The 144,179-nt window shown below is 43.5% G+C and overlaps 1 protein-coding gene and 3 long non-coding RNA genes across 4 annotated transcripts; 1 reads left to right on the top strand and 3 right to left on the bottom strand.

Moving 5' to 3' along the window:
- The first annotated feature begins 65,615 nt into the window (after positions 1–65,615).
- On the top strand, positions 65,616–80,559 carry LOC309797345. Its single transcript, XR_014292600.1, has 2 exons — positions 65,616–65,787; positions 80,398–80,559. It is a non-coding gene; the product is annotated as an uncharacterized lncRNA (long non-coding RNA).
- Positions 80,560–93,131: 12,572 nt separating this feature from the next.
- Positions 93,132–101,908, bottom strand: LOC309797343. Its single transcript, XR_014292598.1, has 4 exons — positions 101,355–101,908; positions 99,303–99,366; positions 96,222–96,357; positions 93,132–93,574 (listed from the first exon to the last, which is right to left on the bottom strand). It is a non-coding gene; the product is annotated as an uncharacterized lncRNA (long non-coding RNA).
- Positions 101,909–107,289: 5,381 nt separating this feature from the next.
- On the bottom strand, positions 107,290–126,231 carry LOC309797339 (BCL-6 corepressor-like). The gene is given in 11 exon segments (XM_082645934.1): positions 107,290–107,779; positions 109,205–109,361; positions 109,537–109,614; positions 110,050–110,195; positions 111,346–111,512; positions 116,385–116,618; positions 116,622–116,639; positions 116,970–117,151; positions 118,385–118,630; positions 124,012–124,198; positions 125,375–126,231. Coding segments are annotated over 11 exon segments (2,181 nt in total). The 5' UTR covers positions 125,849–126,231; the 3' UTR covers positions 107,290–107,487.
- A 7,181-nt stretch (positions 126,232–133,412) lies between these two features.
- On the bottom strand, positions 133,413–135,951 carry LOC309797342. Its single transcript, XR_014292597.1, has 4 exons — positions 135,642–135,951; positions 135,047–135,335; positions 134,476–134,515; positions 133,413–133,771 (listed from the first exon to the last, which is right to left on the bottom strand). It is a non-coding gene; the product is annotated as an uncharacterized lncRNA (long non-coding RNA).
- Between the last annotated feature and the right edge of the window lie 8,228 nt (positions 135,952–144,179).

Genomic DNA, 144,179 nt, shown 5'->3' with positions numbered 1-144,179 from the left:
TAAGAGTCCATTTGGATTCATTCTTAATGTTTTTTAGTGCATCTCTTTGTAGTTTTCTTAGTGGTTGCTCTGAGTATTAGACAGTATACATACATGCCTTTTCATGGTCTATTACCACTTGTAGTTAAGTGTGAAAACATTACTTTCATTTAGGTCCCTTTATCTTTCCCATTTTAAAATATCATTTTCTAGAGTACCAGTATTATAATTTTTGCTTCAGTCATCACATGTGATTTTAAAATCTTGTGGGTAGAAGGAAGATCTATTATATATACTCACATTTGTGTTCTTTTCATTTTTTCTTCCTTCCTAATATGCCAGTATTTCTTCTTATCATTTACTTCCATTTGAAGAACTTCCTTTAGACATTGTTTAAGGGTAGGTCTGCTAGCAACAAATTCTTTTAGTTTTCCTTCATCTAAAAACATGTTCATTGCACTTCATTACTAAAGAATAGTTTTGCCAGATGTGCATTCATCAGTTGACAGTCTTTTCTTTCAGCACTTGAAGAAAAAGATTGTGCCCTCTCCTTGTGAGCTCCAACGTTTCATATGGTATCTGCTGTCATCTGAATTGGTGTGTTCCCCTCTCCCCTATGGTTAATGAATCATTTCTTTCTGGCTGCTTTCAATATTTTTTTGTCTTTAGTTTTCATAATTTTAAATATGATGTCTTAGTGTGGATATATTAGGATTCACTTAATAGTCACTTGGCTTCTTGAATCTGCACACTTAGGTCTTTTGCCAAATATAGGAAGTTTTAAGCCATTATTTATTTAAATAGTTTTTCAGTCCCATTCTCTCTTTCTGGGACTCTGACAACATAAATGTTAGCTTTTTTATTCTTGTCCCAGAGATTCTTTTTTTATCCCAGTCTGTTTACTCTCTCTTGTTCAGATTTGCTAAGTTCTATTGACCTGTCTTCAAATTATCTGATTCCATTTTCTGTCATATCAACTCTACCATCGACCCACTCCAATGAGTTTTAAATTGTCTAATTTTTAGGTGTATCATTTCCACCTCACTTTTTGTATACCTTCTTTTTGTTGAAATTTTGTACTTTTTCCTTTGTTTCAAGAGAACTTACAATTGCTTGAAGCATTTTTATGATGGCTGCTTTACTTTCCCATCTCAATATTGGTGTCAGGTGATTATCTTTTCTAATTTGTGATTCCTGGTTCTTGGTATGATGGGTAATTTTCTATTGTATCCTGAACATTTAGCTATGATGTTAAGGGATTCTGCATCTTATTTAAATGTTTCATTTTAGCAGGAAGTCACTCTGTCTTTAGGTTTGGCTCCCAGGTCCCAGCCTAGCACTATGGGCTGTGTCTGTTCCAACGACAGTTTGCAAAACTCTTGTGATACTATGAATGTGTTTGGTTTATTTGGTAACCGTGTTGCTCCCACTTTTTCCTGCTGGTATTTTTGGAGAGTGTGGATGGAGCTTTCCAAAACAGGCTTCTTTGTGTCTCTGGGTAGGGGATGCTGTGGCCCAAAGTACGAAAAGTTTCACTGCCTGAGCCACTGATGTATCAGGGTCCCCCTTCCCAATGTCTCCTGGCCACCTGGTGTCTGTCAGTAGGGGAGGGGAATCTCTTCCTCTGCTGGGCAATTTAAGGTGGGGGAGAAGGGACATGTCCTTGCTGGTGCTGCCTAGCTACCAGGTGTCTTGCATGTAGATGGGGAGTCTCAGGTATGTGGGGATAAAGAACACTTTGTGGGACAGGGGGACAGGTATTTCTTTGGCAGAATTGCCCTGGCTGCTGCCAGCCAACTACCTAGTGTCTCTAGGTGAGGGGAGAGGAGTGTCAGTCTTGTGATAAAAGAGAGCACCTCTCTTCACCATTTACTGTTATCAGGGGTCCTAATTCATACCACCTGCAGGTGCTGCTGGGCTCACCTGGTGTTGTCAGCAGGACTTCCGTTCCATTCAGGGAGAAATGAGCCTATTTGGGCTGTCTTTTGCTAGTTTTGGATCCAGGAAGTACTAGGCCACTTTCTTCTATAGGGTGGGGGAGTGTGAGAAGCACTGTCACTATGTTGTTATTCTGGTCACAAGGTCCATTCTCCAGGAAGTAGAGCTTAATTCCCCTCCCTAGGAGTATGAGCTGCACTTACTAATTACTTTTAACAAACATGGTATGCAAAGAGAAAAATGGTTGATTTTGTAGTGGAGAAACCTGTCCAACACTACCTTTATCAAGTGATCAAGGCTAACATCACCAGGATTAAATCATATAGGCATCATGTACCCCTTAATATGGTACACTTCACTTCTGTGGTATTCTTGCAAAAAGTCCATGATGCAAATCTAAGGAGAAAACTTCAGAAAATCCCAAATTGAGGGGCATTCAATAAAATAGCTGACTAGCTCTTTTCAAGTGTCAAAGTCATGAAAGACAGAAACAGTGAAACTGTCACAGATTTGATGAGACTAAAGAGACATGATGACTAAATGCGGTGTCACATCCTAGACTGGATCCTAGATCATAAAAAAGACAATAGTGGAAAATCTGAATACAGTGTGCAGTTCGTAATAGTGATGTCCCAAAGTTACTTTTTTATTAAAGCTACTTTCTTAGCTTTAATAAATGTACTATGATTATATAAGCTGTTGCTATTAGGAGGAAAAAGTGAAGTTACCAGTTGCCATTGGCATTCTACTGTAAGCAATAGACTTCATTGACTTATATATTTATTGTTATAGACTTGTAAGTTTCTCTTTTTCTTCCCAGTGGTTTATAAATGTACTCAAGTAGTTTGGTGCTCAAATCATCCCAGATTTGACCAGTGGGTGGGAATCCCTTCAAACTGGCTCCCCAGTCCTAGTGTCATCCTCCAACATGTTTTTTTTTTTTATCACTTTTTTACTTTCTGGATCCAGAATCATCTAGTACTTACCTTATCCTAACCCTGGAAGCAGCCAGTAAGCCAAGAAGCCAGGGTTTCCACTAATGGAAAATGGTGTTAGAGACTAAGATCTGGATGCTAGATGTGCTCACTGCTACTGGAGCATTCTTCTTGCACTTGTCAGTGGACACAGAAAATACATGTGTGTATACACACATATACAAATATATATGCATACAAATATGCATGGGCACATAAGCATGTACAGACACACATATACAAATCTTACCAAATCTTAAGTTCACACCAGTACTTCCCGATTCCCGCTCGTCCTCATGGGATTCTTCCCTGCTTTGTCCCATTCCATATTTGTATGACTTTTCTTCCACAGTGAAAGTCCACTACTCTCTCCTTGTCTGTGACGGGGAGAGAAAAGCAGCCCCTGCCTTCTCCTTGGCCTGTTTATACTCCTGCCTAGGCATCAAGTCTAAGGCCAGTGGTAAACGACACATCATTACAGGTGTGCCGTTCAGTGTCTTCTGTATAAAATACGGTGACTGATTTAAATAGTTAACGCTGCCCTTATGGGAACCATAGCCTCTAATATGAGTACTCATTCATCATTTTTGTGCCTATCTAGTAATGTGGCAAATTTTAGCTAAAAGTGATTGAGAATTACAAAGTCCACTTTGGCTTTAAACATCCAGAAGTTCCTCAATAGAAGGAGAAATAAAAAATAAAATGTTACCAAGGTAATGCTTTTCAGTTAATCACAAAAATTTCCACGATGTAGAAAAAAGGTAATCAGTTTATAAATTCTTTTATAATCTACAGCTGCTCTCATGCCAATGGATTTTTCAGACCAGTAAGTACTTCAATAATTGTACATGAACTTAAACGTTCCAAAGGGAAAAAAAAAATCCATGTCTAACGGCTCCTTAAAGAAATTTTGTCTTCTGCTGCTGCAGTTGTGAGGAAGGAAAGTATAGGAGTGAGTTAAACAAATGACCATACACACTGGATTACAGCAGAAGAAAGAATGCTGTGCATTCACTGCTTTTAAACAATTTAAAGAATTTTAAGACTTGGTCCACAAATGTAGAAAGGGAACATTTTCAATATTAATCAGAATTAATCCCTGGAAATTGGACAACTTTCATAATATGCCATCTCCATGATTTTAAGAAAATATAAAAGAAATATTAGCATATGTGGTGGTTAATTTTATGTATTAACTTCGCTGGTCACAGGTTGCCATGACAGAGGAAAAGTAGACTTCCTCAATATTAAATATCTGCTCATCAAAAGTTATTGTTGAGAAAATGAACAGAAGAGTTTCAGACTGAGGGGATGTTTGCAAAATGTACAAATGACAATGGACTGGTATCCAGGATTAATAAAGAACTCATAGAACTCAATAATAAAAACAATGAGAAAAATTGGAAAAAGATTTGAATGTATACCTCACAAAGTAAGGTATATGATATATACTAATGATCAGAAAGCATACAGAAGGGTTCACTGTCATTAACTGTCAGCAAAATGGAAACCCCCATGAGATAACTCTACACATCCATCACCAGAGATAAAATGAAAACTGTTGGGGAAGATGTGAAGTGACAGGAACTCTCATGTGTTTGTTGTTCATGGAAGTGAGAAATTGTACAACCATTCTGGAAAAGTTCTAGTCGTTTCTTATAAAACTACACATACAGTTACCCTATGACTCAGTGTACTGAGTTGAATATTATCCCACCAAAATTAATATCAACCTGGAACATGTGAATGTGGCCTTGTTTTGAAATAGAGTCTTTGCAGATGTAATCAAGTTAAGATGAGGTTATACTGGATTAGAATGAGCTTTAATCCAATGACTGGCATCCTTACAAGGAGAGGGTGATTTGGATACAGAGACATATAGAAGGAAGAAGCCTATGTAACCACAGAGGCAGAGATGAGAGCGATACAGCTACAAGCCAAGGAATACTAGGGATTGCCCACAACCACCAGAAGCTAACAGAGACAAAGAACAGACTCCATTTCAAAACCTCCAGAAGGAACCAGCCCCTCCAGTATGTTGATGTTGAACTGTGAAAGAATAAATTTCTTTGTTTTAAGCCTCTAAGTTTGTGGTAATTTATTACAGCAACCCTAGAAAACTAATATACCCTAGGTATTTATCCAAAGGAAATGAAAACAAAGGTTTACCAAAAACAAACAAAAAATTCTCAACATAAGAATGTTATAGCAACCTTTTTTTTTTTTTTTTTTTTTTTTTTTTGTGGTACACGGGCCTCTCCCTGTTGTGCCCTCTCCTGTTGCGAAGCACAGGCTCTGGACACGCAGGCTCAGCGGCCATGGCTCACGGGCCCAGCCGCTCCATGGCATGTGGGATCTTCCTGGACCGGAGCACGAACCCGTGTCCCTTGCATTGGCAGGCGGACTCTCAACCACTGCGCCACCAGGGAAGCCCAATAGCAACTTTTTTAAAATGACTAAAAACTGGAAGCCGTAAAGGTGTCTATTAAGGAGAACGGATAAACAGTCATATATTCATATAATGGAATGCTATTTGATGTTAAAAAAAGAACAGACTACTGATGTATGCAACAACATGGATGAAGTTTAAAAACTATACTGAGTCGGGCTTGTAAATTTTGGAGATTAATCTTTTGTCAGTTGCTTCATTTGCAAATATTTTCTCCCATTCTGAGGGTTGTCTTTTCGTCTTGTTTATGTTTTCCTTTGCTGTGCAAAAGCTTTTAAATTTCATTAGGTCCCATTTGTTTATTTTTGTCTTTATCTCCATTTCTCTAGTAGGTGGGTCAAAAAGGATCTTGCTGTGAGTTATGTCATAGAGTGTTCTGCCTAAGTTTTCCTCTAAGAGTTTGATAGTGTCTGGCCTGACATTTAGGTCCTTTAATCCATTTTGTGTTTATTTTTGTGTAAGGTGTTAGGGAGTGTTCTAATTTCATTCTTTTACATGTAGTTGTCCAGTTTTCCCATCACCACTTATTGAAGAGGCCATCTTTTCTCCATTGTATATTCTTGCCTCTTTTAACAAAAATAAGTTGACCAGGGCTTCCGTGGTGGTGCAGTGGTTGAGGGTCCACCTGCCGATGCAGGGGACATGGGTTCGTTCCCCAGTCCAGGAGGATCCCACATGCTGTGGAGCGGCTGGGCCCATGAGCCAGGGCTGCTGCGCGTGCGCGTCTGGAGCCTGTGCTCCACAACGGGAGAGCCCACAGCAGTGAGAGGCCCACGCACCACAAAAAGTAAATAAATAAATAAATGAGGTGACCCTATGTGCTTGGGTTTAACTCTGGGCTTTCTATCCTGTTCCATTGATCTATATTTCTGTTTTTGTGCCAGTACCATACTGTCCTGATTACTGTAGCCTTGTAGTATAGTCTGAAGTCAGGGAGCCTCCAGCTCCGTTTTTCTTTCTCAAGATTGATTTGGCTATTTGGAGTCTTTTGTGTTTCCATACAAATTGTGAATTTTTTTGTTCTAGTTCTGTGAAAAATGCCATTGGTAGTTTGGTAGGGATTGCTTTGAATCTGTAGATTGCTTTGAGTAGTATCGTTATTTTCACAATGTTGATTCTTCCAATACAAGAACACGGTAATTCTCTCCATCTGTTTGTGTCATCTTTAATTTCTTTCATCAGTGTCTTATAGTTTTCTGCATACAGGTCTTTTGTCTCCTTAGGTAGGTTTGTTTCTAGGTATTTTGTTCTTTTTGTTGCAGTGGTAAATGGCAGTGTTTCATTAATTTCTCTTTCAGATTTTTCATCATTAGTGTATAGGAATGCAAGAGATTTCTGTGCATTAATTTTGTATCCTGCCACTTTACCAAATTCGTTGATTAGCTCTAGTAGTTTTCTGGTAGCATCTTTAAGATTCTCTATGTATAGTATCATGTCATCTGTAAATAGGGACAGCTTTACTTCTTCTTTTCTGATTTGGATTCCTTTTATTTCTTTTTCTTCTCTGGTTGCTGTGGCTAAAACTTCCAAAATATGTTGAATAAGAGTGGTGAGAGTGGACAACCTTGTTTTGTTCCTGATCTTAGAGGAAATTGATTCCTTTCATATAACATTTTTGAAATGACAAAATTTTTGAAATGGAGTACAGATTATACTGATTCCCAGGGATTAAGGAAGGAGGGGAGGATGGAAAGGAGGTGAGTGAGTTTATAAAAAGGCACGATGAGGGATCCTTGGAGTTATTTTGTATCTTGACCGTGGCTGTGGACACCTGAACCTACACAGGTGATATAATTGTATATACCTTCACACACACAAACAGACACACACAGACATCCACACACACGAGTGCTAGTAAAACTGGGGAAATCTGCCTGAGATGGATAGGTCAGCTCTATCAATGTGAGTATGCTAGCTTTGCAAAATGTTACATTGGGGAAAACTAAGCAGAGCATGCAAGAGATCTTTCTGTGTTATTCTTACAACTGCACGTGAATCTATAATTATCCTAATAAAAATTCCAATTAAAAAATGAATCATGAAGCCCATGCTTGCTGTCACCTCCTCCACTTTTCCCAGGTTACAGTGCCCCGTATCTCTCAGTGTACAGTGAAAATGCAGTGGATATCATTGATATGAGCTCCATGAAATGGATCCAAACCATCTCCCTCAAGAAGGTGATTTGACATTGAGATCATGTGACTGATGAATTACTGACTGAAAATGGAAACTCAATTGTGCCTTTGCTGTACTTACTAATGTGCACTTGGTGATTTGAAGGCTTAGCTAAGAGTGAAAATAACCACCAAAGCCCAAATTGGTTAATTTTTTTACTAGTGCAAGAGCTACTTTGTGATATTTAGTTGCACTATATAAGGTAGGATTGTCACAATATAAATAAATGTACTATTTATTTATATAGATAATATAATATGAATATTTATGTCATACATTATAGATGTTACTTCCCACATTCAGTTTAGTTACTTGTGTTTATTACTAATTTTCACTTAGTATAGTTTGACATACTGTGAAGGAAAATTTTACTGACAAAAAAACAAAAAAAAAAAGGAAAAGTATATAGCCAAAGCTGTGTTTTAGGATTCTCAATTAGATTCTCACAGATGCATAATAAAATAAAAATTTTGTATCTTTACTATAAATAATTTAAAATTTACATAAAATTTATAAGTAAAAACCTCTATTTTGTTAAAAGACCACTGAAGATTTAAGAATGATTAAATTCTGGCATATGTGGAGTATATGTAGCAGGAGCCATCAAAAAGGAGTTTATACAGGAAAGGATGAAGGATGTATTTACAATTATATGTGAGATTTTGCCTCACTTTAAACAATATAATCAATGAGAAAACTTTTGTAAGGACGGTCCCACTATATAAAATATTAAAATACACTTTTCCAGCATTCTAAATGTGAACAAGTCACATTTACTGTTTGATAAAATGAATTCACAAGGCAGATGAATCTTCTCAGGATAATTTTTTAGTTACTAATAACGTTCTAAAAGTTAATATAAAAAATATATTGCTATTTAAGTTAGTAATGTTCAGATTTCTTTAATCTATGATATTCATGTTTCTGAAATTTTATCAATATGAGTTTGTTAACCCCATTTATTTTCTTTAATTGATGTTTTTGGGGTCTTTATTTTGAGACTACATTATTCTGAGGGGGGAAGTTTAAGTAGAGTATATTTATTCTTAATTCTTTATATGTAAGAAAATAGTCTTATAATTTAATTTTTAAAAAGTATTCATTGAAATGGTAATCTTGTTTATTAATTATTTTAGGTTCAACCCTTGAATAGTGAAGGATCCCTAAATATTTTGCTTTTGGAGACAATTAGATAAATATATTTCAAAAATAAGAAGACAAGTAAGAAATGACTTCTTAGTAGAAGTACTTCTAAGAGATCATGTCTCTGACTGCCCAAGGTCACAGAGCTAGTGAGTGGAGAGGGTCTGATACAGACACCTGTGCCCTTTACACACAGTCCTGGGATGCGCTCCTGGCAAAGTGGTTCTCCTTCATCCTCGCATAGCAGTAGAGATAAAAGCATTTACTTGTGGCACACTCCAGCTATTTTTAAGCAGGACTGATGGTTGGACATAAGCACCTGGAAACACTAATCTACCATTTGAATGCTCACTGTGAAAATTCATTCACTTCCCAGCAGACTCTGCGTCCAGATGTGCTCCAAGTTGCAATGCACACGGGGGAAGCAGGTGCGGCCCACCCCACCGCCCTGCTCCAACTTCTTCCACCTACATTTTAGACTCTAGCAGATTTGGAGTGTGAGAAAAGCCACAGGGATTCATTTATCTTTCTTTCTTTCTTATTTTATTTATAGCATGGAATAGTTAATGTAGCAGAGAATTAGTTTGCTGGGGCTGCTAAAAAGTGCCACAGGGCTGGACAGCTTAAACCACAGAAATGTATTGTCTCACAGTCCTAGAGGCCAGAAGTCCGAGATCAGGATGTCAGCAGGGTTGGTTCCTTTTGAGGGCTGTGAGAGAAATCCTTTTCCCAGACTCTCTCCTAACTTCTGGTGACTTGCTGGCAATCTGTGTGTTCCTTGGCTTTTACATACATGGCCCCTGATCTCGGCTTTCATCTTCATGTGGCATATTCCCGGTGCGTGTCTGTGTCCAAATTTCCTCTTTTTATAAGGACACAATCAGATTAGGCCCCGCCCCCCAGTGATTTCATCTTAACTTGATCATCTGGGAAGATCTTAATTCCAAATAAGGTCACATTCACATGCTCTGGGGGGGTTAGTATGACATCTTCTGGGGGGACACTATTTAACCTATAAGAAGCTCTCTTATTTTCTTTTTGTAGTCTAAGACAGTTTCCAGTGTTTCTGGGTGACATTTTGTTGACTCCTAGATATTAAGAACTTAAACAGAGTAAGTCTTGAGTCTAAAGAGGGGTGCATCTTTCCCCAAGATCAGAAGAGGCAGCAAGTGGAGAATGACTCTTACCTCAGCACCTCTTCCTCCAGCAGTGGACCTCAGAAATGCTTTGCTCAGTTACAATTACTGTAATTGTCTTCATTTACAGAATGACTGGCCCTTTATGCTTGCCCCTGAAGCATAACAGACCATTTTGATACCCTTTAGCCACAAAAATCTGATAGGAGGAAAACATAGTATAGAAATGTGAGGGCAAATCAAAGTGGAAAGACACCAACATGATTGCCCTCTCCTTCCAGTGAAATGATGTCATTTTATAGATAAGAGTCACAATAAATTCCTTTTTAAGTGTTGCTTACATTGAACATTAAATTCTGTTCGTTAATACTCTGTTTTTATTCTTGAGAAATTTGCCATATTTATCCATTTTTAACTTTAAAAAATCAGAGCAGGGGGCTTCCCTGGTGGCGCAGTGGTTGAGAGTCTGCCTGCCGATGCAGGGGACACGGGTTCGTGCCCCTGTCTGGGAGGATGCCACATGTCGTGGAGCGACTGGGCCCATGAGCCATGGCTGCTGAGCCTGCGCATCCAGAGCCTGTGCTCCACAATGGGAGAGGCCACAACAGTGAGAGGCCCGTGTACCGCAAAAAAAGAGAAAAATCAGAGCAGTATGATATTTGTGCAGTTAATTAACAGTTGTGAAATTAACATGAGAAATTGGATGGGAGGCCTCTTAAAAGTTTAAAGAATGACATTAAAAAAAATACATATAGATGGAGATGAGCTGGTATTTCCTGAAACATCAGATAATCAACAGAAGCAAATGGTCCGACACCACAGCAGCAAGCATCGTTATTCCTTCCGGGTTCCCAGAGGAAAAGGGATGCTACTGAAGGGGCTATGATGACCACCCTCTCACGTGTGGTCCAGAGGGACCACTTGAGGACCATGTGATATTTGAAGTAATTTGGAAGAAAAAGAAATATATCTGTGAAACTCAGGTGGAGACATCTGTTTGCAGCAGTGTTATGTTTATTTTTCTGTGCAACTTTAAAGAAAACACTTATGTAGTGAGTATGAATGGAAGTGTAATACGTGGATACATTTCTCTGTGAATGTGGAATAATTGAAATTTGGTACTTAAGCCTCCACATAATGCAAATATAGAACACATGTGTATACACACCATAATGTATGTCACTGAAGCATTTTGCGAAGGAATAAATAGTACTGAGCTGCATGTGGGTTGATTACTCTCTGACTCTGGAGATGCCTTCCTTTGACTTTAAAAGAACTTTCATTCTCTTATTGCCTATTACTTGGTGATAATTTCTATAACTGAATAAGTGGAAAAATAAGCTGATCTTCTTTGGATTACAAATAAAAACTTCTCTAGAGCAGTGCTGTTTCTTTTAAAAGAGCCGTAATTATATGAAAAATATATAATAGGGCAGAGCCTCTTTGATGTCTGTGGCTGTTAAATGCCATGTGATTTGTACCAAAAACCTTAAGATACTTAATTTTTTAAAGTATCTGGGAAGCACAGAATAACTGAATATTCTCTCCATTCACCAAATTTGTAATTGGATATACCTATAAGTTGCCCTTGAAAAAGTCACCAGTACAATTTTGTCTTTGTCTTTTAAAGTTGATTGCAGTAGCATCTCTGTTGATTAATACCTAACGTAATAATTTTTAATAAAGTAGTACTTTTGAAAATGAGGCTGAAGATCTTCTGATTTCAAACAAGAGAATTCATGAAGCATTCATCTAAATTGACTGTTTCCTTAAAACAATTTTTTTTCATCTTTATTGGAGTTTAATTGCTTTACAATGTTGCATTAGTTTCTGCTGCCAACAAAGTGAATCAGCTATATGTATACATATATCCCCATATCCCCTCTCTCTTGCATCTCCCTCCCACCCTCCCTATCCCACCCCTCTAGGTCACCACAAAGCATCAAGCAGATCTCCCTGTGCTATGCAACAGCTTCCCACTAGCCATCCATTTTATATTTGGTACTGCATATATGTCAATGCTACTCTCTCACTTCGTCCCAGCTTCCCCTTCCCCCACTGTGTTCACAAGTCTGTTCTCTAAATCTACATCTTTGTTCCTGTCCTGCCCCTAGGTTCTTCAGAACTGTTTTTGTAGATTCCATGTATGTGTGTTAGGACACAGTATTTGTTTTTCTCTTTCTGACTTACTTCACTCTGTATGACAGATCTAAGTCTGTCCACCTCATTACAAATAACTCAATTTCGTTCCTTTTTATGGCTGAGTAATATTCCATTGTAAATATGTACCACATCTTCTTTATCCATTCATCTGCTGATGGACACTTAGGTTGCTTCCATGTCCTGGCTATTGTAAATAGAGCTACAATGAACATTGTGGTACATGACTCTTTTTGAATTGTGGTTTTCTCAGGGTATATGCCCAGTAGTGGGATTGCTGGGTCATATGGTAGTTCTGTTTTTGGTTTTTTTAAGGAACCTCCATACTGTTCTCCATAGTGGCTGTATCAATTACATTCCCACCAACAGTGCAGGAGGGTTCCCTTTTCTCCACACCCTCTCCAGCACTTATTGCTTGTAGATTTTTTTGATGGTCCTTCTGACTGATGTGAAGTGATACCTCATTGTGGCCTTGATTTGCATTTCTCTAATGATTAGTCATGCTGAGCATCTTTTCATGTGTTTGTTTGCAATCTGAATGTCTTTTTGAGAAAGAAAGACAGAGCTGGAGGAATCAGGCTCCCTAACTTCATACTATACTACAAAGCTACAGTAATCAAGACAGTACAGTACTGACACCAAAACAGAAATATAGATCAATGGAACAGGATGAGAAGACCAGAGATAGACTCACATACATAGAGTCACCTTATCTTTGACGAAGGAGGCAAAAATATACAATGGAGAAAAGACAGCCTCTTTTTGACCATCTGTATGTCTTCTTTGGAGAAATGTCTATTTAGGTCTTCTACCCATTTTTGGATTGGGTTGTTTGTTTTTTTAATATTGAGCTGCATGTGCTGTTTATACGTTTTGGAGATTAATCCTTTGTCCATTGATTTGTTTGCAAATACTTTCTCCCATTCTGAGAGTTGTCTTTTCATCTTGTTTGTAGTTTCCTTTGCTGTGCCAAAACTTTTAAGTTTCTTTAGGTCTCATTTGTTTATTTTTGTTCTCATTTCCATTACTCTAGGAGGTGGATCAAAAAAGATCTTGCTGTGATTTATGTCAAAGAGAGTTCTTCCTATATTTTCCTCTAAAAGTTTTATAGTGTCCAGTCTACATTTAGGTCTCTAATCCATTTTGAGTTTATTTTTGTGTATGGTGTTGTGGAGTGTTCTAATTTCATTTTTTTTACATGTAGCTGTCCAATTTTCCCAGCAGCACTTGTCTTTTCTCCATTGTATATCCTTGCCTCCTTTGTCATAGATTAGTTAACCATAGGTGCGTGGGTTTATCACTGGGCCTTCTATCTTGTTCCATTGATCTATGTTTCTGTTTTTCTGCCAGTACCATATTATCTTGATTACTGTAGCTTTGTAGTATAGTCTGAAGTCAGGGAGTCTGATTCCTCCAGCTCCATTTTTTTCCCTCAAGACTGCTTTGGCTATTCAGAGTCTTTTGTATCTCCATACAAATTTTATGATTTTGTAAAGTCATAATTTACCAAAAGCCCTGTTAAGGACTAGTTTGTGTCCCCCCAAATCCATATGTTGAAGCCCCAGCCCCCAACGTGACTGTATTTGGACATGAGGCCTTTAAAGGGGTAATTAAGATTAAATGAGGTCAAGGGTGGGGTCCTCATAGATAAGATTAGTGTCCTGATAAGAAGAGGAAGAGATGCTAGGGATGCACACACAGAGGAGAGGCTATGTGAGGACACAGGGAGAAGGTGCCATCTGCAAGACAAGGAGAGAGGCCTCAGAACAAACTCCACAGACACCTTCATCTTGGGTTCCCAGCCTTTTGAACCATGAGGCAATAAATGTCCATTGTTTAAGTCCCCAGAATGTGGTATTTTGTTATGGCAGCCCTAGCAAACTAATATAGGCCTAAAAGTTTACATTGTGTGCTTTAATCTCACCCCAGTCATCCTGTATTCAATTTTCATTATTTGTATGATTCTTAAACCCTGGTGTCTCCTCTTGGTGATCACTTTCTTTGAGGTGAACTTTGATTTCTTCACAGGCTGACGGGAACCACAGGGTCATGGCTTCATTCCACCTTTGGGTTACTGCAGCTCGTGACAGCAGGCACCAGCAAAGGACTACTAGGTTGTTTCTTCCAAATATGTGGCATAGCACCTGGCCTTGGAAACGCTGAGGACTTTCCCTATGCTCTCATTAACTTACTAAACTTATTCACGTATTGGTAACGAGGTTTTTTTAAAAATATATATTGCATACAATTTATATGGAGGAAGATACAATAAGTTCTAGAAAGACAAAGAAAAATCATGAAAAACATATTACATAACAAAAAAATACATAGATATAAATGAAAACTGGGGTATGTGGCGAGCATCAAAGCATAATGAATGTATTAACAAAAGATATTCTGTACCATACATGCAATATTATGAAAGTGAATTTTGCCCAGTAATGAGGTTTTGATGAAGATCTGAGATGACAACAACACGGCTCTCAGGCCCGAGGCCCTGGGGTGGGATGGGCCCACCCCACCCCCACCCCCACCCCACACCACTTCCCTGGAAGGACAGCCAGCTCCTCAGAGGGCTGTCCTGGAAATGGGCACAGCCTTCTCTCAGGAAGTGATCCAATGTTCTCATGACATAAACCTCAGCTAAGGGAAGTTGTACAGACTCAAATTTAATTATAGAATAAACGTCATGTGTAGAACATTGGCCATAATCACATAGTAAGCCTAGTAATAATAATCACACAGTAATCAGATAGCAATACATAGTGATGTTTCTCTCAGACACACACACACACCCACACAATTGTATACACCAACCTTTTTTCAAAAAAACCCTTCCACTCAACAAGATGTAGAAAATAAAAATCACTTGAAATCTGAATGATTTTCTGTACATAGCTACATATAATTGAACACACACACATACACTTGTGTCGGTCTACTTAAAGAAATGAAGTCATATAGGATGTGCTCTATTGTACTTCATTCTTTCACTTATCTTGAACATCTTCCATACCATTACATTTTATTTTGCTGCATTTTTTTTAATAATTTTTTTTCTTATTTATTTATTTATTTATTTATTTTTAATTTTTTTAAAATTTTTTGCCTTATAACAAATTTAATCAGTTATACATATACATATGTTTCCATATCCCCTCCCTTTTGCGTCTCCCTTCCACCCTCCCTATCCCACCCCTCCAGGCGGTCACAAAGCACCGAGCTGATCTCCCTGTGCTATGCGGCTGCTTCCCACTAGCTATCTACCTTACGTTTGGTAGTGTATATATGTCCATGCTGCTCTTTCACTTTGTCACAGCTTACCCTTCCCCCACCCCATATCCGCAAGTCCATTCTCTAGTAGGTCTGTGTCTTTATTCCTGTCTTACCCCTATGTTCTTCATGACATCTTTTTTTCTTCAATTCCATATATATGTGTTAGCATACAGTATTTGTCTTTCTCTTTCTGACTTACTTCACTCTGTATGACAGACTCTAGGTCTATCCACCTCATTACAAATAGCTCAATTTCATTTCTTTTTATGGCTGAGTAATATTCCATTGTATATATGTGCCACATCTTCTTTATCCATTCATCCGATGATGGACACTTAGGTTGTTTCCATCTCCGGGCTATTGTAAATAGGGCTGCTATGAACATTTTGGTACATGTCTCTTTATGAATTATGGTTTTCTCAGGGTATATGCCCAGTAGTGGGATTGCTGGGTCATATGGTAGTTCTATTTGTAGTTTTTTCAGGAACCTCCATACCGTTCTCCATAGCGGCTGTACCAATTCACATTCCCACCAGCAGTGCAAGAGTGTTCCCTTTTTTCCACACCCTCTCCAGCATTTATTGTTTCTAGATTTTTTGATGATGGCCATTCTGACTGGTGTGAGATGATATCTCATTGTAGTTTTGATTTGCATTTCTCTAATGAGTAAAGATGTTGAGCATCCTTTCATGTGTTTGTTGGCAGTCTGTATATCTTCTGTGGAGAAATGTCTATTTAGGTCTTCTGCCCATTTTTGGATTGGGTTGTTTGTTTTTTTGTTATTGAGCTGCATGAGCTGCTTATAAATTTTGGAGATTAATCCTTCGTCAGTGGCTTCATTTGCAAATATTTTCTCCCATTCTGAGGGTTGCCTTTTGGTCTTGTTTATGGTTTCCTTTGCTGTGCAAAAGCTTTGAAGTTTCATTAGGTCCCATTTGTTTATCTTTGTCTTTATTTCCATTTCTCTAGGAGGTGGGTCCAAAAGGATCTTGCTGTGATTTATGTCATAGAGTGTTCTGCCTATGTTTTCCTCTAAGAGTTTGATAGTGTCTGGCCTTACATTTAGGTCTTTAATCCATTTTGAGCTTATTTTTGTGTATGGTGTTAGGGAGTGATCTAATCTCATACTTTTACATGTCCCTATCCAGTTTTCCCAGCACCACTTATTGAAGAGACTGTCCTTTCTCCACTGTACATTCCTGCCTCCTTTATCAAAGATAAGGTGACCATATGTCCGTGGGTTTAACTCTGGGCTTTCTATCTTGTTCCATTGATCTATCTTTCTGTTTTTGTGCCAGTACCATACTGTCTTGATTACTGTAGCTTTGTAGTATAGTCTGAAGTCAGGGAGCCTGATTCCTCCAGCTCCATTTTTCGTTCTCAAGATTGCTTTGGCTATTCGGGGTCTTTTGTGTTTCCATACAAATTGTGAAATTTTTTGTTCTAGTTCTGTGAAAAATGCCAGTGGTAGTTTGATAGGGATTGCATTGAATCTGTAGATTGCTTTGGGTAGTAGAGTCATTTTCACAATGTTGATTCTTCCAATCCAAGAACATGGTACATCTCTCCATCTATTTGTATCATCTTTAATTTCTTTCATCAGTGTCTTATAATTTTCTGCATACAGGTCTTTTGTCTCCTTAGGTAGGTTTATTCCTAGATATTTTATTCTTTTTGTTGCAATGGTAAATGGGAGTGTTTCCTTGATTTCACTTTCAGATTTTTCATCATTAGTATATAGGAATGCCAGAGATTTCTGTGTATTAATTTTGTATCCTGCAACTTGACCAAATTCATTGATTAACTCTAGTAGTTTTCTGGTAGCATCTTTAGGATTCTCTATGTATAGTATCATGTCATCTGCAAACAGTGACAGCTTTACTTCTTCTTTTCCGATTTGGATTCCTTTTATCTCCTTTTCTTCTCTGATTGCTGTGACTAAAACTTCCAAAACTAGGTTGAATAAGAGTGGTGAGAGTGGGCAACCTTGTCTTGTTCCTGATCTTAGTGGAAATGCTTTCAGTTTTTCACCATTGAGGACGATGCTGGCTGTGGGTTTGTCATATATGGCCTTTATTATGTTGAGGAAAGTTCCCTCTATGCCTACTTTCTGCAGGGTTTTTATCATAAATGGGTGTTGAATTTTGTCAAAAGCTTTCTCTGTATCTATTGAGATGATCATATGGTTTTTCTCCTTCAATTTGTTAATATGGTGTATCACGTTGATTGATTTGCGTATATTGAAGAATCCTTGCATTCCTGGAATAAACCCCACTTGATCATGGTGTATGATCCTTTTAATGTGCTGTTGGATTCTGTTTGCTAGTATTTTGTTGAGGATTTTTTCGTCTATGTTCATCAGTGATATTGGCCTGTAGTTTTCTTTCTTTGTGACATCCTTGTCTGGTTTTGGTATCAAGGTGATGGTGGCCTCGTAGAATAAGTTTGGGAGTGTTCCTCCCTCTGCTATATTTTGGAAGAGTTTCAGAAGGATAGGTGTTAGCTCTTCTCTAAATGCTTGATAGAATTCGCCTGTGAAGCCATCTGGTCCTGGGCTTTTGTTTGTTGGAAGATTTTTTATCACAGTTTCAATTTCAGTGCTTGTGATTGCTCTGTTCATATTTTCTATTTCTTCCTGATTCAGTCTTGGCAGGTTGTGCATTTCTAAGAATTTGTCCATTTCTTCCAGGTTGTCCATTTTATTGGCATAGAGTTGCTTATAGTAATCTCTCATGATCTTTTGTATTTCTGCAGAGTCAGTTGTTACTTCTCCTTTTTCATTTCTAATTCTATTGATTTGAGTCTTCTCCCTTTTTTTCTTGATGAGTCTGGCTAATGGTTTATCAATTTTGTTTATCTTCTCAAAGAACCAGCTTTTAGTTTTATTGATCTTTGCTATCGTTTCCTTCATTTCTTTTTCATTTATTTCTGATCGGATTTTTATGATTTCTTTCCTTCTGCTAACTTTGGGATGTTTTTGTTCTTCTTTCTCTAATTGCTTTAGGTGCGAGGTTAGGTTGTTTATTCGAGATGTTTCCTGTTTCTTAAGGTGGGATTGTATTGTTATAAACTTCCCTCTTCGAACTGCTTTTTCTGCATCCCATAGGTTTTGGGTCGTCGTGTCTCCATTGTCATTTGTTTCTAGGTATTTTTTAATTTCTTCTTTGATTTCTTCAGTGATCACTTCGTTATTAAGTAGTGTATTGTTTAGCCTCCATGTGTTTGTATTTTTTACAGATCTTTTCCTGTAATTGATATCTAGTCTCATAGCATTGTGGTCGGAAAAGATACTTGATACAATTTCAATTTTCTTAAATTTACCAAGGCTTGATTTGTGACCCAAGATATGATCTATCCTGGAGAATGTTCCATGAGCACTTGAGAAAAATGTGTATTCTGTTGTTTTTGGATGGAATGTCCAATAAATATCCACTAAGTCCATCTTGTTTAATGTATCATTTAAAGCTTGTGTTTCCTTATTTATTTGCATTTTGGATGATCTGTCCATTGGTGAAAGTGGGGTGTTAAAGTCCCCTACTATGATTGTGTTATTGTCGATTTCTCCTTTTATGGCTGTTAGTATTTGCCTTATGTATTGAGGTGCTCCTATGTTGGGTGCATAAATATTTACAATTGTTATATCTTCTTCTTGGATCGATCCCTTGATCATTATGTAATGTCCTTCTTTGTCTCTTCTAGTAGTCTTTATTTTAAAGTCTATTTTGTCTGATATGAGAATTGCTACTCCAGCTTTCTTTTGGTTTCCATTTGCATGGAATATCTTTTTCCATCCCCTTACTTTCAGTCTGTATGTGTCTCTAGGTCTGAAGTGGGTCTCTTGTAGACAGCATATATATGGGTCTTGTTTTTGTATCCATTCAGCCAATCTGTGTCTTTTGGTGGGAGCATTTAGTCCATTTACATTTAAGGTAATTATTGATATGTATGTTCCTGTTCCCATTTTCTTAATTGTTTTGGGTTCGTTATTGTAGGTCTTTTACTTCTGTTGTGTTTCTTGCCTAAAGAAGTTCCTTTAGCATTTGTTGTAAAGCTGGTTTGGTGGTGCTGAACTCTCTCAGCTTTTGCTTGTCTGTAAAGGTTTTAATTTCTCCATCAAATCTGAATGAGATCCTTGCTGGGTAGAGTAATCTTGGTTGCAGGTTTTTCTCCTTCATCACTTTAATTATGTCCTGCCACTCCCTTCTGGCTTGTAGAGTTTCTGCTGAGAGATCAGCTGTTATCCTGATGGGGATTCCCTTGTGTGTTATTTGTTGTTTTTGCCTTGCTGCTTTTAATATGATTTCTTTGTGTTTAATTTTTGACAGTTTGATTAATATGTGTCTTGGCGTATTTCTCCTTGGATTTATTCTGTATGGGACTCTCTGTGCCTCCTGGACTTGATTAACTATTTCTTTTCCCATATTAGGGAAGTTTTCAACTATAATCTCTTCAAATATTTTCTCAGTCCCTTTCTTTTTCTCTTCTTCTTCTGGAACCCCTATAATTCGAATGTTGGTGCGTTTAATGTTGTCCCAGAGGTCTCTGAGACTGTCCTCTGTTCTTTTCATTCTTTTTTCTTTATTTTGCTCTGCATCAGTTATTTCCACTATTTTATCTTCCACCTCACTTATCCGTTCTTCTGCCTCAGTTATTCTGCTATTGATCCCATCTAGAGTATTTTTCATTTCATTTATTGTGTTTTTAATCGATGCTTGATTCATCTTTAGTTCTTCTAGGTCCTTGTTAACTGTTTCTTGCATTTTGTCTATTCTATTTCCAAGATTTTGGATCTGGGAAATAGAATCTTGGATCATCTTTACCATCATTATTCTGAATTCTTTTTCAGGTAGACTGCCTATTACCTCTTCATTTGTTAGGTCTGCTGGGTTTTTATCTTGCTCCTTCTCCTGCTGTGTGTTTTTCTGTCTTCTCATTTTGCTTATGTTACTGTGTTTGGGGTCTCCTTTTTGCAGGCTGCCAGTTTGTAGTTCCCGTTGTTTTTGGTGTCTGTCCCCAGTGGCTAAGGTTGGTTTAGTGGGTTGTGTAGGCTTCCTGGTGGAGGGGACTAGTGCCTGTGTTCTGGTGGATGAGGCTGGATCTTGTCTTTCTGGTGGGCAGGTCCACGTCTGGTGGTGTGTTTTGGGGTGTCTGCAGACTTTTTATGAGTTTAGGCCACCTCTCTGCTAATGGGTGGCGTTGTGTTCCTGTCTTGCTAGTTGTTTGGCATAGGGTGTCCAGCACTGTAGCTTGCTGGTCGTTGAGTGAAGCTGGGTGCTGGTGTTGAGATGGAGATCTCTGGAAGATTTTTGCCGTTTGATATTATGTGGAGCTGGGAGGTCTCTTGTGGACCAGTGTCCTGAAGTTGGCTCTCCCACCTCAGAGGCACAGCACTGACTCCGGGCTCCTCAATTTGGGATGATGTGTTGTCTGTTCATGTATTCCACAGATGCAGGGTACATCAAGTTGATTGTGGAGCTTTAATCCGGTGCTTCTGAGGCTGCTGGGAGAGGTTTCCCTTTCTCTTCTTTGTTCTCACAGCTCCTGGGTCTCAGCTTTGGATTTGGCCCCGCCTCTGCATGTAGGTCGCCGGAGGGCGTCTGTTCTTCGCTCAGGCAGGACAGGGTTAAAGGAACAGCCTCTTCGGGGACTCTGGCTCACTCAGGCCGGGCGGGAGGGAGGGGCACGGAGTGCGGGGCGAGCCTGCAGCGGCAGAGGTCGGCGTGACGTTGCACCAGCCCGAGGCGCGCCGTGCGTTCTCCCAGGGAAGCCGCCCCTGGATCCCGGGACCCCGGTAGTGGCGGGCTGCACAGGCTCCCGGAAGGGCGGTGTAGACAGTTACCTGCGCTCGCACACAGGCTTCTTGGCGGCGGCAGCAGCAGCCCCAGCGTCCCACGCCCGTCTCTGGGCTCCGCGCTTTCAGTCGCGACTCGCGCCCGTCTGTGGAGCCCCTTTAAGCAGCGCTCTTAATCCCCTCTCCTCGCGCACCAGGAAACCAAGAGGGAAGAAAAAGTCTCTTGCCTCTTTGGCAGCTCCAGAGTTTTCCCGGACTCCCTCCCGGCTAGCTGTGGCACATTAGCCCCCTTCAGGCTGAGTTCTCGCCGCCAGCCCCAGTCCCCTCCCCGCGCTCCGACCGAAGCCCGAGCCCCAGCCCCCAGCGCTGCGCGCCCCGGCGGGCGAGCAGACAAGCCTCTCGGGCTGGTGAGTGCCGCTCGGCACTGATCCTCTGCGTGGCGATCTCTCCGCTTTGCCCTACCCAGGTATGTGGGGGGTTTCTTGCCTTTTGGGAGGTCTGGGGTCTTCTGCCAGCGTTCAGTAGGTGTTCTGTAGGAGTTGTTCCACGTGTAGCTGTATTTCTGGTGTATCCGTGGGGAGGAAGGTGATCTCCGCGTCTTACTCTTCCGCCATCTTACCCGGAAGTCTCTATTTTGCTGCATTTTAACGGAGGATAGCATTTCAATATATGAACTATCCTAGTCTATTTAGCCAGTTCCCTATTGATTGGATAATTGTTTGTACATTCCATTTAAAAAATCTTTTCAATATTATAAGCTGTGTGGCAATAAACATTTTGTAGTTACCTCCTTGAAATATTTCTATAATTGATATAATTATCTCTATATTTAAATTTACCGAAGTGGTATAGTATTTCAAATAATTAATAGGAGTGGAACTTCTGGTTGGAAGAGAATGCAAAATATGGAAGTTTTGGATATAGGTTTCACCTACAAAAGTGGTTTCTTTTCTTAATTAATTTATTTTTGGCTGTGTTGGGTCTGTTGCGGCACTCAGGCTTTCTCTAGTTGTGGCGAGCGGGGGCTACTCTTCATTGCGGTGCGCGAGCTTCTCATTGCGGTGGCTTCTCTTGTTGCAGAGCACGTGCTCTAGGTGCGTGGGCTTCAGTAGTTGTGGCTCATGGGCTCTAGAGTGCAGGCTTAGTAGTTGTGGTGCACGGGCTTAGTTACTCTGTCACATGTGGGATCTTCCCGGACCAGGGCTCGAACCCATGTCCCCTGCATTGTCAGGCAGATTCTTAACCACTGTGTCACCAGGGAAGTCCTACAAAGGTGTTTTTTAACTCAATCTGCAGTTTCATATGAGTGCTTGCTTTCTTAAACTGTACCATAAAGTTTTATGATATTTAAAAATGTCACTTCTTGGATTAATAGGGAAGTCGATTATTATTTACATAACTTAACTTGCTGACTCCCCTTCCACTGAGAATTGCTTTCTTCCTGTTCCTTTGCCACTCTTTCCATTGTTCCCTTGCAGAGGCAAGATGCATGTGTGTTTGTTGTGTGTGTAGACAACAGTTCCCTCACTCAGCTTTTCTTTAACTTCTCATTTGTTTATGTTAAGAGAATTTTGGTATGAAAATTTAGATTTTATGTATGATTACTTAATTTCCCCCTCTTCTTGGCTTGTCTACTTTTTTTTTTTTTTGGCCGTGCTGCATGGCTTGTGGGATCTTAATTCCCTGACCAGGGACTGAACCCAGGCCCTCGTCACTGAAAGCACAGAGTCCTAACCACTGGACCTCCAGAAAATTCCCTTGGCTTGTCTATTTGATATACTCTGCTTAAAAAACATTCCCCATATTCACAGACATTTTTGTCTTGGTATTTTCATGCATACATGTGTATATGTGTAAATCTTGAAGGAAGACAGTATTTGATGGACAGCAAGGACTCCCTTGGATGTATGAACATAAACGTGTTTTCCCAGGTGAAATGTAGCCGTAACCTGGTGCCTCTCCCAGATGTCCTCCGATCTCCCTCTCCAGCCCTGTGTGTGCTTCAGCTGCCACATGCATGGCTGGCCCACGGGGTCCTCAGGGGACTCACTTCCTTCATAACTCACTCACACCTGAGCCTTCATCTCAGACCTGCTTCTGGGGAACTTGCTGGAGACACTGTCATTCGTGATCTAGCTGAGCCTCGGCCTTTACATTGTGCTTTCCTAGGACAGAATCAACTGGACATGAAAGTGCCCTCGAAACTGTTATGTCCTTAAAATATGTGAATTGTTTCATAGATCAGAATCTTTTGTTGGGGGCCTCTGGTGTGCTTGGCATCGTGTGCACAGCCCTGCCCTCCAGCAGCCCATAGTCTGGCATGGGGCCCAAGAGATGAGCATTCGCACTTGGGGGAAGAGTTCCTGGTCAGTGGCTGACACAGGGCATCATGGGGAGACAGCAGTGACCCAGCCTGGGAGGGACAGTAATGCCTTCATGGAGGAAGTGACATTGAGCCTGAAGAAGAGAGGTCTCCTTCTCTCTCTGTTCCATCCCCCATCGATTCCCATCAGAACCCCTGTCAGTTCCCAGCACTATATTGTTTGTTCTATGTTGTGATCTGTCTCCCCACTGGAACGTAAACTCACTGAGGCCCTTGACTGTCTTGGTCATCATTGCATCACCTGTGCCTCCCAGGAAGGACCTGGTTCATGTGCATGATCCACAGATAACCGCTGGGTCAGCAAATGGATGAGTCACATCAGCAACATTTGATGTCATGACCTGCATTATCTTCTCCTCCTCCTCCTCCTCCCCCTCCTCTATCATCACCATCGTCATCATCGCCATCATCATCATCACCACATAAGTCTTCCCCAGGCCCCTGCACACAGCAGGGTGTGTAGGTTCATTCCTGGGCCTCTGCCTCCTTGACCTCAACCAGGGACCATTCAAAACAGCATCAGACCTGATTAGAAATACGCTTGTTTTCAAAGTACTTTTTGGAGGATATACCACTGGGGTCTCTCCTATTTTAGTTGCTTTATAATGAGGATATATGTAACACTTTGATGAAAGATCTTCTGGATCCACCTTAAACTGGCGACATATACTCTTCTCTGGTAAAATGTTAAAGGTAGACATTTCATCCTGAAAAATTCAAAATCAAAAGACAGATTTGTGTGTACGGAAATGATGACAGGAAGGAAGTGAGGTACTTTTACAAAATGGGATAGGATGCTATCCAAAAATTAATTTGGAGTAATATTTACATTTAACTGATGATTTGGGTAGGATGAGATGGCACTAAAAGTGATGTAGTATTTAATTTTCCTTATTCTGTGGATTTCCTTCCACTTTGTATGATGGGAGAACTGTCTCTGAGAATCCGACTTCTTTTTCTCAAAAAACCTCTTCACTTATCTTCTTTGTGCAGGTCTTGGGTTTATGGTCAAGGATGTGTGCACTGAAAAGGCACAATAAAGAGATAAATATACCTCAGGTTGGGACGCATTACCACAACTGGGCCTGCTCTTTCCTTTAAGTTGAGTGAGGTAAATATAGAATATCTTAGAATTTATTTTTTTCTGCCTCAACACAAGTTTATTTCTGCTGATACTGTATGTCCAACGTCGGTGAGATGGAGGCTCCCTCTTGGCAGATGCGTCCACAGTCATGGTGGCAGAGAGAGAAGTGGCAGTTTGTACCTGGACTCTTTTTTGAATATTTTAACTTTATTGGAGGATAGTTGATTTACAGTGTTGTGTTAGTTTCAGATGTACAGCAAAGTGATTCAGTTATACATACACACATATTCAGAATATCTTAGAATTGAGGTGTTTGAGCTGTGTTTCAGTAACAGTTTGGGGATGTTAGGAAAATGAGCACCAACGAGAAACACTTTGCAGTTCATTCTCTTGTGGGTTGCCTCCCAAGCTGTTCTCTCAAACAAGCAATAGAAACTATCTTTCTATTTTATTCCTGCACATTCAGGATTCCAACAGGCTGAAATGACAGTGTTTTCTCCAAATTCACTCTGTTATTAGACTCACGGACCTGACAGTGAATAACATGGGTGAGAACAGTGAACTTCCTGTGATGAGCTCTTGAATGAAGATGCCCTGTGGGCAGGACTACAGTCCCGACTGCACACCTGCCTAAATCAGGGAAGCCTGTGAGCTGCACTGATTCTTCTCAGCTTTGTCACTGGGCCTGCCATCCCTCCCCCTACACTTCAGGCTGGGGTTTCGGAACCAGTGCACGTGTGTGATCACCAGCCCCCTTGGCTTTCAGCCCCTGCTCTGGGCTTGGCCTCTGGGTTGTTGGCACAGATGTGTCCAGTCACTGGAGCCATGTGACAACTGTCACAGTCTAGCATCCAGAAAGAGAGAGGTGTTTGCTCCATCTCTAGCCTCTGCTGTCAGGATCTGAACACTGCAGGAGCCTGGAGGCCAGCTCATGACCAACTCTCTCAGTAGGAGGAAGGGGCTTCAGAGGTGGGCCAACACAGGCCGTGACGGGGGCTAAGCAGGCTGCAGGGGTGGGCAGTCCGGGGAGAGAGCAGGGGTCTGCGCCCCGCCCCTCATTGTTTGCTCGTCTCACCCTTATGAGCGGGTCATTTCCCCGGCTCTGATGATTCGAAGTCTCTGCCGGCACCCACAGGACAATGACTGAGGCCTCCACACTCCTCAGCAGGGATCCCAGCTCCCACCCAGATCTGGGGCCACAGACACCCCTCCCCCTCCCCTGCCGCCCCTGTGAGCAAGCTGTTCTTGTGAAACGCGGTCATACTTTGTTAGGAGGAACTGTTTTCTATGGGGATACAAGCCAGTGTTGATACCGATACACACACATCTCCAGCCATGGGTGGAAGCGGAAGGGACGGTAGTTCTGGGGAGTCTTTGCGGACCCGTAGGCCCCTAAGGCCAGTCCCCACAGCCACAGCCAGATGGGTCCTCCTCCCTCAGTTGGAAGAGATGCTGCTGCACAGAAATCCCACAAGTTCCACAAAGGGACCCAACTCTCATTTCCCTTATCACACCTTTCGCGGGTGCCCCATGAATGTCCCCGCCCCCATTCCCCTTGCTCCATCCTCATTGGGATTAAGAGGTAGCGGCCTCCACCACTCTCCACATTGCAATAACCCCAGTGGGACTAGAGGATGCTCCCGCTATGATGAGGCAGACAGTCCTGTCCCCATGGCCAAGACTTTTCCTCTCTGGTCAGGCCACCCACACAGGAAACCCTGGATGAGCGGAGGGTCAGCCCAGCGCCGTCCCCTGGACACTTCAGGGAAGCAGAGAGAAGCTCCATAATGACAAGCGCTGTCTCCAGGCTCCATCCTAGAAACTGGTGAGTGTCCAGAGGGCAGAAAGGCACAAAAGCAGCTCCACCTCCCCAGAAGGCTCAGGGAGGCAGAAGACGGTACAGACGCCCCAGAAGGCCCCTGGCCGAGCAGGCGTTAGAGAAGGGGATGATGAGGGGGCCCCTGGGGAAAGTGCGAGCTGTGCGTTCCCAGGGGCAGCCTGACGAGTCCTTGTCTATGTGGAGGAAAGGTGTGGCCCCCTGTAGATCCAGAGCTCCTGTGACCTCCCTCATCCTTCCTTTCTCTCAGGATCACTCTCTGTGGAGCAGCTCAACACCAACAAGATGACAGTGGCCTGAGAGCATTTCCCACGAAAACGATCTTTGTTCACAATTTACATACATCACTCCAAAGGTCCTGCTCCCACCCACACCTGGCCACACCCACCTCCCCCACCTCCCTAACCCCCCACAATCCCACTCCCCATCCCCCCCGGTGGTCCTGCCCCCCTCCCTTCCCCCCACATCACCCAGGATCAGCACTGGGAGGAGGAGGAGCCCTAGGCTCCCCTGGGGGCTGCCCTGGGGCCTCGCCCTGGAGCGCCGGCCCAGCTGTTCCCTACTGGCTGCAGGACTTCTTCTTCCTCCACCCACGCTTCTCTGTGACAAACGGGTCACGCTTTCTCTTTCTGGACTGTGAGGGGCGAGCCAGCCCCAGAGCCAAGGCTGGCCTCCCAGAGACGCCGAGGCCAGCCCCAGGGATGGGCAGCTTCTCAGCAGCGGCTGGGCGTCCACACAGAGCTCACTTCCTCGACTTGGGAGCGGCTGGTGGAGCTGGGCTGAGGCCTCTTCTCTGAGGGGAGGGGGACTGGGGAGCACTGTGAGCCCCCCAACCTCCAGGGGAGGCCAGGCTTGAGGCACACACAGGACTCTGGGACAGCCAGAAAGGCAGAAGGCTCTGCAGAGAGCCAGAGAGGAAGGCCAGGCTGGAGAGCTCCTCCTCGTCCTCACTGGACCCGTCCCTGGGCCCTCGGGCCTCCCGGACAGGAGAGGCCTCTCTGAGAAGAGATGCATCCCTGGGTCCCTGTAGAGAGCCAGTGTGCCTTTGACCACCTTGGCTGGCGTCAGACTCAGAAGGACTTGAGGCCATCCCGGGTGCACTGTGACTCGGGGCTGCCCGCACACCGTCGTCCTCTTTCAAGGCCAGGAGTCGTTTCTGCACCAGCTGGTAGGAGGGAGGAGGACAGTGACGGCTCCACACACACGTGTGAGAGGAGGAGCACTGGGCAGTGGGACAATGGCCTTGGGGGGGGAGGAGGGGACGGGCGACCCCAGGACTCGAATCCAAATACAGACACTGTGGCAGTCCTGCCATCCTCCTGCACCTTATTCCCAGCTTTGTGACCTTCCCTCCCCTCCCGGCTCCCCATCCTCTCCTTCCTTTCACCCTACACTGCACCCACCCCAGAACGGGCCCTTCCCCATGCCAGGCGTCCCAGGCAGGGGAGGGATGGACAGCGCTATGTGGCCCTCCGGTTCTGGGGCCCTACCTCTCCCCTGTTCACTGGGGTCCCTCCATGCCCTCGTCTTCCTGGGTGTCCCTTGTGTCCCCTGTTCTACCGGGGATCCCTCCCTCCTCTGGCTCCCCTGGGTCATCTGGGTTCCCCTGTCCCCTGGATCACCTGGGGTCCCCCTCCCCTGGCTCCCTGAGTGTCCCTCTCCCTCCCCTGACTCACTTCTTTGGGGCTGAGCCTTTCCTCCTGCTCCAGCTCCTTCTCTAGGGCCAAGAGATCCAGCTGTGGGTCTGGGGAAAACAAATCTGCCAGGAATCCAGGGTGAATGACTGCCTCCACCTAGAACAGAAAGAAGAGGCTGTGAGCATCCTTGGCCAGGAGTGGCCTGTGAGACAAGAAGGCCAGGAGGGAAAGTGAAAAGCAGAGACCCACCCCACTCTCCTCCACAAGGCGGGGATGGTCAGCATGCACACACACACACACACGCAAACATGCACATACACAGTCACACACAAAAGAGCACATATACAGAGGCACAAACACAAAGGCATACACACAGATAGACACAAACATATACACACAAACATCTGCGTAAACCTCCCCTAACACCAGGCTCAGGAACAAGGAGCTGAGCTTAAGTCCCAACGGCCTGAGCAGAACCCAGATCTTGGGTGCTGAGTGTTCCATGCCCTGGCATCTTGTAGACCCCAGTCTCCAGGCCTAGCCTACTTTGGTGACAAAGTCCTCCTGGGAACACAGCTTGTCAATGTAGCTCAAGAGATCCGGGTCCGAGTAGGTGCCGTCCTCTTCCTGCTGCAGCTCATTTCCGTCCTCTCCCCATTCTGCATCTGAGTCGCCTGTGGCTGAGTGGACGGGCCCCACCAGCGCCTCCATGATGTCCATATACTCCCTCACAGCCTCAGGTGGAATCTCCTCGGGTGCCTTGGGCTCCGGGGGTCGCTGGGACCTGTGTGGCTTCGGGCGGGAGGGCTGGGCGCTGGGGCCGGACATCCTGGGAGCACAGGCTGAGGCAGAGGAGGAGGAGGGGAAGGAAGGTGAGGGACCCCCGGTCCACCTCCTGACCACCGAGCGCACGCTGGTGAGGGCATTGTTGGGGGACATTGATGTGGGTGTGGGGGGGTCAGGACCACCTGAAGCTTCATGCACAGTTGGAGGGGGGAGGTAAGGGGGCATCTAAGAGAGTCACATGTAAGGAAGTGGGGAACCTCCAATTTTCCAGGGGTGTCCCCATCAAGCCCACTTCTTAGGCAGACTTTGTGTGTGGTCCTTTGACAGGGAGGTGTGAGAGAAGTTACAAAATTGACCAAGTCAATACCCCATAGTGACAAAGGGCATCTGAGACCCCACCCCCCCACCCCCCGCCTCGGTGGCTGTTTTGCTTGAAAGACCAATGCCCCTGTCTTGAAGGACAATGATCCACATGGAAACAGTGGCCAACCCTGGACCCCTGTTACCTGTGCGTTTAACTCCAGTGGGAACCTGGGTGGCTGGCTGAAGGCCCACTTTCGGGGCTGGGGGCCCCCGAGGATCCAGCTTCGGTGGCGCTGGAGGAGGCAAGCCCTGCGCGCACTGCATCCACTGCAACGGCTGAACCTGCATCTCCTCCTCGGCCTCAAGTTCCATGAACCTGGGGGGTGACGGAGGCACAGCCACCCTGAGAAAATGGCCTGGGTTCTGGAGCCCAACAAAGGCAGCCAAGAATGAGGGATTGGGAGAGGATGTGCCTTGGGGCCGTCAAGGCCCTGTGAGGCGCTGTCCACAGCAGAGAGCTGCTCCTGGAACTGATACAAGATCTGGGACCCTTCCTGCCTCGCCAGCACTGGAGAGCATTCAACAGCACAGACCCAGGTCGCTGCATTGAACCAGGTCAACGGGACACGTGGCTGACCCAGGGGGCACCCTCCTCATGCCCCCATCCAGAGCCACATGAAGGGCTGACAGCCAGAGGCTGGAACAGGCATGTGTTCCCCACAGGGGTCCTTGCCCAAATCCAGGACCCTGGGTTGGGACTGAGAGTTCTAGAACATAGACCTGGAGACAGGGCTCAGGAGAGGCTGGACGATGTGGATGCTGAGCTTAGAGGACAGGCCTTCCTTTCCTCTGAGAGGTGCTTGTTTGTTTGGTTTTGTTTTTTAAACCAAGGGGATTACCGTGGAGCAAACACTGGAAGGGCCAGAGACCCTTGGGCTGATGACAGCTGGCTTCCCCAGCCTCTTCAGGGATGCCAGGGTACCCACTCAGGCCACTTTTCGTGAGGAGAGGGGGTCCCAAATCTATGTCAGTGGCCGCCAGCCAGCCACCACTAAGGAAGCAGCAGGCTGGCGGGTGGAGCTCTTTCCCCGGCCCAGCCCATATGTCCGGAGTTGGACTCCTACTGGACTCACAGCTTCACCCTGCCCCGTCCTGAGACCTTCATGTCAGGGCAAGGGTAGGTCAAAGTCAGGGGAGGGCAGAGCTCCTGGTGGAGGAAGGACAGAAAACCCACACTCTCAAGGTGAGGGAGGGGTTTCTGGAGGACTGCAGGGCCTCTGGGCTGCGGGACCCTGTTCCGAGCGACAGCCCTTCTCCTTTGTCCTCTCTGATGAGCACCCCCACGGCCAGACCCTGCCCTCACCCACTCGCCTCACCCTCCACGCAGCCCCTGGGCCCAGGACGCTGACTCACTTTTGCGCCATCTCGTAGTAGATCATCCGGTCAGAGTTGCTAATGTGCTGCCATTCCTGCACGGCCCTGCACAGTCCCTCCTTCAGTGTCACGGTGGGCTTCAGGCGGGCCAGGGATCGAAGCACTGGGCTGTAAGCACGCGGGGTCAGTCTCTGTGCCCAGCCCAGCCCCCACCTGCCTGACCCCGCCCACCAATGTGGACCACACATCACTCAACACAGCATGACTGAGCAACAGGAGGGTGAGAGGCAGGTGTCTGGGAGCAGAGACAAGCCTTCCCGGCTACGGCTGTCACCCCTCACACTCCCTCGAGGATGACCATCCACTCCCAGGCTAGAGCCGGGACGCTGTGCCTTGGGGAGCTCTCTTCCTCTTCAGGGCTGCCTTTTCATAATAAAAATCACCGTCATCAATGAGGCGTGGCATGTGCCAGGCAATCTGCTCACACTTCACAGATTAGCCCAAGGAGTCTTCTGCACGGTCCTCTGAGTGAAGTGTGATTGTCCCCTGTTTACGAGGGACCGGAGGTTTAGGATGGAGACGCCTGCCAGGCTCACAACTCTAGTGGGAGAGAGCCCATGCCCGTAGGAGAGCTCTACCATCACCCTGTTCCTAGTGGAATTCTCCACATCAACGAAGTCGAGGCGTGCATGAAGCGCTCTCCTGGGCCCCGCGCTCCTCCCCCTTCTCCGAAGTGACCTCCCCCGGCCATGTACACTCAAGTGCTGTATGAAAGGAGACGGCAGCAGAGGAGAGTGCGGCATCCGCTCCTTGGCTCCTCAACGTACACCACGACCCTCTCTGACTGCAAGTCTTCAGGCCGTATTACCAGGAGAATCATGGAAGAGCAAGCTGGCTAGACTCACAGGGGGGTGGGGTCAGTTGAGATAAGGCGCATTTCAGTCACGATGTCATGGACTGGCAGGCTCGCCCGTATGACCGACAATGTGCCTTCTCATGGCGTGGACATCGCCCTCACACCTTGCTTCCAGTATCCCTAGAAACCTAACCTGCGAGTCCATCCCCAGTTCCTCTTTATCTAAGAGCTCCGATAAGCTCACGACCCCCTGAGCGTTCACTCACATGAGAAAGCAGGAAAGAGCTTCCGTATCAGGACTCTGGGGAAGGTGTCCCCGGGCCAGTGGCTTGAGGCGCTGCCACCGTCGGAAGTTACTGTACACGCTCTGGTGGTTAGAGCAGTCATCCTGCGAGGCATAGGGCTGGGTGGTGTCCAGGCTGCCCTCTCTGGAAGTGCCATGTGGCCATGGCCCAGAGTTCACTGGGCGAATGTTAGGGGCCATCTGGCAGCTGGTGGTGGAGCTTGAGGAGGAAAGCCTGGGGTCCAGCCTCCCTTGCCAGCCTGAGCAACTCCAACAGCTGGAGCAGTCACAATGGTCTCCATCGCAGGGGTGGCTAAGAATATGGGTGCAGGACATGCAGCACTCCCGCTGAGGGCCCCTGGAGCGCTCCAGCTGAGGGGGCCCTGAGGAACGATAAAGGTCTGAGTCTGGGGGGCCTGCACTGGCCTCCCTTGTGACCTGACTTGTACAGTGAAGTTGCAAGCCCCAGGGGCACTGGGGCCACAGCCACCGTTAGCCACCAAAGGCATCCTGAGGAAAGCTGGCTGCTGCAGGCTGCTGCCAGGAGGGAATGCGGGGGCGACGAGAGGTGGCAGGTGCTGCTCCCAGGGCGGCCGGTGCTGGGCGCCAGGCATGGGTGGAGGAAGGGGCACTGCCGTGAAAGTAGACAAGGAGGCGCCGGGGTTCATGGGGACATCCGTTCCCAGCAGTGCAGATGCTGTTGAGGCAAAGGAAAGGAGTGAATGGAGGAGGAGAATGCGCAAGTGGGACTGAGGCTTTCTGCGGCATCAGAGTGTAAATCTCCACAGATGAGAGACTCTTGGACAAGGGAAACTGCAGCGTGCAAATGTCTTCAAGTGATTTTCATGCCCTGACCTCCAGTTGAGAATTATTCCACTGGTGACCCCACGCCCATCCACCAAGCTCCCTGACCCCTGCCTGCCGAGAAGAAATTGCCTCAGCAAGCACTCACTTGGAGAGCCTCCCTAAGGCACACCCTGGCACCTAAGCCTCACAGGCTGTCTCCCAAGACCTGGAGCTGTGTGGACATCCGCTCTGTGAGAAATGCCCCTCAGCCGGCGTACTAGCAGGTAGGGGCCTTCTGCAAGGTAAGTTCTAGGCACCCAAAGGCCCTTTGTGGACAGGCACTGTGTAAAATATTAGGGCCCCACCTCCTCCTCAGTCCTCCTTTTCCTGATGCTCAGTATAAATCCCCTCTTGCTTTCCTAGACTCACAAAACAAAACAAAATGCTGGAAAATATCTCTAATGGAATCCGGATACAAACCCATGACACTGGCCCAGAAAGCACCCGCATCTCAGAACAACCCACAGCAGATACGTGACATGGGCCAGGTCCTGCCAGCCCCTCCCCAGTGCCCAGAGTCACTGTCATCACTCAGGAGTTCTGTTCCTAGGGGCTTGGGGTGGTCTGAGAAGTAGGCGCGTATCCCTTAGATTCTGTCCTTTCACAGCCAGTGATGGCTGCAGAGGATTAAACAAGGGCCAGGGAATTGTCATGTTACATTGGTCGTGGGAGTATGGACTGCCTGTGGTCCTTCCCCTTCCAGCTCCCAATAACGGAGAGACAATCCGAGATGCAGGCATAAGCCAGATGCCATGGCGATCAAGTTGTCTGAAACACATCCCCGTTCAGGAGAACAAGGTACACACCACGGTGCACCTAACGAACCACAACCGATGTCATAGGACGTTTAATAGTAACACAGAAGATCATCTTCCTGATCCTGGGCTACACTCCTTCCCCCTTTAAAAGAGGAAGCAGCCTTCATAGACATTCCACCCGAAACAACCCCACTCCACATCTGTTCCCTGTCCATGAAGGAGTGACATGAAATAGGAACAAACTCTTCCTCTCAAGGCAGCCTGAGGGTCCACCATGAGATACTGGACAAGATGAAGTAGGTCTGAAGTACTGCCATTCCACAAAAGGAAGAACAATTCAGAGCAACTCAGGAACCTGAGCCCTCTCTTGGCTGAAGTTACACGTAACGGTTGCCCATCCCCTGTTGAATCCAAGGCAACAGTTACCTGAACTGACAAGTGAGCTCTGGGCTGGGAGGAGTGGACGAGGTGTGGGCTGTGGCACAGGCTAGGCAGAGTAACCCCCTGCCTAGCTCTCGGAGAGGACACTTCACTGCAGGTGTGGCCACACACAGCCCCATTGAATAGTTTTCTCACCAAGGCCATCTCTCCCCATGGCCCCCTGAGATACAGTATGCTCCTGTTCAAATCCCTTTGAAAGATATGGCGAGGCACGCTTCAGGTGCCTCAGGCACACAAGCCAGCTCTAGGCTTTCCTCATGACCCCCCCTGGGTCACCAGCAGGACATCACACACATCCTTACACACACGTTTCAAGGTGGCTTGTCTCCCTTCTAGAAAGAACCAGACTGTCTGCTGCCATCCTTTCTCCATAGCCAGGGCAATGCCTCTTGATCCACCTCCAACGACCCCCCCCCCCAGGGCAGTCTTGGGTTTCTTCAGGCTCCCCAGTCTCCCCAGGTGAAATGTCCTTGTGCGTCCAGCGCTCTCTTCTCCCTCTACTTCAGTCCAACTAGGTGCCCACAGTTAAGTGTCACGTGTGAACCCGAAGGATGTGCGGATGGCAGGGTCTCTGAGGACACGCCCCCAGCCTATAGGCTTGCCTCCTATTGAAGTCATCCTGCAGGCTTGGGCACGGACTACTGCTGCCTGGTAGCCTCAATGAGAAAAGTCAAGACCAGGAGCCAGAGAGCGACCTGCTTCAGCAAACGCTCGGGATCCAAGTCAACGAGGGACACGTTGGAAAGTAAACAGGAAGATGCGGGCTGAACCGTTCTGCGGTGGGGGAGGGGCAGAGGGCACATGGGTCGGGGTGGCGTGCGCTGGGGGGACATTCCACGAGGGCTCTGGCGGGGAGGCAAGAACCGGAAGTTCCTTCCACCTCCCACAGGGGCAACACAATTGGCGTGTGCCTCTTTAGGCAGTTTATAAACTGTTGTTTTGATTCACGGCACCGAGGTTGAACATGACAGTCCCTTCCTTTCACGTCTTTATCCATCAACCTAGGTTTTTTTTTGTTTGTTTGTTTTGTTTTTTGCGGTACGCAGGCCTCTCACTGTTGTGGCCTCTCCCGTTGCGGAGCACAGGCTCCGGGCGCGCAGGCTCAGCGGCCATGGCTCATGGGCCCAGCTGCTCCGCGGCATGTGGGATCCTCCCGGACCGGGGCACGAACCCGTGTCCCCTGCATCGGCAGGCGGACTCTCAACCACTGCGCCACCAGGGAAGCCCTGGAGCTTTTATAATGAAGGAAAACTTAAATGATTTGCAACCAACAACTTCATACTAGAGGAATGGTGAGGCAAAATATTGTACCCAGGCACTCGAGAAAGGCAGGCTTCCTTGTTGCTTCCTCCCTTTGTTCAGTCATTCAACCAATTATTTACAAGATTCTCACTCATAATTCTGATACAGTATTTGAAGGACTCTTCTCAAGGCCACTGATACAAAAATTGCACTGTGCAAAAATTAGCCAGTCCCAATTCTGCAATCACTTTTGTAATACTTCAAAATCCTACACCCCACAGACAGAGATAATCAAATTAGCCCAAATGTAATTTGGGAAGACCAGTCACAGAAGGGAGTATCTAAAAGTCCTTTGGATCATGATCTCTGACTATTCCTGCACAGAAGGTGGGGGCGGGCATTGACTACTGAGAAAAAACATCTCTGGACACGCATCACAAGCCTCAGAAGACAGTTCATCTTCCACTCAATCGCGAAATATTAAAGAAACGAAGAGGTACCATGTTTGTGTCTTGTGGAGTTTTCAAGTCTGCACGTGGAGGCGCTTAGTGCTGTTACATGGGAGGGGTCTTCAGAGGCATCCTTTTGAGTGAGAAATGCTCTAATCTTGCATTTGACCAGAAGGCGGATCTGATGATGGAAGTTTCTTTGGGAAGTATTACAAAGTCAGGTCAGTAAGTTGATCCCGCTACTATTTTTTGTTGTTGTTGTTGTGTTTTATTGTCAACTGAAATTCTGCAAGATATTATAAAAAAGGAGGGAGGGAAAGTCAAATTGTTCCCATACTACCTGTTGAAATCGGCCCAGATTGTCAACTCTTTCTCAAAATTATTTTTAAAAAAAAACCCCAAAACCGTACAAAGGAAACACCTGTGAACACTGAGAAAAAATATTCTAGTAGAGTAAATGCGTTGGAAAAACTCTAGGAACGGAGTCAGGAGACAGTATCTTAAGAGTGTTTCCCAGGTCTGAAATTCTTTCCTAGCATTGTTCTTTAACGGAAACTTCAGGTGTGCTAGGAAAAAGGACCTACTGTTTTTTGAAAGGCATTGACAAGAACCAAGGAACGGCAGTCCAAAGGACACGATGTACTTGCCCCAATCTGAGGCTACTGTGCTTACAGCGGAGCTCTGCAGAACTCTTTGTAGCTAAGTGCATGGGTTTCACGAGTGCAATATAAAACTCACGAGTGCACATCTCACAAGAGCTGGTTTTAAGAAGAGACCGTCACGAAGGTTCCCGGCGAGGAGCGTCGCCAGAGAAGTTCCGCAGCTTGCCCGACCCTCCATTTCTGTCCTCTCCTGCAGAGACCTCCTAGGCCCGCGCACCCCGCGCCTGCACGCCCGCGCACGCCTGTGCACGCCCACTGGGGCGGGGCTCTCGGGCACGCGGACCGCCGTCCTCCAACGGCTCCCGGCGTCTGTTGGGGCAGTTTGCTCCGGAAGACAGGAGCGCATGCGCGAGCGCGGAGGGTGGGGCCCCAGTGGCCGTCCGGCGGGGGAGGGGCCTGTCATGGTGGCCCCTAGAGTCAATTATAGGAATCCTGAGGTAAGGGGTACGGGGACTTTTCACCCCTCAGGTGTCACCGCTCTGCGCTGTTGTTCACCCTGTGGGTTATTTGTGCCCTTGTCTGTGTAAGGAGACTCCCCACAATGTGGATTCACGCCCCCATAGAGCCCGATTCCTTTGAGATGTTTGTCCCAGGATTATTGGCACCACTGGGGAGCCGGCTGCATGAAGGGTTCAGTGATTGCGGGGCCTACAGTGGGGGGTGAATAGTGTGTGCGAGCTATTAAACAGGTGCCGTTCTAGTCTGCGCGTTGTGAAGAGTACAAAAGCTAGAGGGAAGTTCTTGCGAGTTGAAAACCCTCATCTGGTTCCGAAGGTGCAGCTCAGGTGATTGGAACATGAGTGAAGATGGAAGGAACACACTCATCGCTTCACTAGTGTCTTCCCTCTTATCATAAAAACATCCGTCAACACTTACGTTCGAACTGCGTTCTTTTGTCAGTGATGCGAGCAACTTTGCCGAATGTGGTAATAGACATGTATTTGTAGTCTGGTGTCCAATCATGATTGATTTGCAAGCATAGATGGGGTCTGTACATATTTAATTGGTTGGTGGGAATCTGATACGTAGTCAAATGTGTGGGTTGGTTTTGTCCGTGGATATTTGTGTTTGAAGGGAGGTCATGCCTGTGTTTTTGTGAGAGTGTGTAAGAGTGAGTGTTGTATTTGGAGGGTGTTGAGATGTGACGCAGGCATACTCAAGGAGTTGGTGGTTAGATGTTTGTAATTTGGTGTTTGGGGAATATGTATACATGTGTTTTTTTCACCCATGAATGTGGGGATTTATGTGTGTCTAATGGTGGATTTGGAAGGATTATCTGCATATGCATAAGGGCAATGTCAGGAAAAGTAGTGGTGTATATGACTTTGGGTGTCCAGTCTGTTAATTTTGTATATTTGGGGAATGTAGGCTGATCATTTGTGTATTCAGGGCATGTTGTATGGTTATGGGTGTTTGTGGGTGTGCATTTTCAGGAGCTGTCTATGTATATTTGGGTGTGTAGAGGGCAAGTCTGTGACTATTTTATGGGGCTGGTGGATGTTGAATGTGTAGGTATGTTGTGTTTGTATGATCCTGTATTCTGCAAGATGGCAGAGTTCATTCTGCGTGAGAGGTTGGGAAGGTGGGGTTATGTATACGCCAGTAGTGTGGTACTGTATGTGTATTTGGAACAAAGGGCGTATAGGGTGACATTATTGCCAATTTGTAGTGTACTTGGTAATTGTGGTTCTATTTGGGACTTGTGAAGAGTTGTGTGTTAAATGAGTTTGTGTGTGTATTCAAGGGGCATGGCCACTTGGAGGAATATTTGCTGAGGCTGTGCATTTGTAATTTTCAGTAGGAGCCTCTTAGGCTTATGTATTTTGGGAAGTGAGTATATGTGTATCTGATAGAGAGGTGGGGTTCTATGTTTCTACAGGGAAGATGGACAATTGCATTTGTATGTATTAGAAATATGTGATACGGGTATTTGTTAGTACTTGCATATGTGTGAGCTGTCTCCTGATAGCTAGGGATAATTTGATATATGGAAGTTGTTTCATTAATGGTTTGCTGGAGATATTTCCATGTATCTTACTTGTGTATTCTAATCCGTGTGCGTGTCCGTCATCAGGTGCATGCATTATCAAAGTTTGTTCTTAAAGTATGGAGTTGTTAGGAGTATTCAAAGTGTATTTCTTTGGAGAACGCTAGGGTGTTTGTACATGTGTTTGGTAGGAGTAAGAGGTCGTCTGTCTATATATTCAGGGTGAGGGTAGAAATATATATATACACACACACACACATATACAGCTTGTATGTTGGAGTAGTGGTGGGGAGCTTGTATTCTGGAGAGGTAGCATAATGTATAGTGTTTGGGAGGGGATCCATATGTTCAGGGGTTAGGAATATTTGCATGTGTGTGTCCATAGGTGTGTGAGAATTGTGTATGTATATTAGTAGGACTGCAGAGGTTGTCGGTGTTTTTCTGTTTTGAGTGTGTCTGAGCATTTGGGGTGTATACTCATGAGTAGTTTGTGGATGTGTGTACTTGTGATTTGTGAGTGTAGCAGGAGGCTTCGAGTCCTCTATGTGTCTATTTCAAAATGTAATGCCTGAAGAATTTAGTGGTGTTGCTTGTCTGTGTGTTCTCAGTATTAGTGAGGTGGACTTATCTGTACAGTTGACCCTTGAACAACATGGGTTTGAACCACACGGGTCCACTTGTAGTGGATTTCTTTTTCAGTAACTACTACAGGATCCATGGATGCAGAGCCACTGCATGGAGGGTTGGCGCCCTAACCCCCAAGTTGTTCAAGGGTCAGCTGTATTTGATAAGTAGAGATTATTTGTGTCTGTGTGTGTTTTTGAGTTCCTGGGGCTTCTGGGGTATGTATTCTGTGGGATGTGAGAGTTTAGTTTGTGTGTTTGGAAACCAGTAGACTGTGTAGGTTATGTGTGTGTGCAGAAATCCTGCAGTATATGTATTTTAGGGCTGTGGGATTGCATATGGGTCTTTTTTGGGGTTGCACATGAGACAGTTGTGTACTTGGTGACCCTGTGTGTTTAGGTACTCAGTGTGTACATCTGGATGGCATATTCGTTGCACATGTTTGTTTTCAGGCCCATGTTGTGTGTGTATATATAGTTGTGAGAGTGGAATGTGAATATTCAGGGTGAGTAAGGTTTCATCTGTAAAAATTTAGGTAGTAAGAGGTGGTCTGTTTGTGTATTTATTCAGGGTGAGGGTGTGCGTTCAGGATATATATATATATATATATACAAACACAAATGTATATGTGGTATCCTTTTGGTTATATATCTGTGGTGGGAGTTGAGAGTTCTACTTGGGGTGTAAGTGGATTCTGTGCACATATTCACGGGAAAAGTTATGGGATGTGCTGGAACTGGTTCATACTGTCTTGGGAGAGTCAATGGTGCATATCTCTTCCCAGCTGTGTGTTTAGTGATGTCAGGTGGGTAGCTTGAAATTGGTCATGCTGGGAATATTTATACCATGTAGATACCATAAGTGAGGTCTCTCCCGCCTTTCTCAGAGAGCTTTTTATCAAGCACTTACCAGCGTACCACTGATGTGCGTGTTTGGATTGTGTATGTATGAAGCAAGAATATTTGGGCATCGGTGGGTGCGTATGGGACACTCATGTGAATTGTGAGTGGGGCATCTGGGGCTATGGGCCCTTGTATATGTGCATTGACCCTGGTAGTTGTGAATCATTGCATTGCTCCTATCAGGTTGGTCTGTTCTTTAGGGCCAGAGAATCCCCATAAATGTTGTTGATTTCCAGTAGAAATCATGCAGATGGATACAGGGGTGTCTGTACCTTAGGCAGGTGGACACTCCTTCAGCATTTGTGTGGTCCTAGCATCTGGGTCCCTAGAAGGGGGGGCCTGGTGGACAGATGGCCATGAAGAGCAGAACCTTCACAGGTGTGTTGTTGGCGTGACAGGCAGCAATCGGAAAGTCATGGGGCTTCCTGGATAGGAGGTCAGATGACCAAGGGCTCTCCCAGGAACACCCCCTGAGAATCAGCTGGACAGCTACAGGCGTTCCTGGCTCTCCTGTGGCACAGCTGACGTGCAAGGACACCCTCCACATGGGGTCCAGAGCCATGTGTCCCTGAGCCCAACTGCCCCAGGGTGGTGGGGACTGTTGCGTATCAGGCTGGTCCACTGTATCACTAGGTCTCAACCAACCTGTCTCCTGGAAACCTAAGTCCTCACGGATAGGCAGGACCTCTAGGGATCACTGAGCTGACAAGGACAGAGGTAGGGAGCCTTTGTCCCTGAGGGAGAGTTGGGGACTGAGACCTGGAGAGCCTGGGGAGTCCCACTCTGAGGAGATATGGCTCTGATGTTCCCAAACCCTTTAGACATGTTCTCTGTTCTTTTCCGAAGGCTCAAGATGCTTCTAGCAGTGGGAAGCTTATCTCAGTTTCATGTTTCTCTGCTAGGATGAACTGACCCTTTTATTCACTATTCCACATCGAGCTGCAAACCCCTCAGAGGGAACCATGTGATCGTTGTAGCCACCAGCTGACCCCACAGCCACCTTGTGCCTCCCTTGGACCCACCCAAGCATTTCTGAGCCTTCTTTATGGTGAGTCTTGTGGCCTTTTCTCCCTCATTGTGACTCCTCCTGCCAATAAAACATGTTGTGAATGTTAACAAAAGGAAACCTCCACTAGAATTGGAGTCTGGAAGGCCCGTAGAGGGAGCTCTCATGCCGTGCCACTCATCATCAATTACCCCAACAGGAAGAGGTCATTTACTGACCCCAAAGAGGAAGTGCAACCACTTTACTACCCCAGCTGGAGGAGGGAAGATTTCCTTCCTGGCCAGCAACAAGAAACAGAAAATAGAAATAGCTAATAGAAAATTCTGCAGTTTAGCCAATGAGACGCCGTTGTCACCTGAAGTTTTACTTTCCTCCAGTGAACTTTCATTTTTTCCCTTGATGATGACTTTCTTTCCTTGTCCCACCCTCCTTACTATACAAGTCTTCTGGGACTTCCCTGGTGGTCCAGCAGCCAAGACTCCGCGCTTCCAATGCACAGGGCATGGGTTCGATCCCTGGTCGGGGAACTAAGATTTCCACATGCCATGTGGCATGGCCAAAAAAAAAGAAAGCCTTCCATGTTGTGTAACCCGTTGGAGTATCTCCCTTTCTATCAGATGAGATGCTGCCTGATTCATGAATCGTTTAATAAGGCCAATTTATTCAAAATTCAAAGTAAATCTTCCAATTTACTCAGTTAAATTTTGTTTTTTAATACATTGGGGGGATGCAGAGGTGGCCACTAACAGTTTAATATGTATCCCTCCAGAAATGTTCTGTATAAAAATATGTATGTGCACTTTTCTAAAATCCACTCTTATGATTGCTACTGCTAACAAGATGATTTTATGATTAAATGCTTATCTTTTTAAAAAGAAAAAGGTAAATATATTGGTGGCAGTGATGGGATCTGAAGGAAATTTCTGATAACATTTGGGACAAGGAGAAACAGGTGTGGTGCCCACAACTCCTTTGAGTTCACTGTCTTTCTTGCCATTCCTGAAGGTTGTTGGTAAGCTCCTCTTGGTTTGAGCTCCATTCTCTTTGCGTTTGTGCTCCCAATCTAACTGGCTTTCCTTTACAGGGCAGGTCAGTTTGGCTGGTAGAGGATTCTCCTTGAGGCCAAACCCCTAGCCTTTCCGATGGAAGTTCCCAGGACACAGTAACATCTCTTGGTTATTGCCAGTATATTTTTGAGTGGTAAACCGTAGCCCCTGATTTTGTTCCCTGGATTCCACACGGGGCACTGCTGACAGTGTAGTCTGCACTTGCCCATCTGTTTGGAATCAGCCCCCAGTTTCCATGCTTGGAGCTGTTGGTGGCGGCTATAGTTCTCCATTTTGTTTGGAATCAGTTTGCAGTCCCCATTCCTTGGGATTTGCCGTTTGGATCTTTTTCCTCAGTCCAAGGATCCCTGGGAATCGGTGGTGGTGGATACCAGGCCTTCTTTTGTCCAGGACATAGTAACATCTCTTTGTTACTGCTGATATATTAAGGCGCAGGTTTTTTGTGTGTTCTTTTGGGTTGACAAAGGCTAGCTAAGGAAATGAGATCCTTTATCGCCAAAGAGTTGAGAATGCCAGCTTCTGGCACACCTGCTTATTTTATATTTAAGAACTATGGTCCTGGGGGCTGTAGATATTTAGAAAGATGGCAAAATTATACTAATATTGATCTAGAATTACAGTGGTCATTGTGGGGCATGTTCCAGTTAGACAAGATTGTACATTTAAGGAAAACACTAGAGAGCAAGGGTTCACAGATTGCACAGGGAGAATGAGATGCCTGCTTTACTTGGTATGTAAAAGTTTACAGAAGGTTTCAAGGTTCCAAAATAGCTTCGTTTAGAGACTTAGAACAAAAAGCTAATGAAAAATTAAAGAGACAAAAGGTACCTGAAACAAAAGACCATAGGACAGATGTGACTACAGATTTAACTCCTACTGTCCCCCCCTTTCCTTTTTCACCTGAGTACTCTCGTTTTACTCATTTTCTGTCAGAAATACTTTTCTATTCCAAAAAGAAGATTTAACAATTGCCATTTAAAGTAAAACTACCTGAGGCTGCAGGTGAGCCCCCTCAGGTGTCCTTTACCCCTTGGTCAAAGACTGAACTGAGAGCTGTAGTCAAAGAATTCTCTAAACCTTGGAGGAACCCCCAACATTTTTTTAAAGAATTTAGAGTCACTGTCAGGGCGTATGTCCCCAAACTGTTAGATCTTTATCCACTTGTACACATGTTGGTAGGACTGGGGGAAGCCCCAGAATGGATGTGGGAAGCAAAATGACATAATCCCTAGGATGATATTCAAGATCCTCAACCTAAAAAGGCTTGCAGAATAACAACTAACCTTTTATAAGCTATTCCTAAAATCTTCCCTGCTCACACTTGGTCTATTATTAATTGGCCTAATAATGATTGATGTATTATTCACTCGTACAAACAGAAGAGGGGTGAATCTGTGGAAGACTTTAGAGCCAGTTTGGAAGCTCTCTTTTTACAGCAGTTGGTGTTCCAAGGAATAAAAAGGCCACTCAGCCTGCTTTAACTGCCCTCTTTGTAAGTGGATTATCTTCTGAGATTAGTGGATTGATAAAAGGGCAGAAAAGAGGGTGGGAGGCTATAGGCCTGACTGAACTCGTGACTACAGCTGAGCATTTTGAAAGGACCTTGGAGCAAGATCACAAACAGAAATCCACCAAGTTCATAGCCTTACAGTTACAACAGCTCTAAGGCAAGGGACACAAAATGACACCTGGGCCTCCCCCATTACAACCTCCTAGGGGTCCATGATCAATTTGATGACCCAAAGTTGATGTTTCATTTGTAATCAGTGAGGACACTGGAAAAAGAGGTGTCCTCAAAGGTCCTATGCAAACTCTTCACAAATGCTCTCATATCTGTCTCAAAGGGAGGGCCCCCCATGACCCTCTCCCCTAGTTGGCAGAACTCCAGAGGTCCTCTGGTAAACTATTACCAGCAATGACCTTAAACAGCCCAGAGGAAAATATAATGAAAAACTGCCAAATTTTAGTTGATACTGGAGCTATGCTTTCTACTTTAAACCCCACTCTCATATTTTACTTTGAAATCTATATTAAACTCTAACCCTAACTGTAAACATAATTACCTAAACCTTTAACACCCTACCCCTAGCCCTAACCAGAGCTATGCTTTCTACTCTAAATCCCACCCTCAAAGAACAACAGGTCCCTCTGAGTAAAGAGGATGTTTCCATAGTGGGAGTACCTAATACAGTTAAGAGAGAATTTTTATCTCAACCAAGATTCCTTTCTGCTATGCAGTATAGCCCCAGTTAATCTATTCAGTAGAGATCTCTTTTCTAACTTAAAAGGGCCAGCACATTTTGCCTCCAGTGGAGATCTCACCTTAAAATTTCCTGATCAACGTGAACCTGATCAGCTATGTTCCTTACAATCTGTCCTGGACATAAAAGCGGAAGTTCAACAAAAGTTCCCTAATTGGATGGAGATGCCTGCAAATTTGGGGGCTACTTCTGACAGTGTTAACATGAGAAGAATAAAAAAATGCAAACCTATAAAGATTCAGATAGATGTAGCTAAACCTCTCCCTAGGTTTCCTCAACAGCTATTAAAGCCTGCGGTCATACAAGGTCTCATAGCTATTGTAGAAGACTTAATTGCCCAGGAGGTAATCATTCCTGTACTCGTCCCTGCAGCATGCCAATCTTGCCTGGTTGGAAACCTGGCAGGATGGCGATTTGTCCAGGACTTGGGAGCTGTTAATAAAAATAGTTTTTCCCTGTTTTCCTGATGTTCCAAACCTAACCACCCTTGTGTCACAAGCTTCAACTGACTTGAAATGGTTTACAGTTGAAGACCTTTGTTCACCTTTCTTCAGCATCCCGGAGACCCAACAGCCAATATCTACATGTCTTTACTTGGAACAATCAACAATATACCTGCACTTTTATGCCTCAAGGGTTCACTGGGACTCCTTCTTTTTTCCTCCCAAGTACTTCACCAAGATTTAAGTACCCTCTAGTTCCCTGAGAAATCAGCCTTTTTACCATATGGAGATAACCTCCTGCTGTACTCAGCTACTGTAAAGATTCCATAAGGCATTCATAAAAGATTCCATTTATTTGCTGCAACAGTTAGCTGAGAAAGAACACAAAGGAAAAATTACAATTATCTGTAGACCCTGTTCATTACCTAGGACGTAATCTAAGCACTGAAGGAATTCAGCTATCTCCAGAGAGAATTAGGCTGATACAGGAACTTCCTAGACTCACAACTAAGTGCTAGCATTGTGGATTTCTAGGTTTAGCTGGTTATTGCAAGTTCTAGGTTCCAAATGTTTCTGTTACCTCTTCCACTCTGTGAACTTATTAAAGGTTTAGTTCCTGAAGCCTTTGCTTGGGAAGATAAACACAAGCGGGTTTTTATAAGGCTAAAACAAGCAGTGCAGGAGCTGCCTGCCTTAGGGTTACCCAAATGATCAGGTTCAGGTTGATCCGGAAACTTTTTTTTTTTTTTTTTTTTTCCTGTACGCGGGCCTCTCACTGTTGTGGCCTCTCCCGTTGCGGAACACAGGCTCCGGACACGCAGGCTCAGCAGCCATGGCTCACGGGCCCAGCCGCTCTGCGGCATGTGGGATCTTCCCGGACCGGGGCACGAACCCGTGTCCCCTGCATCGGCAGGCGGACTCCCAACCACTGCGCCACCAGGGAAGCCCGATCCGGATACTTTAAGGTGAGACCTCCACTGGAGGCAAAGTATATTAGCCCTTTTAAGTTCGAAAAGAGATCTCTACTTAATAGATTAACTTTAGGTTATTCAAAACCTTTTACTTTATTTGTGCATGAAAGGCATAGTCAGGCCGCGCAGAACTGTGTGAGCATGGTAGTAAACATAGGCCTGTTATAGCATACAGCTTGATTCAGGTGCTTTTGCCCGTCTCAGGTGTCTTAAGGTTATAGCCACAACTGCAAACTTAGTGGAAGCCTCGGCAGATCTGACTCTAGAAAATGAAGTTTATTTGCAAACTCCACACATTGTCCACAGTCTTCTTAACGCTGAACTGACAGCATTTCTCTTCAAGTATCACTAGATTAACTTCCTGTGAAATCCTGCTTTCACCACCTAATCTTTAAACGTTACAACGGTCTCAATCCTGCTACACTACTACCTCTGACTCACAAAGGTGAGGGCCGTGACTGCAAGGTAACAGTGTCCCATGGGAATTCCCTGGTAGTCCATTGGTTAGGACTCCGAGCTTCCACTGCAGGGAGCGCGGGTTCGATCTCTGGTCGAGGAACTAAGATCCCACGAGCCACATGGCACGGCCCAAAACAAAAACAAAACAAACAAACAGAAAACAGTGTCCCATTTTGTGACACTGTGTCCTGAGTAAAGATGTTACCAAGTCCAAGCTTGCTCTGCTTGCCGCACGACAGGCCATAAATCGGAGATGAGGTGTTGAGGCAAGGAATGTGACTTTATTCAGAAAGCCAGCAGACCGAGAAGATGGCAGAGTAAAGTCTCAAAATAACCATCTTGTCGGGGTTTGGGTGCCAGTTTCTTTTATAATACAGAGATGGGGAGGAGATGAGGAGGTAAAGTAAGAAGGCCATAAGTTTTGCGAATAGCCCCTGGAATGGCCATCCTCGGGGAGGAGATGTGTTAATTTCTTCTTAATTGTAGCCATCCACAGGTGGACGGAGTCCATATGTTTCCCTGAACAAAGGCACTTTGGTTTAACATTCAGACAGAGGGACAGGGTTCCCCAAAGCAGGCCATTATGTACAGGTACAGACAGTATCCTTTTCGTGAACAAAAGCAGCGGAAGGCAAAGATTAAAGTAAAAGGAACAGATCCAATGTGTAGTCCGACTTGGCTCTTCCCTGTTACAATTCCCACCTGTCAATGTCCATTCCACAGTCTTGTGGATAAAAGGGGGTGACGGCCCTTCTAATTGCTTCATCAGGTGGATCTTTCCGGGAGTGTCCACCATTGGTGCCAGTGTTCCAAACGTTGGGTTTTTGGGTTTTTTGTTCCTCTCTGGAAAGTGTCTCCTTTACACCTGTAGCCTTAAAAAAATATTCTCAGCCTACAAGTTGAGAGTTACGATCTCTTTGATGGGAATTTGGAGGGCTTCAAGCCTGGGAGGCATCATCTCAAGTTAAGGAATTTAGCACTTTTCTATGTACGGGAAGGTGCAAGGGTCTGGGCTCACTGAAACCGTTCATTTGATCTGTACCTCAGCTATCCGGGGCCTGTGTCCTGTATTCTCATATCCTGAGTTTCGCCAGGGCTCACCGGCTCACGTTGGGGGGCTGCGGTCACTAATGACTGATGTGTCAGGAAATATTCCATTTCTCAGATCCTCTCCTCTTGGTCAGGATTTTGACCAATATTTGGGAGACATTTCAGGATCAAATTTTGTCCCACGGCGCTGGGAGGCTCATCCCAGGTCAGGGGAGAATTCTTGATATGCCACTCCAGGTGCTAGTTTTTGGATTAGGCCGTATTGATAATTAAAGATCTTTTGGATCCTCTATCTAATTATGATCCAGGAGACATTTTCCCTTGTTGCTTCCTCCCATGCCTAGAAACACACTATTACAATTATTTCATGTTATAAATGTGGTCTATTTCCTCAAGATGTTTAGCCATTGAAGTATTGTTGGAGGCCTGATTACATACTGGGTACTGTAAGAGACACCAATCTTATAAAGTAGACAGGATATAAGTAATGCAGCTAGTAACGTTAACAAAAACACAGTACAGCAGGGAGACACAAAGAGCAAACAATCTGGAAACAAAGAACAATGATCAGTATAACTACTTGTAATCCAATTGCAACAGCGAGCGACCAGAGGTACCATAACTGATATAGTGAGCCATCCGCTGTTTCAGTGTACCGGCCGTGCGTACTTAGACATGCATGGCTTAATCTTTGAGACAAGCATATGCTACTGGCAGGATCACCCAGGTAGAGAGAAAAAGATAAATGTTTCAATTCTGCTTACAAGGGTATAATTTAACAAATGACTGTAAATCATAATTAGTTTAAGGGGAGAGTTTTGCTTACACCTGGAAAACACAGATTTAAAACAGTCATTTTTCAGATAGAAACCATAAAAATTATAACCATAATTATAACCAAAATTATAACCATAATTATAACCCTTTTACCCAGGCATGTGCAACTAATCGTTTTTGTTAACAGCTTTATGAAGCCATCAGGTTTCCCATTAGAATTCTTCAAGTTCTTACCCAGTTCACCTTTATGGTTTGAAAATCAGAAACTTGTATTTATCCAAAGGACCTTTCTATAAATCTTCTTGAAGAGGAAGCATTTTTGCAAAGGCATCAGAGTGAAACCATGACTGTGTACAATGGTGAAAGACTTAAGAAGGCACGTTTAAATCTGATTACAGTGCAATTGAGAAAGTAACGTGGTTACTGCGGTGACATGCAACACTTTCAGATAATAAAGAGAATTCTGACTGGTAACATTTTACCAGGACATACCAAATTTTAGGAACTCCATATAATCTGTAGAATACCTGTGTCATTTGGCATACAATATAACCTAAGAAGATTTATTGCTTATTTGACAACACTTCCCATGTAATTCAACCTAATTAGTTAATATCTCTCTTTGGGGTGTTTCAGGGGCCCTTTGAAGCACCCCAAAGTTAGCTAGAGGTCAAAGGAACTTCATTATAATTTGATTTGGGAAGTTTTGTCAAAAAAATAAGAAAAGGGTTTAAAACAGTCAGATAGGATCACGTGTCACTGTGAAACAATAGTTATTCACTTAGCCAAAGTAACAATAAAAGATTTCAAAGGCAAGTACAGAACAGATCTCTTAAAAGGTAGAAAAACTTAAAATCTGATATCAAAGGCAGTCCAAAATCTTAAGAAACCTTGTCTTCTTAACACAGAGAAAAGCGAAATTCAAGTTGTGCACCAGCTTACTTTTAAAATTTATTTACTCAATTAAACTGATTTTAAACTTAGTCCTGACCACGTACAGAACTCTTTTTTTCAGGGTCCACTTTCCATAAACCTTCTGTCACTTACTTTAGCACAATTCTGACTTTAAAGTGGTCAGATACCTGGAGAGATTAATTTTAGATAGACCTTCCTAAAAGATAAGTATTTTAAAAAGTTCACCTAAAGCTCTTATCTCATTTGCATTTTCTTTCCTTAAAAGTTTCTTCACATCAAGTTATTTCCTTGCTGACAAATTTGCAACAGATATGACAAGATTTTATTTAGCTTATATTAAACCTAGGCACAATAAAAGTATTATACTTAATGTTGATGACTCTAACAGCATGTCTATATTAATTAGATCAACAAACGAACGTTAATACCAGGTCTTAATTAATACTGAATATTTCCCAGTTCACATGAACCTGAAGCTCATTTAGCTCAGTTTCTCTTGTATTTAGAATAGTTTGGTGTGTAAGTGCTTACTTTTCTTTAAGCCAATTAAATAGAGCTCATCCACAAATCAACCTCAGCAATGTTATCCAAAGACAAAGACACATACAAGGACACAAACATACAGAGACGTCATGGTTGTCATTTCAGAATTTCAGCACTGAGTCAGGTACAGCCATGTGAAGCCCATCAGTTTACAAAAAGTGGTTGGATTCAAATTAGGTTCCTGGCAGATGGAACAAATCAAACTCACTTGTCTAGATGGCTGAATTTTTACAGAAAAGACACTTAGGTTTTTTATTTATCCTTGATAAGTCAGTTTCTAAATTACTTTACCCTCTTTCAAAAAGGTGCATTTTAAAAAGATGGCAGAGATGAGAGTTCCTGAGAAGACCAGAAAGGACATTTGCATCTCAAAGACACAGGCAAGTTTTTCCTAGGATGACTTTGTTTCCCCTTTGTTTAATATTTACAAGCCTCTTAAGATAAACAGGGAGGGTTTGGGGAGTGGTATCTATTGGAGAGTCAATCAACTCGTTCCCCACTGTCAAAGTTCCCTGGGGCTCCTGTGGGGAAATTAGAATCAGATGCCTCAAGTCCAAGGGAGTCCCCTGGCCTCTTATAGGATGTCCGCACAAGGGAACTTGCCCTGCTGTGGATGTGGCTCCCAGTCCAAATTGGGTGGCTTGTGGAGTCTTAGATGGTGATACTAAATCAGGCTCCTGTCCTCTGGGGGTTAACACAGAAACTTCTATTTGATCCCCGTGGGCAGGGGAAACAGGAGGTGGTGAATATGATGGCGGCATGGGGGGAGGGTGGGCAGGTGGAACAACTGCCGGTGCAGCTTGCTGTTTTGCAAAACACTTCTAACTGCGAGATCCTATAAAAATTGAGTGAGCCATTTAGGGGCTACCGCCCTTCTGATCCTATATTTTGGGTCCACACCCTATTACAATAGTATACATGTCTTTCTTAGTCATAGGCTCAGGGCTATGTTACACCCATTTATCTACTATAGGCCCCAAAGGGCTCTCCTTCAGGGTTGATGGAGTATTTCCCATTTTGTACACCAAAACGCAAAAGACGCAAACAAATTCTGGCATCAGTGCACACAAAACCAAGACCAAAACCAACGAACCAGTTCCCAAATCGGTTCTGAGGGGGTGTAGTGGTGTAGAGAGCAGCCGTCTGGTGCAGAAGCCCACAGGCAGCTAGGAGGAGCTGTGTTAGTCCAAAGGCTCCGGGACACATAGTCCATTCTCAGCCCAGAAGGAGCAGCCAGGGGGAACCAGTGGGAGGGCTTGACTAATTGAGCTTTGTGCCTGCTATAAAGCTTATTGTTTAGCTCTTCGCCAGTAAACTATGGAGGGTTTGTACGTGGCTGCATAAATGGGTCTAAGAATGATGGACAAGTGTGGTATTCGTTGCCTCCAAAGTGTGGAGAGACCTAAGTAAGATGTGTTGGGCTTGCTATAGTGTGTTGGGGGGCTGAATAGTTAACAGCTGAGGTTTAGCTGCAAAAGGAATTTCCTGGCTTTTAGAGGATCAGTTAAGGCCCAGAAATTTAATAGTTGTGGACAGCCCTTGAATTTTATGTGGGGCAATAAATAGCCCACCTGTATGTTATAGATGGGTCACCAACCATGTTAGGGCCTTGTGCACCAGTCTCCTGAGGGGCTGTGGATTAGAACATCAGTATAGTGCCAGACGGTGCAAGGGGACACCAGGTCTTGCCAGCAAAGACTGTGGGCAATAGCTGGGCTGTTAAGATAGCCAGTAGGCAGACAGGTTAAAACATACTGGGTGCCTTCTGAAGTAAAAGTAGACTGCAGCTGGGACTCCTTAATAACTGGTACTGAATAGAACATAATAGCTAGATTGTCACAGCAAAGTAATTCCCTGGAGCCCTTTGGATATCCTTAATGAACTGGACAATGTTGGAAATGGGAGCCTTAATAGTGGGGATCAACATTTATATTTCAGTAGTTGATTATAAGTCACCACTCATTAATAGCAGGCTTTAATAGCAGCCAAATGGGGAAATTGAAAAGGAGAAATGGTGTGTTTAATGACTTCTTCTTTTCATAAATTCTGAATTATGGGCTGCAATCCCACAGCCCCCTGTCATACATGTTATTGGGGGATATTTACTGTCTTAGGTGGCAGTCTCATGGGCTCCCAGTTTCAGCTTCCACCAGGAAGGCCAGGAATTTGGGTTTGTTCCAAATGGCGTTGCAGTACATCAAGGCATCCATAGCTGAAACGGGAAAGGGCAGGGCCAAAGGGGCTACCACCACTAAAAGATTTTTAATAAAGATGTTTCAATAGTGACATTCAATGGAAGTTGAATGCTTTCTACTCCCCTGACTACTATGCCTTGTAATCTAAAGTGTGGCCCTTGCTTATAATTGGAGGGGTTCCCAGGAGGCACTGTAATTCGAGCTCCAGTTGTCAATGAGAGCCATAAGAAAAGTTGTTTATGTGTGTCCCAAGGATAATTAGAGAAGTATATGGGCAAGTGTCCCAGAGGAGGGCCACGCTCCAGGGATCTGCCAGGTCCCTAAGGCAGAGGCGTTGGCAGAGGTCAGGGTACAGGATTCGGAGAGGTGACAGCTACCCATCACTCCAGTCTCCTGAAGAGTCTGCAGCGCCTGAGCAAAAATTTCTAACTTGTGCTTGGGCGGTCTCAAGTTTACGTCATTAGGGAGCCCCGATCTCCAGAGCTGCCCATACAGGGAGGTCTGTTAGTCATCTCATGAAGGATGGAGCTGTGTGATGGCACCACCCCTTGGTGGAGACCAGTAAGGGTCCCAGAAGTCCCTATATCCCTTAAGGTCCTCTGCTGGGTTCCTGGCCAATGGGGCAGCCGGGCCCATGTGCCTTTACTGGCAAGCGAGATTTGGGGCTTCCGAAAACTTATCTTTTTCGTGTCCAGCTACAACATGGATGCAGTCCCACGCCTGCTGTGCTGTATCTGACGTTTCATGGCTTTATAGTTAGGGGGAACACCCTTCTCCGCCTTCCCTTGGACAAAGTTTTCTAGAAAAATTTGCCTTTCTATCATGGTATAGTTTCATGTCTCTGTTTCTTGTTCATGCTGGTCATCCGATGTTTTGGTGCAATGGATGGTGACAGGGAACACCTGGAATGGAGTCTCCTCTTCCTGACTCATACGCTGCCACTTCCTGTTTAGGGTGTCCCAGTCAGCTTGGGGGGGGTCAAGGGATGATTTGCAACAGCAGCAAGAAATGCAGCAACATAGGAGGCACTTACCTCAGCGGCATTTGCCCGTTCAGGGTGCCACGATGCCCCTGGTACAGCTACCTCTATCATCGGTTAGGGCTGTGTGGGGAACTCTTGGATGTATGTTTAGGGTATAGGATGGTTTGGGGTAATAGTAAAGCTGTGTAGAGACTGTGTATGTGTGATCTGGGGAGAGATGAGGGGCATGAGTGCCTTTGTGAGTGTACGGTTGGTGTAGCATGGTGTGGCTGGGTGGTGGGCTGCTTCTGGGTGTTTTGAGGCTCTGTGTGCAGGCATTTGAGAAGAGGTAGGGGTATGCATTTTAATGCTTTGTGTGTTGGATCTGTGTGTATTCAGAGTGCAGGGGTTATACACATGCTCATCCTGTAGGGTGAGTTCAGGGAGTGTATGTTTGATGTGGAGGAATTTGCAGAGATTGGGGTTGTCAGTGTAAATTGGGGCTGCTAGCTGTATGTGAATAATCAGGGGATGTGACAGAGGCTGTTTATAGTATCTCAAGAGGGAGATGGGTGTATGTTTGTATTGGGGGTGTGAGGTCATGATGTGTTCTGGGGGGAGTATTTAGGAGAAGGTTGGAAACATTGTGTCTCTCTGATGGTATTTTGTGTTTGTCTCAGCTTCTGAGGCATTGTACATACGTGGATGTTGACAGCTGTGTGCGGACTGTATGTGTTCTATTTGGATTTTGGGGGGTTGTGTCTTATATTAAGAAGTATGTGAGTTTGGTTTGAATATATTTGGCTATTGTTGAAGGGTTTGTGTGTTTCCATTGAGGGGTTATATGGGGTTGGGTGGATTTTTGTGGGGTATGAGGATTTAGGTGTTTGATTATCAGGGGCCGTTGGGGGTGTGTTTTTGTATTCAAGACTGTGGCTGTGATTTTATTGGGGTTTGTAGTGCATGTATATTGGAGCAGGAGGGTTCTGGGCACACAGTCAGGCATTTGCTCATAAGTAGGGAGTTTGTGTGTTTGAGGATGTTTGGAGCTCTGTGGGGCTCTGTGATGGTGGCACAGGTGACTGTGGGCAGGTGGAGTGTGTGTTGGGCTGGAAGGGAAACTCGAGGGCCTGTTGGGGACTGCGAGGCGCCCATGTGAACTCCCACGTGGACTGACCATTGCTCCTTCTGATCTTCTATGGCTTGTACGCATCCTGATCTTCTGTGGCATCTGCTCCCCTGGAATGGCCAGCGATACTCTGCTCATTCTCAGCCAGATTAGTTAGGAAATGTCACTTCCTCTGGCAGCTGGATGTGCCTCTTGCAAGTGAGTGGTCCTGGAGTCCAGGGTGCAGGACTGGTGGACAGATGCAGAATGAAGCTGATTCCCTCATGAGCCCTCTCCTCAGTGAGGTGGCCAGGAGGTCAGGGCTGTATCTCCAGAACGTCAGACATGGCCAGTCCTCTCTAGAATGTTCTGGAGAGGCCAACTCGTTGAACGCACCCTGCCAGGAGAAAAACAGACCCTGAGGACAATTCCTAAGGGAGAAGTCTATACCTACCCATCTTCCACTTTCTCCTTTGGATGGCCTCTACCACAAGGTAAAAGCTAAGCCCCCTCACACGGCCTTTCTTGGCCTGGTCTTACTGAGCGGCCAGTCTCTCCCCACATCCTGGCTCACTATGGGCCCTCTGGTGATACCAGCTAGAGGGCTCCCTGCATGTCAGTTCTCACCTCCTTCCCTTGGCCCATGCTGCCCTTGCTGTTTGTCCTGCTCTTACTCTCCCAAGGCTGTTAAGTCACCCTGTCCAGGTGGGAAGGATCCACTGAAAATGCACATTTGAGTAATTACTGCATCGCCTGAGTCTCTAGCATGTACCAGGCACTATGATGCTTGCCAAATCCATAAAAACCCCACAAAGCGGATATGCTATTAGTTGAACTTTGCAGGTGATGAAGCTGAGGTTCAGAGGTGAGCAACCATGACCAAGTACCCTGTATGTACCTGAATATCAATCAGACTGGTCAACGTATCCAATAAAGCCAAACATTAGTCTGATCAGTAGGCCTAGATGCAAGGCTGTAAAGGTGCAAAATATGTCCCAGCACGAGAAAGAGCAGTGCCAAGTACCCCAGCAAAGAAGCAGTGTTCATATCTTGCTTTCTTAATCGAAATAACTGCAAATCAACCCACAATTTCCTACTCTGTTAATAGGATAAAAATACCAATGTGTGTTGTCCTGTAAAACTACCTTAAAAGAGTATGTATGATCCCGAGTGCGTTAGTAATGACCCCAAATCATCATCATGAAGTTGGGATACTTCTTAAAACACTGCAAGTCTTACACACTGGCATATAGAATCTGTAAAGTCAGTTCTTCGGGTAATGATGGTAGATAGAAGTGGCCCAGAAGGACAGAAGACAGAAAATAGAGCAGAAACTGTTTGTCCAGAGGTGACAATGGGTCATAGCCAAGGTTCAAGCATTACGAGGGAGGTGGTGAAAATAGTAATGGGCATAGAGTGTAATAAGTCAAGGATATCTAATGTAGTTTCTAATGAATGTTTGTGAAAGACATATAACTAAAAAGATAATAGGCTGGGAGGTGAAATAATACAAAACATTTGATATATTTTTTACAAGGATAAAAGAAGATAGAAATGAACATTAAAGAAGTAGGTCTTTAGAAATAGAAATAGAATATAGAAAAACTATAAGATGGTTAATAACCTCACAATATGATGAGGCAACTTAGATTTATTTTGTTGAAATAAATTGGTAGACTATATTTACAGTAGTTTTAAGTTTAAAGAGAATTTTTGAGCAGAGTATTGAGTTCGCATATACCCCCTCACATCTATTCCCCAAACCACAGTTTCCCCTATTATTAACGTCTTGCATTAGTGTGGGGCATTTTTTTACAATTGATGAGCCAATGTTCATACATTATTATTAACTAATATCCATAGTTTACATTACATTTTACTCTGTTGTATATCCTATGGGTTTTGACGAATGTATGACAAGCATTGACCATTACAGTATCATACAGAATAGATTAAGTGCCCTCCGTTTTCCAGGATGTCATATAGCTGAAATCATACAGCATGTATCCATTTCAGTTTGTCATCTTTCATTTAGCAATATGCGTTTAGGGTTCCTCCATGTCTCTTCCATTTAGTACTCTTATAGCTCAAGCTGCCATAACATAATACTATAGGCTTAGTGACTTTAACAACTCACAGTTCTAGAGGCTTGGAAGTCTAAGATCACGGTGCTGGCCAGTTCAGTGCCTGGTGAGGGCTCTCTTGCTGGCTTGCAGACAACTGTCTTTTCACTGTGTCCTCACATGTTGGAGAGAGACAGAAAAAATTCTCTGGTTTCTTCTTATAGGGGCACTAATAGAGCCTAATCCTCATGACATCATTTAATCTAATTACCTGCCAAAGGCCCCATCTCCAAATACCATCACTTTCTTAGAGCTTGAATATATGCATTTTGGGGGAACAGAATTCAGTTGACAGTCTCATTCTTCTAACAGTATAAAATATGACTAATAAAGAAAGCTCATCATTAAATTATCTCTTTTCTAGCAATACATAGATATTTATGTGCTGTTTTAAACCATTTATATTTTTTATTTTTACATCTTTATTGGAATATAATTGTTTTACAATGGTGTGTTAGTTTCTGTTTTATAACAAAGTGAATCAGTCATACATATACATATGTTCCCATATCTCTTCCCTCTTGCGTCTCCCTCCCTCCCACCCTCCCTATCCCACCCCTCTAGGTGGTCACAGAGCACCGAGCTGATCTCTCTGTGCCACGTGGCTGCTTCCCACTAGCTATCTATTTTACGTTTGCTAGTGTGTATATGTCCATGCCACTTTCTGGCTTTGTCACAGCTTCCCCTTCCCCATATCCTCAAGTCCATTCTCGAGTAGGTCTGTGTCTTTATTCCTGTCTTACCCCTAGGTTCTTCATGACATTTTTTTTTACATATTAATTGGAGTATAATTGCTTTACAATGGTGTGTTAGTTTCTGTTTTATAACAAGGTGAATCAGTTATACATATACATATGTTCCCATATCTCTTCCCTCTTGCGTCTCCCTCCCTCCCACCCTCCCTATCCCACCCCTCCAGGTGGTCACAAAGCACCGAGCTGATCTCCCTGTGCTATGCGGCTGCTTCCCACTAGCTAGCGACCTTATATTTGGCAGTGTATCACAGCTTACCCTTCCCCCTCCCCATATCCTCAAGTCCATTCTCTAGTAGGTCTGTGTCTTTTTTTTTTTTTTTTTTTTTTTGAGGTACGCAGGACTCTCACTGTTGTGGCCTCTCGTGTTGCGGAGCACAGGCTCTGGACGCGCAGGCTCAGCCGCCATGGCTCACGGGCCCAGCCACTCCGCAGCATGTGGGATCTTCCTAGACCGGGGCATGAACCCGTGTCCCCTGCATCGGCAGGCAGACTCTCAACCGCTGCGCCACCAGGGAAGCCCCAGGTCTGTGTCTTTATTCCTGTCTTACCCCTAGGTTCTTCATCACATTTTTTTTTCTTAAATTCCATATATATGTGTTAGCATACGGTATTTGTCTTTCTCTTTCTGACTTACTTCACTCTGCATGACAGACTCTAGGTCCATCCACCTCACTACAAATAACTCAATTTCATTTCTTTTTATGGCTGAGTTATATTCCATTGTATATATGTGCCACATCTTCTTTATCCATTCATCTGATGATGGACACTTAGGTTGTTTCCATCTCTGGGCTATTGTAAATAGAGCTGCAATGAACATTTTGGTACATCACTCTTTTTGAATTATGGTTTTCTCAGGGTAAATACCCAGTAGTGGGATTGCTGGGTCATATGGTAGTTCTATTTTTAGTTTTTTAAGGAACCTCCATACCGTTCTCCATAGCGGCTGTACCAATTCACATTCCCACCAGCAGTGCAAGAGTGTTCCCTTTTCTCCACACCCTCTCCAGCATTTATTGTTTCTAGATTTCTTGATGATGGCCATTCTGACTGGTGTGAGATGATATCTCATTGTAGTTTTGATTTGCATTTCTCTAATGATTAATGATGTTGAGCATTCTTTCATGTGTTTGTTGGCAGTCTGTATATCTTCTTTGGAGAAATGTCTATTTAGGTCTTCTGCCCATTTTTGGATTGGGTTGTTTGTTTTTTTGTTATTGAGCTGCATGAGCTGCTTATAAATTTTGGAGATTAATCCTTCGTCAGTGGCTTCATTTGCAAATATTTTCTCCCATTCTGTGGGTTGTCTTTTGGTCTTGTTTATGGTTTCCTTTGCTGTGCAAAAGCTTTGAAGTTTCATTAGGTCCCATTTGTTTATTTTTGTTTTGATTTCCATTTCTCTAGGAGGTGGGTCAAAAAGGATCTTGCTGTGATTTATGTCATGGAGTGTTCTGCCTATGTTTTCCTCTAAGAGTTTGATAGTTTCTGGCCTTACATTTAGATCTTTAATCCATTTTGAGCTTATTATTGTGTATGGTGTTAGGGAGTGATCGAATCTCATACTTTTACACGTCCCTGTCCAGTTTTCCCAGCACCACTTACTGAAGAGGCTGTCCTTTCTCCACTGTACATTCCGGCCTCCTTTATCAAAGATGAGGTGACCATATGTGCGTAGGTTTATCTCTGGGCTTTCTATCCTGTTCCATTGATCTATATTTCTGTTTTTGTGCCAGTACCATACTGTCTTGATTACTGTAGCTTTGTAGTATAGTCTGAAGTCAGGGAGCCTGATTCCTCCAGCTCCGTTTTACGTTCTCAAGATTGCTTTGGCTATTCGGGGTCTTTTGTGTTTCCATACAAATTGTGATATTTTTTGCTCTAGTTCTGTGAAAAATGCCAGTGGTAGTTTGATAGGGATTGCATTGAATCTGTAGACTGCTTTGGGTAGTAGAGTCATTTTCACAATGTTGATTCTTGCCATCCAAGAACATGGTATATCTATCCATCTATTTGTATCATCTTTAATTTCTTTCATCAGTATCTTATAATTTTCTGCATACAGGTCTTTTGTCTCCTTAGGTAGGTTTATTCCTAGAAATTTTATTCTTTGTGTTGCAATGGTAAATGGGAGTGTTTTCTTGATTTCACTTTCAGATTTTTCATCATTAGTGTATAGGAATGCCAGAGATTTCTGTGCATTAATTTTGTATCCTGCTACTTTACCAAATTCATTGATGAGCTCTAGTAGTTTTCTGGTAGCATCTTTAGGATTCTCTATGTATAGTATCATGTCATCTGCAAACAGTAACAGCTTTACTTCTTCTTTTCCAATTTGGATTCCTTTTATTTCCTTTTCTTCTCTGATTACTGTGGCTAAAACTTTCAAAACTATGTTGAATAAGATTGGTGAGAGTGGGCAACCTTGTTTTGTTCCTGATCTTATTGGAAATGCTTTCAGTTTTTCACCATTGAGGACAATGTTGGCTGTGGGTTTGTCATATATGGCCTTTATTATGTTGAGGAAAGTTCCCTCTATGCCTACTTTCTGCAGGGTTTTTATCATAAATGGTTGTTGAATTTTGTCAAAAGCTTTCTCTGCATCTATTGAGATGATCATATGGTTTTTCTCCTTCCATTTGTTAATATGGTGTATCACATTGATTGATTTGCATATATTGAAGAATGCTTGCATTCCTGGAATAAACCCCACTTGATCATGGTGTGTGATCCTTTTAATGTGCTGTTGGATTCTGTTTGCTGGTGTTTTGTTGAGGATTTTTGCATCTATGTTCATCAGTGTTATTGGCCTGTGGTTTTCTTTCTTTGTGACATCCTTGTCTGGTTTTGGTATCAGGGTGATGGTGGCCTTGTAGAATGAGTTTGGGAGTGTTCCTCCTTCTGCTATGTTTTGGAAGAGTTTGAGAAGGATAGGTGTTAGCTCTTCTCTAAATGTTTGATAGAATTCGCCTGTGAAGCCATCTGGTCCTGGGTTTTTGTTTGTTGGAAGATTTTTAATCACAGTTTCAATTTCAGTGCTTGTGATTGGTCTGTTCATATTTTCTATTTCTTCCTGATTCAGTCTCGGCTGGTTGTGCATTTCTAAGAATTTGTCCATTTCTTACAGGTTGTCCATTTTATTGGCATAGAGTTGCTTGTAGTAATCTCTCCTGATCTTTTGTATTTCTGCAGTGTCGGTGGTTACTTTTCCTTTTTCATTTCTAATTCTATTGATTTGAGTCTTCTCCCTTTTTTTCTTGATGAGTCTGGCTAATGGTTTATCAATTTTGTTTATCTTCTCAAAGAACCAGCTTTTAGTTTTATTGATCTTTGCTATCGTTTCCTTCATTTCTTTTTCATTTATTTCTGATCGGATTTTTATGATTTCTTTCCTTCTGCTAACTTTGGGTTTGTTTTTTTTTGTTGTTGTTCTTCTTTCTCTAATTGCTTTAGGTGCAAGTTTAGGTTGTTTATTCGACATGTTTCCTGTTTCTTAAGGTAGGATTGTATTGCTATAAACTTCCCTCTTAGAACTGCTTTTGCTGCCTCTCCTAGGTTTTGGGTTGTGGTGTCTCCATTGTCATTTGTTTCTAGGTATTTTTTGATTTTCTCTTTGATTTCTTCAGTGATCACTTCGTTATTAAGTAGTGTATTGTTTAGCCTCCATGTGTTTGTATTTTTTACAGATCTTTTCCTGTAATTGATATCTAGTCTCATAGCGTTGTGGTCAGAAAAGATACTTGATACAATTTCAATTTTCTTAAGTTTACCAAGGCTTGATTTGTGACCCAAGATATGATCTATCCTGGAGAATGTTCCATGAGCACTTGAGAAAAATGTGTATTCTTTTGTTTTTGGATGGAATGTCCTATAAATATCAGTTAAGTCCATCTTGTTTAATGTATCATTTCAAGCTTGTGTTTCCTTATTTATTTTCATTTTGGATGATCTGTCCATTGGTGAAAGTGGGGTGTTAAAGTCCCCTACTATGAATGTGCTACTGTTGATTTCCCCTTTTATCGATGTTAGTACTTGCCTTATGTATTGAGGTGCTCCTATGTTGGGTGCATAAATATTTACAATTGTTATATCTTCTTCTTGGATCGATCTCTTGATCATTAGGTCGTGTCCTTCTTTGTGTCTTCTAATAGTCTTTATTTTAAAGTCTATTTTGACTGAGTTGAGAACTGCTACTCCAGCTTTCTTTTGATTTCCATTTGCATGGAATATCTTTTTCCATCTCCTTACTTTCAGTCTGTATGTGTCTCTAGGTCTGAAGTCGGTCTCTTGTAGACAGCATATATATGGGTCTTGTTTTTGTATCCATTCAGCCAATCTGTGTCTTTTGGTGGGAGTATTTAGTCCATTTACATTTAAGGTAATTATCGATATGTGTGTTCCTATTCCCATTTTCTTAATTGTTTTGGGTTCGTTATTGTAGTTCTTTTCCTTCTCTTGTGTTTCTTGCCTAGAGAAGTTCCTTTAGCATTTGTTATAAAGCTGGTTTGGTGGTGCTGAACCCTCTCAGCTTTTGCTTGTCTGTAAACGTTTTAATTTCTCCATCCAATCTGAATGAGATCCTTGCTGGGTAGAGTAATCTTGGTTGTAGGTTTTTCTCCTTCATCATTTTAAATATGTCCTGCCAGTCCCCTCTTGCTTGCAGAGTTTCTGCTGAGAGATCAGCTGTTAACCTTATGCGGATTCCCTTGTGTGTTATTTGTTGTTTTTCCCTTGCTGCTTTTAATATGATTTCTTTGTGTTTAATTTTTGACAGTTTGATTAATATGTGTCTTGGTGTGTTTCTCCTTGGATTTATTCTGTATGGGACTCTCTGTGCCTCCTGGACTTGATTAACTATTTCCTTTCCCATATTAGGGAAGTTTTCAACTATAATCTCTTCAAATATTTTCTCAGTCCCTTTCTTTTTCTCTTCTTCTTCTGGAACCCCTATAATTCGAATGTTGGTGCGTTTAATGTTGTCCCAGAGGTCTCTGAGACTGTCCTCAGTTCTTTTCATTCTTTTTTCTCTATTCTGCTCTGCAGTAGTTATTTCCACTATTTTATCTTCCAGGTCACTTATCCGTTCTTCTGCCTCAGTTATTCTGCTATTGATCCAATCTAGAGTATTTTTAATTTCACTTATTGTGTTGTTCAAAAAGAGGAAAAGAGGAGAAAATAATAAATCTTGCTCTCAAAGTCCACCTCCTCAAGTTGGGATGATTCGTTGTCTCTTCAGGTATTCCACAGACACAGGGTACATCAAGTTGATTGCGGAGCTTTAATCCGCTGCTTCTGAGGCTGCTGGGAGAGATTCCCCTTTCTCTTCTCTGTTCGCACAGCTCCCGGGGCTCAGCTTTGGATTCGGCCCCGCCTCTGCGTGTAGGTCGCCGGAGGACGTCTGTTCTTCGCTCAGACAGGACGGGGTTAAAGGAGCCGCTGATTCGGGCGCTCTGGCTCCCTCAGGCCGCGGGGGAGGGAGGGGCACGGAGGCGGGGCGAGCGTGCGTCGGCGGAGGCCGGCGTGACGTTGCGTCAGCCCGAGGCGCGCCCGTGCGTTCTCCCGGGGGTGTTGTCTGTGGAGCCCGGGACCGTGGCGGTGGCGGGCAGCACAGGCTCCCGGGAGGGGAGGTGTGGAGAGTGACCTGCGCTCGCACACGGGCTTCTTGGTGGCGGCAGCAGCAGCCCCAGCGTCCCACGCCCGTCTCTGGGGTCCGCGCTTTGAGCCGCGCCTCGCGGCCGTCTCTGGAGCTCCTTTAAGCAGCGCTCTGAATCCCCTCTCCTCACGCACCAGGAAACAAAGAGGGAAGGAAAAGTCTCCTGACTCTTCGGCAGGTCCAGACTTTTCCCCGGACTCCCTCCCGGCCAGCCGTGGCGCACTAACCCCCTTCAGGCTGTGTTCACGCCGCCAGCGCGCTCTGACCGAAGCCCGAGCCTCAGCTCCCAGCCCCGCCCGCCCCGGCGGGTGAGGAGAACAAGCCTCTCGGGCTGGTGAGTGGCGGTCGGCACCGGTCCTCTGTGCGGGAATCTCTCTGCTTTGCCCTCCGTACCCCTGTGGCTGCGGTCTCCTCCGCGGCTCCGAAGCTTTCCCCCTCCGCCACCCGCAGTCTCCGCCCGCGAAGGGGCTTCTACTGTGTGGAAACCGTTTCTCCTTCACGGCTCCCTCCCACGGGTGCAGGTCCCGGCCCTATCCTTTTGTCTCTGTTTATTCTGTTTTCTTTTGCCCTACCCCGGTACGTGGGGAGTTTCTTGCCTTTTGGGAGGTCTGAGGTCTTCTGCCAGCGTTCAGTAGGTGTTCTGTAGGGGTTGTTCCACGTGTAGATGAGTTTCTGGTGTATCTGTGGGGAGGAAGGTGATCTCCGCGTCTTACTCTTCCGCTATCTTCCCCCAGGCCCCTAAGGAGTTTTATTAGCAACTAATCAAGATGTTTTTTCACAAGGCTCCCGATTAGCTGTTGGTATACTAAGAGTGAATCAGAGTTGGCGTAGTTTCTGATTTCTTTTACATTGTCAATGTGGATGATCATATTTTTACTGCTGGGGGTGGCGGTGGTGGGGAGTGAGGGAATGTTCCTTTCCTGCTCCTGATGTTTCAGTCCTGTCAAGAGAGCTCGTAGGGTCCTCTCAGCGCTGCTTCTTTACTGACTCTGCCCCAGGGTGATCAAGTGACTTATATAGAAAGCTTGACAAGAATTAAGTGAGCATGCTTGCCTTGACTAATTCTGTTCTCTCCCTTGAGAGTGGGAGTGAGTGTCTTCTGTTTCTCTCATTCTGTGTATTACTAGTTAGTAAATCTGCCCAATTCTGCGGTTCAGTTATGTGATCATTTCATTCAAACTGGATTCTCAAGCCAGGGTTATCAACAGTAACAGGAATATTCGGCCCTCCATCTTTTCTCTTTTATCTTCTTTCCTAATTTATTCCAAACCAAATGGAATTAAGGCATTGTACTTGCTGAAAGGTAAGTAGAAGTCCCTAACACTTGGTGCATTACCTGGGAACACTGAGAAATAAAAAGAAAGGAGCAGACATTTTGGAGAGGAAGATGTCCATGTGGAAAATCTTTTGTTACTGCCAAGGAAGGTAGTCTACTGCCTTGGTCTTTAATGTATGGTGGGATGTTGAGACCTTTGACTGTTTGAAAATATTTAGGTTTGTGCAGTAAACTGCTGAAGCTTAGAAAACGTTTAATGCATGCTGTATAAATGTGCCGTGCTTGCTGGGAGACTAATAAACTTGGAGGCTGAACACAATAGACATTTACTATCTCACAGTTGTAGAGGCCAGAAGTGTGCTGTCAAGGTGTCAGCAAGGCTGCTCTCCCTACTGATGCTCTAGGGAAGATTCTATCCCTTGCCTCTTTCAGCTTCTGGTGGTTGCCAGCTTCCTTGGCTTGAGGCCATGTCACTCAGTTTTGGTCTGTGTCTTCACATCACTCCCTTTCTGTGTCTGTATCTTCTCTTTTGTGTGTCTCAAATATCCCTCTGCCCTTCTTGTATATTAAGGACAATTGTCATTCTATTTAGGACCCATCCAGCTAATATAGGATGGAAATCCCATCTCAAGATCTTTAATGATATTTGCAAAACCTTTTTTTTTCAAAAGAGGTAACAGTCAAGGATTAGGACATGGATATATCCTTTTGGGGGCCACCATCCAACCCACTACGCCAGCCATAAGATACTTTGATTTTGGCTGACGGCTGCAGCTTATGGTGTGGGAGAGTGGCTGTTTCTTTCGAGCCACTTAAGTAAAGGTCTGATATAAAGAAAAGGGGCATTAGGGAGTTGCAGGTGACTGAGAAATACCTGGAGCGGAATGAATAAGGCACCTGGAGGGTCTTTAGTATACAGAGACCTTTACCTGGCACTTGACTTGAGAGTGTGCAGGAGTTTACAGGGCAGGAAAGTCTCAGGCAGCCGTCCACCTTGCCTTCCTCTTCAGGTACAGTTTTTCCCAAGCAGGCTTGACTGAGACAAAGACTCAATTATAAGGAAAACATGTTTTATAGAACTTGTCAGCATTGACACATATGGTCTACCGTAGGCTCAAGTGACGCCCTTTACATGTGGACCCAAGCTGACACTGGATTTGTCAATTATATTGGAGAAAGAAATGTTGTCCTAAAGGCAGCCGCCTTTGGTCTATGTAGTTCCATAGCAGGAGGCAGTGAAAATGGCCATGGCGGCATAGGACTGTCAAATCTATGCCTCAGACCTGGAGGTGTAATGTCACTCGACAGAACCCATAAACAGTTCAGTACTGCAGTGTAAACAACAAGGTCATCAAAGAGGAAGGATAACTCAAGAGTCCATGTGTGACAGATGCTCAGGGCTGTGCACTGCACATGGCAAATTCATAGTGACAAATCAATGTCAAGCTAAAAGTTTCCTCCTGGTTCGAAGTTCGCAGGTCAGAAATTTCAGTTAAATGGCATAGACTAATGGACATTCTAGTGAGGCTAAAACCAAAGAGACTTTATCTTTCTCTCAAATGCCGTTGAGTTTCTGCTATGTTCTTTGGTCAAAGTCTTTACTGGATTCCGGGAACAAAAATGTGCCTAGTTTCACTCTTCTAAGAGTGGCTTGCTTTTGAGATTGTTTTTAAATTTGGGGGATAGTGCTGTAAAATCAAATTGTATCTTAGTAACTCTTTAGACTCTTTAAAAGCATGGTTCATGAGAGGGTTGATAAACTGATAAAACAGCCAAGGCCCTGAGAGACCCACACCCGTGTCAGTGACAGAAGTCCAAGCTACAGATACTGAAGGAGCCCTCAGTCCCATTCAGGCAATGAAAGCCCTGTCACTGAGAATGAACCAAATGTACATTTGGGAGGATTGTTTATGGACATTTAGGACTTTGGATTTTTAACCCACAGTAACAAGGAAACTTGATTTCAAAATTGGGATTTAATACTTTGGAACCTTAATTCATAAGAGCGTGTAATGTGTGCCCTTTTAATTTCTCTGTGAAGAATTTGATACTGGCAAAGGTGTACTTACAAATTTGCAACATTTCTATGATTTCTGAATTGTATTACTGGATGCTTTTATGTATTTAATCTTAGTTTGTCATTTGACCTCATCAAATGTCTATGGTTAGCTATGTTGTGGATGGCTGGTAGAACAAAAAGTTGTTTCTGATCATTGGATATGAGTAGCCTTGGAGTTCATTTGAATTAATGCAATTTCTCACCCATATCAGAGACTTCTGGGATGAAACTAAGGCATCCACCAGCAGTTCCTGGAGGCCACTCAAATGAGTAGCCCCATAAAAGTGTGAGCAGGACTGTCCTGATAAAGGTCTATTCTTTTTCCTGAAGGGAGAGCTATATTCCATTAATTATAGGCTTAAAAGCATCGTTGAGTGGGTTAAGAGATTGAAAAAACCAGGGGAGCATTAGTGACAGTTTCCCTTCTCATTCCTACGGGTACCAGCATGTGAAAGGAATTTGATTAGTATAACTTTTAACCTCCCTGATCTTATGTTCACTGACCCTGGCTAGGTGAGGTGACCTACCTGACGGGCAAAGTTGGGAAGAACAACTGGCCATGCTTTGCTAAGCTCTTCTTTCCTTCATCTTGGGAGTGAGTCTGGTGATAGAGAGAGAAAAGTTCTCTGCTCCACTGTGGACATGCCCCTCTCACCTGGGTTTGCCTGGAACCAACTTGCGGCAACAAAGTGGGTAAGTCTGGATAATTCTAGAATTCAGTTGACAGACTCACTTGGCTATGTCATGAAGCCCCATTTTCCAACATGGGCTCTAACAGTAACAAGTGACATAGTGTGTGGGCTCCAGTGCAAAATGAAAATATAGTGCCTCTTGTTCAAACTGCAAAGAAAAAGTCTTGTTGAAAGTATTTGCACTGGGGTGCATAGTGTCCTCCCCAAATTCATGTTCACCTGGAACCTGTGAATGTGCCCAAGTAAATTCTTTTTTCAGATAGAATCGAGATAAGATGACATCATACTAGATTAGGATGAGCCCTAAATGCGTTCTGTGGGTTGTTCTCTCTTTTTCATACATGTCATCTTTTTCAGCAGAATGTTTGGCTAATATTGGGAAGTAACACGAGTAAGAAAGGATATGATAAGATTCCTCGGACATTCTTGTTTCTTAAAAAACAACGCTTTCTTTCTGTGTTAGAAGTAAGTTCAGATTCAAATGGAAAGCATGGCCTCCGGAGCTGTTAACACCTTCACTTAGTCTTGGCTGTGACCAGTAGCACAGAATTCTGGTGGAACACAGTCAGACTCCAAATGGGTACCCAATAAGCATGTCATGGAAAGCGCACCATAAGCAGGGTGAGAACTAGATGTGACTGGGGCAGCAGGACTGGTGGCAGGCACACACATTGCACGTCTCCTCTGCTCACGCGTATATTTTATTGTCCCATAAACTTTACTTACAGAACGCAAGTTCAAAAATAAAATCATTAAGAATATTAAGACAGCAATATCAGAGCAGGAAACCAAGCAAATGTGGGGCCCTTCTGAGCATGGTTCCTCTGGGACTTGATAAACTGGTAAAACAGCCAAGGCTGTGAGATACCCACACCATGTCAGGGACAGGAGTCCAAGCTACAGATACTGAAGGGGCCCTCAATACCACTCAGGCACTGAAAGCCCTGTCACTGAGAATGAACCAAAATATAAATTTAGGAGGATAATTTATGGACACTTAGGATTTTGGATTTTTAACCCACAATAACAAGAAAACTTCATTTCAAAATAAAGTGTGAGGTCTTTAAGTTTGCTTTTGTTATTGAGGGTCCTTTGTGGTTACATATCAATTTTGGAGTGGTTTCTTCTATTTCTGAAAAAACAGGGGATTTTGATAGACATTGCATTAAATCTGTAGATAGCTTTGTGTAGCATGGACATTTTAACAATAGTTCATGAACACGGGATGTCTTTCCATTTATTTATGTCTTCCTTAATTTCTTTCAATACTGCTGTAGTTTTCAGTGTACAAGTGTTTCATGTCTTTGGTTAAGCTTATTGCTAAGTATTTTATCCTTTTAGATGGTATTGTAAATGGAATTGTTCTCCTAATTTCTTTTTCAGATTGTTCATTGTTAATGTACAGAAATGCAAGTGATGTGTGTATGTTGATTTCATATTCTGCAAACAAACTTTGCTAAGTTTATTCTAATACATTTTTTGTTCTAATAATTTTTTTGTGAAATATTTAGCACTTTCTACATCTTTTTCAATAGTTTCCCTTTCAGCCTAAATGTATCCTTAAATCTAGGGGACATTTTGACCTCCATCTTAGGCTTTCATCTTATTTCTCAACTTATTCAGTCTTAGTTATTTAGTGTTCTCCTTATTGTTTGCCACTTTGGAGAATCCAACAAAATGTTCTACTCAAGGTGAGACGTCTTTTCTCTTCCGCCTCTGAACCTGAATATCACTTATTACTTACTTCATTCTCTTAGCACTTAGCATTCGAAGTTTAACGGGTGATCTTCCTTAAAGGAGACCAATATGCTCACCGAATTCAAGACCTCTGGTGAGTTGTGTCAAGTGTATAGGAATCATATTAACTTGTTGGCTGTTAGCACCCCTGGAAACGTTTCTAAAGTGGCCTTTGACATTGATATTCAGGTATATTGAGCACCACATTAAAGAGTTTAACCGAATAAGAGTAGGCTGGTCTTTCCTAAAGCAGAGTTTATTCAAGGGTGACCTTTTAGTAACCTGCATCAGGCTCATCCGCATTGAGTCATTGAGTGCCCTCAACCCCCCTAAACTGTAAACTTTTTTTTCTTTTCTTTTTTTGTGGTATGCAGGCCTCTCACTGTTGTGGCCTCTCCTGTTGTGGAGCACAGGCTCCAGACGTGCAGCACAGGCTCCAGACATGCAGGCTCAGCGGCCATGGCTCGCGGGCCCAGCCGCTCCGCGGCATGTGGGATCCTCCCGGACTGGGGCACAAACCCGTGTCCCCTGCATCAGCAGGCGGACTCTCAACCACTGTGCCATCAGGGAAGCCCCTGTAAACTTCTTATACACCAGAATTATGTTTTATAGCTCTTGTTCCCCTTCCCTATACCTAAACATACCTGGAATAGAAGGTGCCTCTACAAACAGGTGTTGCTTTAGTTTAAACTACATTAAGTACATGTATGTGTTCATTTCCCTCTGGGGAAGGAGGCTACTTTCCACAGGATTCAAATATCAAGCCTTTAAACTTCCTTGAACCCATAGATATATAAATAGTTGTATAACTATCCTCCCTCTATACAACTCTAAGATGATCATATCAAAGCATGGTCATTAATTGTTTTTATTTGCAAACAGATAATAAGCAAAGTGTAAGGAATTTCTTCCACCAAAGTAAAGGCCAAAGTTCAAAAAGTCAAATTAATATGGGATTTGTTACTATTCTAAATAGTAAAGAACACTGACAAGAAATATCACAGTGCTGGTTGCTATTATGATCTTTTCATTTTCCATTACTGTTGTTTATATTATCTTCATGGGATTTCACTGAAATTATCAAGGTTTTTTAATAGTCAATAAAAAACAAAATGCCTTGAAATGCCAATACAAAGAAAAATGAGTCAGAACATGAAAAAATGTTTTAGACAAGTTGACAACATATATTCTTTGCTCATTTCTCTTTTTGAGACAACTTCCATCTTATTCACACCCACATGTACAATACACTGAATAAAATACAACCCCATCACTAGATACTGATAAAAAAAAGGAAAGAGAAGCCTGTTCCAGAAAATCCCTCTATTCCTAGTATCTTGTTGCATCTGGCAAAAAAGAGCATTTTGAAATATTCTCTAAAGTTTTGTATTTTATTTTATAATAATTTACTTATTTATCTCAATGTAAATATTAAAAACGCATGAGAAATATGTTAACATTTGGCATTTGACTATTCTTATCTATTTCCTTAATGTTCCCTTTGCCTCCTATGATGATCTTTTGGGATAGACAGCACATACCACTCTCATACTCCCCAGACTCTACAGCCCCATACACATGCAAAATAGCTTGTGTGGCGATGTGTTAACATACACTTGGTTGAGGCAGGAAGGCTGTAGAGTACATCGTTTTTACACCTCAACATTTTAAGTGTTTTTGGAAAGTAACCCTAGTTTGAGTGCAAGTTCCATCGATTTATCAAATGCATTTCAGGTATACCTAGGTATGTCCAGTCAAATGGTAAGGCTATATTACTGGTAGACTATTTACATGAGCAAGTGAAAAGAAATCAGTGAAAGAATATATTATAACCAAGAGTCAGATATAATAGGTCAATCAAATAGAATGTAGATCCCAGAAACATATCCACACGTATAAGGACAATTGATTTTTCAACAGAGGTGCAAAGCCAATTTTGAGGAGAAAGGATAGTCTTCTTGACAAATGGTGCTGGAAGCATGTAGTACATGGATATAGTGCCTAGGTAGCCATATGAAAAAGTATGACCTTTGATCCCTACTTCACACCATATAAAGAATTAACTAAATGTAGATCAAAACATAAATCTATAAAACTTGGACAAAATCTTTTTGACCTTGGGTTAAGCCTAGAGATGACACCAAAAGCAAGATCCATAAAAGAAAAAAAGTAATAAATTGGGTTTCATCTTTGGAAGCCATTATTAATAAAAGAAAAGCCACAGGTTGGAAGAAAATCTTTACAAATTATATACCTGAAAAGACTTGTGTCTCTAACACGTATAGAACTCTCAAAACTCAGTAATTAGAAAAAAAATTTTAAATTAACAATATGGGTAAGAATATTTAAAAAGAGATCCTGCCAAGGAGGTGTACGGATGCAAATAAGCACATGAAGTTGCTCAATGTAATCAATTATTAGCTATATGGAAATGAAAGCCCCAGGAGATACCACTACACACCTATTGAATGGCTAAAATTAGAAAAGTCCAACCACACCAAGTATTGGTGAGGCAGTGTAGGAACTGCAAGTCTTTTACACTGCTAGTGGGAAGGAAAATAGTACAGTCACTTCAGTCAACAGTTTGGCTCTTTCTTTATAAGTTGAACGTACACCTACCGTATGATCCAGCCTTTCTGCACCTGGATATTTATGCAAGAAAAATGAAAGCATATGTTCATACAAAGACTTGTAGGTGGATCATCATAGCATCTTTATTTTTAATAGACAGAATTGAAACAACCTCGAGCACCCATCAACAAGAGAATGAATAAATATACTGTGGTGTACCCATACAGTGAAACACTATTCAGCAAAACAAAGTGATAAACTATTGACACCCACCAAAATATGAATTACTCTCAAAATAATTACATTGAGTGAAAGAAGCCAGATAAAAGAGTCCTCAGTGTGTGAATCCCTTTATATAAATTTCTAGAAAAATGCAAACACGTCTATAATGAAAGAAAGCATATCAGTGCTCACTTGGGGATGCGGAGGGCTGGAATGTGAGGGGAAAAAAGGGGCTTTATGAATGAGGCATAAACACTTGCAAGTGATGGATATGTTCCTTTTCTTGATTGTGTTGGCAGTTCCATGGGTATATGCATAGTTCAGAATTTAAATTGTGTTTTTAAGTATGTGCAGTGTACTGTGTCCGTTCTATTTAACAGAGCCATTAAAAAAAGGCTAAGAACAGACGTTTGTCTCAACGAATAAATGTAACAAAGAACAGAAAAGTCAACTACAGTATGATCTCTGTCAGTTGAATTTTCCTGTAGTTTATTTCCTCAAAAAATATATCCCAGTTCTTAAAAGAGATGGGACTCTTAATAGATGGTTAAAAACACCCAGCAAAGCCATTAGCAGGGTGAGCTCCAGCTACTTTTCAATTGTGAGACACTAGGTGCACAGTGCAGACATGCTAGGATGTTTGTTCTTCCTGCCCAATATTTTAGAGAGGATATGAAACACCCCCGTTAAATGCCTGCAAGTGATGCCCAGAGTGGAGTTTGGAGAATGATGGCTGTGATCTTTAATATGGTTGTGCCTTTGTAAAGAATCTCACTCAGAATTTCCAGGGTAATTTTGGAGTCAATTTTTTTGTTTGTTTTTTGGATGATATATATGTAACTCACCTGAAGAATATACCCACGTAGACTTGAAGTTAGGGACCAGCTGGTGTAAATTTGTGTGGTTATCTCCTGACCTAACCTTTTAGCTTCTTTTTGTTCCTTGTAGTTAAGCTTCATCTTGCCTCAGGGACTTTGTATTCACTGTTCCCATGTTTTGGAAATATTATTTCCAGAAAAATTTTCCATAACTGATTCCTTTCTATTCTTTGGCACTGATCTCTTAAAGATATTTTTCCTTGATTGTCCTACTAGCCTAACTCAGTCCCAATTTAACAGATTACCTTACTTCTTTCACAGAATAATAATCAAACCAAATATTATCTTTGGTGTCTCTTTGTATTTAGATGAACTTCTTCCCAAAGAACTCAAGCCCCACAGTGACAGAGGTTGTTACCTTTCTTATCCCTTATTCTGGGTCTTAGAACTGTGTCTGGCATGTAGTAATCACTCGAGGTCTGTTGACTGTGTAAAGAATATGTGAGTAGATGAACAGCTTTGGAGTTATTTGAGGTCGCTCTTAATGATGGCTGGTGTTGGTGATTAAATTAAAGTTGTAGGTTTTAGAGTTGGAAGTGATCTTGCTGAGTCTCACAGTTACGGCAAAACTCTCCCTACTGTAGCATCCCTGACAGATGATCAACTCTGAGCTTGAATAACTGTATATGAAAGACCCTAACCAGGGCACCCTCCTAGCTCTGCCAGGTCAGATAGAATTTTGGACTATTCTCTTTCTCTCTCTTGTAGACAGCCACTGTCATTTGGTAAGCCATAAGCCTTCCTTTGCTTTGACTGTGGTTAGTGTGTTTGCTGGATTTCTAAAATATATTTTTAGTGTTTACTTGTTTAGATTGAAAAGATTGGGCTATATTTTTAAAAGTTTATCCCTCCATTTTGGAAGGCCTTTTAAGTTGTGATATTGCATGCAAGAGAGCTAACGGAATTCTGGACTCCATATTTTCGTTTTTACCTTTTTTTTTTTTTTTTTCTCAGACTTTGAACTAACAATGGCTAAGAATGAGAGGCACTCAGACCCGAATATTTTTTCCCTCGTCAAGCACAGAGAATATGGGAAAGAATGAAATTGGGAAATTGTTTTGCTCCTCTTCCTTTCCTCCTTTTTGGTCAGTTACCTTAGTCGTCCACCTCACTTTGTATTTCTAGCCTGGCTTCAGAAGACCTGAATTTGATGAACTACACACTGTTGGAGTAGTAGATTGCTAGAAGGAATGGCAGCTTCACAGAATTATTTTCAAGAAGGATGGTCCAGCCAATTTCCTCACTTCCATTGTGAAAGGAGTTCCCTATCCCTAAGAAAATGGACCTATGTCCGACTGACACAGAAGATAGAGATTTATCCCAGTGCATTTATATATGTATATCTATTAAATTTATGTATATATATATATATATATAAAATGCCTAATGGAAACATCTCAGGTGTTCTATTTGGTATTTTTCTTTAATTTTCCTTATAAAATTGTGACCATTTTTTAACTCAAAAGAGGAGAACCTTAAAAATTAATTAAGAAGACATCCTCAGTAGTCTAAGGTTCAGAGTGACTTGGCAGAGAAAATTGCTGAATGGTTAGATAATAGTGCTGGTATGCTTGGCTATTGTAACACTTTACATTTGAGTTTCTCTTCCTTGAAATTACAAGAACGATATGACTCAAGAGAAAGATTGATAATTAGGAATATTCTGCTTTCTTTCTTTTTTTGTTGTTGTGGTACGTGGGCCTCTCACTGTTGTGGCCTCTCCCGTTGCGGAGCACAGGCTCTGGACGCGCAGGCCCAGCGGCCATGGCCCACGGGCTCAGCCGCTCCGCGGCATGTGGGATCCTCCCGGCCCGGGGCACGAACCCGTGTCCCCTCCATCGGCAGGCGGACTCCCAACCACTGCGCCACCAGGGAAGCCCCTCTGCTTGCTTTTTACATAGCCTATTGAAGAACATTTTCATTACTTGGAGGTCACAGGAAGGAACCTTCATGATCTAAGTTTTGAACAAGGAGTGTTGCAACACAAAGCTATGACTTAAAAAGGAAATTTGAAATGACCTATTTCTTTTGGCATCTCAATCCAGATATCTGTCAGTAAAATGAGTCACTTTCCAGTCAAATGGGTGGTCAGCAATATAATTTTTTATTGGGAAGCTGAAAGACACCATTGCCAAGCAGAGCATCTGCAGTGTTAACATCTATATTTGAGCATCTTTCGTTTCCCCAAGGGGTGCAAGTGAAGAGAAGGAAGGCAGCGAAATGCACTTGAATAAAGCTTTTCAAGATGGATAGAACAGAGAGCATTCCCAGAGTCAGGTCAAATTCAACCCAAGAACAACTCTCTCAGTGCTTTCACAACTAGGTAAAATACAAGACCAGTAGTAACTCAGCTCTCAAATCAGTGCTGAAATCCAGCAGAAGGTTGTTAATATTGATACGGTTAACATACATCAAATACGATTACTGAATTTTCTGAATCCAACTGAACTCCCAGGATTGTTTGGTTTCAAAGGCTGTTGGGCTCAAGACGCATTTGGTTTTAAATAATCCTTCATAAAATGTTCAGCTTTCAGTCTAATATGATTGAAACCCAGCTTGAGTGTGTCTTATAATACACTGGACTGGAAAGACTATGGGCATTGAATTATTCAAAACATGGCAGGCGAAGGAGTGATATATGGGGAGGATGTGATCATAGAAATGAGTGAGACTTGATATGTCTTGTTATCTCATTTGATTTACCTGTTAGAACTCTTCCAAATATTAGAGGAAAGAAATCAATATCAATTTTCACCTGTCACGTTCCACACTTCAATGATTAATGAATGTCAAATTTGACCACAGTTTTCTGTACCACCTGCTCTGAAATAATATTTCTGGGCCTTTATTAAAAATGTAAAATTTTCATTGAATTTCCAAATATGATTCTGCAGTGGCTAATTCAGCTTGTTTTATTAGTAAGCAAGTTCTGATGAGTAATACTAATTTAATAAGCCTGCATGTGAGGTTAAAGTGTCAACTATTCCTGCCGAAGGTGATGAGATATGACTGTGATGTGGTGATAGGGCACTCGCCTTCCTGAACGAACCCTGCGAGCACACAGTTCTTGGGAGAAACCAGTACAAATCTGATATCATTTTGCATGTCTCCTGTAGCAGTGGAATGCACACACATACAGACATGATCATGGGTGAAAAAACACACATGCGCACATTAGAGGCTTACATTAATTTCTGAATATAGTTCTCCGGAAAGAAAAAGCTTTACTGATGATTTGTATTTTTATAGTTTATTGTTTTATCCATACTAAAACACTTCATGAAATCACTTCCTGTTTTGTTGTCCATGGAATCCTTTCAATTTTGAGATGCTAAATATAAATCGAAATAATGATTATAGTCCTTGGCCATGAAAGACTAAGTTACAGAGAACCCGGTGACTGGAGGTCAGAGCTGCCACGGAATTATTCTCTGCTCCAGAGACCATCAGAATATCACTGTGTACCCACTTAAGGATAGAATGCTGCTATTGAGAAACGAGCTCTCTTTTATTTCTACTAAAAGAAGAGAACAGTAGGGGACCTTGGCTGCGCGAGTGTATGAGACTTTCTCTGTTTTGTACAATAAGCCAAAAACAATACATGAAATAGCCTCACGCCTTTTGTCTTTTGTACCCAGCTCCTTCCTGTATTGCTCCTGATCAATTACACTTAAATCAACAAGAGTTGCTTGAACATTTTGACAGCTATGTTCCCCATACCCTGAAGCATTTTTAAAGGGTTACTGAGATAAAGCTATTTCAAAAATACTCCCTCCAAATTTTTTCAGGGTGGCATCACTGAAAGTAACTTAGAGGAAAAAAACTTGAGTTCCTGGCCTACCACTCTAAGGCCAGGCAAGCATAAACCTTCATAGCAAAACCTAAGTTTGCTCCCAGTTGAGAATTTGGTTGCCACGGTCTTATATAAAAAGTATATGGGGACTTTAACTTTAAGCCCTTTCCAAAGAGTGAATACAGTTCATCATTCGTAAGAGATGATGAAAGTTACAATTTTGTTGAATAGGTGGAATATATATTACATATAATATACATATGTATTTTTAATATATATATATAATATATATAAAGTTACTATTCAGAGTCCTAAAACGTGGATTTTTCTTACTTACCAAGAATGAACAGTAACTTGATCTCTAAACAATAAAGCACTTGGTCATAACAGAATCATAACAAATATTTGATATCAGAATGAATTCACTGTTCAGGTGTAAAGAGGGAATAGCTTCAGTTTTCCTCTTTCGTGCACCTCATTATTGCATCCTGGACAGAGGGGATTTTCTTGATTTTAATCTAAAGGAGAAATGGTCACTTTTGTTGAGATGGAAATTGACAACCTCAGTAGGCAGGGGCACTGTTTTTATTTGGCCGAATTCATGTTTCTAGTGATAATTCAAGGTGTAATAGGGTTTTCTCAGCCACTCCAAAATCTGAAAATGATAAGCATCTCACCAGAGTTTCAGGATGGCCCATTACCTATTCTGTGGAAAGGATATTCAAAATACCATGCTTCATCAATGTCTTCTTTGACTTATTAATGAATGGACAACTACTGAGTTAAGACAGTGTCTTATCCTTGCTTCAAAAAAATAAAAACAAAAAACCCCCACAAACACAAAAAAACTGTTAACAATGAAAACTCATTATGCCAGGCCTTAGTATGGCCTGACTTGGAAATTTAGTTTCAGAGACTTTTGTGAACATACCAAGGAAAGAGGACCTAGGTGTATCTTATTCCCACAGGCCGCCAATAAATATTTGCTTAACGGACAAAAAATTAATATATAGTATAGGAGAGAACCTGACAGATGCTTAACATTATTGAGTGATAGCAATGCCCAAACTCATGTGTGATCAAACACTATGAAAGTATCCTCCTAAGGATAAACTTATTACAAATAAGAAGTGAAAATTCAATTATGCAGATACTTTCAGTGTCAGCTCTGATATGCAAAAAGCATGGAAGTTGTCACTGTATCTTGTCCTTACAAGATAATGCTGTACAAAATGAAAATCAGTGACTTTTCTCAGACGTGATTAATAAAACATGTAACTATGAAAGAATTTTCAAACGGTAATTATGTATGTGTCTATATGTGTCTCTGAAAAATCTGTGTCAAAGAAAACTGAGGCTATCAGTATAAACTTATTTTTCTATCTCTTCTTACCTTTATTTCCTCCCAAACTTACCAGTATCCATCCAGCTCGAAGGATACAAGTGATTTTTATATACTGTGCAAGGTTTTTTTTCTTATTCATATGTCCATGTTTCCCCAATTCTCTAAATTATTATCTACATCTTCAGGATCTCCTTTATCAGTTCCTTCATCTCAACATATAAAATATATTTCCTTCTCATTCTAAAAGATTTTTTGCTAATTATTTTCTCTTTTCATCCAAACTCCTTGAGAGTAGCCTATTCCCACTGTCCTCACGAGCCCCGCCTGGCCCCCACAGGCAGCCCTACACCCTCAGTTTATTGCCATCTGGCTTTTTGTCCACTTCACTGAACTGCTCTAAGGTCACTGGGGACCTAACTGCCCAAATCCAATGGACACTCACATTCTCTGAAGGATGACACTGTCATCTACTTCCTCCTTCTTGAAACTCTATCACCTCTCTCCTTCCCAGAGTTCTTTCTCTGCTTATTACTTAAACGTTGTCAGTACTCACAATTCTCTGAAATCTCATCCATTTTCATGATTTTAATGACTGCTGATATGTGCTGAGGACATTCAAATTTTTATCTTTCCATGTCTTCACGTGCATGTCCAGTTATCTACCAGTTTGTCTTCTGAATTCTACAGGTGCTTTAAAATTCTACATGTCCAGAACTAAAGTCTTTTCCCCACTTCAGTTCTTTATCCCCTATTTCCAAACTCAATGATACCACCACCCAACCTTAGTCACACAGATGGGGGTTGAGCCTCCGCCTCCTACTTCTTCCTTACTTCCCAAGGTCAAGTCTTGCTGGTAATTTCCTGAACACAATTAGAACTTATTTCCTCCCTTCATCTATACCTTATTTCAGACCCCTTTCTTCTTGCTATTACCTGGTCTAGAAGTTACGAAATTGCTGTGTGGTGGAACCAGTTGTTAGACATTCTATTAAAAAAGGACTCTAGGGTCAAATAGCTTTGAGGATGGCTGTGTACCATACGCCTGCTGTGACGATCCAGAATGAACATTAGCCTACAGCAGCCCCGAGAATCTGTAAATAAACCTGGTTAACTTTCCTTAAGCCAGGTTCTCCCTTCTGCCGGCCTATAAACCTTTCAGTAGGGACAGGAGAGGAGGGGGCAGCGTGAAAATCCCACTTGAAAATATAAAGCACTGCTCCTCAGAAGAGTGGGGAATAATTATCCCCAGGCTTCTTCAGATTCCTCACCCATACTGACGTCAGTGGTCTAAAATGCCACCTGAACTTGTCCTTTCCATTCTTAGCTATTTTCTGAGGAAACCAGCTCCACGCACATGGATGGTTAAGACCTGCTCTCCTCCTCCTCGCTGCCTCCTTTAGGGGCACTTGCCGCTGCCTGGGGACACTGCACGGATCCTCCAGAGCCTGCGCCTGTGGCTCTGTAACACACCCCTCGCACACTCACGGCTCTGGACTTCCGCTGTCCACTCTGCCTTGAGTATCCTTGCCCTTCACCGGCTGACTCACCAGTTTCTCACGAGTCCTTTAAGACTTAGCTTAGGGACTGCCTCTTTCGATGACTTTTCTTTGCCTCACGGCTCCCCCTCTTCTTCCACAAACACTGACTAAACGCCCTGAATATGCCCGTCACAGCATGTCACGTGCAGGATGAGACATCTGCTGTGCGTGTTCCCCTCTCACTCCACTGCTAAAGGGCCAACACTACATCTTGCTCATTGTTTCACTCCTCTAACACTCAACCCATGACTAATGAACTAACTAGTACTGTGGTAGCCCTCTTAGTAACAATCAGGCAGGACCTTCTACAGGAAATCTGACACTCCGGCTTTTCTCTGATCTCACCTTTCACTCTGATTGAACTAAAGACTTATCTGTACATGTTTTACCAGGGAGACATAATTTAATCCAGAGACGTGTCATCACATACTCTTACATACTCTGCCATTTAAAAATTCTGCTCACGATGGGGGAAGGAGACAGCTGTGCTTTCTGACAGCCCCACTGTTTTTGCACTTCCAGTGGTCACTGGCTTCTCTCTCAGTGCCTTCCTTAAACCCTTCTTAACAAGGAAACAGGATAACAAAGTAATTAAGAGCCTGGTTACAGCCTATGTGTGAACAGAAACATAACCAAGGACATAGAGAATAGACTGGCGGTTGCCAAGGAGGAGGGTGTGGGAGAGGGTTGGATTGGGAGTTTGGGATTAGCAGATGCAAACTGGTGTATATACAGGATGGATAAACAAAAAGTTCCTACATGGGACTTCCCTGGTGGTGCAGTGGTTAAGAATACGCCTGCCAATGCAGGGGACATGGGTTCAAGCCCTGGTCCGGGAAGATCCCACATGCCAGAGAGCAACTAAGCCGGATGTCACAACTACTGAAGTCCAGGCACCTAGAGCCCGTGCTCTGCAACAAGAGAAGCCACAATGAGAAGCATGTGCACCTCAACTAGAGGAAGCCCGCGTGCAGCAACAAAGGCCAAACACAGCCAAAAATAAATAAATACATACATACATACATTTATTTTTAAAAAGTGCATGTATTTAAAAAAACCCCAAAAAGGTCCTACTGTAGAGCACAGGGAACTATATTCTATATCCTGTGATAAACCGTAATGGAAAAGAATATGGAAAAGAATGTACATAAATGTGTAACTGAGTCACTTTCCTGTACAGCAGTAATTAACACAACACTGTAATTCAAGTGTATGTCAATAAAAAATAAAATTTAAAAAAATTGCCAGAAAAATAGTCACATAAGGGGAACTTCCCTAGTGGTCCAGTGGTTAAGACTTTGCCTTCCAATGGAGGGGGTGAGGGTTCAATCCCTGGTCAGGGAGCTAAGATCCCACATGCCTTGAGGCCAAAAAACCAAAATATAAAACAGAAGCAATACTGTAACAAATGCAATAAACACTTTAAAAATGGTTGACATCAGAAAAAATCTTTAAAGAAAAAATTCACATAAATCAGAAACAAATGAAAGATAATAAAGTCCATACATTAAAAAAAAAAAAAAAAAGAGCATGGGTTCGGGTCACATTGCAACTTCCCACTTACTTATAGCTGTGTAATTCTGGGCAACTCACATAATGTCTCCTCAGACTGTTCATCTATAAAATGGGGATGGTAAGAGTTCCCTACCTCAGAGCGTTGCTGTAATCCATAAACACGGTTAAGTGCCTTGGTAAATGTTTGAGGCTCTCTGGTTATTATGAATTAAAATATGTCAATGGCTTCTGGCCGTGTGATTTATAATAGTTTGATGTTTAACCAAATGGTAAAACTATTCCATTTATTATTCCCATCTCTTTTTAACCCTTAGCCTGCTTTGTTGTTTATGTTTTCTCCCACCACAGAGTGCTAGTTCCAGGAGAGTAAAGGCTTTATTTTGTTCACTGCTGAAAGCAACAGCACCCAGAAAAGTACTGTACATATGAAGCCCTCAGTAAACACTAGCTGAATGAATGGTGCAAAGTGTTACAAGGAAAAGTACACCAAAACTTTCATTATAATAAAAAAGTATAGATAAAAAAATCTTTCTCTAATGGCTTCCAGTCAAGTAACTGAAAACACCATATGCTATAATAAAAACATAAGTAATTTATTAAAAGTTGAAGGCAAAAACATAATTTTAAAAGATTTAGACCTATGTTAGGCGTGATAGAGTATGGATGCTTTCTTGAAATTCACAATCAGATCCAAGAGTATCACTTTCAGACTGTTCTAGTAGACTGAGTTTACTTTTAGTTGTCTTTGATGAAACAGGCACTATTCTACTCTCTTTCTTAACAGAAATGTGTTTTTTCGAAGACTCACTTTTAATTGGTTTATTAACCAAAGAATTATTTTGCCCAATTCCTTTGCTTTTCTGCTTTACAGGTGAGTCAGAGCAGGAATGCAGGTCCTTCCCAGGTTGTTTCTTAGCAGAGTATTTTTTGGTATATTCACCTGCTTTGCTCATTTTCTCTGAAGAAGACCTGCTATTTCTAGATAATTCCTCTTCTTTTCTTTGACTTCCAGTTCCAGAAATGACGTCTGCTGAAGGAGAACATGTTCTAGCAATGAAATCTTCAAAAGACTCCTGCCGCTGCTCTGTGACTGGGACCCCCAGGTTGTCTTTGGAAGTTTCTAAGGCCTCCTGAGTAGACGCTGGGACACGGAAGGAGTCGAGAGGCAAAGGAATCCTAGCATCACCTGTAATTTTCGGAAAGTGGAGGGGAAGACAAAAGACAAGACAAAAATTCAGTGATGAACAAAGCCAACCATTAAAAAGTAGAGTTCAAAACTTCAATGTTACTCTGTAATCTTATTATTAACACAGTCAATTGATTAATCAGAAGATTTCAGAGCCAGTATTTTTTGTAATTATATCTACCCAAGTGATTCTCAGCTTAACCTAGCTATATCCAAGGCTATGTCCGCTACGTTTTCAGACTTTGGTGATTGGGGTAGTTATTACCCATTTCCTTTCCCTCACTAAAAATAAAACCCTATTCTGTAAGATAATTAATTTCTTTTCTATCCTCCAGGCACATGTAAACCGTATACAGTTTGTGACCAGACTGTGTTCTCAAGCTGTCAGTTCCCAAGACCACTCTGAGATTGGTTGATGGGGGCTCCAAGTAAGGCTAGAGGAAAAGCTGACAGGTTTTCCCCTCCCATTCCCATAACCAGGTGATTCACTCTAATATGTTACCTATTAGCTATGTCTGGATTACTTATTTTAAAAATTATATCAGTATGTGTACCTTCATTAGTGTTCCTTCATTGTAAGCTGACTGCATACAAATAGAAACCTAGATAAAATATGAACAGAATAGACACTTATACAATTTAAAATCTGGAATATTTTCTCTAATGTCTTCTTTCTTCATTAAGGATAGTTTGCTTTAACTCATAAATTTTCTAAAGAACTTCCAGGCTCCTTATTTACAAAAGTACAGTATCATGAAATGGGCACACATTTACTAATCTCAGATTTGGAAAGGATTCCAGAGTCTTCTAGCTCCCGAGCATGTGAACTATTAGAGACTGATCATTATTGTTTTCTCCCTGACTTGGTCATTTCCTTTTTGCTAATCACTCTTAGAATCATTAAGTGCTGTTCTGTCCATTTACTTGGAGATTTTGCATTTGTTATGGGGCACCCTGTTTTGATTCTGATTTTCCTTCTTCAAGTGCCTTCTTTTCTTCTTTAGGTGGACTACTAACAGTAGAATTCATCTGGGGACGACCTAGTAAATGAAAATCTGACTGATCTATACCAGCCATTGTGGCCAACTGCCCAAGCCTAGACGAGAGGAGGAAAGGAGAAAAGACAAAGGTTATTATAATCACAGAAGAGCAGTTTAGATTTCCCCAGACCTACAATCATGAAATACTTCTAAAATCTTTTTTTTTTTTTTTTGCGGTACGCGGGCCTCTCACTCCTGTGGCCTCTCCCGTTGCGGAGCGCAGGCTCAGCGGCCATGGCTCACGGGCCCAGCCGCTCCGCGCCATGCGGGATCCTCCCAGACCGGGGCACGAACCCGTATCCCCTGCATCAGCAGGCGGACTCTCAACCACTCCGCCACCAGGGAAGCCCTACTTCTAAAATCTTAAAAGCCAACATCCTACTCCAGACTACAAGCCTCTCTCTCCCCCAGATCCTCAGCCCTTTCCAGCTTCATCCTCTAGGAGACATCCCACCGTCTCACTAGCAGCTTCAATATGTACCACGCACCCTGTGCACTGCCTGTCACACCTCCATTCCCACACTTCTTCACCACCTTTCCTCCAGTCTCCAAGAATGTGTTTGTTCCTTCCTTCCCAACACCAACACCAATTCATTCACTGACAGAACACCGCTCCATCAACGATCAATCTCCACTTCCCTCTTTCAGCAAAATTGCTCCCGGCTGAGAACCACTGACCTATATCTCCCCTGCAGATTAATAATCATTTTTATGTCTAAGGCAAAGATAACTTTAATTCAAACAAGCAAAATAAGTGAAAGATAGGAAAATTCTTATGCATTCCCGCATATTTTCAATGAAAACTGCCTTTAATTTAGTCTTTACAAAACAACTATACCTACTAATTACTCTGTCTACAGGTTACTCTTTTATAATGGGCTCCCCACTCTACCAAAGCAGGCTTCCCTATTTGCATTTCTTAAAAAATTTAATTCCTCATTGTAAAACGTCAACTATATTACCTATAATAACACTAAATTTGGCTAAATATAGCCACGTAAGTGATGAAAATTGCTCCAGTTCCTCAGCAAACTACCATTATAGTCGCAAAGAGAAGAATGCCATGAAGAGAAATGAACTAACCCAGCATCTTTAAGGAGAACCAGGAAAGCATGGAACTTCTGAAAAGAATTCTCAGTGCTGCCCAAAACACCTTCATCATCCAGGATCATGCTTGTCAATGAGTGGGCATGAAGGGCTTCAGACAAAGAGAAAGTTGTGTTTCTTAACTGGGCATTTTCATGTTCCAGCTATACAAGAAGACTGAAAACGTCTGACATGATTTTTTCTCATTGTCATCAAAAGTAGTCTTGCCTTGGGCTTCCCTGGTGGCGCAGTGGTTGCGAGTCCGCCTGCCGATGCAGGGGACACGGGTTCGTGCCCCAGTCCGGGAAGATCCCACATGCTGCGTAGCGGCTGGGCCCGTGAGCCATGGCCGCTGAGCCTGTGCGTCCGGAGCCTGTGCTCCGCAACGGGAGAGGCCACAACAGTGAGAGGCTCACATACCGCAAAAAAAACCCCAAAAAACAAAAAACAAACAAACAAAAAGTAGTCTTGCCTAGTTTCAAGGAACAAAACTAAAACACTCAAAATGTAATTAATTTATAATTAATGTAACCCTCCGCCAGTAAAGACAGAGACCATATCACATAATAACCAAAACCCACAGGCACCCAACAAAGTTTCCTATATAACACTTAGGTGGTATATAAATAAACCAAAGTTACCGTTTTATTAATGATCTTTCACAAAAGATCACATTTCTAACTGGTTCAATTCATAATGGAGCCTCATTCCACATTAGAAAATTACCTGCTTTAAGTTTCCCTTAAATTAGAAAGTGAATTATAGAATCTGATTTGAACAAAACATATTACAACTCTGCTGAATGTTAAGAATTAACTTTAGTGAGCAAAATATCTAATGCTTACGTTTAAAAGTCCTAAACTGTACCCAACCCAATTTATTAACTGTCCGATCACCACTGTTTTCTTTGGCTTCTGGAAAATATTCACCCCGTGCACTCCTCCCCTTCCGCTCATCATCTATGCACTTAAAACCCCCTGTAAGCTCAGCTCTCGTATTTCTCAGAAAGGCCGTTAATGTTCATGATGCCCCTTTCGCCTTACATGAGCAGGTGCTCAACATTTATTGAGTGAGTGTCTGCCAATCCAATGGATGCACTTTCAAAAATTCCTCCCTACACTCACCCTGTGATAAATTATATTTAGATAGAACTTTTTAGATTATGCCCTGCTTTCATGCACATTACCTAATGTAATTCTCATAGTATATATTTTTATCTTTCATTGCATTCTTAGAAGTTTTCTGATATCTTAAATTTATTTAAATGATTCACTTTCCTAATTCACTGCCAGGAGAGTCTCATCATGTCTTTTATGTTACTGTATATACAATATATGCACAGAAAGTGCCTTCTTGAATCAAAGAATCATGAACAGGAAATAAGCTAATGTCATATAAAAGCACACACACACACACACACACATATACACAAAACCAGATTTTCACATCTTTAAAAACATGCTTTCTGGAATATAGATCATATGATCACTAAATACCAGTAAATGCAAAAGTCCATATGATACAACCAATTTGCAACATATTACAGTTTTAAAGCTTACAAAATATGTGTATATGGCTTAAAATCAAATCAAAATAAAACCAAAACACTCTCAAAAGCAGATGAAACGTGTTTACCTCACTGACTCGTCTATCAGCCTTCAGTCTTATTACTCTTTCCTCCTTTAACTGCTTTAGGCACTCCTCCAGGGTTTCCTAAGCAAACAGTCAATATTATAAGTAATTCATAGTATAATATCCAAAAGCCTTTCCAGCTATTGGTCTCATCAGGGTTTAGGGGCAGAGCCAGAAGCGAACTCAGGTTTTAGTCTGCTACTGGTAATATCACACCATGCCAGTGAAATGAATGATCAAAATCTATCAAATTGGCAAAGATTTATTTAAATTCCACTCTTTCCAACATAAATCTGTGGCAGCCCACCATAAAAGGCATATGCATATAACATAGTAAGTCAGAAATAAGAAGTTACGACCAAGAAAGAAAAATTCTATTTTTATTTGTGGGTCTCTTTATAGCAGGAAGTCCTATTAACGAACCTGCTTAGCATACCTGAATTGCATAATTGCAGATTCAAAAGCATGTTTTAAAAAAGTAATCACTTTTAAAGCAATTTACAGTCAAGCACTGTTCCTGGAGTTCCCTGGGTATTAAATAATCGAATCATCAAAACCCTAAGAGGGGGCTTCCCTACTGGCACAGTGGTTAAGAATCTGCCTGCCAGTGCAGGGGACACGGGTTCGAGCCCTAGTCCAGGAAGAACCCACATGCCGCAGAGCAACTAAGCCTGTGCGTCACGACTACTGAGCCTACGCTCTAGAACCCACGTGCCACAACTACTGAAGCCTGCGCGCCTAGAGCCTGTGCTCCGCAATAAGAGAAGCCACCGCACCGCAACGAAGAGTAGCCCCCCGCTCGACGCAACTGGAGAAAGCCCGCGAGCAGCAACGAAGACCCAATGCAGCCAAAAATAAATTTATAAAACAAAAAACCCTACGAGGAAAGAACGATCACTAACTCCATGTTATTTTACAGATGAGGGACACAGAGGCAGAGAAGTCGAGTAAGCAGAGCAGCACAGCCAAGGTCACACCACGAAGTAGCAGAGCCACACGGTGGACTCAGGAAGCTGGCTGCCATTCCTGCTCACGGAGGTGGTAGTCTTCCCTTCACCAAGGTCACTGAAATAAAACGAACACTGATAAACTACCTTAGGAGTTTTAGGAACGAAGACACTTCGGTCCTTGAAGTGGGGACACTGCTTGCAATAGGCAGAATTCTGACAGAGCCCCCAAGATTACCACTTACTGAAGTACACAAACCTTCCACTTATCCAATCAAACTCTAAATGTAGGTGCTGTAGTGAAGGGATTTTGCACATGGAATTAAGGTTCAAAATCAGTTGATCTTTTAAGATAGGGAGATTATTTTAGGTGGATGTGGCCTACTCAGGCACCCCATGAAAAGGACCTGAACTCTTCCTGAATTGAAGTACAAAAGGGACAAGAGGGAGACTCTCCATTGCTGGCTCTGAAGAAGTCCAATGCTGCGGCAGGGAAGGCAAGCGAGAGGCCTCTAGGAGCTGAAACTCTCCCCCGACTGACAGCCAGCAAGGAAATGGGGACCTCTGTCCTGCAACTGCAGAATCTGAATTATGCCAACAAGCCGAAGAAGCCTGTAGGCATTCTTTCCCAGAGCCTCTGGACGCTAACACAGCCAGACTGACATCTTGATTTCAGCTCTGTGGCCCACACAAACTATGGTGAACATCCAACGTTTGGGGCTCAATATCTTACACTTAAATTTCACGTGCTTTAACACTCTCAGGAGGGAACCCACATGTTCCCGTGTGTATCTGAGCAGGAAGCCCAGTCACGCTGTGCCTGGACTTCTGACCTACAGAACTCTGAGCTAGTCAAATAGGTATTGTTTTCAGTCAGTAAGAGTGTAGTAAAAGAATTAATATTCTAGTCAACCTCCAGGTTCGTGAACAAAATAAATGATTGCCATTGTTTTAAGCCACTGTTTTGGGGTGGTTTCTTATGCAGTGATAAACAATCATAATACCTATACTTATGAAAACAGTAAGGTATATTTATACATGTTAACTGCTTTGAACAATCACTTAAAGAATGAGGAACTCTATTACCTGCCATCATTGGGAGAGGAGCTGGTGTCACTTTCTGGAGAGTAGCTTTTGGTACCTAACAACAATCCTACATCAGGAGTTTACCCTAAGGAAATCAAAGATGTGGGCAAAGATTTATCTACCAACATGATGTCATAAGATTGTTTATAACCAAACCCTAGAAGAAAGCTAAGAGCCTCCGAATTGGGACTGGTTTAAATAAAAACAGCTCATCGCCTGAAGGAATGCGCTATGAAGCCACTAAGAATGACAAGAGGTCTCAACCAGAGTTCATGAATGGGCTTCAGGAGTGCTACATTCAAAATGTACCTGTGCGTTTTTCCTGGGAGATGATGCATAAGCTTAGTCAAATTCTCTGATGTAGAAGAGTAGTTAGTGACATGGCAAAATATTTCGGATACTTTTTTAAGACAAAAGAGCAGATTAGGTGTGTGTACATGCAGAGGTGGCTTTTATTTCCTTCAAGAAGTTGTTCATTGTTTTCAAACATTTGCTCAATGAACATATATTTTTATATTCAGAACATGTTTAAAAAATTGAGAGTCTAAGAACTTCAAATTCTTTAATGTTTCATTACTAAAGCCAGTCAAGTTTTCAATGGGGAAAAGGGGGAAAAATTGCAAAATTCCTCTACTTTTAATATAATGGTTTAATCAATCTTCTAAAACTGATTTCAAAGAAATTCTAAACAAATAAACAAAAAAACAAAAACCCTCAGCACGGTCAGAGGAAAGTAGACTAAAATTCCTGACTGGTTCTAAATAGCACATCAAAGTGCAATTACATGAAACAGTTTCTCCCTCTAATGGAGGGAATTAGAACACAGTGTTAAATTTTTGTGAAAAAGTGTACCCTCCTCCTACAAAGTATTCAGAATTCATGTCCCTTACATGGAAATATGGAACCAAAAAAGTTAGAAAGTAAAATTGCTTGATATTCTATTACTTAAGTAAGACTAATGATAAGGCTTTGGAAGAATTTTCCTTCCTGCCGTCTGCTCTCCCTTCCTCCCTTCTGTACACCGGCTAGGGTGATTTTTCTGGGACAAAGCTCCCATCATATTGGATATCAAATTTTATGTTCAACTTTTCTCCATTTAACATTGAAATCAATCATTTCTCATATAATCAGGGGATTCATAACCTTGATTTTTTTGTGTGGGCTACAAAATATTCCACTGAGTGGGTTTACTGGTTAACCATTTTACACATTTAAATTCTTTCCAACTTTTCAATATTATCAGACAAAATAACCGTTTTTATGCATGAAGGCTTTTTTCCATATTGAGAATAACATTCTTACAATAAATCCATAAAAATGAGTTTGAGATCAAAGCAAATGAACATTTTTAAGGCTCTGAGGTATCTATCTCCAGACTTCTTTCCAAAAGATTTCTGAGATTTTACACTGCCATCAGCGATGTATCACTTGGTATATAACCTCTACTATAACTGTTGGCTTACTTCCTCACTTAGAGTGCAAGTTATTTGAAGATAGGGGGTGTATTTTATTAAGTGTTTATCCCCAGCACCTGTGCCTAGCACAACGTAGACGGTCAATAAATAATTGCTTAATAAGGAAAATCCCTGCCACACACGTACATATAAGATGTACGTGTGTGAAAGACAGACTGTGTGTTTTTCTCTAACTGGATAGATGAAAACTTGTCATCTTCTTTAATGTGCATTTTTTTTGCTTATATTTTAGATTATATTGTAAATATTCAGATTCTCTGAGGCAAATGGGCCTGGCACTACCCATTAGCTATATAACCTTGGACAAGTTCTATAACTCTAGGCCTCAACTTCCTCATCTATAAAATGGAGATAAGCTCCCATATTACAGAGCTCTTGTGAGAATTACATGAGTTAAAACACATATAAAATTAGAAGAGTGCTTGGTACATAGAATATATGCAATTAATACTGAATGAATGAACATGCAAATGCAAACAGTAGTGAAGGGCTTAAAATGAAACGGTCTCATCCCACTCCCACATCCAGCACTCAAGAAGCGACCGATTCTTTACGCAGTTTTTAATTGTAAAATACGATATGTGTACTGAGAAGTGCACAGAACAAAACTGTCAATGTGACAAATAAAAAGAGAATACTTACATAAGCACTACTCGAATCTGAAAGTATTGATACTTGTCAGCATCGCAAAAACCCCCCATATCCTTTTCTCATCACAAGCTCCTTCCCTCTTCCCGGTTAAACACCAACCTCACTTCTTGACAGTCATTTCCTTTAACCTGCATGCATCCCTAACAAAAGAGTTTAGTTGTGTCAACACCTAACTTTATGTACAGGATCATAGTATATGAAGTCTTTTCTATCTTATTTCTTTCTCTCAACATTGGTTTAAAAAATTCATCCACATTGCTGCCTGTAGCTCTAGTTCATTCAACTTTATTGCTGGATAGTTTTCCCACTGTACAAATACACATCATTTATTTAATTTTTGACTCTTAAGGACATTTGGTTTGTTTTCAGTTTGTGCTAATGCAAATCATGGACAGGAGTCCTGCTGTACCGGTTATTCTGGCGCATTTACACAGGGCAGGGGTGAGGGCTGCTGGCTCACAGGCTATTTATATACCTTCAGTGGATGGAGAGTGCTAAATGCTTTCCAAAGTAGTTGTGTCGATTTATACTCCAGTGTAAGCAGGGTAGAAGATTCCCATAGTACTCCAGGTCTACAATACCTGATGCTACCAGACTTCTTATTTATGTATTTGTCCATCTCATCGGCATGTAGTTTCCTTGGTTTTGACTCACTTGTCTCTTGTTACTTAATGAAGTTGTACGCTTTTCTGTGTTTACTGGCTGTTTGGATTTCCTTTTTTATGAGGTTTACGTCAAATATTGTTATTTTTTATTATTTTATTATTATTATTTACTTTTGGCTGTATTGGGTCTTCGTTGCTGCGTGCAGGTTTTCTCTAGTTGCGGCGAGTGGGGGCTACTCTTCATTGCAGTGGCTTCTCTTGTTATGAAGCACAGGATCTAGGCGTGCAGGCTTCAGTAGTTGTGGCACGTGGACTCAGTAGTTGTGGTCGCAGGCTCTAGAGCACAGGCTCTGTAGTTGTGGCGCACGGGCTTCGCTGCTCCGCAGCATGTGGGATCTTTCCGGACCAGGGCTTGAACCCGTGTCCCCTGCCTTGGCAGGCAGTTTCTTAACCACTGCGCCATCAGGGAGGTCCAACTATTGTTATTTTGAATTCTTCTCCATTTCCAAGTAATACTCTTCCATGATTATTTTCTCACTAAATTGGAGGCATTATCTGTTCACTTTCTCACTTACTAATAAGTAAGGGTTTAGTTCCTTTACACTCTTTCCTATGTCCACACTGCTCAGTAAAGTTATGTCATCATGAGTTATTCCACTGCTCATGATCTCTTTGACTTGTAGTGATATACTTAAAAACCTACATTGTTGATCAACTAGAAACTCTCTCAACGTCACGCTTTGTAAAATGAGGACATTCATACCATCTTCTCTTTTTTCTACCTCCTGTCTACCTTCCAAACCTAGCTTTTACGTTGTCAAAGTTGAAATTTATATTCTGTTCTATGTGCAGTTAAGTCTTCTGTTATTTGAGAGTCAGTACGGAGTAAGGTTTAAGAGAACAGGCAGACAGCCTAAACTCAAAGCCTCGATCCAACCTTAAATTAGGTACAGCCTGGGCAAGCTCCTTCCCTGTCTTAGCTTCCTGTTCTCAAAAATGGGAATGATATTAGCACCAACCTCATAAGGCTATTCAGAGGATTAAATGACTTAATATATGCAAAAGCACTTAGAGTCTAATATATACTAAGTACATACTAGTATCCAATACATTTCAGTACATACCAAGTTAATACTAATACATACTAAGTATAGTTTACGTTAGTTATTTGTGATTACATGCAAGTTGACAATAAAAGCTGCAAACCAAGACAGCATTGCCATTATTACAACGAAATTAATATTGCCCCCTGCAGATGTACTGTGTCTCTGTGTATAGACTACACCTCGTTCCATACCGTGCCAGTGTCACTGCCCTTGTGCAGGGTGACCACATACCCCAAGCCGCCTTGGGCTGTTCCACTTTATACCTGTTGTCCTGATGTTACAGCATTAGAGTCCCTCCTTACACTACTGAAGTGTAAGGAGTTTGGACAAGTTCTGGTTTGGACAACAAACTAGATAGGTGGTCATTACCCCTGTGTGTCACTGAGAAGGGGGACATCTATAGTGTCCAGTTGAAGTGGATTCTTCCCTTCCTCACCAATAGTAGGTTAAAAATCAACCATAGTTTAGTGTGCTTCAGCTTTATGTCCGTATAGCCCTTTCTCCTCTGGAGTTCAAGTTCCTTCTCCTCTTCCTCTCCCTCCTCCCTTCCAACAGTGCCTAACACCTAGTAAGTACAATATGCCTCAAGGTGTTTCTAAGCTCTCAATCACACAATCAATAGAAGCCTCTCCACTCTAGACTAGCTGCAATCTGAACTGAATCCCCTATTACCTTCCCTCTTGGTTTATTGCCTCATTTTGCTGGATTATTTCTATAAATAGCTTAAGGTGTAGTACAAGAGGTCAATTTTTCAAATTTCTTTGGGTACAAAATATCTTCTTCAGCCTCCACTTATGACTCATAGTTTGGCTGGATACAAACCCCTAGGGTGAAAATTATGTGCCTGAAAAACTTTGGAGGTATCTTTCTAATGCCTTCCAGGATCCATGGTGCTGATGACAAGTATGATAAAGTCAGATTTTAACCTTTTTATTAGGTGACCAGTAGTTTTCTCTCTGGAATGGATGTATCCTCTCAGTATTTTATTCTATTTTAATTTATTTTTTCAGTATTTTAAAGTTTCACAATGAAGGGTGCCTATGTATGAGGCTATTCTTGCTCGTCTTGCATAACTATTTTCAATCTGAGGCCTGATGTCTACTTTCAGCTGTGGGGAATTTTGTTGCCCTTTGACAGCTTCCCTCCATTTTTTTTCTGGGTCTGGACTTTCTAATAGTAACATGCGGGATCTCCCAGATGCAGGCTCTCTAACATATTTCTATCACATTTTCCATTGTGTCTTTCTTTTTTATATACTGAGAAATTTTTTAAATTCCTACTGAATTTATTTCAGCAACCATATTTTCATTTCCAGGAGACCTCTCTTGCTTTCTGACCATTCTCCTTTTCATTAATACCCTAGTCTTATTTTATAGTTGCTAGCTCTTTTTAAACCTCTCTCAGGATACTAATTAGGGTTTTTTCTTAAATTATTCTGTTCCCTAAATTGTCCCTGGTCCTACTAGGATATGTTTGCACTCTTTCCCCCTCTCTCATGTTGTAAGCTTTACTCAACTAACAGGCAAATGACAGTTATTTTCTATTTAAGAATGAGTGCAGAAAGCTCCCTGAAGTCAACGATTGATTGGCTTCTTATGCAGGAAGAAGTGGGGAGTAACTGTAACAGGATCTCCCCCAAACACAATTTTCTAGGGTATAAAAACTCACACAAGCTGCCCCAGTTCTCGCCAGTTTAACTGTTTTCAAAATGAAATCATCTTATTTCAGGAGCGTGAGGGCAGGGCTGGGAGTCCACTCCTCCAAACACAACCCTTCAATGAGCTCCCCTATCTCAGTCACACTTTTAACTAACTCCACCCTCTCTCCTACATGCGCACCTGAGCATGGGGCTACTTTTTCAGGTGGGGTCAGAATCCTCCTCAGTTGCAGGTGGTCCCTGTGCATATTCTAGGTGATGCTTTTCCTCTGTCCTACTGCTTCGGTTTCACACTCTTCCACCTGTCTTCTGTCTTTGAAAACTATGTTGAAATCTCTTGATTGTTGTGGGCTTATATACTGAAACACTTTGATACCATCATTGTAGTGTCTTGTCAAAACAGAGAAGAGCTAAAAGGGTTCTCAGTGCATTCTGAATCTGCTATTCTGTGGTCCCAGTGTTTAAACTTCTTGGACTTCCCCAGTGTCTATTACTGCTTTTAGAAATACAATCTCGTGGTCTATTCGTGAAGGAAATGAATACACCACATCTAAAATAACAAGGAATGCGGGTTAGATGCTCTAGGGTCTTGTCATACTCTGCCATTTACTAATAAACCACTTACATTCTACAAATTGTAGGTGCTCATTTATAAAACGAAAGGGAGTAACTCTACATGAACTATAGATTTCTCCTACTCTAACATTTCATAATTTTCTAAGTTCTTTTCTTAAAATTTCTCTATATTATCATTAATTTTAATTAAAAAATAAAAATCTAACTTTCTCTTTTGAAAATCAAAGAGTAATTCCCGTAGTCCTACAATAATGGGATAATTAGTTCTGAAACCTGTCAAGTGTCATGTTTCATATGAAGAGAAAGTCATATTAAATAATTTTAAAAAATTAAACATGGACTTTGTAGCACAAAGACAAGGTCCCCCCAAATGGTGTTCCTTTATTTACTAGAAATGTTCAGCTCTGCATTAAAGTTGAAATAAAATAAATATACTAATTTTGAGGTGCAAAAATTTCTTATAAAAATCAATTTTTCCTTTCTGTCCATACAAACAAAAGTATGGAATGACATTAGAGGTCCGGTTTATTTGGTAATAGAATGTAGCTTCTTGATATTTTTGATTTTAGGAAAGGAGAATATCAACATCAAATCTTTTTTCAACTTTACTTTTATTTAAAATGAGGCCATATTTTCCTCTTATAAAAAGAGAGTTCAACTAGAACTGTCAATTTTCTCATCTTTAAACAAGATCACTGAATCAGCTGACTGTATTCATTCAGAACTCAATTTCCTTATCTTATGATCACTAAGGTTCTCCCTACATCTAATATACTAAGGTTCTAAGGAAAGGAAAATACATTACTAACGACATGTTTTGATTTTTATTTCTTAGAGTTCAAATGTCCACCATTCACCTTGGTCTAAGCTTAAGGAACCATTCAGGGGATACAATGCAGATGGGAGGAGAAAACAGAACCCTCACACAAGCTGTGCCGTGTTGCAATCAGGCTTCCATTTGAAAAATAATCTTCTCTATAGCTTTAAAGTGATAACTTTGTAGCTGCACTGCTTCTTGTTTCAAACGGATTTTCTCTGGCTCTTCGTGAACACGTTCTGAGGAATCATCAGCCTCTTCCACTTCTGAGGAGGAAGGACTCTCTACTGTCACAGTCACAGGAAATTCTGATGGACCTGAGTGTCTGAGGAAGAAGATAAGAGATCACAGAGTTGTTACACTAAAGTGCAAAGAAAGAAGACAAGATTGTATAAAAGACAACACAAGCCAGATACCAAGTATCCAAATATTAGAGGACATTTAACAAAAGTGATCTGAGGTATCATTCTTTATAAATGTCTCTCACTGCTCCTTAGTCTAAAACAGGCAATGACTAAGTAAAATTACAGGAACTTATTTTTGCTATGTTACTGTACAGACCTCTGTTGTACGTGCTTAGGATTAGTAATGGGAATTGTCCATATTATTTTATTAAGTTTCTTTCACAGAAGCCAAGTGAAGGTCCAAGGTAAACATTTTTTCTCAGATCAACTTTATACTGCAAATGAAAAATTTATTCTTCACCATCAGACAAAAACAGTCTGGAAGGAAATGTAGTTTTTCAGATGAAAATACATCAGTAAAGGGACTGATGAATAATCAGAAAGTCAACATATCTAAGCTGTGAATAATAGACATTAGAATTTAAAAAAAATAAATCACATACACATACACAACTAAAACTGACCCATCTAAAATTTCATCTTCTCACCACCCTCAAGCCAAAACTAGGGCAACAGTAATACAATTCTCCCAGCAAGCTTCACTGCCAATGCAAAGTTGTTCAATAGGACATTTCCAAACATTTAAAAACTGACCTGGCCACAACCCCATAAAAGTCTACAGATCATAAAGAAGCGTGCTGGGATTATATAACCGCGCAGAAGACAAGTCACTAGGACATCCTTTTGACAACAGGCAGCAAACCCTGCAGCAGAGGAAAACCCTAACAGGAGAACGAGGTGCACAGCCCTCTCTCCGGGAACGCAAGGCCAGGACTGGCACCCAAGACGCTCTTCTCTCAACCTCAGCAGTGGTGCCTTTCACAGAGCAACTATGCAGTCTCCCAAGACCACTGGGAAGGAGAATCTGATACTGACAGTATTAGCTTGCCATGAGGCCATAAGCGAGGGAATGTGTGTGGCCTTGGTGAGAGAGCAGAGGTTTGGGAGATGCTGCTTTATATTGGCTTTCAGATCAGGAATTTGTACATGTAGCCCGCAAACAACGTTTCTTGAAAACGTGAACATTCTTGAGTATGACAGCTCCGTGTGAGGGGTCAGAAATGGCAGTCAAGTTCGCTCCACTGGGTAACAGCTGATTGCGGACTGGAAAACTGGCTTCCTTGTTTACAGACATAGCCACAAGGCTGCCCGTTGTGTGCCAAATCCACACAACTACACAGTTGCATTGGGAGAGCGACCAAACATGTTTTACATGGATTTATTTCAGAGAGGGAAATGCTTCTTGTAAGGCTCTGTCAGTTTAAAAAGCAAGAAGAATGACCATCCACCTTTCCCAACTCAAGCCCTATATATCAAAAATATGATAGCTACACACCAGCAACTGATTACATACATCACGAGCTTTGATGAATGGAAAGCCCCTAAAAAGATATCAACAAAACGAAGTTAGATCTTCATGTAAATACATCACCAGTTAAACCCAGTTAATACAACTATTTAGTAGTATGAACAGTATCCATACAGAATTGTGTATAAAAGTAAATAAGCTCAAAACAAGGACCTGGAGGGCTCTGCTACGGAGAAAACAGAACAGAATTCAGCCGACTGGCTTGGTAATAACTCTCTGAACTGCTGAGAGGCCCCATCAGCTCCTATGCTCAGGATGGTTGAGATTTCAGTCTCACTTCTTTAAATGGTGATATTAATCGTTCTCTAATTTACCACCCTGTGTGACGAGGATGGACCTGCGATTAAGTGTCTCAGGAAGAAGATAGGAAACCACAGAGCTGTGAAACTCAAGTGCAAACACTGGGGATTCAACACTATAGTTTATGCAACAGCAATTCACATTACCATTTGCGAAAAAGTAGTCGGTTGTCCAGTGGGGATTAGAAACATCCATTTAACATGAGCAACTGAACAGATATTTTACACAGTAACTACTTCAAGTACTATTCAAAATCAATTCTCTTTGTTTTCTTAAGCAATTGTTAATCCCCAATTTCGTGATTACTACCAAGTAAGTCACCTGAAGATCATTTAGAGCCATCTATTTCACTTAGCAAGCCTAAAGCTATAATTCAACCATTTTATTTACTCTTCTGTGACAAAAATTACTATGAACAGCTATCCCCTGGATAAGAAATCAGGTAATGCTAGTTTGACTCACTAAATCTGATTTACTGAGTTAATAAGCTAGTTGATTTAGAATAGGTCTAATGCATATTTTTCATCCATTCTGCATTAAACTATTTCCCATGCCTAAAATGTCTTTTTTCCCATTTGTACGTATCCAAATTCCTACTTCTGTGCTGTAGGGCTTCGCTCAACTACACCTGCCTTTAATGAAACTTTTCTCACATGCACAATTGGTGATCATTTTAGTCTCCTCAAGACTCCCACGGAGTTACCTTTGTTGTGACACTTGAGAAACAACTTGAAACTCCCAATTACTTTTAATTTTTCTTCCTTAGAGGGCTCATTAGGCAGAAGCCATGTGTGAGTTACCTTTTTTCTTCTACACAAAGCACCAGAGACCACCCACATAATAGAAGTTCCAAAATAACTCTAAATGACTGAAAAAGACAGGGAATGCAAACAGGTTACCTGTTGCTTTTTGCACTTTCTGCAGGACACAATGACCGGAAACCAGACACTCCAGGTGGTAGCGGTTCAGGAGGGTAACATTCTTTACCAGCAGAGTGTTTCCCTCCATTACTTACAGGCTTCTTTGCGGCCAAGACTACATTTGACAAAGCATGAAAAGAAGGAATCAAGATGCACCAAAGGTCTACAGAGCAACTGTCACTCGTGCACACGTCGAAAGGAATCAAAAAGGCACTTGACAATGATGCCAAGCCCATTAAAAAGAGGATCGTTTTGTACAAAGGTTTTACATAAGCCAGCATTTTTAAAAAATATAAGTTCTCTACAGTAACAAGTTATTTTAACTAAAACAAAAGTATTGAGATGTGCAGAAATGCAAAAATAAAGTTTAAAAAAAAATCCCAAAGTATGATACATTTTATGTATCATGCAGAAACACTCAAGTTTCCTGAATCGTAGAACACCTTTGGCATTTCTGAATCTCAAGGACACAGAAACACAGATATACCCATGACTTCTGCCAAACAGAATCTTCAGAAGTAGACCAAAAGTTAAATTTAAGATGAATTTTTCTATGTAAAAACAATACAAGTTATAAGGCTGCAAGTTGCTGGGGGGTAGGTGAGTCAATTTTACCCTCCTATAAGCCTGTCAACCTTCACTGCTCCTTTGATTTCATGTAGAAAACACACACAAAAACAAATGAAACCCACTGGATGAAAGAGTGAAATGTGGAGACTTACCCTATATTTCAGTAGTAAAGAGGCAAGTATCTTTATATGAAACATTTGGTTGCAAAAACTAGACCTACGTGTTAATATATTACTTAAAACAAGCCATATATTAAAATTCACATTTAAATATTTAATTTGAATTTACTGAAAACAAACATCATAGGTTAAAATGGTTATATTTATCCTTTAAAGCTACTATATTTTATGTTATTTTATTTATTTATTTTAATAGATCTTGATTGGAGTATAATTGCTTCACAATTCGGTGTTAGTTTCTGTTACACAACAAAGCGAATCAGCCATATGCATACACATGTCCCCATATCCCACCCTCTTGAGCCTCCCTCCCACCCTCCCTATCCCACCCCTCTAGGTCATCGCAAAGCACCAAGCTGATCTCCCTGTGCTATGCTGCTGCTTTCTACTATATTTTAGCAGCATTAGGATGCAGGGTAAAATGGAGTGTATGCGGTAATATAGGACAAATATTTCATAGAGTGTAGCTTATTGATAATCACCACACGATCCTGTGTGATTTACATGCCTCTTAAAAATATATAGGAGCTCAGTTCATTTTGTGCTATTTTATTGTTTTTTAACTTAATTGCCATCAAAAAAAATGTTTGTATGCATATGGTTTGTATGTGTATACCCTTCCTTTACTTTCAGAAACTAATGCAAATACATTTGTATTAAAATTTTTTTTAATTACACTTTTCTTGTTAGAAGATTAAAAAATTTCTAATAAAAGTTCCCATCTTTTATTAGGCATACATAAGTACAATATAAATGTGACACAATTCACACCATTATTTCACCCCTATACTCACCTGGATCTAGGTATATACCCAGATACTGATTTGGCTTACCTCTAAATAACCTCCGTTATTTGCTCCAAATAACGGAGGCAAATACAAAAAAAAAGCCCAAGAAATAAAATTACTCTTAAAAGAGCTCAATGAGCTTGTATACTTCAGTTACATTTCCACTTTGTTTAATCATGCTAACTAAAAAAAAATGTTTAACTGTTCTCATTCCATGATGCCCTATTATTCTGTACTAATTTTACAGAATTCCTAATATGTTTTACATATACATGTTTTATTTATATATATTTCCATTTCTAATATCATAGCAAAAGTCAATGTAGCTATTTTAAGAATGCTTTACATATGATATAAATTTTTAATAATAATATCTAATTAGTGTGATATCACAAATCTTAACTTCTTTGAATGTACTATTTGATTATTAAAATATCACTCTCTTGAAATAACAATTGGCAGACGATCATAAGCTTTTTTTTGACTTCATAAACACTCAACAACTTATTTAATACACTATTGTCCAAGCAAGTTGATTAATAGAGAATCAAAAACATACAACTTTAAGGAGGAAAAAAAAAGCTGTATTTATGAAGATGTTTACAATAGTTTATTTTAGGTTATTTCCAATTTTTCACCAATTTAAAAAATTGACCTACTCAATGAAACCTTGTGAATGCAATGTTAAAAAGTATTAACTATGAATCACAGAATTTAAATTTAGTATGAAAAGATAAGATGGCAAATTATATTGAAGCTATGTGGAATTATGTTTATAGACAGCAGGAAGAGAAAATAAAAATGTAAATATTGCTTGATAGGATAATGGGATTAGAGGTGGTCTTTTAAATTTTTCATTTTTATGCTAATACAATACCTTTATAAAACCCAAAAATCTTCAAACAACACATTTTTTTTAAAAATTGTGGTAAACTACACAAAAAAGAAAATTTATAATTTTAACCATTTTAAAGTGGACTGTTCGTTCAGTGATATGCAGTCAACAAATTTTTAAAACTTTCAGAGGGCACCTGAATAAAAGATGTGTTGTCCACTGGTGATTGTAATGTATCTGGTATATAACTAAAGTCACCACAAAACTCTTTCTGGGAAATTGGCAGATCATAAACATAAAAAATTTATTTTGCTTTTTATTAAACCTTATTATTTTGCTGTTTCAAAATTCAAATTTACTCACAAGAAAGAGTCAGTTTCATATATTAGATTTGGTTTCACAAATGCTGCTCCTGCTATTTATTCTTATCACCAAAAAAAAAAGACTATTTGTGACTAACGATAATATGTTACAGTAAATAAAAAGTTAAAAGGTTTTCAATCTGCATATCTGGGAACCTAAATTAAAGCATCACACAACATTTTCAAAAACAGAAAAGCCATTTGATTTGACTAAAATCTTAGTTTTAAGATGGCAGAAAGTACCTTGATAATTTTCTTTTAAGAAAGAAAGAAAACCAAGCCATTAAAGAGAAATTCTTCCGAGAGAACTGAAACATGTTATATACCTCTGACTTGGCACTCCTTCCATCTGGAGAACTTTTTTGGTAACTGTTTTCATCACAGAATGATCTAAAGTAAAATGAATTGAAATTAGAGTAATTATTTTCCAATGAGTGGCTATTTCCATTTAAAACCAAAAGCCAACTAATTATTGCTTTTCCCATAAATTTAAATATGAAATCTACATTATATAATTATACACTTATTTCCCCCTTTGTGTATTCTAATTTCTTCCTCAGAAACCTAAGATGCCATCTTGCAGACTGCCCACAGTGGCTACTATTTTGGCAGCAGCAAAGGTCAACTTTAAACATTTTGCTTCTAAAGTGGCTTTGGATACCTTTGGATACAAAGTACAGTCTGAGCACCGTCCAGACGCTTAGATACCTAAAGAGCATCTAAGATATCAAACCAGGGCATCCAAGATAACAAACCAAGTCCTGATATTCCCTCAAAAGCTGCTCCTCCCATCAGCCCCCTTCTTCTAAGTGATACTACCCAGTTGCACACATAATCATCAACGACTTGTCTCCTTGTTACTATTTCCTTCATACCTCACATCTATCTGCAGGTCTTGATAGCTACACCCTCAAAACACAACCTGAATTCAACCACTTTTCACTTGCTGCAAACTTCCAACCTAACCTAGGCCATAAACATCTCTTATTTGGAGCACTGTGATAGTCTCCTAACTGGTCTCCCTGTTCCTCTTCTTTTTTTTTTTTTTTTTTGCGGTACACGGGCCTCTCACTGTTGTGGCCTCTCCCGTTGCGGAGCACAGGCTCCGGACGCGCAGGCTCAGCGGCCATGGCTCACGGGCCCAGTCGCTCCGCGGCATGTGGGATCTTCCCGGACCGGGGCACGAACCCGCGTCCCCTGCATCGGCAGGCGGATTCTCAACCACTGCGCCACCAGGGAAGCCCCCTGTTCCTCTTCTTTATCCTGCCAAGTCCCTTCTCTATACCAGGTCACCTTATTCAGATACGATTTGGATCATGCCTTTTTCCAGTTCAAACCCCTCTACTCATTTAGAATAATCCACATCTTTACTCTGGCCTTCAAGACTTTACAAGAGCAGACCCCTGGCTAGCTCCTTGACCTCATGTCATACCACACTCTTCTTCACTCGGTACTCTGCCCAGATTGGCCTCCTTGCTTTTCCTTAAATACTCCACCCACCTACATGCCTACATACTCATTGCCTCCTTGTCCTGGAATGTGCTTACTCCAGATCTTCCATAGCTTGCTCCTCTCTTCATTCAGGTCTCCATTCAAATGCCACTTCTCCAGTGAAGCTGTCCCCTAACAAACCTATCCAATGGAGTCCTACCTGCTCTCCCTCACTCTCCTTACTTTAAGATATTTTTGCACTTCCTACTCTCTAAAATTATATTACTTATCTGTTTACTCATTTCTATCTGATCTCCTTCACTAGAATGTAAGCTCCATGAGGGCAAGACTTTTGTCTGTCTGGTTCACTGCTTTATCCCTAGTCCCTAAACCCGTAACTGGCACACAGAAGATATTTAAAAAATTACTTGTGAATCTGACAAATGAATAAAGTACTCCTGGCAAGAATTCAGAGGTTGCACAGGAAAGAAATAATGCTCTTGGTGGAAGCAGACTTAGTATCTAGGTTCACCTCTATTCAGAGTAGAGATAAGAAAAATTTACAAGTATAATTCACTTTAATTAGTACATTATCTGCTAAAAACATAAGGGAAGTGCAACACTAGAAAAGTACAGTTGAAGCTTGAACAACATGGGTTTGAACCTCGCGGGTCCACTGACACACGCACATTTTTCAATACATATGTACTATCGTCCTACATGATCCAAGGTTGGTTGAATCCACAGATGTGGAACCACTGACTATAAACTTATACCCAGATCTTCAACTGCGTAGGGGTCGACACCCCTAAGCCCACGTTGTTCAAGGGCCAACTGTATATGACGAGGAAAGTTAAACACATTAACTTTTTAAAAACTGTCAATACCTGAACAAATTCTTTTTGTTTTGCTATGTGTTTATCAATTTAAAAAAAGTGACCACATACCAACAAGCAGATTTTTTCTTATATCCAGAACGAGCAGAGTTCTGTTGGTTTCAAGGGCCTTTAGTAAAGCCTTTGCTCCTTCACTGGTGAGGCCGCACTGCTGCAGGTCAAGTGCTTTCGATGAAAGACAAAAGGTCACTTGCTAACTCTACAGATTTAACATATAGACAACTCTCATTTTCTCACGTGTGGAAGAGTCCTGCACAAGACAAGTCATGGCAGGTTTGTAATTTTGGGTATGGAAAAAAACAGAAACATATACGCACACACATAATGCATAATCCAATTTAAAAACCTCTTCTTGGATGTGCAATGATAACCCTGGCTTTAGTACCAATAAATCATACAACGTATTTTACAATTACAGAACTGAAGAATAACTGTATATAACCTATGAGCAAAAAGCATCACAAAATGAATCTCAGTTCATAATTAGCAAGGGCGGCAGGGGCATGTAAACCTCACAAGCAAAACCTGGTGGAGCTCAGAAATGCACTGCATTCTTTTGATCATGATCTTCAGCTCCAAATCACACTTGAAACTAGTTCAAAGGGGAAAACAAAATAGAAGAAAGGTAATAACTGTTAGTTTCAGAGGAAAAAAAGACAAGTCTAAGAGGATACAAATAATAGAAACTTTAAACAATGTGTGAATAGAGAATACATACTAAAAACCTATCATGAAAGTATGATGGTCAAGAACCCTCGCAGTAAAAGGTCAGACAAAAACCAGAAAAACTGATCATGAATTCTAGTAGTTCTGGGGCTGAACAACCTACTCATTTAAACCAAAGGGATCATCACTAAAGCACAGGTATTAAAAAATATTACATGAAAGGAAACTATCATGAGTCTTTTTTTTAAGTGTTGTGTGGACCATCACATTAAAATAACTGGAGTCTTTCAACACCCCCATGACACATAGAAATAGCAAGTCAGACATACGGATCTGACAGGATATGATACAACCCTTACAAACTCTCACTACAGAAGAATGGACACAGGGTATAATTAACCAAATAGCCAAATTAATACAAACAGCCAGTAAACCTTACCAGTAAATCAAATGAATACAAAATAAAACAAAATGTGGTTATTCTCCTATCAGATGAAGCCAAGATTCTGTAAGAAAAGCCTTTAAATAATGTCTATACACTTTGGATCCAACAACTCTCTTTCTAAGAATTTAACCAAAAGAAATAGTCAGAGATATAGGTAAGGATATGTATCAGAGTACTATTTGTAACTGAAAAACTGGACAAAGCTTATATACAAGAATGGATGAGCTATGTGCACTCTGGCATATTCATATAATGGAATACTGAACAATCACAAAAAATGATGTAGGAGATGCAAATTTACTGACTTGCTAAAATGCTCATACTAAATTAATTGAAAAAAGTTATAAAATTTGGAGTAATCCCACTTGCATAGAAAATGGAGAGGTACTCATTTTTGTAGTTTTACATTTTTTTACAAGTGCTACAGGCCAGTGTTTGTGAGAGGCAGGCTTCACATCTACTGTTGGGGTGGACTACAAATTGGCATAGCCTTTCTGGGTGGTAATTTGGCCATGTGTATCAAATGTCTTAAAAATATGTCGCACTTAGTCATTCCACTTGTAGTACCTTATTCTACAGAAGTAATCCCGATGGACACAGAGATGTATATACAACGTATTCACATTGTTTCTGACAGGGAAAAGCAAACTGTCTAAATAGAATTGCAAAGAATTGATTAAACTATGGGACATCAATACGACACAATACTACATGATACATCATTAAGTGAAAAAAGCAGGAATATGAAATAGCAAGTATACTACAATTCTATTTTTGTAATCCCTAAGTGTACATATATATTTGTAGACAAAAAAAGACTGAAAGTATATACACCAAAATGAACAGTGATTATATCTGGGTATTAAAATTATAGGTAATTGTTCTCTTGTTACTCTGTATTTTCTATAAGGGATATATGCAACTCTTAGAGAAAGTTTAAAAGCAAAATAAAAGCTATCAGTAAAATGAGGCTTTAAAAAATCCTATCACAATAGTATCATGCCAAAAGCTAAGCATGTTTCATATTAAAAATTCAATATTTTCAATTTTAGAATTTACCTCTAAGCCATAAATCCTAAGAGATTCTGCCAAAGCACTTGCACCCAGGTCACCAATGAGCGTGTTGCAGTTCAGAGTGATGCGCCTCAAACCAGCCATGCAGTCAAGATCAGGTCTCCTGGAATGAAGACTCTCAGCCCAGGTTTCTTCATGCCTTCTGGTAGTCTGATACTTCAAAGATTTAATGGGATGAAATTAAGATGCTTGAATAAGGAAACAGGGTGTGCCTGAGAATGGCTTATTATGTCAGAGATTTACACACACACACATATCAAGCATATATGCCAGGAGCATAAACCTGAGAAATTCAACAGTCACTTCTGGTTTACGAGTCCAGTGACCCAGACTCTGCTCGGTCAGTGATTAGATTCTAGCCACTGGATTTCCTGTTGCTGAACACTTATGTAAAGTTGGACAACTCAATTACAGTCTATGAATTATTTTCCTTATCTTCTAAGTCAGGGAATTGGTTCTAAAGTCTATCTTTGCTGAGGCCCTATATTTCATCATCCTGTCCTCCAATGGCCTCCAAACACCTGACTGGGCAAACCATAAGAAAACTTTTTAATATGCATCTTATTTATTAACAAATTATATACACAAAGTTCCATACATATAATTTATGTACATGATAAACTACACAGATTTTTTAAAATAATACAAAGGTGAAAATGTTCTAATATTTTCTTTTCCTAACTCCTAAGGCATTATTTTAGTTTACTTATTTTTTATAAAGATTTACTTATTTGTTTGTTTGTTTGTTTGTTTGTTTGGCTGTGCCAGGTCTTTAGGTGCAGCATGCCGGATCTTTTAGTTGTGGCATGTGGGCTCTTAGTTATGGCAGGCACGTAGGATCTAGTTCCTTGAGCAGGGATCGAACCCAAGCCCCCTACATTGGGAGCACATAGTGTTAACTGCTGGACCGCCAGGGAAGTCTCAAGCATTATTTAAAAAACTATATTTACAAAATGTATCTCACATGCTACCTAGGGTATGCACACAAGCTTTAGAGGCCTGGACTATGCAGAGCCAGTTTGATGTGCCTTGGGAAAATAATGGTTTGACATTTAAGCAAAAGTACTGTCTTGAAGACATTCAATTCTTTATACTCATAAAGTAAATTTTGCTAACAGGGAACACTGACTGTAAATGAAAAAAGTCTTATTACATTCCTGAAAAAGTAAAAGACTCAAAGTGCCTTTGTTCCTCTAAAAGGAAAATCATGAGTGTCATTTTTCTATTAACAATAACTTATTAAAGCTCCAAGCAGAAACAACAGCAATCACTTACACAGTGCTTAGTATGTGCCAGGCAGTACTTATACAAATAAGTGCATTTAAACCTCATAATGAGGCATAGAGGTTAAGTGATTTGCCCATGGCCACTAGCTATGAAATGGGAGAAAGGGAATTTGAACCTAGGCCATTTGGCTTCCGCACCCAAGTTCTTGACTGTTTTCTACCTCAGGGGTCAATGGACTTGCCCTGTATAGGCTCAAAGAATTTTTCAATTTTTAAAATCTAAATTTAAACATTTCCAGATTTGTGGGCTATACAGTTTCTGTTGCAACTACCCTGCCCCACTGGTGTAGGGTGAAAGGAGCCATAACTACCATGGAAACAGTGGGTGCGACTACGTTCCAGAAAAACTTCCTTTACAAAGCCAGGCGACGGGCTGGATCTGGCCCACCAGCCAGAGTTTACCTATCCCTGATCTGCACCATCAAACTATTAAAAAGCCTTCCTGTCAAATTATTAACTAACTTTAGGCCTAAATACAGTCATTATAACCACTGTAAAGTTGTTAAGGCATTATTTTAAAAACTGTATTTACAAATAGCTGATGTACTGACTTTTATTAGTTTAAAAACTACAACAGCTAATAAACACTTGATTCATTTAAGTCTTGAAGACTAGAATGGCATAGTTTCTTCACAGTATTACAATAAATGTTTTCAGTAAAAAAACATACATAAAAGTATTATTAGGTATTATATATTAAATCTCTTATTTCTAAAATTAAGTGGACTATCTTTACTAAATGGTAGAATCCCAAGCTGAAAACTGGTCATATTCTTTCAGCAAAATGAAAGCTGCGCTCACATGTATCAAAAGACAAAAATTAGGGCTTCCCTGGTGGCGCAGTGGTTGAGAGTCCGCCTGCCAATGCAGGGGACATGGGTTCGTGCCCCGGTCCGGGAAGATCCCACATGCCGCGGAGCGGCTAGGACCGTGAGCCATGGCCGCTGAGCCTGCGCATCTGGAGCCTGTGCTCCGCAACGGGAGAGGCCACAACAGTACCACACACACACACACACAAAGACAAAAACTAACTGCCATCTGTATCAATACATTAATGTGCTTCAATCACATGTTTTCATGAAAGTTGAAACATAAAATCACCTTTAAGACCTAGGCCATGTGATTTGCTCCATGCCATGTCAGAATACACCCCGTGAAGTTTACTTAAGTGTGATAGAATTCTTTATTGACAAGTAACTAAAAGGAAAAAAAAAAACCCACACACACAATAAGATGAAGAGCCTATACATTTGTCAATCTTGACTTATTTGCTTTTCTTGAGTCAGTTGGAGGTTTATAGCCACATTCTCAAAATCATTAACTACAATCTTCCCAAACAGGTAATTGACGAACAGATGCATTCTAAAACTTGTCAGTAACAAAGTGCTATTCCAGTTTACAGCAACATTTTAATTCTATTTAGATACTAAAACTGAATACACTGAATACTGCAAACTTTATCCCCAACCACTCAGCAAAGTACTACATACCTTTTCAGATATAGGAAAAAAAAGAAAAAAAAGAAAAAGCATACGATTCTTCCTATTTTCATTTCCAAAGATACATCCCAATCTTAATGATCAATCAGCGATTCAAATGTCAACTATAAACCCGGTATTTTATTAGCTGCTCTGCAGTGTACTAGAGCAATAGAAGAGAGAGGACCTCAAACCCTCTGTTCCCTCAAAGTGAAAGGCAGGCTTCCTTACCCCTCCAGACCACTGCTGGACACAGGGAAGACACACTAATCTTTCAGGACCCTAATCAAGAGTCACCTGCTTTGTGATTACTTCCATGACACACCCTCACCAACACCACGGAGTTTGCGGCTCCTACGGGACGTTACATGTATTTACTATTTTAACACATACCACAGTGCATAATTATGATTGCAGATAGATGTTCTAACAATTGAAAGAGAATGATGACTTTTTTGCTCTTCATCTTGCTATTTCCCTTCCTATTTCTTGAAGAGAAACCATAAAAATATAAACAAACAGAGAAAACAGAAAATATACAAAACATGTGGTTTGTGGCTTAACACAAACTTAAGTAAGATTAATTCTGACAGTATCCAGCATGACAAACTTCCATGGTACAAATGAGAATGGACCAAGGTTTGAGCAGGTACAGGAGACAATCCAGGCCTGAACAACACCAACAAAAGGTAGACAGTCATGGTGTGTCGGAAATCACGAGAACAGTCTGATGGGAAGAGACTTAAACAAGACTGAAACTCACTTTCTAAACCTCCATCTCCAATTGGACAATTCGTAGGACACAGGTGCACCAAAGTGGCCAATTTATTCAATCCCTTTAATATGGAGGAAGAGTTTAAAATTTTACTGGTTTAATTTGCCCCCAAAGCAGCTCTCAACAGTTACGGCCTCTGTTGTCGGAGCTTTGTATGAAATTAAGTCAAAGTGTGGAGCTCCTTTTCCTTTTTTTTTTTCTCCTTAAAAAAGAAAAGAAACAATTGTTCCGAGTAAAAACAAACATTCCAAACCATGTGTACATTGAAAAGTAAAGAAACTTTATTAACAACTTCATAAAAACTGACTTAAAATTTTAAAAAGAAAAAAACACGTTTCAAAGTCCTTCCGACTGGAGTCGTGTCTCATAGTGTCCTTTCTTTACAGAAATAGTCGTATTATGACACATATGCACGAGGATTAACACCATGACACACTGTACACGGCAGGCCCCGGCGAGCTCACCAGTCATCGTCTGAGTCCAGGTCTCTCGGGAGGATCCACTCCATGGATGAGCCCAGCAGAGTCTGAAGCTCGTTCGTGAACTCCACCAGATCGAAGAGCTCCTTACTTTCCGGATTAAAGGACTCCAGGTCTTTGGGGCAAGAGAATAAGAGACTTGCTGATACTTGCCGGTAGAACTCGGCCTCCGCGATGGTGACAATTTCCACATTTGGGAAATTGCAGCGGAATATGCAGGAGGACATTTGCAGTTTCTTGAGCAGGTCTGAGAGCAACAGCCAGTTACGAGGCCTACACCAGAGAAAGGACAGTGGTTTGAGTTTCCGGCAAAATCAGAGGCGCTCCCAACCATGAACTACCCGTCTCCTGGCGGTGAGAGGGCCTGCTGCTTCCACTTTGATTACCCCACCCCCACCCCACTTCTCACTGTCCTTAGAAGATCTACTTCTTCTTTTTCTTTTTTAATTTTATTTATTTATTTATTTTTGGCTGCGTTGGGCCTGTTGCTGTGCACGGGCTTTCTCTAGTTGTGGCTCGCGGGCTCTAGAGAGCAGGCTCAGTAGCTGTGGCGCACGGGCTTAGTTGCTCTGTGGCATGTGGGATCTTCCCGGACCAGGGCTCGAACCTGTGTCCCCTGAACTGGCAGGCGGATTCTTAACCACTGTGCCACCAGGGAAGCCCGGAAGATCTACTTCTAGCGGGGGAACTCTGGACTCATGTGCATGTGTTAAGAGACCACCTAGGGCGGATCAGCCAACTTAGACAAAAGCAGGAGCAGCGCCCCTGAACGAGCCTCGTTGCAGGCCACCCCAGTGCTGCCTTGGCTCTGCCCACAACTCAGGTCACCCCTCTCCAAGTAAGTGCACCCCGTTCTAGTCACTGGGGAAAACCAGTCTGTATGCCAACCCAAGGGAGATGGCAAACACCTCTTTGACCTCTCCTCTCCTCCGGCCCTCACGGAGAGAGCATGAGAAACACTCGAGGTCACCTGGCTTTCCTTTCCTTTCCCACACCTCCAACCCACCCCTCAATGCTGCCGGGAGTGAGGCTTTTTCGAGAAGGGAGGTGGTACAATCCTTCCTGATACCCTGCCACGCTTTATGATCTCTATCCCGAATAGAATGTCACCACAAAGGCAGACACGTTCCCAGCCTCAGAGTCCAAGGAGGATGCTACTCCTTAAGCACCGGGGTCAACACACAGCAGAGCAAGGTCTCCTGATGTGTTCACTACGAAGGGCTGGTCATGGGGCACAGTGGCCCGACTGCGGGGACAAGACTCGATCTAAGCAAATCTGAAGACACGTAAGATCCCAGGTGCCACATACGGCTTTCTCTAATCTTATACGAGAAGAGGGTACACATCAGTATCGTCCCATGGACCTCACGCGCCTTGGAAGGCCCCTATGGTAGCCGTTTGGGGAGGATCCCTTCCCCAAGAGTTTAGTGACTCAAACTGTGCAATTGCAGTCACTGACTCCCGTGTCCTTTGGGCTCTAGGGGTGTGTTCCAATGAGGGCAGTTGGCTGGGGAGCCCTCCCACCCCCCAAACTTTTCTGGAAAAGTTCCACTGCATTATGTGAGGTCGGTGGACACTTGGTGAGGAATTCACTCACCCCCCAACCCATCCACCCTCATCTGCTGAAGGGGATTTCTAACTCCTGCCACCCCACAGAGCAGCTGGGCTGGCTCTCGACCACACGCTGGCCATGCTCACCCCTGAGCGACGGACACCTGGACGTTGTAACACGGCAAAAGGGGGTCTTCGGAAAATTCAAATTCCAATAGGTCACCATAGGCCTCGTTGCTGTCATCCTGGTCCTCCGGTCCTGGGGGATTTGCTAAAACATCGTAACCACTTTCATCATCTGGTTCTAACCGGAGGGGGGGGGGCAAACAAGAGAGAGGTCAGTAAGCTGGAGCAAGATTCCAGCTGTTCTCCAAAAGGACCCTGGAAAAATTCTTTCCCAAGCAAGCCCTGCTCACAGCACCACCCCCACCCCCACCCCCATCCCCACAAGCCCAACTGAAACGAACAAGGCTGCTCACCACACACACAGCTGCCAGAGAACTCCGAAGAGCAACCGGGGTTACCGTTGTCAGGAGCCTGCAGGTTATTTAAACAGTCTGGAGAGAGAGGGGGACAGAGAGAGAGAGAGAGAAACAAGATAACGCCTGCTGGTAAGAGGCAAGTGCTGCTGGAGTTCGGGAACATCTCACGCTGGGGCTGGTGTCACCTCCTGACAAGTCCCACTGCACACGCCTCCAGGTATCTGACTGAAACCTCCCCACGCGTCCACCCGCCTTCCTGAGGGACTGCCCGCCTCACCGCCCCAGCCTGCCAAACAAAAGCTAGCCTGGCTAGCTAAGAGTTTTCCAGCCCCCCACCTTGCAAAACTCAAAGTATGGATCTCTTCTTTGACAGACTAACGTTGGGCCGCTTTTCCCAGTAAAGGGTCACTTAGAGTAAACGGGGGGTGAGGGTAGGGGGAACCCAGGTGAAAGGCTGTGAAGTCACCATCTAGATGCTTGAACAAGACCGTGTCTTGACCTCTGCCGTACCTGTTAAGAACTTCTCCAGACGTTCGCTGTGGTTCACTTTCTTGATGGTTCTACCTGAGTACGTAGCCAGGGTAGGATCAGCACCGTAGGAGAGGAGCAAGCGGACAATTTCGAGATGATCATTCTTGACAGCATCGTGGAGAGGCCTAGGAGAGGTGCGGGGGATTACACCTGTGCACGCGACGCTTGCTTCTAAGGACACGGGGCAACATCGAGCGTGTGCGGCCAAGCCTCGTAGGCGCGCTATTTCACCGAGGAGGTGAGCGTACGGTCGCTAAGACAAATTACTCTGTTATTTCAACACATAACCCTTTACGGGACAGGTGAAGGGACCATCTCAGGCCTAATTCTTCAATGCAAATCTCTCTTCATGCATGGCCCAAGGAGGAACTCAGGCCACGATGAAAACGTTTCCAATGAACTTAAATAGTGACAGACTGTAAGAAGGTAACGTACGGCGGGGTGGGGGGAACAACCCCAGCATCACAGAAGCAGATACGAGAAGCCATTGTTACACCATTACAAACAAAACCCCAAAAGTGCAGTTTGTAGAAGAAACTAGGGGCAAAGTGGAACCTCTCCCGAAACCAACGTGGAGGTGAGTGATCCACCCTCTCGCCCAGCAGCAGTCGACAGGCAGGGCGAGTCCTCAGGAGGGCACAGAGTCCTCCTGCCCATGTCCGCTGGGGTCGGGAACACTGGCCGCAGCCCCATCCAGAAAGGATGCTCTGTGGACGCCATGAACCACCAAACACCTCACGGTTCTGCTGATTTCATGACCGTCAGGAAAGCCCCGGTGCCCTGCCTCGTGGTGGCGTCCCAGGTACAACCGGGAAGATGCTTGGGCTGACTCAGACCTGGGCCTCTGGCCAGTAAACCGAGGTCAAGGACAGAGTGGGGGCCAGGCCCGGGGATGTGGGTGGACACGGCAGGTCCTATCAAGCCAGGTGCCACTGGACCTGTCTGAACTCCTGCAACTTTCAGCTCACATATATGTTCAAGATTGTGATTCAACAGACGCTGGTGAAGAGTCCAGGGTCTTAAAAGAGAACACCCCTGATTATTCATGCAGGCTCAACGTTTTCAGGGACTTCTGTCCATAAGAGCGTCACAGAGTTTTAAAGTTCTATGTAAATTTGCCAGAAAGATCTGTCCGATTCCATTCTAGAGGACTCCGCCATCAGTGTGCTTACATGGCACTCACTGTCCATCTTTCCTTCTGGGGTTCCCCGCACACCCTGAGAACCACTGCCTATGCCCCAGCAGGGCCAGGCCAAGAGCAAGACCGCCACTGACCCGGTTCCATCCTGGGCACTGCAGTTGACATCGGCGCCATATTCAAGGAGGTGTCGTACGATGTTGAGCCAACCTCTTGCACAAGCCTCGTGCAGGGCACAGTAACCCGCACTGTCGTGGTGGTTCACATCACAAATCTTGTTCTCCAGGCAGTACAAGACCACTTCCTACAGAGAGAGGAGAGGAGAGGAGAGGAAATACCATCAGACCACCATACAGTGAACCTTGTAAGGGTGACCTCCCCATAGCTTGGCGGTGCCCACTTTCAAAGGCATACATCCTTGGGACCAAAAGCCCACCATGGCGCGGGCAGGCGGCAGGCATCCTGGTGGGGGGCGAGAGTGCGTGAGAAGGGCTTGGAGATACAGACAGTGTTGTCTAAGGCTCTGCTGCACCAGTGGCCTGGCCATGGGCAAGTTACCCTTGAACTTCTCCAAGCTTCCACAGGGCTGCTGAGAGGACGCATTCGGATAGCGATGAAAGCCCTCAGCCCAGGGGCCGACGTGACCAGTACAGAGGTGTCACGGCTGCTAACATCTTAGATGACACATTGCCAAGCACAGACCATTCTCACTTGATGGGTCTGTTCAGTCGGTGGCAGTGGACGATAACACAAGTTTAGATAAAAGTATGGATGACCAACACTTAAAGAGAGCTTAAATCAGCCGGAGAACATTCCCCAGCTTAGAGAAGCAGGGACACCCAGGTCAGCTACATCCTCGCGCCCCCTGTTAAGACCCCAAATCAGAACCTGGGCCTCAGATGCTCTTGTCTGTATGTTAAGTAGAGTTAAAGAGAAGCTCTCTCCCTCCATCCTCGAGGAATGACACAAAATGCCTCCAATAACCCCACCCTCTATTTTGCCTCACTCCACCCTCTCGGGGCAGAATCAGTCTAATATTTTCATATTTACTCAAGTTAATGACAGGAACCTGATACACCACAGGCTGCAACCTCCACATTTCAAGAATCAAATAAAACGTTCACCGCCCCCCCCACCCCGGAGATGTTCTGTGTCAACACTGTGCATTAGAATCACTGTTATTAACCTTATTTCTTTGGCTTGTTAAAATATTAATATGAACCACTCCCAGTAATCAGAGGAGGAATTTATTCCATGTTTTATTACCTTAAGAAAGTTTTCAGACACCTCGAAAGCATTTGCCACCAGAAAACACGTTATACTGTTTATACTGGGTAAGTCGTGCCCAGCAGAGAGCCGTCAGGTTCTGAGAGCTGGGAGTAGGCAGAACGTGCATGTGGCCCAGCACGTGGTCTGCTGGGTAAGGGGGGATGGGATGGGGTCAGAACAGGCCTCCTTGTGACATCTCTCAGGTAACTCATCTGTTAAACCTAAAACGGGGGTCATTCTAGCCGCCCATAAGTGCGAGATGGGTTCTGTAAAACCTTTTATGCCCTTTGGAGGACACGCCAATCAAAGGTGACCACTCACTTGGGAGCGAACTAGAATGTTCCATTTGCTTACCACGTGAACCCAATGGGGCATGCTGGTAAACCTGGCCATCGGTGCCCTGTTACTTCAGGTCACTGCAGCAGCTCCCTTCCAAAACAAGAGGAGGAAGAGAAAAGGCACGCCCACGAATGCGTTTCTCCGCTTACATCCCAACCTGCCAGAAAGCCCACAACCCTCTGGGCTCCCAGGCCACCTGCCCCGAGCCCTGGTATCCAGGACACCGCATGAAGCTGCCGCTCTTTTAGCAGGCCCTCACTAGCCAGACTTGAGTGGACGGCTGCAAGCTAATGAGTTGTGTGCCCCAGCCAGGGAGAGGCCCTGTCACGTGGCTCTGGGATCAGCTCTGAACGCCACCAACTGCTGTGCACAGATCAATTTACTCAACCCAGGGTTTATGTGCTGTGACAATCATGGCCTTCGCCTGGAAACCTTCATCACTACGAGGGCAGATTCAAGGGTACCTAGAAATGAAAGGCCGTCCGAGCCGATGGGTAAGTCAACTCTCTTCTCCTGGGAGATGGCAGCAAAGGCAGCAGTGGCCCCACGGCCAGGTCAGACCTTTGGCCACGGGCTGTCCTAACTCAACCACGTTGATCCCACTATTTACACGGTGCTTCTCATTTCCCCAGATGAGGACGTCTTCTGTCACCCACAGGAACCCAGGAGAGAGCAGGAAAGGAAGGTAGTACTATCCTCATTCAACACTTGGAAACTGAGGCCCAGAGATATTAAACCCCAAGTTCAATTAACATGAAGTACTAGACCTGTAACTCAGGTCTGTGGTACCTGGTCAGCTGGGAAGATTCAAAAGGCCCAAGAGGGCCCCAGTTAGAGGGATGCAATCCCGCTGTGACGAGCATCCCACAGGCCTTCTCCGTTGGGGGTCAAGTGGGCTGACTACACTCTCCTAGCTACGAGGGTGACGGCCTCTAAATGGATGGCAACCGTCGCCACCAACACTTTCTCTAACTGAAGAGGCGGGGCGAGTCTGTCGACGCAACACATTCCTTGCTTTATTTTCTCCGCTAGAAATAAACGGGAGTGTCTGAAGGGCAGCCCAGCCATTCCCAAGCAAAGTCAAGCTGCTTTGTCGGACAGCTCTCTGTTCAGTGGCTATAAGCCGAATGCCATTACCCGCAAAATGTAACCATAAAGGCCATAAGCCCGACGTTGTTAATTAATTAAATGCCTCATTAACTTTTTAAAAAACATGACTTATTCAATTCATAGAAAATTTAACCATCACCGCTAAAGGCGCAAGCATGTGGTTGCACACTGGCGTTTTAGTCTAAGAAATAGAAGCCCTTTTCCCAGGAGGGAGAGGTTTGAGGTCTTTGGCCACGCAAGGGATCTGTTTAACGCGGACCTGAAGCCAGAGTGTTTCTAAACTTCCAGAACCAGATTATCATGACATAAAGCTCAGACAGCCTTTATACTGCACATGGTATCTTTGGCTAAGCAGAAGAAAATAACCAAGAATGCTGAAGACAAAACTTCAGGAAAACCCTCCCAAACCACACCCTTATCTGGTTAAGCAAACTGTCCTTCCGTTTTAAAAGGTTTAAGCTGCCACGTCTCCCAACTGGGCCATCATCCCAACATTTAAAATTCTGCCCAGAGAAATCCCAGAAAGTTGGGTTCAACGTTGAAAGCGTTCATCTACTTGTCACAATGTTCAGCATCAACACTGGTGATCTGTGTAATCTACATATTGAAATTTACATTTGAAGAAAAAAACAAATCCCACCGTAAACATTCCCAAGGCTTCCTGTGCAATCAAAGGCCAGGTAGCCTAAAACAGTATGGATCAAGTGTCCCTTGGTCCAGGCCTCAGAGCCACCAAACCAAAATGGAAACTGTCTTAGAGGACCAACGAGGGTCTTTTGACGTCTCTGGTCCCAAAGGGAGGCTGCTGGAAATGATGCCGAGTTCACAGGTGGGGCTCGGAGCCCCGCCCTCCACGGCGGGTGCAGCAGCACCCCGCCCCCCCATCTCCAGCACTTGCTGGAAGCGGGAGTCTACTTTCTCAACCCTAACCCAAAAGTTGGGGTGAGGGGTCTCCCCCGCTACCTCCAGCGTTTGCTGGAAGCAAGGAGACGATCTTCTCAACCACGGGGGGTCCAGTTCAGCACCATGTGCAACATCTGCTCCGTCCTCCTAGGCGCCCGCTCTCAGCTCTTGGGAAGCCAACTGGGTGCTCCTTGGACTTCACCTGCAAGTAACTGCGCCAACTACCAGAAAGTGCTCTCTAGCTAATGGAGAGGTCTCCAAGAGACGTGGAGATATAAACAACAGCACATTCAACCCACAGCAACAACAAAAAACACCCCCAAACTAAGCAGAGCCCTAGTGCTTCCAACTTCCCACCCCCAGTCATGCCTTAGGGCCAAGGCAGGCACACTTCGAAGGGCTCACGGCACTATGGACCGGGGTGGGGGGACACGACGGGAGGCGGGGGACGGGGGCACAGAGCTGGCTGAGGGTGTGGGCGCCAGGGCTGCGGGCCAGCCTGGGTCCTGCCACCCCAGTGCTCAGCCACACCTCCACGCTCAGCCTGCTGAACTGCCTTTTACTGTCACCATTCAACTCCCAGAGGGCTGACGCCAGCACAGAAAAATGCCTTTGCCCTGTGGGCTATTACATCCCAATTGCTCCTGACAAGTATGGTGGGGGAACTGCACAGGGCAGAGACAGTCATCTGCCTCACAGAGGTTTTGAACTGTAAAAAGGGCAATTCCAGTGTGAGCCCGTCTTGCTGAGGAGCGTGGTGGGCTGTGGGGCACTGCTGGGTTGCTACCTGTACGGGTATCAGCCAACCCCTCTGAGGCTCCGTTTCCTCATCCGAGAGTGGGCTAGAACTCGTTACTCCCAGTGAAGATGTTAAAAGGGTGAAAGGAGTTACTACAGGTCACACGGGCTTAGGCAGACGTCAGCTCTCTTTCTATGTTGCTCCAGCAATAGAGGCCATCACTGTCATCAGCGTGCTGGGTCGGGATACAGCAGTGTGGACAGGAGTTTTGTGCAAGGCTCAACCCCTGCTCCCCGCCCATCAGCCCTCGGCTCCCCTGCCCTCTCAGAAAGAGACTGCTCAGGTCTGCCCCACTCCCACCCCTACTCTGCACAGACACTTCCCACCCGCTACCCCACAGGGGCATCACTCTGCCCCAAACAGCACAAGTTATTAGAGCTAATAACTACTCTCCTTCTTGCTATTCAGAACCCAAAGGGCTCATTAAAATTCCCCTGGTCGCCAAGCCCTGGGTTAGGTCAGATTTTATATCAGAGATAAGTGAGCCGAACTGGCCGAAGCAGCCTACCTGCCTGAACGGGAACGGAACGTCAGAGAGGCCTGCCTTTCTTTTCACACCACGACTGAACAAGCCACCAAAGAGCCCACAGTGTGAGCGGGACCAACGCAAACACCCTGCTGGAACACCCAGCCCAGCCCGCCACGTGGAGGGGGCTGGGCTCTGAGACCCGCCCCCCCATCCCCAGCCAGTGTGTCCCCCACCCAAGGAGCAGCAGCCGGCGGATCCTGATCCGGGGCACCCACAAGCATGCTCACCTCGTAGCCAAGCCGGGAGGCCTGCTGTAGGAGGGTTTCGCCCGCGTTCTTATTGACAGTAAGTCTCTGCGCTTCCGGTGGCATCGGGCGGGACTGGGTGGTCTCTGGAGGGGAGCTTGAGCATGTCAGCTGCGAGGCCTGGGAAGCTGGTAACAATTGCTGCAAATGGTCCAAGGGCTTCTGGTCCTGCTTGGCCGGCGAAAGATCATAGTCGGAACTGGGCTCAGGCTGCTTTCAAAATCTCTGGACGGTCACCTATCACGAAACCAGGCAGTGCACACATTTCAGGCTGTCCTTCCACCGCCCGCCTGGTTCGCCTCCTCCCTGAGTTACAAACCTGAGTGGAGGAAAGCACTTTTCCTCCTCTCTGTCTGGGGGAGGCGGGGCGGGGGTCAGGCGGTGCATTTTTACTAGCTGGAAACCTCACCACCACCCAGGAGACAGGTCCCCTAGGAAGGGGCAGTGACACTCTGGGGGGGGGGGTTCAGGAAAAGGAAAGCTTTGTCCCCAGAAGCAGAGAAGTAGGCAGGCGGGATGTGCCTGCACAGGCCCGGGGGGCGGGAGAGAGCCAGGGGCAAGAGGTACCTTGCCATCCGCATTGTCCACGTAGGACTCACCTGGCAGCGGCAAGCCCCGCCTGGGCTCCTGAGGGATCAAATGCTTGGTTTTGCACGGTCGCTTCCCGGATGGTTTCTCGCTGTTGTCGGTGTTTTTCTGCGGCGGGGGCGAAGGCTGCCAATCCATTTCTTCGTCCACGCACAGCACATCTGTCAGGGGGAGAAGAAGCGGGCGTCACACAGTTGTAGCCGGTGAGGAAAGAAAAGCCCATTGTTAGCACGGATCGTTGGAGCAGCTTCAGTTTTTAAAGATATACCGATTATGTTTTCAAAGCACTAATATTTTAATTATCCCACATTCAACCGGCAAATAGGCTAAGCCACGACACGCCAAATGGCAAGTTGCTTCAAAGGGCCACAAGAGCGGGCAGAAGCCAGGCCTTCGTGCGCTCCCGTCCCCACCCGTGGGGGGCCTGGGGGCTCGGGACAGGGCGACTGGGGACAGCCTGAGGCTGGAATGAGGGCGCTGACAAGCGCCCGGGCTCACCCAAGACTTCCCTTCCTGCCCAGCCGCGGGCTGGGTGATGAGGAGCAGCCCAGGAAGTCGCGCTCCCGCCTCACTGTCCATTCCATAAGGAAGTGCGCAGGCTGAAAGGACCCCATGAAGAAAACTCCCCGCTCGCCACACGCTACTCTTGTCAACTTGGATGGCGCTCAGGCCCCCTCCAGGGCCGTTTCCCACAGAGGGCGGGTGATCCACCCTCCAGGAGCGCCCCCCGCCCCGCGCGTACCCTGTTCACTGTCACTGCATTTAAGGGACTCCTCCAACCAGCTTCTGTTGCTTTTGGCCTCTGCCCTTTTCCTGCCAGGTTTCTCTTCGGAGATGCTATTGCCCTGGGGGGTGACCGCAGGCTGAACCGCCTGGGCCACCTCCTTCCTGCCCTGCCGGCCAGGTTTGCTCTCTGCTCCCGCCGTTCTCTAAGGTGCAGCGAGCGGCGCTGCTTTCTGGGATGGAGCCCTGTTAATTCAATGCACACCTCAGGGTGGTCAGCTCACTATAATGTGGCTCTTCTAAGTGGTTAGAGGAACTGTTTGTCATTTCCCTCTCAGGCCAGTCCGCTAATGGAGAAACAACTACAAATTAATGAAGAAGCCCCACGGGACGGGCCGGGGGGGAAACAAACTGTCTTACACATCACTAACAGGGGTGGGGGAGGGGAGAGGTGTGGCCACTGTGTTGGCTGGAACTTGTCACCAAGTCTCGGGAGGGGGCCTATTTGCCTTTGGCCACCTTTGGGCTCCAGCCCCGGCACCTGGCTTTGGGGGGGTGGGGGGGTGTGAGTGGCTCCCCCCAGGGCTCCAGGGTGGGACTGGAACTTTCCACTGCTCCGCCCCAGGACTGCCGTAGGGTGCCCTGCAGGCCCGAAGCAAAACCGAGCTCACCTTTGGAGACCCGTCTCCGCTTGGCTTTCAGCAGAGAGTCCTCCGGGAGCACATTGGTCTCAGTGTGGTTCCTAACGCCAGAGACCTTGCGCTTTCTGTTCAGGTGGAGGGTGGGGCTGCGTGATGTGTCTGGGGCCGCCTGGTCGGCGGGGGACTCTCTGGGGGGCTCCGTGTCCATGTCCTCAGGAAGATCACTGTCTTCTGGGGCTTTGAAGGGGTCAGGTTTGCTTCCATCATAACACTCCCCTAGGGGAGGGGAGACAACCCGGAAAGGAGGGAACAAAGGTCACCAGGAGCAGGCAGGACCCCCATGCCCAAGGCAATCTGCTACCAACAGACCACCCCCCCCCTTTGGAGACCAGGGGCCTCACACGCTGGAAGCACTAAACCCTCAGAAAGACGTCCCAAAGGAAGGACAGCTGAACACAACCAGCAAAGAAAGCAGAAAAGGAGGCGTGTAGCCCACTCACAATCCATCCTTCAAGGGTCAAGGTGAGGCATCTACGCCAGCCCTCTGTAGGCATGTGAGATAACTCCCTGACTGCTTAACTCTCCAAGGTGGCTTACTCTTAAAGGGGGGTGAGTGACCTCACAGTAAGATCCAACCAATCAGGGCGGAGCTACACATTACTATGGAAACAGCTGCTAGTAAACAAAAAAGGCTGATGTCATCAAGAGACCAAATAGCCCCCAACTGCCATCTACACAGACATAGCACCAATGTTCACTTGGGTCAGCAGCGGCGAGGGGGAAGCAAAAGGGTAGGGAAGGAACGGTGGGAGGCTGGGAAGCTGGGGAGACCAAGGGAAGAGGAGCCTGGCAAAGGGAAAGGAAAGGCTTCCCGGTGCACACACAAGGGTCAAGGGCAATTTCAAAGAACTCAACCAGATTGCTACAAGTCCGTCTGTCCTCTTTCCACACCCGTGGGGGGAAGAGCATTTCACTGCCATCGAGGCGCTGCTCCTATTTCCTGTCTAGGAAGAAGGCCCTCAGTGACACCAGTCACCCACCTGGCACGGTCTCCAGGCCTTCCTTCCCAGGCAACAAGCATCTAAGGACATTTCAAAGACAAGACTCCAACCCCCTTCATGGGGGGTTGTGGGGGGGGGCGGCAGGCAGGGCTGAACGGCTCACACCCCAGCTCCGCCTGTGTTGCTCCTGCCCCCTGTGCTCAATCTAGCATCCACTTGGGGCTTTTCCTCCAGTCACCCCAGCCTAACATCACTCCTCACTTTTGCTCTAGCCATAGAAACAGTTCAACTGCTTTGCCAGTCACATTGTTTCTAACACACAAATAATTCCATAACGATCACTGTGCTGTTAAAGAGTTCCCCGAAGATGACCCTGTGTCCATCACCGGCCGGGGGTGGGGGTGGGTGTTATGAGTTTGGTATTTCGTTAACACCTGAGCTAAGCTCCCACAGCCCGTTTTTCTAGATGAAATCATGGACACACCCCTCACATGCTGCTCGCATTCCTCCTCCTCTCCCTAGACCCCTTCAAGTATCACTCCCACTTCTGCCCAGCCGGCTGGTCCCCTGATCAGCCTCTCTTGGGGCCATTCCCAGCATTTAATGGCAGTCAATTGTGGGGATGAACCTCACCCTGGCCTGGGCTAGCCTGACCTGTGTTCTCAATGGTGGAACACACTTAGCTTTTCTCCGAGGGTATCCCAAGGTGGGACGGATCCCCATCTACTCTTGCCGGAATGGTGGAATCACCCCAACCGCGAGGGTCTCCTGTCATGGCAGCAGGAGAAACCCCAAACTCCTGGCCTGTGCTTACGGGTGATGCAGCCCAGGCTGCCGCAGGCCCGGTGAAGACGGCGTGCTGCAACTCTCACTCCGGCTGCTCTGTGACCCTCTTAAACACTCGGGCAGGAATGGCGCCGCTTTACAACTCGGCCCCCTTCACTTGTAAAGTGGGAATGTTACTGCTAGCCTCCCTCCAGGGGTGGGCTTCATCATCACGGGCCGGGCTCAGCACAGAGCAAGGCTGGAAAATCCCTTTAACCAAAAGATGCCAAGACTTTCAGACCAGCCAGAACCTCAGGCCTGAAATGTAGGAAATTTTAAGAGGTGAGCCCTGCTGGTTACACCACCGGACTTCTCTGGTCCAATCAGCCTTCCCTAAAAGCTCCGTGGGAGGGGATCCACGGAGGAATGGAAGGGCTACCTTAAGAACCCCCATGTCCAATTTGAAAGTTTCTTTTTCCAAACTAGGTCCATCCACCCTTCCCCCAACCCCGGAGCCTTTTAGGGCAAAGATCTCAATTCCCCTCAGCTAAGGCCCCCCAAGACCTTACGCTCGTGTGACCTTACCCAGGCCAGTAATAACCCTGAAGGACACCCACCCCGACTGCCCAAGAGCCCCATGGCCACCAGCTATGGGGTAGAGGCTCCGTGTCACCTGGAGCTTCTCCAAGACTGTTCTAACCACGACCCACAGGAGGACTACCCTCGAGGGCAAAGGAGATGGGGAGAGAAATAGATACACGGGGATCCTAACCATCAGGCTTTGCCATCATCGCTACTTTTGGCCCTTCTAAAGTGGGAAGCCATGTGCCCTTGGTCACCCAGTCTAAGCAAGATGTGAACGTGGTCCCTGCAGCATGGTCCTGTGGCTCACAGCACACATATCCCAAATGCATTATGGTTGTACCATGGCATCACCTCACAGAAGCATCACCACAGCAACATTTACAAGTCACTGTGGCAGCAAAGCACCCTCACCACGGTTGAGCCATGCCCAGTGAGGCCTAAACAAGGTGAGAGGGTCCTGAGTCGCTGGAAGGCTCCCCAGGATTAAAATCCCCTTCTCTCTAGCTTAACTATAGCACCTCCAGTCAGGGCTAACCTTGTTCAAAGTTACACCCGCTACGGAAGGAGTGCAGGGGATCTCTGTTCCAAAGTAGTTGACAAACGTGCAGGTGCTCAGCTGGAACAGAAGTTCCCTGAGCCAAGAAGTTTCATGAAGCCCCTTGACGGAGGCTTCCTCCAGCTCCTGGCCAGGCACTGCCACTGAGCAGGTCCTAGGCCTGTCCCAGCCAAGTGGTTGGCAAGGGAGATGCTTACTCCAAGTTTGAGAAGGAAGGGACCAATGCCTCCTGGCCTCGCCCCGTCTTCAAATGCCACTGAGGGTTCCTAGTGATGAACTTCCAAGTCTGAGGAACTTCCAAACTCATTTGGTGAACTTCCAAAATAAAAATGTCACTCAGCCACCCATGTGATCATAAAGAATAAATGAGTATCTCGGCCCCTGTGTTTTCAAGTTAATTCCTTTTTTAAACAAGCCCCTAGCAACAAGATGCACCCGCACCAGGACAACCAGGGCCACGCAAACAGCACCCACCACCTTGGAAGCTCCTGGTCCCTCCATGGGTAGGGGCTGCCTCACAAGGGGGAAGGCATCTCGAAGGCGTCCTGGACCCTCTTTGTAACCCCTGCCCACCCCAAATCCCCGCCCCAGCTCCCATGTGCTCACAGCTCGGCTCTCGGCCACACCGACACCCATGCGCAGGACCTGAGCCCATATCAGCTCAAGACATGATGGCCCAAGAACAAGAAGGCCCATTCATTTCCAGCTGAATGGAATGAACACCTGCTGTGCCTTGGACGTGGAGGCCGCAATAAGAACAGTGGCCCCTTCAGGTGACCTTTCCTGACCAGCTATTTACAAACCCCACGTCTCTACAAGACAGAGGGTGGGTGGGGAACCCACCTCCGTTGCCCCAACCTTTCAAACGGAGCCCCTCACCTTCCCCAACCCTTCTCCTGCTCTCCCATGGTGGCGATTCATGGCTCACTGGGCCATGTCCCGGGTGCTCCAGGAATACACCTGTAGGTCGGTCTGAGATTGGAGGCAGGCGGTGGGGGGAGGGGGCTTTCGGAATCGTCTGGGGCTCAGGCCCTGCTCCCCATCAGCCACAGCAAGTTCTCGTCTCCACGCTCAGCAGGAAAGACTAGGAAGGACGCACACAAACGTCTCTCGGAAGAAGGGCGGGTAAGGCCACTGAGACGTGAAGGGCAGCGGCCACCCTGGGTTTGGCCACATTGCTGGAGAAAAGGGCGAGAAGACGCGAGGCCGGTTAACTGCCCGCTCCCTTCCTCCAGCCTCCCTCACCGTCCACCCAGAGCAGGCAGGTGCCCTCCTCAGAAAAGCGCATCCCCGTGAACTTGGCCTTGCCCACTTTTATCACATCTCTCTGAGAAACCTCCCCAGGAGCTGAGTCATGAGGCCACTCAGGAGGGTAAGGGCTGCGTGTCAGCTGTGAGCACAGGCAAGGAGGGAGGCCTTCTTGCTGCTTCACTCCAGGGTGGCCTGGACCCTCCGTTCTTCATTCCAGTCCCGAGGGGGAGGAGCTCGGAATCGGCTACTCCAGGCACATCAAGGGCCCCATCCCTCGGGTAAGGCCGCCACTGACTAGCCACAGAAATCCCCGTCTACGGGAGCCACGTAGGACAAACCGGTCCCGGTGTGGCTTACCCAGAACCCTGGCCACAGGCCTTTGTCTGACCCCAAAGAGGAGCTGGGGGAGGGCAGTGCTCCAAGCAGCAGAGAGAAGCACACGCTGTTGCTGACCACAATTTTCCCGAACTGCATCAGGCACCCACGACCTAAGCGTGCGGGTGAACGCCGACCCTACGACTGGGTCCAAGGGCCTGGACCTCCCAAACGTGCCCACCACCCCCGACTGTCCCGTCTCAGGAGGATGTCACGCCCACTCTGTCCTCGACGTTCACCTAGGTGCCCTCACTCACCATCACCGGTGAGGTTTCTGGGGTCCGGAGCACGCTGCAGGCCACAAGCACGCACACTGAAGAAAGCGGGAGAAAGACCTCCACTTGCTGCCAACACATCTCATTAGCCCAGGAAGTCTCGAGGGCAAAGCCCGAAGTCAACCCCAGTGGGGGAGCAGCTGATGGGACCGCAGAGTGTGACTCGAGGCAAACACTAGCTTTCTCTCCAATTTTGCCTCCAAAACATAATACACCCCGTCTGGTAGGAAGAACGCCCTCGTCTATCCCACGCCCTTGGAGCGTGCCGTCAACTCCTAATGACTGCAAACAAGCCTGCCACAGAGAATAATTATGCTCATCTTTCTGGTGCCTTCATCAGCCCTCATCTCATTTTAACGAAACCTCTGCCTTTGGAGGGAGAATCCGAGTACTCTCCACTCCCTCCCATAGGAGACCGTCACTCTGGAGGGTCTGGCTCTGGCTGCAAGTGTCATTCCACTGCTACCAAAAACCCGGATCCGTACCTGCTACAAAACAGAACACGTACCTGCGACGCTGGAGGTCTTGCACTGCCATTCCTCTGCTCTGCTGTATCAGACTATTACTAACTACAGGACGAGCATTTCTCCGGAAAAAGGAGATGCGTGCCAGGAAACAACACTTCATAGGTGCTTCACTCCTGGATGCCGCAACGCTCAAAAGGACACCCAGCCTTGCAATCCACAGCTGGGAAGGGTGGCCAGAGCAGCCCGTTCTCCGAACAGCCAGCACCCCGACGCTGGGCCGTCGCAAGCATATTGTTTCCTCTCACCTCCCTCGGCACTGGGAGCGGAACCGCCCCGTTCCCACCGACGTGGTACCACACGCGAGCCGCCTGGGTTCACTTACATCTCTCACTGTCGTTCTGGTCGGCAATGGCCTCCTCCAGGGCGACCGACTTTGGCTTTTTGTCCTGACTTCCTTTCAGCCTTTCCCAGTCAGCGGGGCTGAATTTGCGCACCTCGGAGTCTTTGGTCGTGGGGTGGCCACCTTCTCGCTCTTTCATCTCCAACTCTGAGAAGCGCATCACTGCACGCTAGAAAGAGAACGGAGATGGAGATGGAAAAAAGACACACCTTACCACCAAAGCTATTTCACTGCCCTTACCTTAAAGGAAAGTATCTTCAAAGAAAAGTTTGCCCAAAACCAACCACAATTTATGATACAACTGAGATATGTTAAAATTGAACGATAAAAATGTAAGAGTGTCTATGTGTAACTAGTCACACACTCTTTATTCGTAAAGCCATATGTATGTAGAGATATATGTGGTGTGTATGTATAGCCATACATACACTGTGGCATAGAGACAGACATTCTCTTTCGAAGGTAAATAAAACAAAACAAAAACACAATGCAAAGAAAGCAAAACAAAAACACAAAAGAAAACAAATGCACAATGAATAAAGACGACCATGGCCCACAAACTTCCCTTTGTATATTTGGAAATGAAATTTAACTCAAAAGGTTTATGTAAGATTCTAGTAATAAAAATTTGAAGAACTGATCTCACAGTAAGCAGCAGGTAGATATAAAATACTGTCCTCTTAATCCGTCCATCTATGTAATTAAAATGGGCACTCAATGGATCATTTAGATAACTTCATCCATTTTTATAAGCATAAACCAATTTTTTTCTTAACACTGCAAAACAATTTGGCTTTGTCTTTTAATTAAAAGTAAAACATCTTAAGGAAATTCCTATACAACATCTATCATTCACTAGCAAGTTAAATACATACTCTATCCCTTTAAGCAAGGTTTGTTTTTTTGGTTTTGTTTGTTTGTTTTTTTGGTGGAAAAAAAAATTGCACGAATCTCACAGACATGCGGCCGCTACACACCTCCACCAAGTATCACATAAGGCATTCTAAGCAGCGCTTTTAGGTATATTTGTTAACGTACAGTAACGGCAGAGAAATCAAAGCGATTGATAGGTCAATGTCATGCAGTCTTTTAGACATCCTTCGCAATAATTAAAACTTCCGTTATCGGCATTCGAGTGGAGTTCGCTTAAAATCTACAGAATAACTTAAAGTATCCACTTACGTCCCCTTACTGGACACATTTCAAACATTTAAATTATCCTAAGCTTCATTAACCAAATCAGCCCAGTGTCCTGCCCTATCATACCCCCGGCCCCCTCCTCTTCACACATTAAAAAAACCTGACAACTGGTCAGGCTCCTGAAATTCGGGTGGGGGGGGCTCACCTGCAATGCCCGCTGCTCCTGGCTGAGCTGACTGGAGTCTGTGTACAGTCCGGTAGCGACACACTTGAACCGGTCGCCCACGTAACCAGCGGAGTTTGCGATTCTCTTTGCCAGCTTAGATGGCTTCGGTTTCAGAACTTTGCCATCGGTTGATCCTGCCTCATCAGCTCCGTCTTTGGTGTAGGTGGGGGTGACGTCCACACTCGGTGGGGCACTGCCCAGGCAAAATGATTGGGGATCCTCTTGGGTTTTCCCGAAAGTGACCGCAGAGCCGTCGCTCCCCAGGGTCGGCTCCAGGAATGGAGTCGAGACCGGCGTCGCCAGGTTCTCCTTGTTGGTTACCACTGGAACATTCTCCTTGCTTAAGCCGGAAACTGGCTGGCCCGGAGCCTGTTTGAAAGTATAGGCTTCGTGGAAGTCACTGATGCGCCCCAACTCCTCTCTCAGGGCAATGAAATCCCGGTGTGGCCACATTTTACTTTTTTATTTTTAATATATGTTCACATGTTTCCATAAAGGATCCAAGGTGGCCCATAATGTAAGGACACACAATATTAGCTTTAAAAAAACATGAAAAAAAAAAAAGGGAAATCATGATCCTGGAAATGGGTTGCATCCTTTTAAGGGGTGAGAATAACAGAATGAGTGAGCCAAAGATTTGGGAAAGGATCTCACATTTCCAAATGTCCAAATCTTAACATTGCACCAAGTGGGAATGTAGCCGTGGCAATATTAACCTGAGAGAGCTCTATGATGGTTGTCTTTACTCATCACTTGGTTGCAAGGTTATACATGACAGGGTAAGTGAAGGAGGGCAAGTAGACAGGTAAGAGTCACGTCCTGATTCTCAACAGAAGGGGCATCACCTCGGGAAGGGACTCCGGAATCCTACAGGAATCCTCTTGATACACTGAATCCTCTAGGTGGCCAAAGGATCTCATGGGACCCTACCAGCCAGATGGAACTTAGAAAAGTAGCGAAAAGCTACTCAACTGAATGCAAGTCATATGACTAGGAGCAGGTCAGTGACAAGTTCAAGTGCAGATGCTGTGGAAGAGCAGTTCCCCTTGTGCTCGAGCCTCCTCAGAATGTGCAGTGGGAGGTGCAGTACCTGCTGTGTCTCACAGTGACCCTCCAGCCTCTAAACTCATCTCTCCTGGGAAGCTGAATTCAAAAAGTCAATTTAAAAAAGAGATAGGGCTTCCCTGGTGGCGCAGTGGTTCAGAGTCCGCCTGCCGATGCAGGGGACACGGGTTCGTGTCCTGGTCCGGGAAGATCCCACATGCCGCGGAGCGGCTGGGCCCGTTAGCCATGGCCGCTGAGCCTGTGCGTCCGGAGCCTGTGCTCCGCAACGGGAGAAGCCACAACAGTGAGAGGCCCGCGTACCGCAAAAAATAAGTAAGTAAATAAATAAATTTTAAAAAAGATAAAAGTCTCTAGTAGATAAATTTTATCAGAGCCTAGTATTAAGAGCTGTAGAGCCACAAGTTTCCCATGATACAGCCTTAGCAGAGGCTGTTAAGGCAGTGACAGAAAATTTGTACCGAGGGAAATAGCACAAGAGTTTGCCTACAATTCATGAAAATGATCCCTGCACTTGGCCTGAAGGAAATCAGCAAACTTTATAACAGCTTGTGTATTTGTATGCGGGATTGAGAATGAATTTAATTTTTTAATTTCTCTGAATTATCACATAAGATTCAGAAGATGCTCTCTCTGCCTAGAAGCCACACCACTGGGATAACTATGCCTACGGAGTTCCTTTGCCTACGACTCCTACTTGCTAACAGACTGGCAGCCTGGCCCCAGGGCCTGATCACTGCTCCCAGTGCAATGGTGGATATGGTGTCAACGGTTGCAAAATCAAAGCCCCTTACATCCTCTCCATGCCTCTGTCCCGCCCCCCACCCCACTCACCATGGATGTTCAGGAAGCGGAAGGTGTCCTGGATGGGAACGTGGTGCTGGGACTGGTCCAGCTCATCTTCCTCATCTTCTTCATCCACATCATTATCTTTCTCAGCCCAAGGAGCAGATCCAGTGGATCCTACCCGAGAAACACACACACACACACACACACACAAAGGTCAAAAGTGAGGCGCTCACGTTGCACTGTCATCCCTGCAGCTGACCCACTGTTCAAGCTAGGCACTGCCAGCACAGAGGTGCCTTGGGTTCAGTGTGCACCCTCAATGCCAAAGAGTGGGAACCAAGGGTGTTCACCCCACTCCCAGCTCCTCCTACGGAGCCCCAGTGCAAGCTCTCATCCCCTCCCCTATCCAGGAGCTGCAGACCCTACTCCCTTCTCCTAGAAATCTTTTAATTCCTACTCTAAACCCCTTTCTACACATTAGCATCCCTTCTAAGGACCCAAGGAGCACAGCTTCTCTCCTTTATAAGCTTACTGTGAAGACAGACCCTTCCCTCATGGCAGAGCCTCACTAGATTCACTGGAGGTCAAGTCTAAATTATCTGGCGCTTAGTCCGAACTTGCTAAACATTGAGTAAATATAGGGATCAGGTGGTATTCTCCTAGGAAAAATACCATAGAAATTAAATGATCACTTGCCCATCATTTATAAAGAGAACTTAATAGCCTTCATAATGTCATGTCAATTGATTCTTAGAACAGCCTTTGAAATACGCAGGAAAGATGAGAACCCAGATTTTATAGTGGAAGAAGCTGAGGCTCAAAAGGTTGAATGACTTGATTCAATGTCCCACAAGTAGTGGAATGGAAAGACCGAGGTTTACAACTCAGACCTTCTAAGTTTTAATCCCTCCTTCTTCTAAACTACCTGGCCTCTCTTCTCAGTGTTGAGTCCCAAGAGAAGTTATTTTTTATAGGACTCAATACCCCCCCTCTTCTTTCTAATGCTTTACTGTTCCACTGGGTGGGCAGGAAGACTGTGCTGAGTTTATATCTTTTGTTCTCTGGGTTCTTTCTAGGGACAGGATTTCTTGCCTTATTTACCAGTCTTCAACTTTGTAAGCGAGGCGACTTTCAAGTCGACTATCGCTTTCAGGGTCCAGCCCGGAACCTGGCACACTGTCCACCTTCTCCCCAGCAGCTGGGGCCTCATCTGAGGCTGGGGGATGTCACACACTTGATATATCTTCACTGGGTTCATGGGCACCTCCTTGGTGCCGTCGTACATCAGGTTGAATTCCCTGCTCTTGTTGAGTGCACAGCGGAGCTGGGCCTTCCATTTAGCTGGGTCGGGGTCGTCCACCCCTTCCTGGTACTTCCCCTGTCTCCACAGCCCAGGCCTGAGGGACAGGAAACTGCAGTGAGTGCCTGCTTGTTGCCCAGAAACACTGGAAAGTGTGCCCGCCCTCCCTCATACAGACACAGATACACACAGCCCTGCCTGACCGCCCCATCACCCCAACTCCAATTTACAGAGGCTGCAGCAGAAAACACCACGCTGGGGACCAGGCAAGACAGGGCCTGGGAGAAATTAAGCCAAATGCAAATACAGTATTTTAAAAAGAGGAGCCTCATCTCAAGTGCTTGTGCCAGCATCATCTGTCAAGACTACAATGGCCTTAATGAAGGGTTGAAAATAAAGAAAAATCTGGAACAAGTATACACCAAAATACTAATGGTAATTCTTGGATAGCAAGATTTCAGGTAATTTTGTTTTGTTTTGTTGGCCTTATTTGTTTTTCACATGAATTGCTTATATAATAAGAAGAGAAAGGGAGGTGGCGTATGATATGAAGAATTTAGGCTTGCTGTTCACTCTCCCTTCAGTCTTTAATCTGATGCACAAATAACTGTTGAAACCAAGTACCTTTAGGAGGAGCAGCCCATAGGAGGGCAGGGAGCACGCTCTGGGGGTTCAGCTGGCCTCAGTGCGAGGCTGAGGGCGTCAAGTCCTAATAAACTCACACCACCTGCCTTTCCCTGCTTCCTCAAACTCCCACACTGGGAACATTTTGCTGGGAACACCAGTGGCTGGTGGCCTGAGCCAAAACCAGTGTGGCCCCACCTCTCTGGTTTTCAATTTCCAGGTCTAATAGGCATTTATGTGTCTGTGCACGGGATATCAGCCCTCCCCCACTGTTAACGTATCTCAGATGTCTACACGTTCTTCAGGGCTGTGACGTATGTGCTGGTGCAGAAAAGGGGGATGTCTTTTGCAGAGGACTCCAGATCAAGAGAACGAGATGGACCGGCCAGACTGCTCCCACTGGACGTTAGGAAGATAAGGTGGCCACGTAGTTAGAATTCTGCAGGGGAACATAGTCTATATAGTCTATGGGTTTGCGGATCCACAACTTTTATTTTTTCAGTAATGCCAACCAAGCTCATAAGAGACTGATATATCATCCAGAATGCCAGTCTACTCGTTTTCAATGGGGAATAAAGCTGGTCAGTGACCAGCATGGTTAAGTCCAATAACCTGGACATAACCATGTATGATCTCAACCAGTAACTCCTGTATCTGGTTTCTAATGACAATTCCAAGAACGTAAGACCCACTCAACATTTAAATCCAAATTTTCAGATGACTCCAAAGCTAAATGGAAATGATTTGATATTGAACTCTAAATTTGCATTATCTAGACTATCTCTTACCCAGTTGGGTAACCCAGAATCGACACTAAAAGGCTCCTGCTTTCCCAAAAATCACAGGGCATAAAAATGAAAAGCACTGGAAAGGCAAGACCCCCAGTGAATTTGCAAAGCTGCTCTTGTGTCTTTTTCTTTTTGACCTTGAAGCCAGGAGAAATTCTAAAAATACAAATGTATTCATTTTTAAAACTTGACTTTACTGAATAGTGTTCAGATCCCCAAGCCTACAAAAATAATTTTATTTTTAAAAAAATGCTCCCTGCCCCAAAGGAGTTTACAATCCCTTAAAGGAGACAGATGAGTCAACAGATTAGCAATATAGATACTATGTGAACACCAGTAAAACTGCCTAATCCATAAAGAGCCGTGGGGGAGGTAGGGTTGGCCAAGTTTATCAGAATTTATGATTCTAGGGCTGAATCTTGAACATGGGTAGAAGTTAACCAGGTGAGAAGCGTGGCTCACGATACTCTAAGCAGAAGCAGCTTTATGGGCAAAGGCAGAGGCTGAAACGCACAGTGCTTAGGGGACCTACAAGCAGTTCAGCTTGCGTGGAGGCAGCAGGAGATGAAAGTCTGGGCTTGTAAGCAGGAGCCATGCCAAGGGGTTTGGACCTGATTCTTAGAACTCCGAGAACCACTGAGGGATTTAAGCAGGTTGTGATGGGATCAGATTTAAGTTTTAGAAAGAACCCTCTAGCTGCAGGGCTGAAGAGGGTTTGATGGGAGGCAAGGCACGAAGATACTACATAGTCTCTGCATGACCCATAGAATAGTGTCACTAGGGTCTGGACTGAGGAGGTGGCAGTGGGGATAGAGGACACAGGTCATGAGCCGTTAAAGACGTTGACTTGACAAAGCTTGAGGATGAACTGATGCCTTGAAGAAGGTGAGAGAGAAATCAAGGAGGATTCCCTGGTTTAGGGTTTGGGAGACTGGGTGGGTGGTGATGCTGGCCACTGAGATAGGAGCAGGTTTAGAAAGATGATTTCCCTTTGGAAATGTCGGATTTCAAGTGCCCGTGGAAGGCCTAGGGGAGAATGCCCAGCACGCCCAGGGCAGTTGTTTATCCCCACTCACCTCTCACATCACCTGAGGGACTCTCCCTGCCTGCCTCCAGCCTGGAAGAAGGTCCACCAGATTACTGACATCTCTGCCCTGTGGGCAAGGACCAATTTCTTTTCATTTCTGTATCCCTGCTCAGGCCTTAGCACACAGTAGGTCAATGTGTATTCGTTGAATTGCCTCAAATTTACAGAAATACACTTCTTGGGGAATGAATAAGGTGCTATTACAGATGGAAGACCAGAAAAACAGCTATGAGCAGAAGGCCAAGGAGACACTGCAGAAAGTGCCGGAGGAGAAAATGCGTGCAGAACAGCAACTGCAGAGCAAACAGGTGTGGGGATGCTCCATAATCCTTGGGGCTGGGAACCCTGGGGCAGTCTGGGTGGCAAGGGAGCCCGCTGCACAACTCCCTGGAACCCCCAAGGCACCACCCTCTCCTCTGATCTCCCTCAGCGGTGCCTGGCTCTGGCCGAGCACAAGTGTGAAGAGTGGAAGAGCCAGTACGAGAGCCACCCCCAGCAGGCAACTGTCCCCTACCCTGCCAGCCCAGTAATCATGAATGCCGTCTTCCTTCTCTTTTTTACAATGTGCTACATATGGATTTTTTTAAATGAGATTTAACCAGCTTTTAAACCTTTCTTCTTTCTAACAATATTAGCACTCTCTGACTCTCCAAATGCGCCTTTTAAAGTTGATTTAATTCATGGAAAAATCACCCTTCATACTTTCCCTTTCTTTTTTAAACCTCCCCATGGTAGTGTAATGTAGTAGAAGGAGATTTGGCCTGGGAGTTTGGACACCAGGGTTCTAGCTGCAGTAACCCACAGTTACACACGTTATATTATTAAAGAAAAAAGTAACTTACAGAAATGTATGAGGCCATTATGCACATACACACAAATATATATTCACTCATACATCCATAAAAAAGTAGTCTGGAAGGTTCTATAAAATGTTAAAGGTGTTCATCCCAGGGTGGAGGAGACATACGTTAACTATATTACCCTCTTACATTTTTACAGTAAATATATATTATTTTTATAATTTAAAAAACCAAACTTTTCATTTTTAAAAACCTAAAACATGAAAGAAAACTGGAAAACCAACAAAATTTAAAAAATCCCTAAGTCTGAGGCAACGATTTTTTTATCCGAGTACAAGTGATGAATGAAAATACTAAGAATGGTGTGTGACACCTTAAAGTACAGAAAAAAATACAGTAAGGCAAATAGGCATTAAGATAATAGAATATAAAAAGTTACCCAGATATATTCAGACAATGGACTACTATTCCAGTAGTAAAAAGAAATGAATGACTAATATGAACTACACGGATGAGTCACAACAACATGAGGAGCCAAAGAAGCCACGTGCAAAAGGGTACTTATTGTATGCTTCCATTCATATGAATTTCTAGAATAGGAAACACTAATACATAGTGAAAGCAAGCATGTCAGTGGTTGCCTGATGCCAGGCCTGGGAAACGGACTGTAAAAGGACAAGAAGGAACTTTTTGCAGGTATTGGAAGTGTTCTGTATCTTGACTTTGGCGATGACAATATAGATATACACATTTGTCAAAACTTATCAAATTACATACTTAAAATGGGTACAGCTTGTTGAATGTAATTCATACCTCAATAAAGTTGATTTTAAAGTTAAATTAAAAAGTCACCTATGGGGACTTCCCTGGTGGCACAGTGGTTAAGAATTTGCCTGTGAATGCAGGGGACGTGGTTTCAAGCCCTAGTCTGGGAAGATCCCACATGCCACCGAGCAACTAAGCCTGTGCGCCACTACAGAGCCTGTGCTCTAGAGCCCGTGAGCCACAACTACTGAGCCCGTGTGTCACAACTACTGAAGCCCACGTGCCTACAGCCCATGCTCCACAACAAGAGAAGCCACCACAGTGAGAAGCCGGCGCACTGCAACAAAGACACAACGCAGCCAAAAATAAATAAATTAATAATAATTAAAAAAAAAAAACAGTCACCTAGATGTCTGATTGAAACAGAGTTCCTTTCAGCTTTCAATCCCAGCTCTTCTCTGAAGCCTCCCCTCATTCACCCTGGCAGCATGGGACCACGCTGCATCTCTTTAACACCTTATATTTATCGGTTCCATTCAGATTTGATGCTTGAAAAGTTTTGTATATTTTATGTCTATCTTCCATTAAACTTGGTTCCTCTAAGGCAGGAACAATAATCTCTTTCATAAATTGAGACCATTACAAAAACAGAATTATGTTCCCTTTCCTCTCAATCAGGGGAATTTGAAGTAGGATTGATGAAATCCTAGAAATCATAAGCAAAACTGTCATTTCTGCATTTTTATGGCCAGAGGGTCCTGTGTTTTCATTAGATTCTTGAAGATATCACAGAGCCCAACCATGTTAAGAATCTCTGCTTTGAATCCATGTGCTTTCACCCAGCTCTGTGGTACAAGGCACCCTGCCCCTGGGGCAATCTGTCTGTGGTCCCTGCAAAGATGATAAACCCACATCAAAGACACTTACTCTTCTGCATGTCAGTAGACTCTACCGCCATCTCTTCCTCCACAACGATGTCACTATCGCCATCTTCAAGATTCATTTCCGTCTCATCTAGAACACTGTCTTCTTCCTCTTCCTCCTCCTCATCTTCCTTGGAAACATCCTTTAATGTGGCAAGTAGTCTGTTGTAACCAGAAACTTGTTCTGGTTCACTCTGTGCTTCACTTTCAGAACTGGAAGTATCTATAAACTCTCTGACTAAAAGGAAAATGGGGATTTTAAAAACAAAAATTATATTGTTCTTGTTGCTACCCCACGACTATCATCAGGCCCACAGTGGAACGAAGTTCAGACTTTTCTAAATAAAAACTAGCTTTTCTGCAAATATGCAACCCTATCTATTCAACCAAACCTAGCACCAAATTTGTTTAAAACAGCTAATCTAGCTATGATTCTAGAAGCGCTTCCTCTTCTTTGAACTGCTAATGTTCCACATGGGAAGACAGCAAACTAAACACAGGGAGCTTTAGGTTATAAGGCGATCTAACCTATGTGTCAGACATCTGGCACCTTTAAAGGAGCAACAGGAAAACTTACAACAAAAAAGTGTACTTTATTTCTGAGTCTGTGGTAATGAAATAAGACCTTTGATGATTTTGCACTCTATTTTATGTTAAGCAGACATGACATTCCCTCTTAGGAGTCACCAAGAGCCCTCTGGTAAGCCTCCTTACCAGGTTCTAACAGGCTAATCTCTCAGGACAGTTTCATACTCTACACTATATTAGTTATCACAATGGCATTTTAACAGACATCTGCACTTAAAACTAAGCAATATTACTAAAATATAGCTTACGTCTAAAATCAAAAAGAGTGGAAACGTAGCCAAACTTTACTACCATATATAATCTTAAAAGTAACAGCCCAGAATCTACTATCATAAAGAAGGTATAAAGCATTACCAGTTGACAAGTCTGTGCTTTTGCTTCCTTTCTGGAAACCCTGAGAAGAAACAGGCAATGTTAAACTTTAACTACTAGTATGTAGCAATTAGGAAAAGTCTAATGATACAACTTTAAATGAACATGGCAGACTATACCGCTATAAATACATTAATTACATCTATTGTCAAGTAAAAACTCCATATGCATTTGGACAGGTTTTGGAAGGATATGCCAAATAGATAATAAGAGACGAATGAAAAAGTCTAACAAGACCACATGACAAATACTACAGTCACACAGTAACAGGCTCGCATCCAAAAGATGGGAAATTTGGGCAAATAAAAGCCCTCGGGGTTCACCTTTTCTAGCAAATTTCTTAAGTAGACTATCCCTCTAACTGTTGAGAAAGCAGCCCAAAGGGGTGGGATGAGCACTAAGATCATAACTGAGAGTCTGGACACTTCTAGAGGAACCCACAACTACCCAAACATTAGTTTCCTCATGGTCATTGAATAGACAGGTGATGTCGAGGGTCCCAAGCAATTCTTTTTTTATTTTCTTTTAACTTATTTAATTTATTTATTTTTGCCTGCTATGGGTCTTCGTTGCTGCGCCCGGGCTTTCTCTAGTTGCGGCGAGAGGTGGCTTCTCTTGTTGCGGAGCAGGGGCTCTAGGCTCGCGGGCATCAGTAGTTGCACCACCCTGGCTCAGTAGTTGTGGCTCGCGGGCTCTAGAGTGCAGGCTCAATAGTTGTGGCGCACGGGCTTACTTGCACCGCGGCATGTGGGATCTTCCCGGACCAGGGCTCGAACCCCTGTCCCCTCCGTTGCCAGGCGGATTCTTAACCACTGCGCCACCAGGGAAGCCCCCAAGCAATTCTTTAAAAACATAGAAAACGAACACAAGCTTATAAAATCTCTGCCCAGTCGTCACACAGGAGGCGTGCCGTCTCGCATAAAACTACAGGCTCAACAAAGGGTAGGAAGACCGGTGAAGAATCCCATCTCAGGCGGGAAGCCGCCAGGATCCCCGGGCGAGCTAGGCCGGCGCTGGGGCAGCGTGGGACGCGGCGGGAGCTGCCCTGTCACTACCCCCGGGGCACCGGCGGACCAAACGCGGGGACACGCGGGCTCCCACCGGGAAAGGACGCCGGCAGCGCCGGGCCCAGCCTTGCCTCTCCATACCTGTCATAGAAGGGATGCTCCTCGCCGAAATCCCTTAGATGCTTCTTCTGCTTTTTAGTTAGGGAGTTGAGCAGCTGGCTCTGGCGCCGGCTCCGGCTCCCGCGTTTGCCCACGGGGAAGACGTCAAGTCACCCAACCTCCAAGAATCGCGTTTTTCACCTGGAAGTAGTCTCCTCAACCCACTCACGCGGGATTGCCAACGGCGCTTTACGGCGGAAGCAGGGTGCCATAAAGCAGACCCGCTTTACGTCGCGCTTGTACGACAGGCGTTAGAACTTCCTGTTTCCCATTCCGCCCCCTAGCGAGGCTCTTTGGAAGCACTGCACGCATGCGCAGCTTTTCTCTGAGCCCCGTAAGGCAGGCAGGCAGGGAGGCTTCGGGCTTCCCCAGGTGGGTAAATGGGTGGGTGTACTTTGTGCGTCTGTTTTGGCTGTGAGAATCAGCCTGCATAAACGTGTAGTAACTGAGATGGTTGAATGCAGTGCCTTTCTATTATGCCATAATACAAATACCAACTAACATTTAAGGCTGCCGGTGCATCTCCATTCATCCTCACAACAGTAAACAAAAAGGCCTTGTTAATAAGCCCGATATTGGAGATGAGAAAGCTGATGCTTACAGAAGGTTACATACACACTAGCAAGAGAGGAGATGGAAACCTAATTCCCTCTGATGCGACCACAGGCTCTTCCCACTAGGATCTGCCACATGCGTGTGCTACGTGAAGAATGAGGACGCAAGGCTGAGATTCCCGCCCTTACCCCACCCCCTCATTGCCTGAAAGTATCGCAAGGGCCCTTGGTAACACATCTGTTCTGGCATTTTTCATGTTATAAAAGCAAAAACACATCCAGAGAGGTGAAGTGACTTTCCTAAATCACCCGGAGAGTCGATGTTAGAGAAAGCAGTAAAACTCAATAAAGTGTCTCAAAACTGAATTGGGGCAAATTGGGATGGAAAACTTTTAAAGGGTAAGTAACTTTTCTATATCTGGGTCGTGGTGGTGGTTACACCTGGTATACAATTACCAAAATTAATCAAACTGTACCTTTGAAATTGGTACATTTTAATGCAAGTAAATAATAATCTCAATAAACAAAGAGGTAAAAACAGCGCAACTGGACTTAATACTCTAGAGACAGGCAGAGTGTGCAGGGATACTTAAAAACCACAGGATAGGGCTTCCCGGGTGGCGCAGTGGTTGAGAGTCCGCCTGCCGATGCGGGGGACACGGGTTCGTGCCCCGGTCTGGGAAGATCCCACATGCCGCGGAGTGGCTAAGCCCGTGAGCCACGGCCGCTGAGCCTGCGCCTCCAGAGCCTGGGCTCCGCAACGGGAGAGGCCACAACAGTGAGAGGCCCGCGTACCGCAAAAACAAAAAAAAAGAAGAAGAAGAAGAAGAAAAGAAGAGCTTAGAAGCTTTCCTTCAAATGCGCCCCTGCTATGATACCCTGAGCCATTTGAGATAAAACCTCAAGGTACACAGAAGACTTTGGGGACCAGTCTGATTCTTCCTTCTCCTATTACAGAGAAAGAGGAAAACATCCTTTTCTTTCCAAACATCCATCATCTCTCCCCCTCTCTACCTCCTGAAAGAGCTCCATTCCACATTCCACACTGTTTATTCTAGGCAGTAGGCTGGGAATACGGAACAAAACTCTTTGCATGCTATATTCTATGTCCTGTCTCCTAGAAAGTTGTACTTTCTGTTGTCTTTAAGTTGGTCCATTGGATATCAGAGGTGAATTTATAAAACTATACTTCCCTTTCCACTTACTTAGTTTTGTTTTGTTTTGTTTTGTTTACCTGTAGTTGATTGACAATGTTGTGTTTCAGGTGTACAGCCAAGTGATTCAGATATATATATTTCTTTTTCAGATCCTTTTCCATTATAGGTTATTACAAGGCATTGAATATGGTTGCCTGTGCTCTACAGTAGGACCTTGTAGTTTATCTACTTTATATATAGTATACACTTACTTTGTGTGATCCAGGCTGGTCAGACCACATGATTATTTTCACTTTTGATATAATTTTTTCAGGTCCAACCTCAAATCTTTGATAAGAAGATATTTTAAAAGAAGTTTAGCATCTGCATGCTCTAAATCCAACAGTAGTTATTAGAGATATGGTTTTGCACTAGGTATTCCTCTCTTTTTTGTTCTTGGCCAACCAATTGAAAATTAGCTTTTATTTTCTGGTTGGTTTGCTAGATGTTTATGACTATAATAAAAGTCTTAAATTTTGTCTCATATCTTAAAACACAATCTGAATTAGCAATGGATATTGTGCTATACATAGGGGCTGTGATATAAATATAGTTTCTAACTTCAAAAACATATAACCTAGCAGGGAACACAGACACATATGCAGCAATTATGGCAACTGCATTTGTTTACTAAGTGAAATAGTACTGAGATGGATAAAGTGCTAGCAAGCCTTGAACAGCCAAATCAGCTTCAAAAATAGATGTGCAGTTCTTTAAAAATATTTTTAACATTTTTCCAGCTACATGTAGAATATAACAGCATAAAAACGGTATGGATTTTATTTTAAGTAATTAAGCATTTTGACATCGTCATAATGAAATTAAATCCAGAAGGAGGTTTCTCTCCATGATCTCTTGAAATGGTCCTTGATCATCCACAATATTTCCCATCATCACAAAGGTGATACCAAGGGCAGGGAACTCCAACATTATTAAAGTTTCATAAAGCAAAGTCAATTTTAAGAATATAATGTCCCCAAACTGATAAAGGTCTTGACAGATAATTTCAAGGGAAGCATAAATTATTTTCTGTTTGTCAGAGGGCAAAAATATTTAAATTGAGTTAATGAATGGTAGAGTTTTTGAGTGGAGAGTGTCCTTAAAATATTATGTAGATCTGTACTGTCAACAGATGCTAGCTATGTGGCATTATTTATATGTAAACAAATTTAAAAATAAGATTAAAAATTCAGTTCCTCAGTTGCATTTGCCATATTTCAAAGATGTTTATGAGCTCCATGTAGCTATTGAATACTGCTTTGCATAGTACAGATATAGAATATTTTCATTATCACCAAAAATTCTATTGAGCAATACTACAATTCTATTGAGCGATACTAAAATTATACCCAGATATTCACAGAGAAGGCAACCAAGTCTCAAGGAAATAATATAACTTCCCCAATGTCACACAGCTAAAGAGAAACAAAATGACACAAAGGAAATAGTAACAGAGGCATTAAAGAAACCCAGTAAGTTTCTGGAGCAGTCAAAGTAGGGTTGAAAAGTGCATACTTAGCTGTTAGCAAGGTTGAAGCTCTTGATGGTTGGTAAGATCTACCTGCCTGAATTTGGACATTAGCATTTTATGCAATGAATTAAAAGCAAAAAATCCTTTCAACGTGTGGCTGCCAGCTCCATATTTTTAGCCACTGCCATGCTTCCAGATTATGTTTATCACTTTCATATACAGGGCACCACTGTGAAATGTGATGGTTTATCTGACCCCAGAGAAATCAAGAAATCTTGTGGGGGCTATGGCTATATTTGAAAAGGTTGATTTTTAAATGCGTCATGCAGACTGGCCCTGTTTTAAAAGGGATTCCTGCCATCAATAATCAAAATGTAAACTCTTCTCACCTTGCAAAAGTCAAAGATAGTCCCTGCATCTTTATTATTTCCTTGAAATCCAAATATTATTTTTCCATTCTCTAACTTGTTTTCCTCACAGTGTGATCAACTATTGCCAAGGAAAGAAAGGTTAGATTTATCAATCAAAGTTTGCTAAAGGCCCCCTAGGTAATTGAACGCTCAGGAGAAACAATCCTCATGTATTCTTTTTCTGTTGTTTCAGTAGCTTTGTTTCAGTATGTTTTGTTCTGTAGCAGAGGTTCTGTGACGCGCTTATCTTCCTCAGAGGTCCAGAAAGCCTGCGAGTCTGTGGGTAAAGAAGGGTAAGGAGAGAGAGGGAAGGAGGATAGAGAGCGGCTCAGGGCTGAGATAAGGACAGTGGTCTACAGCCTCCTGGGCGTGAGGCTGGGGTGCACAGACACCCACGACTAATCTAGACAGAAACTGAGGAATCAAGGGGACGACCACTGTGAAGTCATGTGGTCACCTCTCCCTCTAGAAATAAACATTGCCCTCAGTAAGTCTCCTCCCGCCCCAGAAGAGCATTAGGAAGGTCTGGAGAGGGGGATTATTGGCAGAAATGGAAAAATCAGGTTGAAGGGATTAGCCTGGAGCAGAGAGACCAAGAACCCCAAGCCAGTAGGTGGAAGGCAGACTTTTCATGGAAGTCTCCAAGCCCAAGTCAAGTTCTGGGACCACCAAGTACAAGTCAAAGAGTGCTCATTTAGCCCCTTTGGGCCCCCATGGGAGTGGAGGAAGACTGGAAAGAGAGGGAGAATTGAAGGTACAGTATTTACTATGGGATTTAACTCCTGAAAGGCCTCCCAGTAGCTTCAGATCTGCTCAAGAATCCTTCATGTCCTGCTGGTTTGCAGTGAGTGGCTCACAGCTTCAAGGCCTCCTCTGCCAGATGGAGAACTATTTCAGACATCCTGCCTCTATTTTGTACTGTAGCAATGCAGACAGGAAACCTGACCCCATGTTCAGGTTCTAAAGAGAAATTCTAAGTACCTGAAGGACTGAGGAACATGGTGGCTTTTATTTAAGATGGGGAGCTAGAGAGCACATACCTAGACTTGGGCCTGCAGCAGCACCAGATTGCACCAAGAGTTCCCTTTAGTTTCTCTCGCATCTCTGTTTCTCCTTTTCTCTCTGCTGGATTAGCCACGGGGACTCCAAGTTCTTCATTGTGTGGTCCTGGTACCCAGATTCTCCTGGGAATTATAAAGCTATTCACCTTCTACACCGAGCACTTCTTATTTTTTCCCCAGCAACGTTAAGTCATCCTTAAGAGGAGTCAGGTGCTAGCTCTTAAATATATTTTAGTCATCCCTTTGTACATTTAGTGCTCTTTCTTGGAGACTGCTCCTGACGTGGCGTTCACCGTGCTCTCAGCTGGCCTCCTGAAGTTCTGCCCTGCCTTCCCCACCAGGTACAGTCCAGGAGCTGCCTACCTCAGGGTGATAGGTGATCTTCTAGTTGCTTTACTCCTGTCCCTTTTACATTTAGAGAATATAATTTGAATACATAAACTTCTCTGTGACCACAGCTTTATTTGTAACCCACAGGTTTTGTTATGGCATATTTTCATTATCATTCAATTAATAAAATTCTAATTCCCATTGCGACTTTATCTTTGACCTACATAATGATCAGAAGTATGTTTTTAATATCCAACTATTTGGTAAAATATTGGTTATATATTTTTAACTTTCTTGCTTATTCGGAGTCTTGTTTTATAATCGGAATATAGTCAATTTTATAAATGTGCCATGTGCACCTAAAAATTTCTGCGTAATGTATATATTCCATCATTGTTGGTGCAGTGTTTTATGTAAACTTAGGCCAAAGTTATTAATGAGGTTATTCAGATCTTCTCTAATCTGCTGATTTGTTGCTGTGGTTCTATGTTACTGATCTAGGTAATTTAGATTTTTCTATTTCTACTTAGTTTTTTGGAATTTCCTTTCATCTATTGCATTGAAGTGTAGATTTATAATATATTGCTTGTAAAGTAACAGTGGGTTTTATTATCCTGCCTTATCACCAGTGATACATTTTGCTTTCAGATCTATGTTAACATTAAAAAATCTTCTTCAATTTTACTTATTGTTGTTACGACATCATTTTTGAATCCTTTAGTTTTCAATCTGACTCTTGTCTCTTGTAGGTGGCATAGAATTAGGTTTTTTGTTTCAATAATCCTTGTCCTTTAATTTGAGTATTTACAGTTAATGTATTTTCTTAGAGACCGTTTACTCCTCGTTTACTATTTGTCTCACCTTGTTATGTTCCTTCTGCTCTTCTTTCTTCCTTTTAGATTTCTTCAAATTCCATTTTCCCTTGTATTAGCTTGTTATTTTTACATAAGTAGCAGTTACACATGTACCATGACTTATTAGCTCTTTTACTGCTTCTCAAGGAATGCTGAGATCTTAAATTTCTTTTACTACTTTTTCCTCTTCCATTTGTTTGAATGCATTCTAATTTTTGATATACTTTTATTACTCTTTTGTGCAGTTAGATTTTATTTAGGTTTATCCACTTATTTATCCTTTCTGTTATACATAATTCTTTATAAAGTCCTTATTTTCATCTGTGATAATCTTCCTTCTGCCTGCGGGTATCCCTTTATAATTTAATTCAGTCAGTTCTGATGAGAACATATTTTCTAAATTTTGTTTGTCTGCAAATTTCCTTATTTCATCTTTCCTTCCAAACAACATTTTCTCTGCCTCTAGAATTCCCAATGGGCAGTTCTTTTCTTTAGCACTTAAAAATGTTATTCCATTATTTTCTAGTATCCAGTCAGTTTCATTGAGAAGAAAGCAATCTTAATCCTATTATTCCTTTGAAAGTAATCTCTCTCTTTTTCCTCAGGCTTCTTTTAAGATGTCATGATTTTCTTTACTATTCATGAATTGTACTGTGGTGATCTTAGGTGTGGTTTTCTTTGTATTTGTTCTTGTTGCATTTTTTAGTGCTTACTGAATTTATGGCTCCGTATATTCTTTTTAGTTTTAGAGAACTCTCAGCTGTTAATATTTCTGAAATATTGTTTTCATCCCAATCTCTCTCTCCTTTTTTCTTTGGACTCCAGTTTACACATATGATAAAAATGTTTACTGTGGCCCATATGTCTCAAATGAGCTTTTGTGTACTTTTTCTTCTTTTCGTTTCCCATGCTTTAGTCTTAATATTGTTACTATTCTATCTTCAGTTCACTTACCTCTCTTTACCTGTGTCCAATCCACTACCGAGTTTTAAATTTCATATACTTTTTAATTCCATCAGTTCAGCTTCAATCAGTTTATAGTTTCTAGCTGTCAAGTTAAGTTCTCCACCTTGTCATCTATTTTCTTGAACTTGATAATATTTACCAAAATATGTATGAACTTTAATGTTTAGGTCATCTATGATTCTGATTCTGTTTTGTTTTTTATTCTAATTCTCCTTTTCTTGGTAGTCTTGGTGGTTCTTCAGTGAATACCAGACTTGGGATATGACAAGTTGTAGAGAATCTGAATGACATTACAGTTGCCCTTTGAACAACCTGGATTTGAACTGCACAGGTCCACTTACACATGGATTTTTTTTCAATAAATAATACAGTACTACATGATCTGTGGTTGGCTGAATCCTCACATTCGGAACCACAGATAAGAAGGGCCGACCATAAAGTTATATGTGGATTTTTGACTGTACAGGGAGTCAGGGTCTCTAACCCCTACCTTGTTCAAGGGTCAACTGTATTTTCCTGAGGAGAGAATTTCCTATTCTTAGGTAGGGAGCAGAAGGGAAGATCACCTCAGTCACTGGACCAAATTCATACTCATTTTCCTTCTTTATAAGGTTCAGTGTAGATGTTGCACCAACCTTCCTAATACACAGACACACACACACACACAAACACAGACACACATACACACACACACATATGTAGAGACTTTCAATGTCCTAATTCATTAGCTTTCCATTGGGCCACAAATCTTTCATAGGTTCTGAACCCCGATTTTGTCTCTTCAGCATTATGAGCCAACTAAGTCTTTGCTTTGACTTCAGTTAGTTTTTGTTTGACTTCTTAGCATCTTGCCTTGTCTACCTATTATGCATGGAAAATACTGCAAGGGAACACTGTTGCTGAATCCAGCTCCGTTCTCTGAATCTTTATTCTCTTTGTGATTTTGGTCCTTAAAATTCTAGCTGCCTTGTTATTTCTCAATTCCAACTCTGGTTTCCTTAGTCCTATGACATTGTCCTAAGATCTACTGGCTTTTCTATCTCTTAGGAGCCACATTTGGTTTCTCAGACTTTTGCTTTTCATCAGTAGTTTCTAAATGACTGGGCTAGAAAAAGCATGTGCAGAATATTGTTCTCACTTCAGTGAGTTTCTTTCTCTATTTTACTTTTCTAGGTAATGGCTACCTCAGTAGCTTTCTAACGCTCACAGTCCAATGTTGCTTATGATTTATCTGGCCTAAGGTAAACTGACATAGTTGGAAACAGAAGTTCATACCCACCATTTTAACAATTCTGTTTTGTCTTTCTATGAATTCTTTTTGTCCCATCTTCTGTCACTTTTTCCTACCCAAACTTCCCATTCTCACAGATAGATTATTTTAAGATTAAAAATTATTATTAAGCTAATATGTTAATTTTGAAAGGAATTAACTTTGCTTTCAACAAGAACACAGATTGGTGAATGGAATACGGAAGATTCCTTAAGACCTTTTTCATTTCTAAGAGTAGTATCCAACCGTCGGTACCATCATAAGTTTGTCAACTATGGAAGAAAGCAGTCTTTATAAAATCAGCATTATTCAATAATCTCAAAAACTGCTTCACTTTCCTGCTCATGCCACCAATTTCCAAATGTTTGATAGGAGCAGAGAATCATGGGATGGGTCGTGGAGAAATGG

Source organism: Mesoplodon mirus (assembly GCF_964341445.2).
Source record: "Mesoplodon mirus genome assembly, contig: HAP1_SCAFFOLD_317, whole genome shotgun sequence".
In the NCBI taxonomy this organism is placed as follows: domain Eukaryota; kingdom Metazoa; phylum Chordata; class Mammalia; order Artiodactyla; family Ziphiidae; genus Mesoplodon; species Mesoplodon mirus.
The sequence above is the reverse complement of the archived record's forward strand: the minus strand, read 5'-3'. Positions and strand labels throughout refer to the sequence as shown.